The sequence below is a fragment of the Pelodiscus sinensis genome, chromosome 12 (genome assembly GCF_049634645.1).
Source record: "Pelodiscus sinensis isolate JC-2024 chromosome 12, ASM4963464v1, whole genome shotgun sequence".
Taxonomy (NCBI): domain Eukaryota; kingdom Metazoa; phylum Chordata; order Testudines; family Trionychidae; genus Pelodiscus; species Pelodiscus sinensis.
Window position 1 is genome coordinate 42,948,810 of NC_134722.1, and position 122,570 is coordinate 43,071,379.

Sequence of the window (122,570 nt, forward strand, 5' to 3'; positions counted from 1 at the left end):
TCTGTCCCATGGGCAGGTCCACTGACAAGGAGGGACACAGGGGAAAGTTGCCCCCAGCCTGGCAATTCAAAGGGGCCTAGGCCTCCAGGTCACTGCTGCTCCTGCAACCGCAGCCAGAGACTTGGGCCCTTTAAATAGCCAAGGGAGGGTTGCGCCATGTGCTCCATGCGTCGCTGAGGGCTGGGCAGGGAGCACGTGCTATTCTCCTGGTAGTGCGGAGGGCTGCTTGTCCCAGACACGCCCCTTCCACCTGAAGCCCCGCCCCTTCCTGGGCATGGAGCCAGCCCTCCCCACCTTGACCAAGGGCCTGCAGAGGCCGTCAGTCCCCTGCCCATGGGGAGCTCATGGCCAGCGGATTATCCCCCATGACCTCCCACCTTTTCCAGGGTTGTGGGGTCTCTGGCTAGGGCCCCTCCAGGTTCATAGAACTGATTTGTTTTCTCACCTTCTCCACAGATGCTTTTGGCTTTCTCCAAAATGTGCCACTAAAGGTGCGAGACTCCTGACCCCAAACCTCCCTTGGGTCTCAGAGACAGGAAGAGGGGTCCAGTTCCACGAGGAGACAGTTCCACGAGGAGTAACGGTAGTTTGGAATAGGATGCCTAGTCCGAACTACCTAGTCCGTGCCACATGTAGCCATGGGCACGGAGTCCGAACAAGCGGACATTTAAAAATGGCGGTGCCCGGCAACATGCAAATGAAGCCCAGGAAATTCAAATCCCGGGCTTCATTTGCAACTCCGGTTGCCTACATTAACCACCCTAGTTCGAACTATGGTGGTAGTGTAGACATACCCTCTAAGGCCCTGCCAAGGCTCAGGTGCCCGTTGCTCTGGGCCCCCACATGGGCCAGGCGCTTGTGTTAGTCTGTGCTGGGGTTAGAACGTCGGTGCCCAGCTGAGGTAGTAGGGACCCGCCGCGCATCTCGGGACCTCCCCTAGTGCCAGAGAGGCTGGTGGCTGCAGCCTTGAGACCAGCTCTGAAGGCGGCACAGAAGTGAGGACGGCAATGCTGTGACACCCCCCGTTTGGCTGGGACCCATGGATACCACACCATGGAATTGCACATTTAAATCTCTCAAATGGCGCCACCGACTGACTGCAAACCCCTCGGGGCGTCACTTGACCCAAGCGACCTGTGAATTTGGAAGGGCCTCCTTACTTTGGAGGCCGTAGAAGATTTGCTCTCCCACGGCACCAGAAAGACCAGTGAGAGTTTATGCTGCCTGAAGAATGTCCTAGAAGAAGCTACGGAGATTGAGAGGAGCTGTAGGAAATCGCTAGGCTGGAGAGCTTTGCTCCAAGCCGTGTTGGACCCTCCACCCCACCTGCCTGCCCACCCTGCCGTGGCGGGTACAGAGGGGCATCGATTTCCTTTGTGAATAGTCTAAGACTGTGGCTTTAGCGCCAGCCACACAGCCCAGACCGAGCCCTTGAAAAAACAGCAACGTTGTCTTCCCAGCATCCTTTCCCCCCCCCCCCCTCCAGGCCCCGCTCTGCATCCGCTGTGTGTTGGGCCCAGCAGAGGTTGGCAGAGTGGAGGGGACGGCAGAGGAGGGAGGGGGATGGGACAGGCTGTGCGAAAGGCCCGGCCCCATACTACACCCAGCAACGCAGGGCCCAGTGTCCAGGGCAGCAAAGTGAATGGCCACAATTTATAAAGGATGGGAAAATGGTGGGGGCAGGGAGGAGGAGTGGGAGAGTTGCAGTAACCAGCCTGGACGTCCAGCCTGGGGCCAGGAGCAGCCCCTTCCCCGGCTTGTCACTGACACCTTCTCCCGACTGTCCTGATACAATGGGGGGCCCACAGACCGGCGGTCAGCAGCCTCACGGGAACATCACTGGTCCCAGCTGCACCATCACCCTCCTTACCCTGCCTGCGAAGAGCCCGCCAGGGGCCCGCTCAGTGGCATGGCGCTGTGTCAGTAAAGAAGCTGTCTCAGTTGCTGGCTGTGTGCCTGAGAATAGGGAGGGGCGCTGGGACGAAGGGGAGATTGTGTCTAGTTGTCTGTCTGTGTGGGACGGCACTATGTCTGCTGGGGAGAATGATGCTGTGACTTGGGTAGATCCAGTCAGTGTCTTGCCAGGATCCCAGAGATCTGCCCGGGGCTTTTTATCAGAAAAACCCCATCTGCAAAAAGGATATGAAGATATGCAAATACGAGCACAATTTGTATAACCTCTTCTGCAAAAAAGCTGCAGTGTAGCCGTAGCCTCACTTGCAGAAGTTGGCCCAGATATGGCCTCACCCACCTTGTCTCTCTAGTATCCTGAGACCCACAGAGCTACAGCACTGCACACACCCCTAGACAGTGCCATCACCTTTACACAGCACTCCAGTAAGAGGGGAGTGCGTGGCCAAGCTTGCTGCTGCAGCTAGGTAGGAAGCACTTGGCTGCTGTTCCAGGAAGGCAGGCTCAAGTTCTTCTGTCCCACTGCACATTCAGAGCCCTGCATCAGGAGGGCATTAAGCACAGACTCTCAGAGGGTACGTCTACACTACAACGTTAATTCGAACTAACTTAGTTCGAATTAGTTAATTCGAACTAAGCTAATTCGAACTAACGGATCTAGACTAAAAAACTAGTTCGAATTAGCATTTTGCTAATTCGAACTAGCAAGTCCACATTAAGTGGACCCTGAACCAGGCTTAAGGATGGCCGGAAGCAGTGCCGGCAGGGCATGAGAGGAGGACTTAGAGCGTGGAGATGCTGTCTCAGGCTAGCTGAGGGCTGCGCTTAAAGGGTCCCGACCCCCACCCCGGACAGACAGTTCTAAGGGGTGCCCCGCTTGCAAAGCAGTCCTGGCTTGGAGTGCCCGGACTACCCACACTGGGCACATCACAGCACTCGGCCATCAGCCTGGCTGCACTTGCCACAGGCTGCCATCTGGGGAGAGGGGGCAATCAGCGGGCTGCAGTAGAGGTTCCACCCCAAAAGCCCGCAGAGCCAGCCCAGTCCTCCCCATCGGGGGCGCGTACCCCATTCCTCCCTCACCTCCTTCCACTTACCCTTCCCTAGCCCCTTTTCTTGATGTACAAAATAAAGGACAATTGTCTTCAAAAATAGAATCTGTCTTTATTGAACAAAACTGGGGGAGACTGGGAAAAGGAGGTGGGAGAGGGGAAGAGAGAGGCTGGGAGAGGGGAGGGCAACTACAATGATCAGGGGTTGGGAACAGGTCCCATATGAAGAGATGCTAAAGAGACTGGGACTTCTCAGCTTAGAAAAGAGGAGACGGAGGGGGGACATGATAGAGGTCTCTAAAAGCAGAAGTGGGGTGGAGAGGGTGCATACAGAAAAGTTCTTCATTAGTTCCCATAAAGAAGGACTAGAGGACACCAGAGGAAAGGAATGGGTAGCAGGCTTCAAACTAATAACAGAAAGTTGTTCTTCACAAAGCAAAGAGTCAACCTATGGAACTCCTTGCTGCAGGAGGCTGTGAAGGCTACAACTAGAATAGAGTTTAAAGGGAAGTGAGATCAAGTCATGGAGGTTGGGTCCATGGAGTGGTATTAGCCAGGGGGTAGGAGTGGTGTCCCTGCCCAAGGTTTGTGGAAGGCTGGAGAGGGATGGCACAAGACAAATGGCTTGGTCACTGTCTTCGGTCCATCCCCTCCAGGGTTCCTAGGGTTGGCCGCTGTCGGCAGACAGGCTACTGGGCTAGATGGACCTTTGGTCTGACCCAGGATGGCCACTGTAAGCTCAGGGTCGGGGGTCAAGGGTACCCCCTTGATTTTCATGCACACCTGCTCCTGGCTGGCCAGGCTGGCAGCTCTCCTGCCCTAGCAGGCCACCTTCCTGTGCCTAGTGCAGAGGTCGTGGATGAGGTCCACGATGTCCGCACTAGCCCAGGCGGGTGCCCGCCTGTTGCGGTCCCGGGCAAGCTCCCGGGAGCCGCCAGCCTGGTCCCGGGAAGAGGGGGAGGGCTGGGAGGCATCGGGTGGGTGGCTCGATCTGTGCCAGCTGCAGGGTCTGCTGGCTGGGTGCTGGCAGGCTTGCACCTTGCACGGGCACCGTAGCCAGCCCGTGCCCCTTTAAGGGGTTCGGGGCCGGGAGGGGGGCAGACGAGTTTCCCTGGTGTTGGCCAGAGTGGCCACCAGGGAAACCTGGGGAGGGCTAGCCTCCCGCTAGTTCGAATTAAGGGGCTACACAGCCCTTAATTCGAACTAGTAAGTTCGAACTAGGCTTAATTCTCGTGGAATGAGGATTACCTAGTTCGAACTAAGTGCTCCGTTAGTTCGAATTAAATTCGAACTAACAGAGCGCTAGTGTAGCGCATATGAAAGTTAGTTCGAACTAACGTCCGTTAGTTCAAACTAACTTTGTAGTGTAGACATACTCAGAGGGATTTTGGCACCTGCTGCCCAGAGAAATCCATGGGAGTTAGGCACCTATAACCTTTGGCTGTGTCTAGACTGGCCAGTTTTTCCACAGAATCAGCTGCTTTTGCAGAAAAACTTGCCAGCTGTCTACACTGGCGGCTTGAATTTCCACAAGAACACTGACAATCTCATGTAAGATTGTCAGTGTTCTTGCGGAAATACTGTGCTGCTCCCATTCGGGCAAAAGCCCTCTTGCGCAAATGATTTGCGCAAGAGGGCCAGTGTAGACAGCACAGTACTGTTTTGCACAAAAAAGCCCCGATGGCTAAAATGGCGATTGGGGCTTTTTTGCACAAAAGCACGTCTAGATTGGCACGGACGCTTTTCCACAAAAAGTGCTTTTACAGAAAAGCGTCCATGCCAATCTAGATGCTCTTTTCCACAAATGCTTTTAACGGAAATGTTTTCCGTTAAAAGCATTTCTGGGAAATCATGCCAGTCTAGATGTAGCCTTTGAGTATCTGGGTCTGAATGCTTGAGAGCAGGTTTTGCTCTTCTGGCACATTTTGCTTTGGGGTGAGGCTGTTCGGTGAAGTGACAGCTGTAATTAAGGGTGGTCTCATCTGTCAGTGACATAGCTTATGTGGCAACCGTGTAGCCGTTTTCTTCCTTAGCCAGCAATCTGATTAAACTTCATTGACATTATTTTGTAGCGGGTTGACGCACTTTCAGCATGGCTTCTTCCCTCAGGGTGGCTTTTGGGGAAGTAGCTGGCTGCTCCAACATGCCCCCTTTGGGTGTGGTGTTATCTTCAGGGCACTGCCCTCTGGCAGTGACCACTCTGCTCTTGGTCTGTGCACCCTTCCGGGGGGCGAGAGGGAGTCATTATTCTTCCTTCAGTCCAGGGTCCTCCCTGCTCCCTAGGACCCCCAGTTCTTCTTCCCAGGAACACCCAGCACCCTCCAGGCCTCAATGGGCCACTGTCAGTCCCTCTCTAGCCCTGTCTCAGGGCAGACTGCAGTCTCTCCCAGCCACTCCTCCCTGGCCAAAGGCCTCTGCCTGCCCGGTTGCCTCCTGCGACGCTGCCTTGTGGTCTTATGGCCTGGGGCTTCCCTGGCTCCAACTCCCCCAGCCTACCGCAGCTGCCTCCATATGAGCCCCGCCCTCCATGACTGCCTCCTTGCAGCCCTGGGCCTCGGGCCAGGTAGCCTGGGTTTGCTAGGCCAAAGCCACTCTCATTGCAGGCAAGGAGGCAGGTCCCAGGACCTGCTCTTAGAGTCTCCAGCTGAGCCCTCCTTAATTGCTTCAGCTGGGCTTCCCCCTGACTCCAAGTCTTAGCCCCTGAAAGAGCCAGTGCAGGGCAACGCCCTGCCACAATTTGTTCATGTGCACTTTTCTTGGTTAAAGAACAGAAGTCTCTCCTCTGAGAGCTTCATTGCTAATATTTCCTGTATGCAAATAAATAGAAAAACCCCTCCTGGGTTAATTTTCTGATGAGCAAATATAGTAGAAGAAGTAAATGGAAGAAACGTCTTCATTTCCCCTAAAGGCTTCCTTCAAGCAGTAATTTCTTGGGGCGGGAGGGAAGGAAGCAGACAGAAGCTTCATTGGGGACCCTGCGGGACCCAGCCTTCCAGGACTGGTTTGAAAATGCCAGAGCAAGTTGGTGCATTTGAAAGGCAAACACTTGGCTCTGCCTTCTACCCTAGTTCTAGGGCAGCATCCACAGAATGACAAGAATGGTGCCAGACGCGGGAGGGAATTCAGCCCTTCAATGTAGAGCAATTTCAGAGGCTTGCCTGGACAGGGGCCACTGGTGATGGCTGGACAAAACTGATGATGCTTGGAACGGGTAGCTGACCTCTCAGTCACAGACAGACCTTCCAGGACAGAAGAATCAAATCATCACCTCAAAAGAAGTGATTTTTGTTACAAAACAAGAGGTTAACGTGACAAAGCAGACTTGGTTGCTAGATGTTACAGAGCAACTGAGAAAACCGAATTAAAATAGAGAGAAAAAAATAACCTCTGGCAAAATGCTTAGATGGTAAAGGGGGAGGGGAGCAGTTCAAACCAAACCACAAAATACAGAAAAATTACCCTGAACATGACTGGATTCACTTTCCCTTTACTTGCTTCTAATTTTCTCTTTGTTCAGTCCGCTCCATGCCCTGAGTTCCGTGGGGGCATGGCAGTCCTGCCTGGGTTGAAATCAGTCTGCGTCTCTCAACTCCTGGGCTGCGTCTAGACTGGCATGATTTTCCGGAAATGCTTTTAACGGAAAAGTTTTCCATTAAAAGCATTTTCGGAATAGAGCGTCTAGATTGGCAGGACGCTTTTGCGCAAAAGCACTTTTTTGCGGAAAAGCGTCCGTGCCAATCTAGAGTCGCTTTTGCGCAAAAAAAGCCCCAATCGCCATTTTCGCCATCGGGGCTTTTTTTCAGAAAACAAATCTGAGCTGTCTACACTGGCCCTTTTGTGCAAAAGCTTTGCCTCTGGATCTGGCTCAGCCCTCTGCCTTTCCACGCTGTATCAGAGGCAGCAGTGCCGCATGCCAGGCTGGAGCTGGCTTGCAAGAGACCCTGTTTAAAAACCAGATCCCCTCGCAGACTGGCTGTCTGTCATCCTGCACGGTTGCCTCTGATGGGGTGGCAGCAGCCCTTGCCTAGGGGGCGGATCTGAGCTCCCAGGCCTGGCGTGAGTCAGACCTGAGCTGGGCTATCTGCCTGCCCAGCTCCTAATATACTTTAAAAGCAGAGCTGCAGCCGGGGTAAGTCCTGGACCTATCGCAAGCCAGGACTGAGTCAGGTTATCTGCCCAGCCTACCAAAAATGTCCTGGCCGGGGAGTGGAGAAATGCGTTCAGTCTATAGCATTGACCTATAAGCTTTTACTTCTCGGTTAATCAGGTAACTGGCGACACTATTACATCCCTATTTACAACAGGCACTGCACTGTTAAGTGAAACGCTCTGTTTAGAAACGGGTATTGCCAGGTGTGTCTAGCTCCTATGCAAAGGCAAATGCATCATTTTCTGCGAAGGCCCATCTACAGCTGTGCCCCGGGTCGGCTGTTTCCTGGCTGTGGCAGCGTGAGTCAGGCATTGGGGAATTTTATTCTCAATGATGATTTTAATACTGCAGCTACCAAGGCCTTCCCCTGAGGAGGCAACATGTCAGTAGGAGGCTTGATGGGCCAAAAGCAGGACTGCCCAGCTGAACCCTTCATGGTCTTTGGGCTCAGACAAAATAGAACAAGACGTGATCCAGGGCTGGGTTTTGGGTTTTGTTTTTCAGAAGGGAATATAACCTGCAGAGATTTTTAAAAGCAAAACTAACATGGCCTCTTCATTTTGCTTTTTCTTTGCAAGAGGGGACCCCAAGGCACCACTCTTTGGGTATTACAAATGGTTTGGTTTTTATTCTGGACCCTAATCCATGCCCCCTGTGAGAGTACACAATCACAATAGAAATTATTCAGACCCTGCAGAGGCAGATGGACATTACTAGCCTGACACTCTCAGACTTCGGGAAGGCTGGGTTACTAGCGAGCATTATAGAGCAGAGATGAAGTGTTGAAAATTAATTCAACAGCAATATTTTTAAATTCCCTGTGTGTTTTGAGAGTGTTCAGACTGAGAGACTGTGAGAAAAAACAAGGAAGTGGGCAGGGAGGATACTAGCTGGAAACTGAGATATGGAAGGAACGAGCAGATAAAAACAGCTGAGGGAAGAAGAGAGTGCGGAGAGGGGAAGTGAGGAGAGAACCGCACTGGCTCTTCTGTTATCTCAGACACCCCACAAGCGCAGCCATCCGCAGACACGTGGCCAAAGCAGAGCGCGCCTTTCCAGCTGGGCTCTCGGTCTCCTTACAGAACCTTTGATGAGACCCCAAGTGAGGGGATGTCAGATTTGCTTCTAAACCCACCATTGCTCTTACTTCTCACAGCTCACTGGGGGCACGTCTAGACTTACCAGAAGATCGACACTGGCCTAGGATAGACCCGTAAATCGAATGCTGAGGGCAACTCCCGCCGGCGCCCGATACTCCTCCTTTTGTGAAGAGTGAGGGAAGCTGATGAGGCCATGTGATCCCATTGGCGTCCCACAGAATGGATGCTCCCATGGCTCAGCTTAAGGCAAGCTGTCTCCAGCTACCCATTTTACTTTGTTGGAACTGTGTACCTTCTGTCCACCTTCCAGGCCCAGTGTAGTCTGGCCTGTGTGAGTGGTTTTGGTCTTAGCATCAACATTAGAAATCAACTGACAGCATTTTCTTCCTCAGGCTGACCCTAGACACCCTCGCCAGGAGGGCACTGTCAAAGAGAGGTGAGATTTTGTATCCGCAAAGGCCCTAGTACAGCTGCTATTCCGGCCAGAAAGTGCTTTGGCCAGTGTAGCTTGTTTTGTTGAAGGACCTGGCAGACGCTGCACTAGAAGAGCACTTCTCTTCCTGGGATGAGGTTTGTCTCCTCTAGGAGGGTTTGCCGGGACAGTTAGGCTATGTCTACACTGGCGGGTTCTTGCTCAAGAACCGGCAGAACGTCCACAGTGCCCGCCCACTCTTGCACAAGAAGATTTACAGTACGGCGTGGTAAGATAGGGTTTCATGCACAAGAGCTACTCTCTTTTCTAACAGGTGTAAGCCCTCTTGCACAAGAGGACAGCGTGGAGGCGCAGCAGGGGTTTCTTGTGCGAGAAAGCCCTATGGCTAAAATGACCATCAGAGCTTTCTTGTGCAAGAGAGTGTCCACGCTGCCATGGATGCTCTTGCGCAAAAGCACATGGTAGTGTGGACGTGTTCTTGCAGAAGAACCCTTGTGTAAGATGTTCTTGCGCAAGAACCCGCCAGTGTAGACAAAGCCTTAGAGCAGCAAAGCTTTTCTAGCACAGGCCTGGGTGTGGTGTAAAAAGAAAAATGCACTGAGCTGAATTCTCTGCTGGCAGATGTTAGCCACTGTGTCAACACAGCTGGTAAAGATGCTGTTGTATGATTGTCCCAGAGTCTGCCCCCAACCCATGCTCATGATGAGCAACCCCAAGCTCCACAAGCCAATTGTGAAGGGTTCTGCCTTGCCCAGCCCCTCTGTGCAGCTCACAGAATTGCCATCCCACTGTCCCGGTCAGGTCTCCCAGGCAACCCTTCTCAGAAGGTGTCTGGGGAGGTCGGCCTTATTCCCTCCTCCACGGTAGGGCCTCCTGCCTAGCCAGAGGCAGGGGCGGATATAGGGCAGGGCGACTGCCCCGGGCCCTGCGCTTCAAGAAGCCCCGCGCATGCGCCGTGGCAAAGGGGGGCCCCGCGAAATTGGGCTGCTCTGGGCCCCGCAAAATGGTCATCTGCCCCTGGCCAGAGGGATATGGCGACATTTCAGCACCAAGCATAAGATCCGGGTTTCTGGGCACATTCTTACAGCGTCTGCTCCCATTCATGTTCTCTGATTCAGAGAAGGCTGATCTTGCGCGTGGGAACCTGGCTGAACCAGGGGACGCTCTGTAATTCATAGCACTGAGACACTCCACCTCCATTTGCTTGTCCTCAGTGAATCCTAACCCCAGGTTTGTTGCTCTGTTTGCAAAGACCCCGCACCCCACCCTTTGCAGGTCACTGTGGGAAGGGGGAATTGCAGTCTGCAGGCATGCTAGGGGTGGCAAACACACAGTGACTGTGTGAGCCACCCAGATACCCCCTCCTTGTATGGCCCCTAGCAAACGAACCCACACCCCACTTGCAGACACAGACACTGAGGCTACGGCTACACGATTTATGAGGAATCAGGGGTCTTGCAAAAGAGGGGTTTCCTGACATTTGGCCTGGTCTACACAGAGCCTTTTATTGGCAAAACCTCTTCCGCAAAAAGAATCGTAAGAAGATATGCAAATACGAGCACAATTTGCATATCTTCTTCCGCAAAAAAAGGCAGTGCAGCTGTAGCCCTAGATAGCTCGAGGGCTGCGCTTCCCTCTGTCACACATGGTTCCAAAGTGGAAGAAAAAGAGAAAGCGCCCAACCTGTTGCTTACCAGGCCTGCCACCAAACTGAGTCCAGCTGCCCCATGGGGTGCTGTGTTCTGCCTTCCTGGTAGGCACTTAACATGACAATTTGGCCTTTTACATAACATAGGCTGGTTGTGAAGCACAGTGCTTTGTGCAGTGCAAAAGAGTTCACTTTCTGTGTTCTACAATGTTTCTTTCTCTGAAGTTTACCCTTGATATTTTCCCTTAATGCAGCTGGAACAATGACTCCCTTACCCACTCCCCCAGACCTCCAGCACCTCAGCTATCACTGAACAAAAGGTGGAAAAAACCCCACAAGGGATGAAATGTTTAATGAGCAAATGCAATCCAACCACCTGTACAGAGCACAACTGACCATCTTCACAGAACAGGAGGACGGGATAGGACAGGGCAGCATGCAGGGAAGATGAGTGCAAGACGCAGGATGAGATGTTGAGACTCGTGAGCGAGCAAACAGAGTTGATGAGGCACCTGGTGGAGGTTCAGGAAAAGTATCTGGAGCACTAAGTCCCCCCCCCCCCATGATAAACCACCTGCCCCCCTCAAGATTCCATAGCCCCCTCTCCCAGGAGAGTGGGGGGGTCCACAGGAAGCCTTTGACTGAACTCCCAGGGATGGCTCCTGGAACAGCTTTGATTGCTACACAGGGGGGTTGCAATAAGCCACTTGCCCTTGTGCTCTTCCTCCCCACTCCCTCCCCCTTGTCCACCCACCAAACCTCAAGTTCTGAACTCTGTGTTTATCTCAGTTCTCTGTGTTTCCTAAATAAAAATGCACAATTTCGGAATAAGAGGATCATTATTGAAACAAAAAACAGGACTATGTAGCACTTTAAAGACTAACAAGATGGTTTATTAGATGATGAGCTTTCGTGGGCCAGACCCACTTCCTCAGATCAAATAGTGGAAGAAAATTGTCACAACCATATATACCAAAGGATACAATTAAAAAAATGAACACATATGAAAAGGACAAATCAAATTTCAGAACAGAAGGGGAATGCGGGGGGGGGAAGGTAAATGTCTGTGAGCTAATGATATTAGAGGTGATAATTGGGGAAGCTATCTTTGTAAAGGGTAAGATAACTAGATCCTTTGTTGAGACTCAGGTGTAAAGTGTCGAATTTTAGCATGAATAACAGTTCAGAGGATTCTCTTTCAAGTGGGTCTGGCCCACGAAAGCTCATCGTTAGTCTTTAAAGTGCTACACAGTCCTGTTTTTTGTTTCAGCTACACCAGACTAACACGGCTACATCTCTATCACTATTCTACATCTTGAGGATCATTATTGTTTGTGTCAACTTCATGGGGGTGGGCAGTCTACAGGCCAGTACACATACAGAAGGAGGCATCTTGTTAAGAACAACACACATGACTAGCACATCGCTGTCTGCTCATTCATGAAACTGATTTGCAGTGCCCCTCGATGTGTTCTTCTTATTGTCCTGGTGCCTGGCTGCTCAAAATAAATGGCTGAGTGCTCTTCCTCAACCTCCCACCCCACCAGAAAGGTTTCCTCCTTACTTTTGCATGTATTATGGAGCACACAGCAAGCAGCAGCAACAACAGGACTTTCACTGAGATCTACCCTAGTCGATAAACTGTCCCTTTAAACAACCAAAGGTACAGTTGCTCTCCATGCTGCACTTGCTCAGCTGGTGGTTTGACTGCTCCTTGCTACTGTCCAGGCTGCCTTTGTGCATCATAAGCCATGGTAGCAAGGAGTAAGGCTGGCTCTCCAAGGATAACCGTTGGCACTTCAATGGCACCAATGGTCATTTTCCAATTGGGGAAGAAAGTTTCATCTTACAACTTTCTAGAGAGATTGGAATTCCTAAAGATGCGCGTCATGCAATTTTCTTGACCATCCTATGTTGACATCAGTGAAACAGCCCACCAGAACCTGCAATGCCATTAATAAGTCTGTGTACCCTTTTGCAAAGTGGTCAAGTGCCAAGATGGGGATGTGCATTCTGTCAATCGCCCCACCTCAGTTAGGGAACCCCACTGCAGCAAAGCCATCCACTTCACATTTCCAAGAGTCACTATCCTTCCCACCAGGAGGGTATCGATTGTTCTGGATACATGGATCAGAGCAACCCGTACTGTAGATTTCCCCTCTCCAAATTGATTCCCCACTGACCAGTAGCTATCTGGCATTACAAGCTTCCATGGGGCTATTGCCATTCTCTTCTCAATTAGCAGGTCTCATTCTCATATTGCTGCATTTCAGGGTGGGGGGAAGCAATTCACAAAGTTCCATCAAAGTTGCCTTAGACGTGAAAAAGTTTTGTAGTTACTGGTCATTGTCCCACAGGTGCATCACTATGCAGTGCCACCACGCTCTGCTTGTCTGACGGGACCAGAACTGGCATTCCACTCTGTCAACAGACCCGGCTGCCACCAGTGTATGTCAATTGGTCCACTCCTCGCTGCAGCGCCAGCTTTCAATAAGGGAGGACAAAAACAAGAGAAAAATCACTTGAAATTGCCCTGCACGATTCATTCTCTCGGAAACATCAGACACTGGTCAAAAGATAAGATACTGGGCTAGATGAACCATTGATCTGACCCAACATGGTTGTACTTATGTATATTGTCAGGCACATGTATGGTTTTGGTGTAAACGGATGAAAACCTTAATGGTTTCAGCCAGGCTTGAATTTGGTGCTCACGATGGGTCTCTCTGGGTGCCACCCAGAACTTCTGGGAGAGACATTCAGACTTGCCCCAAGTGGCTCTGTAGAGGCGATATACCCAATGAACAACACTTACTACCACATAATCCAATGAAACTGACATGGCTAGAGATCTGCTCATGGCAGTGACTAGCTGCCCCACATAAGGGAACCAAATCCAGGTTTGGGGCAATCACGATGCATTTAAATGACCAGCTATTGCTTTTTGGGTCTTAAAGCTGGGTGACATCATGTATTAGTTAATAATTAATTGATGGATGGATTTGTATTAGTCATAAGCAGAACATTTTGCATATCTTTAGACTGTTGCTGTGCTGTTTCTTCTGGGTGTAGCCTTTATGATTAGGGCCCTACCGAGTTCACAGTCCATTTTAGTCAATTTCAAGGTCATAGGTGTTTTTTAAATGGTGAATTTAATTATTTCAGATATTTAAATCTGAAGTTTTTCCATGTTGTTCCATGAAGATTTGCATTTAGTGGACACATGAAAGGCTGCTTACCCCTCCATTCATTCCCTTAGCGATGATGAGTGTTGATTTTTGCATAGGTGACATTGCCATCTGTCTGTTTTGGCCGAATCTTCACTTCCGTGTAAACAATCTCTTCCTCCACTTTTGCATCCCGTTTGCGAAAGTTCAAGTCAGCATATGTCACTTCATCAGCTGGCAGAGACTGCAAAGCAAGATGGAAATGAGTACAACCTTCCTTTCTGCTCTGCAGGGTCTAAAATTAATGGTTAGTGGTGCCCATATCAAACTCTTACTGTGCTAGACCATCTCCCACTAACCCAGACACTGTAAAAAAAAAGTGTGCTACCTTTTTCTGAAGTCATATTCAGATTATCAAGCACCTCTAAAGTTCATGGAACAAACGCTGCATTTTGCAGCATCTTAAGGTTTCTGGATCAGCACCAGATTCCCTCTTGCCTTGTACTTCCCAGTCCCATTGCCTACAACTAATCTGCATTCTCTATTCTGTATTAATTTCTGTATTGCCTTGTATTCCTGGAGTTGATGCTCAACACCAAGTCCCCCTATGCTGGAGAGAAACATTAAACGATAAGTTCCCCAACTCACCCTCTTCGTCTGATTCATTTCTGCCTCTGGCCTGCTCTGAGGTGGTTCTGGAAAAAATGAAGTTATGGCCAAGTTGGTTATTCTCTGGTGGCATTTGGGTAACTTACATGGAGGTGTTGGTTGTCAGTCAAGACAATTTCTAGTGGAGCAGTATCTACGTCCCCTTCATTCCCACCCTAGCACTTGCCAATAACTGGCAGCTTTCATAGAATCATAGAACACTAGACCTGGAAGAGATCTCAAGTGGTCATCGAATCCAGTCCCCTGCCCTCATGGCAGGATCAGGCACCATCTAGATCATCCCTGACAGATGTCTATCCAACCTGCTCTTCAATATCTCCAGAGATGGAGATCCCACAACCTCCCTAGGCAATTTATTCCAGTGTTTAACCACCCTGACAGGCAGGAAGTTTTTCCTAATGTCCAACCTAAACCTTTCTTGCTGAAATTTAAGCCCATTGCTTCTTGTTCTATCACCAGAGGCCAAGGAGAACAATTTTTCTCCCCCGCCTACTTATAACACCCTTTTAGATACTTGTAAACTGCTATCATGTCCCCTTTCAGTCCTCTCTTTTCCAAACTAAACAAGCCCAGTTCTTTCGGTCTTCCCTCATAGCTCATGTTTTCTAGAACTTTAATCACTTTTGCTGCTCTTCTCTGGACCTTCTCCCATTTCTCCACATCTTTCTTGAAATGTGGTGCCCAGAACTGGACACAATCCTCCAACTGAGGCCTAAACAGTGCAGAGAAGAGCGGAAGAATGACTTCTCGTGTCTTGTTCACAACACTCCTGTGAATGCATCCCAGAATCATGTTTGGGTTTTTTGGCAACAGTGTGACACTGTTGGCTCGTGTTTAACGTGTCATCCACTATGATCCCTAAGTCCCTTTCAGTAGGACTCCTTCCTAGACAGTCACTTCCGGTTCTGTGTGTGAAACGGATTGTTCCTTCCTAAGTGGGCACTTTGCATTTGTCCTTATCAAACTTCATCCTATTTACCTCAGACCAGTTCTCTAGTTTGTCCAGATCATTTTGAATGTTGACCTTTGTTGGCAACCCAGTCATAGGCAGAATAGACACGATGACTGACTCCACCTGTTACTCCATGAGGAGTCCCTCAGGTCAGGGAGGAGACAGAGAATAATGTAGTACCTGTGCTTAGGGATGAGATTGCATTAAGTAGGGCAGGCAGGTCACTGCCACTGGCTGGCAAAAATCCCCCAAATTACTCTTGATTGAGCTGACAGAAGGATACAAAGAAGACTCTATAGATGCCCCATTAGATCCTCTACTACAGAAATTGCTTACATTTACTGCCCAAGTAAACCTTACTTTTGGAGCGCTGTCTCCATCTCCACACACAGATACCAAGCACCAGCAAGAAGAGAGCTGCCCCAGCCACAGCCCCAGGAACAATGTAAGAGCCTGTTACCCCTGGATCACGTGCTGTTGAAAGAAACATTCATTAGTCACTGTCCTACCACATAGGAGCAGCAGAGGCAGGACAAGTTGGGGTATTGCACCCCCATCGCCACCGAAATCTCACTGGATAGCACTAGGAAAGACAGCGTGGGCTGGCTCATGCATCAGCTCCATTACAGGAGTGCTGCTGGCCAGGGGCAAGGGGAGACACTGTGAGGCTGGGTCACTAGATCATCATCTCAGGGAATCACGGGGCAGAACAGATGGAGGAGAAATGGCAACGTGGGTGGCTGCACCTCCAGTGCTGGAACAATGGAAACCGGCAGCAGCCCAGTGGATTTATGCACAATGGGCTAACCGGGGGGGGGAGAACTAACTTACACCCTCGCCCAGAGTCTAACTGGGATCTGTGCTGAGATTTAAAAAAAACCATTATTCCAGGGGAGCCCCCAGCCTGCAAGGGGGGCAGTTCCGTGCCTCGAGCAGCAGGGGCGGGAAGAAAGGCAAGCTCATCACCCAGAGCACACCATGCCGCCCCCCCCCCCCGCCCCCAACACCCAGAGCCACTCAGCACAGAGTGCACAGAGTGTGTGGAGTGTCGCTCCGGCGGTGACTGAAAAGGCCCAGAGCTCCATCCACTGCCACAGCAGCTGCGGCTGGGATCCCCAGGCCCTTTTCAATCGCCAGACCCCAGGGTAACTGCCCCATCTGTCTCCTCTTCCCCCCTCCTCACCCCGTCAGCAGGCCTGCAGTATTCTACAGCAATGAGCCAAAAGCACTGCCCCTTACGATAGCGGCACTGCCATGGGTGGGTTTGGGACTAGCCTCTAGGCACTTCTGGGTTTGTCCAGGCCTGAAAGCAGCATCAGCAATATACAGCGAGGCATTTCCGTCCCTCTCACAACTGGGCAATGCTGGGCATCCCGGGAGGGGCTGTCATGGGGAAGTTTATTGTCAGCAGGGTGAGAAGCGCTTCCCACCCCTGAAGGGCTCCTCTGAACCCTGATGATTCACCCAGTCGGAAGGAACTGAGGATCTGGGTGAGCAAAGCTGCGGTGTTGCACACGAGAGATCAGGAAAAGGGAAAGGTCGCAAACACTTGGATGGCAGAAAACACTTGGCGGTCGGATCTGGAAAGCCCCCAAGAATCACTGACTTCTCCCTGCCAATCCTCTCCTCGTGTTTGTCAGCAGCTCCTGTCCAGCCACTACTGGACAAAGCAACTATCAGCTCTTCCTTGCCTTGTCCTTGTTCTTCCCTAGGGAGCACGGCGAAGACCTGAGAGAACAATGGGGCTATTTACCGTCGATGGTCACTCTGGTTCCATTGCCGCCACCACTTTTACCAAAGTCACATCTGTAGAGCCCAGAGTCATTCCTACTGATCTTTACCAAGGTGAGAGAGGCCAGGCCCATGGAGGAATTTAGAGCTGTTGCGATGTTGCCTGTTCCATTCTTCAGCTCCGTTTCATGTCCATCCGACCCTCTCTTATACCATGTAACGCTGTACATGGACTCTTCCACCACCTTGAATCTACACTCGATCGTGAGCTTTTCTCCTTCCGCTCTAGTCAGCTCTGCAGGGGACTGACTCACCAGCAGGTCAACAGCTGCAGAGAGAGAAGCAGAAGTGACTCTACCTGGGTGCAGGAACATTGCAGCTGACTGCTTATACAGACTGAACATCAGGATAGAGATGACTAGGCAAGATCTCCCGGGGAGACAGCAAGATTGCTCCTCTGGGTGCAGAGCATTTCTGCAGGGCTCTGCCGCTAATTCATTCTTTTTTTTCTTCTTCTGGTTCCCCTTTAGTCAAGTAGCATGTTGGGATCCTTGGGTGCCTTTTGATTCTGTCTGGCTAGAATTACAGGTCTTTAATGGACAATAGGTTCTTTTTTCACACTGGGAGACTCAGGAAGAGTTCTTTCTACAAGCCTCGCACTTGAGGTGGGGGGGGAGTAATTTTAAAAAGTCTCCATGACAGCAGGGGGTGTCTGACTCAGTGTTCCTTCCTATCCCTGTGGTCAAGTTGCAGAACCAGAACCTCAGCTGGGGCCAATCAGCCTCTTTCCTGTGGTATCAGCTGAGGATTTGGCTCTCAGATCTGATCTGAAGGAGACTATTCGCAAGCAAGGCTTGACAGTGTAGGACATCATTGAAATGTTCTCAATTTCTCTGGTCCTATTTCAACCCAGCTTATTCACCACTATCCAGAATACACTCCTCTGCACTGGAGATTCTTCCAGTTTCTGGCTGTGGGCAGAGGGAAGGGCCTTAGAATACTTGGGCACTTGGGGCGGGGTACCGGCCCTGGGCGTGCGGCCCTTGGAAGGGGCCCTGCCCCCGGGGTGCAGTGCATAGGGGGGCCCTGCCCCCGGGCACACGGCTATGGGGAGAGGGGCCGCCCCGAGCGCGTAAGTGTCCCCGCCCTCTGGCGCCCGGCAGGCGAACGGCCACGCCCCTGGCGCCCGGCAACCTCAAATGGTTGGGGACCACTGGATTATAGTAATAAGCCATCAATCCAGAGTGCCTTTTTGAACCCAGGATTGTTAGTGTCCAGCAAAGCTATATCTATGCTCCGAAGCTTGTCTTTAGATAGTGTTTTGCAAGTCTCCTTTGAAGATGAGATCAGACACAGGGTGATTGCTTTGGCTAGGTCTAGACTACGCTGAAGTTTTGAAAGAGAAAATTTGCATATCTTCTTCTGATCTCACTTTTAAAAGTGGAGCTTTCGAAAGTGAAAGTAGTCGGGACACAGTTTTTTTCGGAACCCCCCTTTTTCAAAAAAATGAGGTTTATGGGGCTTTTCAAAAAAAGGGGGTGTTCAGAAAAAACTGCATCGAAAGCTCTGCTTTCAGAAGTGAGATCGGAAGAAGATATGCAAATTCCCGTGAAATTTGCATGTCCTCTTTCGAAACCTCAGCATAGTCTAAACGTACCCTTTGTGAAAAGGGTTCATCACAGATGATGGTGTTTTTGTCTTATCTTCCTGTGAGTAGTCCCTTGCAATGTGGTAACTATGGCTGCTGACTAATCTGCTCCACCTTGAGTTTAGGTGTCACTCCGAGCAAGTTTCCCAGACCTGTGTAAGTTCAAAAGCTTCTCTGTCACCACCAGAAGTAGGCCCAACAAAAGATATTGGCTCACTGTGATGAGAGAGATAGGGTCATCTCTGGTGAGTGCCTAGTGTTGGTGGGGTGTGAACCTGCACTCTGATCCTGGCACGCCCTCTTGGATGTTACCCTCATCAGATAGTTCTTAGTGACCCAGCCCTCCGGCCAGGTCACGCGCAGTCAATACGCACAAACATTGTCAGTCTCTGGACTCAGAGCTCAGCCTCGTCGCGGCTAGCGTTACGTTTGTGCCTGTCATGGTCGAGAGCGCAGCCTCCAAGGCTTTCTCCCTGGAGACTTTGCCTTATCGGGTCTCATTGCCCCAGCTCTCCAACCACGTCCCTTCTTCAAGATCAGTCCCCTGGCAGAGTAACCAAGTCCAGCAATGGCCCTCTGCAAGCAGGAGCCCACCCCCACCCCAAGCACATGGAGGAAACTTTGCTCACCTGCAAAGTCTCTGCCCCCTGCTCTGTCGGTGCCCACCCATGTCTAGCCAGAAGTGCGGGGATTTCCGGGGCTGGGTCGCTGCAGACTCCAGCCCTGCAAACTTGGAAGGCGGAAGGGAGGGATGCGGTAAAAATAGGCAGAAGGGATGGGAGAGGAAGGGGCTTGAGCTGAGGGGCGGGGGACAGGTCAGGAGAAGAAAGGGGAAGGCACCAAGGAACAGGGTGGAGGAGAGAGACAAATACGGGGGTGGGGAAGAGTTGAGACACTGAGGAAAAGGGCGGGGGGAGGGGGACAGGGTGATGCTGGGAGAGGAGAGGGGAAGGGCATTGGGGGCTGGAGGGGGAGGTGCTGGGAGAAGGCTTGAAAGACGGGGTGGGCATGAGAGAGGTGGGGATGGCGCAAGGCTTGTGTGAGGTCTTGGGGAAGGAATGTGATTGGTGGGTTTTTCTTTTTCTTTTGCTCGACAAACCTAGGCACAGGGGCACCAGCTTAATAATCCCATGTAGGGCACCATAACCCTACGGCCGGCCCTGCAAGGGACCCTGCAAATAGCAGCTCTGTGCTGCTCCCTTAAAGAGCTGCTGCTGCTGCTGTTCTCGGAGCGCTTTCCTGTGTAACCCCTTCCTCTTCACCCTCATCCTAGGGCCGAATTTCTTCCCTCTTCTCCGTTACCACAGGCCACCTGCTGCCTCTCCCTCGAGCTCCATCAAGGAGCTTCTTATTCACCTGGTCCTGGCCAGGAACTGACTCACTCAGGGCCAGCAGCTCCTTTTAACCGAGTCTGTTGTTCTCTGATTGGCTGCTTCCCCGCGGCCCTTCTAGGCAGGTCTGGAGGATCCACCTTCCCTGCTCCTTTTCTGGGAGCTGGTGCACCCATCACACTCACCCATCTTGTCCTTCTAATACCCTGGGATCGACACTGCTACAACAACAACAACATTCTACGGGTGACACACAGCTGAGATAACACCGTCTCCCCTGCACTGGCCTAGGAGGTGGCCATAGGGTTCCAGTTTCCATGTGAGCCAGTGGGGACCATTCTGACAGAGCTACTCTGCGCAGAGAACGCTGCTACTTACCGCGGATGGTCACTGTGATTTCAGCCCCACGGCCGTATTTACCAAAGTCACATCTGTAGCGCCCAGAATCATTCATCGTGGCTTTTGTCCAGACGAGGGACGCCTGGCCCGCTGAGACGTCAAGAGCTGTCGTGACTGAGCCGGTTTCATTCTTCATCTCTTTCTCACCGTCGTCAGTGCCATGTTTATACCACCTGAGATTCAGTGCGGAGCAGGGGCTCTCGGGAGCCCTGAATCTGCATGTTATGGTGAGCTGCTTCCCCTCCTCTGCATTAACTGTGGTAGGGGTTTGATTCACCAGCAGGGCAAGAGCTGCAGAGAGAGGAAGACACATGAGGGACTTCACCTTGGTGCAGAAACATGTTAATCAGCTGTAATATTTATTTAAAAAGTCAGCTTCTCATTCCAACATTTCATGTCCATTTGTAAAGCTTAGCCATAGAAATATCCCCTGTAGGTGTAAAGAAGTTGATGTTCTTCTTTTGTATCCATAACAAGGTTCTGTTTCTTGGAAACTACTCTGGCTATTGACAAAAAGCAAGAAAGTTACAGCTGCCTAAACATTTTCTTCAAACCTCTCTTCATATAAAGCCCTTCAGTACAAGTTTTAGGCAGGGCTCTGCTAAATTGGAGACAAAATGCTCAACACACCCTGCAAAAGTTTTCTGGCCATCAGCTGGGATGACACTTCCTCTTCTGAGTGACACAATGAGTAAGTCTGACCTCTTTGCTGTCTTGTGTTCTAGTTCCACTGGAGATTTCATTTGTCCCTGCGGAAAGTATATCTGAACTTTCAGGGTCATATGTGCTTTAAAGAGAACAATAGGGATTTAATGCGTGGCAGCCACCAAATTGGAACCACAGAGAAGCACACTGGGCATGGTTAGTATTAATGGAGTAGTATTAATGCGGCTGAAGCTCATTTTCACTTTTCAGAATCATAGAATAATAGGACTGGAAGGGACCTCGAGAAGTCATCGAGTCCAGCCCCCCGCCCTCAAGGCAGGACCAAGCTCCGTCTACACCATCCCTGACAGATGTCTATCTAACCTGTTCTTAAATATCTCCAGAGAGGGAGATTCCACCACCTCCCTTGGCAAATTATTCCAATATTTGACCACCCTGACAGTTAGGAATTTTTTCCTAATGTCCAATCTAAACCTCCCTTGCTGCACTTTAAGCCCATTACTCCTTGTCCTGTCCTCAGAAACCAAGAGGAACAAATTTTCTCCTTCCTCCTTGTGACACCCTTTTAGATATTTTAAAACCGCTATCATGTCCCCCTTAATCTTCTTTTTTCCAAACTAAACAAGCCCAGTTCATGAAGCCTGGCTTCATAGGTCATGTTCTCTAGACCTTTAATCATTCTTGTTGCTCTCCTCTATACCCTTTCCAATTTCTCCACATCTTTCTTGAAATGTGAGCCCAGAACTGGACACAGTACTCCAGCTGAGGCCTAACTAGTGCAGAGTAGAGCGGCAGAATGACTTCACGAGTTTTGCTTACAACACACCTGTTGATACAACCTAGAATCATATTTGCTTTTTTTGCAACAGTGTCACACTGTTGACTCATATTCAACTTGTGGTCCACTATGACCCCTAGATCCCTTTCCGCCATGCTCCTTCCTAGACAGTCGCTTCCCATCTTGTATGTATGGAACTGATTGTTCCTTCCTAAGTGGAGCATTTTGCATTTCTCTTTATTAAACTTCATCCTGTTTACCTCTGACCATTTCTCTAACTTGCTAAGGTCATTTTGAATTATGTCCCTATCCTCCAAAGAAGTTGCAACCCCACCCAGTTTGGTATCATCTGCAAACTTAATAAGTGTACTCTCTAGCCCAATATCTACATCATTGATGAAGATATTGAACAGTACGGGTCCCAAAACAGACCCTTGCGGAACTCCACTTGTTTTCCCTTTCCTGCAGGATTTAGCACCGTTAACAACAACTCTCTGACTATGGTTATCCAGCCAATTATGCACCCACTTTATCGTGGCCCTATCTAAATTATATTTGCCTAGTTTATCAATAAGAATATCATGCAAGACCATATCAAATGCCTTACTAAAGTCTAGGTATATGACATCCACCGCTTCTCCCTTATCCACAAGGCTCGTTATCCTATCAAAGAAAGCTATCAGATTAGTTTGGCATGACTTGTTCTTCAGAAACCCATGCTGGCTATTCCCTATCATTTTATTACCTTCCAAGTGTTTGCATATGATTTCCTTAATTACCTGCTCCATTATCTTCCCTGGGACAGACGTTAAACTGACCGGTCTGTAGTTTCCTGGGTTGTTCTTATTCCCCTTTTTATAGATGGGCACAATATTTGCCCTTTTCCAGTCTTCTGGAATCTCCCCTGTCTGCCATGATTTTTCAAAGATCATAGCTAAAGGCTCAGATACCTCCTCTATCAGCTCCTTGAGTATCCTGGGATGCATTTCATCAGGACCTGGTGACTTGCTGACATCTAACTTTCCTAAGTGATTTTTAACTTGGACCATTCCAGAGTATCAGAGACTAAGGTTGATGGTTTGGCTTCAAACTCCACAAGCAAAACTTCTGTTTAGGTGCATTAGAATCTTTGGGAAAGATGAATGTGGATGAAATGGAAACACATTTCTCTCTCCTCCCCACCTAACAAGAAAAAGACCTCAGCTGGGCAGAGTCTTTAGTCTGAAATGGAGTCTAATTGCAGAAAGAGTCCACACAATTAACGGAGAAGGGCAACATACAATTAACCTCTGGAACCTACCGAGTCAGGATATAATTCAAAGGATTCACAAAGGACTAGATCAGTGGAGCAACAGTAAACAAAATGTCCCATTTTGGCCCTTGTTTACTGTTGCTCATAATTCTGCTGGTTTCCATCTGCATCGTTTTTTTCTTACCGAAGTGACAAGCACCTAAAGCACGGCCATACGACATGAGGTGGGTGCCTATTGACTGCGAGAGCTGGGCGCTCCCTCTCCATTCAAAGCGCTGCTACGGTTCAATCGGTACATCCTGCAATTTCTAGGTACGCAAGCGCAATTAGCAAAACTTCCCTATCCCAAGAGACCATCTTGCCTAGGACAGTCTTGCAGCCCACTGAGATGAAGAGGCCACTCATGCAGCCCACTCACTAGCCCAGGTTGCCCATGGCTGGACTATACACGTGCACTACAATTTCAGCTAGCATGGCAGTTATACCGCTAGGGGGATATTATTAGAGCCACCCGTTCTAAATCTTCAGGCTGAAATCTGCTCTCTAGCAGGAGCCAGGAAAACATTTCTCTCCATGATGTAGTATTCCAGATAGAGCAGGTGTGTGGGGGGAGGGTTATGCCTGCTCTGAAGAGTCTGGCATTGCACACGGACCTCTGATCACTCTTAGTACAGCATTTCCTGTGTCAGAGAGCTTCCATAGGGAATGTTGAGGTTCCACTGTCTGAAACTTGAGAAACGTATATGAGTGACCATTACCCAGCCTACAGCAGTCCAGGGCCCCTCCTGCAGTGGATACTAAACTAATACGATGATGCTCTCGGTTGCAAATTTGGAAACTAAGGGGGATCCCTTAACCCCACTAATATCACTGGGAGTGTTGCTATTGACCATCACAGGCCAGCATTCCAATCCGGATCTTCATCACTGCTCCTCAGAGAAACGCTCTCCAGCATAACGCTGAGCAGACCTGCCCTGTCCTTGTCACTGATCCTGAGTCTTTGGAAGGGTTGGATCAGTTCAGGCCAGAAATCCTTGCACTTGATCTGAGCCGGTTCTTCCATAGACGCCCTTCCCACCTTTCCTGCCGTCCAGCAAAATCCACTGTGAGTTCTTTTCAATCTGACTGGCTCTGCTGGGGACTTGGGATCAGCTGCTGACACGGGCTCTCTCTGGAGCAGAGGCGTACGACGTGTTCTGAAAGTATCTGCAGACCGGGGTCTTGCAGAGACCATCAGAGTAGCTCATTCCCCGGGGTTGGATGGGGTTCAGGAGAAGGAAAAAGGCTTGGGAAGGGCACAACCATCCTTAAAGGAACGTGGGGAACTGGGGAAAGGAGAGATGAGGAGGAAAAAGCGACAGAAGACAGGTGTGGGTGAATGGGGTGTGTGCGGATCCACATGGGAGGAGGGGCTTAGAAGGGGGCGTGTAACCGAACCCATCCCAAGAGATTAGCAAAGAGCTGCGTGTTGGAGAGAGGGAAGAAGGAAGAGGAGTAAACCTGTGATATTTCAACACAGAAAAGGAAAACCTCCAGCTGGCCCACGCCAGCTGACTTGGACTCTTGGCTCAGGGTGACGGGCTGGTTCATTGCTGTGTCTGTCCGGGCTCAGGCTGGAGCCCAGGCCCTAGGTCCCAAGAAATGGGAGGGCACCGAGGAGAAACAATAAGCCACACAGACTGAAGGCAACCTCCTAAGGGTTCAGATCGGTTTGGAGGATAATCAGCTAAACATCCAGAATGTGAAAGAACAGGCCAAATCTTTCAAGCGTTGTCCATCCCATCTCATGCCCTCTCTAAAGGAGACGCAAGCTACCAGAGCATTGCCTAGGGTTATGGAGACGCTCTTAGAGAAATGTGTGGATTCCTATGGAATCCATTTGGATGTGGGTGAGAGGGAAACTTGAGCTCAACATTGTTACTGAGGCGCACTAGTGTATGAGCGGGTGAATGGCAGGGGACAAACTAAAATTGGCCGACATTGAAACATGCTCAAGGAGCGTTACTGAGTCTTCCGGGAGCATGGGATGGGGTCTCTGGGGCATTGCCCACTAACAGGGGCTGCAGTAGAAGGGAAGTGACAAAGGAACCAAGATTCGAACCAAGATCCCTCTGTTTTTAGAGTGACAGACACTTTGTCCTCAGACCAGCGTGTCAGGAAACACACTTGAATTCACATCTGCAAACAAGTCTTCTCACTTCTGTTCATGCATTAAAACGGCCACCCGCCGGCATTTCCAGCTGTGACTCTGAACTGCCACTGCTGCCCACGTGTGGGGTTTTTTCAGCTGTCAATCTACGCTGCAGGGTGAGGCCTGACCCTTCTGACACATGGCTATCGGCTGGGGTCTGATTCGCCGTCAGCCTAGTACCGTCTGCAGGAGAGTCGCAGTGGCCAAGGCTGACGCGGCTGGGGACGTGTTACGATGAATGTCTCCCCCTCCAGTGTTCCGGCCTGGCCACGCCCCGGCCCCTGGTTCCCACAGTTCCCAGTGCGGCGTCCCTTAGCTCCACTCACAGCTGTGAGCTGCCCGGCAGGGTTCTCTGTGTCTGGCCAGGGACCAGCAAACCCCCATGTGCACTCTGAGTGCCCCTGCAATGTGCATCCTTCGCTCAACAGCTCCACACATGGGTGGCCCATGAGCCCCCTTTGGGGAGGCTCCCCCACAGCCCCGCCCCTTATGCCAAAGGCTCCTCCCCCGGCCATTGCAGCCCTGAGTGTTCCCCCTTCTCTCCCCATGGCCAGAGGGGCCCCAGAGCCGCCCTGGCTGCCCAGCCAGACTCAGCACTCGGCAGCCCCATTGGCAGCCTGCTGGTCGCCCCCCACACCAGTCTGCTGGCCTCTGGCTGGCGCAGACCTGAGCTCCCACCAGCTTCGGCACCAGCCCGGGGCAGGCCAGGGAGTGGCTTAGCCCCCCCCCCCCATCGATTTAGACCCGCTGCCCAGGAAGCAGCTCCAGGCTTCCCCCTCCCCCCAAACGGGACATGAACTGGCTGAATTCCAGAGCCCAGGGGGACACGCAGGCTTTGACTGTGCCAGTGGGTGTGCGTGCAGCATGGACAAGCACACGGCTAGAGAGCAGCCTGCGGCCAAGTGAAACATTTGGTTGGAAAAGACCTAAATGGGCCCAGTGACCCCATGTGCCAGTGCTAAGGGGGGACGATCTTGCCAGGAGCTTAGTGCTTCTGGGAGGCATTGAGCATCCTCAGCTCCCTCTGACGGTGGAACTGGAGGCTCAGTGCACCCCTCGGGGACCGGGAGCCCCTGTGCTCTCTCGCCCGCATTGCCCCACCCTCGCAGGTCAGGGGGGAGGTTCTAGCTCTTACTCTGGATGGTCACGTGGGTCCCTGCTCCAGTCCCAGAGAGATTCCTCGCTGTGCTCCCCACCTCGCACACGTAGCGCCCTGTGTCAGACGATTTCACGTTCTTCAGAGTGAGCGAGGCAAGGCCACTTTCCAAACGCAGAGCTGTGAGCACATCGCTCCCATTCACCAGCTCCTTCTGCGGCCCCTCGGCCTGGTACCATCGCACATACATGGTGCTGAGACTAGTGATGTTCTGGAACGTACAGTGCATGGTGAGCTCTGAGCCTTCTACAGCACAGACACTGCCCGGGGTTTGAGTCACCGTCAGGTCGGTCATTTCTGCAGAAAGAGAATCACAGAGGAAGGCGCCTTCATTGGGAAATCCGTCAACGGGGGCAGATGTATCCAATGGATCTCTCCAATCCTGCCACTAGCACCCTTTGCAAACCTGCCTGGTGTAATCTCCTCGGCTTGCTCAGGGTATAAACTGATCTTCTGTCATGTGCTCCCATACAGAGCAGTATCACGCATGTCGACACTGTTCTGCTGCGTGTAGTGCAGGGGTGGGGAACCGTAGGCCCAGGGGCCAGATGCCGTCCCCGACTTGCCTGCATCCAGCCCTCAGGGCTCCCTCCAACCCCTGCTGCCTCCCACCCCACTGATTTTTCTGCGGGTCAGCGGCCCCAGACCAATCAAAGGTTCCCCCAGCTATACCCCTCCGGTAACTCCAGATGCTTCGGTCTACAGAAATCCCCTCTGGCAAGGACTTTGTACCTCAACCTTGGGTACCAGGAGTTAAAGTTCCCCCACATCCTTCCCTGTTGGGCCTACTCTAGCCTCTGGAGGGCACTAGAAAATGGCCTGATCCCTCAAACTGCTGACAGGCCACTGGGGCATCAGCCATGGGCTTTAGGCTTTGCCAGTCAAGGGCGGAGAGTCGGGAGAGCAGGGTGGCGGATGCCGTGGGCACTGGGACACAGCTTGATTTTCTTCCCGGTCCCCTGAAGATAAGGGAGTGAGGGGAAAGTCCTTGGATTCCGTGATTCACACCTCTTCCCCCTCCCTTCACCGGCCAGGAGTGAGAGGCAGGCCCAGAATCCAAGTACTTTCCACTCGCTCCCTTACTGTCAGGGGAACGGCAAGGAAAAGCAAACCGAGTTATATCAACTTGCCCCTTCTCCACATCCTCATCTGTCCCTGACCTGGGAGTCCACTTCCTCACAGCGAACCCGCACACCACGTCCTAACAACACCTAGGAGCCTAAACCAGCCAATGGGAGCTGCAGGGGCGGTGCTTGTGGGCACAGGCGGCGTGTGGAGACACCCTCTCCCCCTCCCCCAAAGGGCACACAGATGCCAGCAGCCTGCCCCTTCCTGAGCACCCGCTGGGCCACCAGCCGGGAGATGCCTGTGTGAGCCCCTCCCAGACACAGACAGCCCTTTGCACCCCCTTCTGCACCCAACCCCCATGCCACGGGTCAGAACTCCCTCCTGCACCCAACCCCCATACAAGGGTCAGAAGCCCCTCCTGCACCCAACCCCCATGTAGCCAACCCCCATGCCAGGGGTCAGAACCCCCTATTGCACCCAACCCCCATGTACCCAACCCCCATGCCAGGGGTCAGAACCCCCTACTGCACCCAACCCCCATGCCAGGGGTCAGAACCCCCTCCTGCAACCAACCCCCATGCCATGGATCAGAACCCCCTACTGCACCCAACCCCCATGCCAGGGGTCAGAACCCCCTACTGCACCCAACCCCCATGCCATGGATCAGAACCCCCTACTGCACCCAACCCCCATGCCAGGGGTCAGAACCCCCTACTGCACCCAACCCCCATGCCAGGGGTCAGAACCCCCTCCTGCACCCTTCCTCCTGCTCCCAGCTTCATCCCAGACCCTGCACTTCTTCCATTAATACAGCAGAAATGTCTGGCCCGGGATGATTTACCAAAGTTCGTGGTGCCCCTGCTGTAAGGCCTTAGCCAGTTGGAAACCTGCCCTCACATCCCAACTTAAAGCAGTTTCTTGACTAGATAGAGCTTGACCCTGGATTCCTTGGGCAGCCAAAACTCCCACAGAAATCCCTGGGATGCAGAACTGGGACCATTTTGCAAACCACAGAATTTACCTCCATTCTCTGGAACCAGGCCTGTGTCCTGAGCTCCCCTGAAAGGGTTTGTAGACCAGGCAGAGAAATGCGGGTACTTACCATGAATGGTCACTTGGGTTCCATTCCCAGGAAATAGCTCATTTAGGGTACTGGTTCCAATCACACATACGTAGGTTCCAGAATCAGAGACATCGGCTTTCTTCACAGTGAGGGAAACAGTCATATTTACTGTATCTGCCAGTGTGATTCGATTTGTTCCATTGGAATTGGGCAGCTTTTCAGTTACATTGTTTCTGGTTTTATGCCATTCACCAAACCACTTCTTTTGATTGCTTATGTTGAGTGCACACCTGATGGTGAACTCTGACCCTCCCACTGCATGGATATACGGGGGTGTCTGATTCACCACAGGGACAGCCATGGAGTTTTGATTGGCTCCTGCAACACAAAGTTCAGAGTCACTGTTGGAAATTATTGCAAGAGGAAGAAGGATGAAATCAGGCAGAATGGTTTGCCAATGAGCCACTGCCAAAGGTTTCCGTGTCAGACTCCTAGACCCCGAGGGCTGACAGAGACCTCAGCAGGTCATCGAGTCCAGCCCCCGGGGCGGGGCGCTCAGGAAGGGGCAGGCTGCTGGTGGCTGTGCGCCCTGTGGGGGAGGGGGCGAGCGCGTCTCCATGTGCTGCCTGCACCCACAAGCAAGCGTCTCTGAAAGGAAACCAAGTGCACGCGCACGAACTCTGCTGAATGTCCTGACATGAGCAGTTAGTGGGGAGGGCTCAGACTGGCCAACTGGAACAGGCCTGCCCTAGGGACACCATCAGCCAGCCTGCCACCCTGGCTCCAGCCAGCCACACCAGCTGCACTCGGGCCACGTCTACACTACGAGATCAGGTGGAATTTATTACGGTCTACGTTTTAGCAGCCGATGCTGTGAAGTCGAAGGTGCACGTCCCCGCTGTCTGCAGGAACCGGACATAGTTCGAAGCAGCACATCCCCAGGAGGGTATCTACCGTTGATAGTGCCTGCGCCCCTTTGCATTCTGGGTTATGCTCCCAGTGCACTCTGGGACCAACACTGCAGCGGCTGGTTCTGGGCCCATAATGTGCTCATCTACCCCTTCCCCCCCCCCCCCCCCGTTGTTTCACAGCAAGGCCAAACAGTCTTTTTCCACCCTTTTTTCCCTTGGTTATCCATGCAGACAGCACAGCCGCGTGAGCATGGAACCATCCAACATCAGAGTGTTCTGGTAATGATACTAACCAGGCCTGACGTCCTGTCAGCCAAAACGCACCCACACAAGTACCATGGGGCAGGAAGGGGGCAGGTGTCCCAAGGCTGGGCATGGGAGGTGGGGGACACACACATGACCTACCCTTTAGATCATCCCTCCCCCCAAACACACACACACAAGGAATCCATTTTGAGGCACTTGGAAGAGAGGAAAGTGATTAGGAATAGTCAGCATGGATTCACAAAGGGCAAGTCGTGCCTGACCAATCTGATGAGCTTCTATGATGAGGTAACTGGCTCTGTGGATGTAGGAAAGTCAGCCAGTTAAGGGAATGTGGATTGGATAAATGGACGGTAAAATGGATAGAAAGCTGGCTAGAAGGCCAGGCCTGTTGCAAGAGGTTGTGGATTGCAACTGCTTGAAACACTAAGGAGAGGGGATCACCACACAGCAGTGTAAAGGGTTTGTTTATTCAGTTAAAAGTGGGGAGGGAGGGGAATCTCACTCACACACTCAACCTCACTGGCAGTCCCAGGCAGGATGATAAGGCGAAGCAGAAGGCAGTTCATGTTGTTTGATCTTCCCAAGTTGGCTCCCAAGCAGGTCCACTGGCCAGGCGATCCGAGCGCAGGGCGTTCTGGGAGGCTCCACTTGGTGGTCAACCCACTGTGTGTCTGTCCCTCTCTCCTTTTAGGATCAGACACATGCAGCTTCTGTGTCTCTGGGCCTCTCGGGCCGTGTGCACTGTTGTTTACTCCTGCTGTTTACCTCAGACATTCTTCTGCACTCACTCAGGGAAGGGATGGGGAGTTAACAGATAACACTCCAACCGTTTAGGGAACCAAATAACATTAATAGGTGAGAAAGAACAACCTCCATTTTAACTCTCCCCTTGCTCCACCTTTGCCTCCAACAAGGCCTAGCGCGTAGTGGTCAACGGCTCGATGTCAGGATGGCGGTACGTTTCTAGCGGAGTACCCCAAGGTTCGGTTCTAGGGCCGGTTTTGTTCAATATCTTTATTAATGACCTGGATGAGGGGATGGATTGCACCCTCAGTAAGTTTGCAGATGACACTAAGCTGGGGGGAGAGGTAGATACGCTTGAGGGCAGAGATTGGGTCCAGAGTGACTTAGACAAATTGGAGGATTGGGCCACAAGAAATGTGATGAGGTTCAACAAGGACAAGTGTAGAGTCCTGCACTTGGGACGGAAGAATCCCAAGCATTGTTACAGGCTGGGGACCAACTGGCTAAGTAGTAGTTCTGGGGGTTACAGTGGACAAGAAGCTGGATATGAGTCAACAGTGCGCCCTTGTAGCCAAGAAGGCTAATGGCATATTAGGTTGATTAAGAGGAGGATTGCCAGCAGATCCAGAGATGTCATTATTCCCATTTATTCGGCTCTTGTGAGGCCACATCTGGAGTATTGCGTCCAGTTCTGGGCCCCCCACTACAAAAAGGATGTGGACGCATTGGAGAGGGTCCAGCGGAGGGCAACCAAAATGATTAGGGGGCTGGAGCATATGACCTATGAGGAGCGGCTGAGGGAGTTGGGTCTCTTTAGCCTGCAGGATTTGATAGCAGCCTTCAACTTCCTGAAGGGAGGTTCCAAAGAGGAGGGAGAGAGGCTGTTCTCAGTAGTGACAGATGGCAGAACAAGGAGCAAAGGTCTCAAGTTGTGGTAGGAGAGGTCCAGGTTGGATATTAGGAAAAACTATTTCACTAGGGGTATGTCTACACTACCCCGCTAGTTCGAACTAGCGGAGCTAATGTAGTCATCCGTACTTGCAAATGAAGCCCGGGATTTGAATTTCCCGGGCTTCATTTACATGAAGCCGGCCGGCGCCATTTTTAAATACCGGCTAGTTCGTACCCCGTGCCGCGCAGCTAGACGCGGCATGGATTAGCTAGTTTCCTAATCCGAACTAGCTGTACAGCTCATTCCACGAAGGCAGTAGGGCTGGACTTGATGACCTTCTGAGGTCTCTTCTAGCTCTATGGTTCTATCATTCTATGCAGTTATAGTAATGAATTCATTGTAGGTGCGTTAAAGTTGGTTTTCCCTAAGCCACAATACTAATAATTTTTCACATGTTCATTGAGAAAATTGTCGAATTCACTAAGATATTAAAAAAAACCAAATAGTCTGGTAGCACTTTAAAGACTAACAAAACATGTCGATGGGATCATGAACTTTTGTGGGCACAGCCCACTTCTTCAGATGACGTGTGCCCACAAAAGCTCATGATCCCATCGACATGTTTTGTTAGTCTTTAAAGTGCTACCAGAGCATTTGTGGTTTGTTGAGTAAGGACCCAATTTGCTGATGAAGTGAAGGATGCCAAGTACTATTCCATAATAGTCGATTCAACACCAGATGTGAGTCATGTAGACCAATTAACATTAATTTTAAGATATGTGACCGGCAATGGTAAAGTTGTAGAGAGATTTCTTTGCTTTGTCCCACTAAAATCCCACACGTCTGAATGTCTAGAGACAATGGTTTTGGAAATCATTGAAAATGTAGGTTTGGACATCAAAAACTGTTGTGCACAGAGCTTTGATAATTCTGCAAATATGTCAGGAAAATATTCAGGTCTACAGGCAAGACTGAACCATTCAAATCCCTCTGCTTTATTTATACTGTGAATAAATTTAAGCCATTCCTTAAATTTAATCTGCAATGCTGCAGCCACATCTTGCGAGGGAGCTACACATTTTTTTTACTTTGTTCAAAACACGCAAGCCTTTTTTTCGGTTTCCACACTTTGGTGGAGTATGCCACAGTCACTCTTGGAGCAGGCAAATGGAAAAGATTTGACAGACAAAAGAATTTGTGACACCAGGTGATCTGCTTGTGCAGATGAAGTTTTAACTTTGAAAATGAACTATGATATTATAAAGAGAACTTTATTAAGCATAGCCACATCAAATTCTAAAAAAACACATGCAAAAACTGATGCAAAATCCTTACCAGAAAAGTTTGAAAAGTATGATATTGCTATTTTTACTATTTTGTGGAACCGTTTACTTTAAAGCATTGATGCTATCTGCAAATCAATGTAAAAAGTTGCTACCAATTTATTGAATGTTACACAATTGTTAGCCTCAGTTACAAGTTTTGTCATGAAATTTTAGAATGACTATAGGTCAGTGGAAGTAGAGGCACGAACATTAACAGAAAATATAGGTTCCTCTGCTATACCTGATGAGAAGCATAAAAAATACAGAAAGCTATTTTTTGATGAAACTGGAAACAATGAAGTCAGTTAAAAAGGGAAAGAGATCATTGTTGTGACCGTCAATGTTATTTGTGACACAGTAATAGTGCAACCGCAGAGTAGAGGTGAATCTCTAAAGAAAACTGATGATTTATTTTGCATGTATGGTGTGAAGATGCTAAAAACCACTACAGTGAGAAAATATGCAAATTCTACCAAGAGGAGGACATAGACACAAAACTTTTTGAAGATGTAGTGAAACATTTCATTCATTTTATAGCAAACTGTGAGGTCTGTGCTTCAAGATCACCAGGTCATTTCTATAGACTTGTACGTGGCAGTTTGCAGGCAACCCTTCCAAATGTAGAAACCATTCTGAAAATATTTTTAACAATACTTGTCACAAATGCTTGTAGTGAACGTTCTTTTTCTGTACTGCAACTAGTTAAAAATTATTTGTGAAATACGAGTCAGAAACATTTGACAAGTTCAGCAATATTGACAGGTGAAAGTGCCTTTAGAGAATATTACTCACAATGACCTAATAGATGATTTTGTAAAGAAAAAGTGTAGAAAGACAGCTATCTGGATAAATATATTTTTTAAATTGAATACGTTTTATAAGAGGAAGTTAACATTTATGTTTCCATTCATGCGTCTCTATACATTTTATTTTCATACATTTTTTTCACATTAGCTTAATGCAAATACAAACTTTCATCTAGATCAGAATTTCTCAAGCTGTGCTCTGACAACTGCATTCAGGTGGATTGAGGAAAATTTATTATAATTTTTTTTGTAAAGCACTCTTATCCAAAGCACTTTACAATAAAACTTTAAAAATGAGTGGTCCTGTAGCACTTCAGTAGGTTGTACCCACGAAAGCTCATGATAGTAATATCCAGGGCTCGACAAATTATGGAAAACCCTACTCGCCAGACAAAAAGGGACTTGCCACCCTCCCCTCGGCAAAAGTGTTTTTTTAATGGCATAAATTTCTATTAAGAATAAGAACAGTAATTACTAACAAATTATTAATAAATATCACCCAAGTTATTAATAAATATGGGTATGTCTACACTACAGCACTAATTCGAACTAACTTAGTTCGAATTAGTTAATTCGAACTAAGCTAATTCGAACTAACGCATCCAGACTAAAAAACTAGTTCGAATTAGCGTTTTCCTAATTCGAACTAGCATGTCCACACACAGTGGGCCCTGAACCGGGATTAAGGATGGCCGGAAGCAGTGCCGGCAGGGCATCAGATGAGAGCGTGGAGCTGCTGGCTCAGGCTAGCCAAGGGCTGTGCTTAAAGGGACCCGACCCCGAACCCGGACAGATAGTTCTCAGGGGTGCCCCTCTTGCAAAGCAGTCCTTGCTTGGATTGCCCAGACTACCCACACTGGGCACATCACAGCACTCGGCCATCAGCCTGGCTGCACTTGCCGCAAGCTGCCATCTGGGGAGAGGGGGCAATTGGGGGGCTGCAGGAGAGGTTCCACCCCCAGAAGCCCACAGAGCCAGCCCAGTCCTCCCCATCGGGGGCTCGTACCCCATTCCTCCCTCACCTCCTTTCACTTACCCCTCCCTAGCCCCCCTTCCTGATGTACAAAATAAAGGACAATTGTGTTCAAAAATAGAATCTCTCTTTATTGAACAAAACTGAGGGAGACTGGGAAAAGGAGGTGGGAGAGGGGAAGAGAGAGGGTGGGAGAGGGGAGGGCAACTACAATGATGAGGGGTTTGGAACAGGTCTCATATGAAGAGAGGCTAAAGAGACTGGGACTTTTCAGCTTAGAAAAGAGGAGACTGAGGGGGGATAGGATAGAGGCCTATAAAAGCATGAGTGGGGTGGAGAGGGTGCATACAGAAAAGTTCTTCATTAGATCCCATAATAGAAGGACTAGGGGACACCAAATGAAATGAATGGGTAGCAGGCTTCAAACTAGTAACAGAAAATTGTTCTTCATAAAGCAAATAGTCAACCTGTGGAACTCCTTGCTGCAGGAGGCTGTGAAGGCTAGAACTAGAACAGAGTTTAAAGAGAAGTTAGATCAAGTCATGGAGGTTGGGTCCATGGAGTGGTATTAGCCAGGGGGTAGGAGTGGTGTCCCTGCCCAAGGTTTGTGGAAGGCTGGAGATGGATGGCACAAGACAAATGGCCTCCAGGGTCCCTAGGGTTGGCCGCTGTCGGCAGACAGGCTACTGGGCTAGACGGACCTTTGGTCTGACCCAGTACGGCCATTGTAAGCTCAGGGCTCAGGGTCGGGGGTCTCAGTGGACCACCTTGATTTTCATGCAAACCTTCTCCTGGGTGGCCAGGCTGGCAGCTCTCCTGCCCTAGACGGCCACTTTCCTGTGCCTAGTGCAGAGATCGTGGACGAGATCCACGATTTCTGCACTGGACCAGGCGGGTGCCCGCCTCTTGCGGTCCTGGGCAAGCTCCCGGGAGCTGCCAGCCTGGTCCCGGGAAGAGGCGGAGGGCTGGGGGGCATCGGGTGGCTGGCTTGAGCCGTGCCACATGCAGGGTCTGCTGGCTGGGTGCTGGCAGGCTTGCACTTGGCACAGGCACTGTAGCCAGCCCGTGCCCCTTTAAAGGGTCCAGGGCCAGGAGGGGGGCATAGAGTTTCCCTGGTGTTGGCCAGAGTGGCCACCAGGGAAAGCTGGGGAGGGCTAGCCTCCCACTAGTTCGAATTAAGGGGCTACACAGCCCTTAATTCGAACTAGTAAGTTCGAACTAGGCTTAGTCCTCGTACAATGAGGTTTACCTAGTTCAACCTAAGCACTCCACTAGTTCGAATTAAGTTCGAACTAGCGGAGCGCTAGTGTAGCGCCTATCAAAGTTAATTCGAACTAACGTCCGTTAGTTCGAATTAACTTTGTAGTGTAGACATACCCTATCTTATAAACCTCGACCTTTTCCCTCTGCTGCCATGTCTCCTCCCCTTGCTCCATCAGCTCCCCTGGGGCCTGCTGCCCCCCAACCCCTCACTCTCCTCTGCTGTCCTGACTCCTGCCCTTCTCACTGGCCACAGCCTTCCTGAGACCTGCCCCCCTCCATCAGCCCTTCTCTCCCCCCTGTGCCCACTCCTTCAGTAGCCCCACTCTGATCATGTGAGCTGCCCCTCCTCATCCCCTCTCCTAACACCTCCCTCTACAAACCTGCCCTGCCTCTCTCCTCTGGTGCTGGTCCTTCCCCTGCAGGTGTCTGCCCTTCTGCTTCACCCCCAGAATCCTCTGGCACCTGCACCCTCCTGGTGCCTCCCCCTTCCCTCACTGCCCCTCTCCCTTTGCCCTCTTTTTCCCTGATGCCCACCCCCTCACCACCCTCTGCCACCATTCCCCTCATGCCCCTGTGCCCTCACACATGCCTTGCTGCATCCCCACCATCCTCATGCCCACCCCTTCTTTCAAGCCTTCTCCCAGCACCTCCCCCCTCTAGCTCCCAGTGCCCTTCCCCTCTCCTCTCCCAGCATCACCCTGTCCCCCCTCCCACTGACACCTCCCCCCTGCCCTTTTCCTCATTGTCTGCACTTGGCCTCCGGGGATTTGTCTCTTCTGCACCCCTGTCCCTTGGTGCCTCCCCCTCTCTTCTTCTTCTTCTCTTCCTGACCTCCTCCCCTCCCCTCCCCTCCCCTCCTCTCAGCACAAGCCCCTTCCCCATATTTTTTCCTCCCCTCCCCTCAGCCCAGCAAAGCCCTTTCCCCTCTCCAGGGCCGGCTCTAGGTTTTTTACTGCCCCAAGCAAAACATTTTTTGGCCGGCCCCTTTTTTTGTCTTTTACACGTTTGCATTTTGCAATGGGGTTTTTTGTTTGTTTTCATTTTTGTCCCGGCATTTTAGCCCTATAAACAGCAAATAGCATTTTCATTTGTTTTTTCCAGAAAGGCAAAGGCACTTCAAGTGAACTCCCCCTTTCACGCGCTGCTGGGTCACAGCAGCCTTTTCCCTGCCCTGTCCAGCCCCTCCCTATGGACAAGCACCCCTCACTCCCGACCCACAGGGGGAGCAGGGTGCAGGGTCAGCACAGAGCCAGGGGGGTGGAGGGAACAGTGGGGGGGCGTAAAGGGGTGGCATGGGGAACAGGAGGCACAGAGCCAGAGGGACGCAGGGATCGGGGGAGCAGGGTGCGGTGGAGATGCAGGGAACAGGACGTGGGGAACGGGAGGGGCAGAGGGATCAGGGTCTAGGGGCAGTGCAGGGAACGGGCAGCACAGAGCTGGGGGGCAGGGATAGGAGCAGGGTGCAGAGGTGCAAGGGCGGCGCAGAGCCAGAGAGTCGCAGGGAAGAGGGAGAGCAGAGGGTCCGGGGTGCAGAGGGTCCGGGGTGCAGGGGAGCAGGGGAATGGGTGGTGCGGAGACAAAGGGGCACGGAGTGGGCGCAGGGAGCCAGGTGGTTGACAGGGAGTGGTCTTTCGCCGGCGAGGGGGCTGTGGCAGGACTGGAGCCGGTGGGGTGGGGTATGGCCCGGCTGCGCCACAGCCAGCTCCCGGGGACACGCGGCCACAGCTGAGCTGCCGTGGCCCTTTAAAATGAGCGGGGCCATGTCACGCCAGCGTCCCGCCTTCTCCTGGCGCTGAGAATCACCACACTCTCCCCTCCCCGGCGGCGCTCTGCTCCTCCGCCGGCTGGCGGATCGGATGATGCCGCGCCGCCTGTAGTACGGGCTTTGGCCAGCCCGCCCCTGCACTTGCCAGCTGGTAAAATCTACTCGCCATGGGTGAGCAGGCAAATGTATTTGCTGAGCCCTGCTAGTATCTATCTATATATATTCGTCTCTGAGTGCATCTACACTGCAGGGCAAAAGTCAAATTAAGCTATGTCAATTGCACAGCTGAAGTCAAAATAGCTTAATTCAGCTTTTGGCGCTGTCTACTCAGCAGGAAGTTGAAGGAAGAACACTGCTCCTTCAATTTCCCTTACTCCTCGTGAAATGAGGGCTACAGGAGTCAGAGTAAGAAGTCTTCCAGCTCGACATTGTTTTGAATTAATGACCTGCTGTCTAGACGTGCACTATGTTATTTTGAAATGTCAGTTATTCTGAAATAATGCTGCTCTATAGACATACCCTAAGGTGCTACAGGACCACTCATTTTTAAAGCTTTTTTTAAGTTACAGGCTAACATGGCTACTGCTCTGGCACTTTACAATAGTTAGCTAGTGGTTCAAACAATATTTGGAAAGTTCATTAAGTGGCCCACCGAGACCCTCAGCAATTTTAAGTGGCCTGTGAAAAATAAGTTAGACTACACAAACCACCTTCTTTACTTTCATTTACTTCTTATTTCTTATATATGCGAGGAGGATGAAGAAAAAAGACTGAAAAATGGCAGGGGTAGGAAGAAAGAATGTTCTTTTCCTTGGCCGGGTCTCCAGCGGGGCCCAAAGATGAAGCTGAGCATAGAACCCTCTAACTCTAAATCCACCACTGCCCCCATCACAGGGAGCTTGGGAATGGGAGGAAATCCTATTGAATGGGGACTGCACAAAAAGACTTATTCAGAACCCAGATAGTTTCCCTCAGAAGAGGAACATTCAGACATCACCTGTCCCAGGGTACCCAATACTGCACAAGGCAGAAATACGCAGATAAGCGAAGGCCCCATTTTGCAGAATAAACCTCATTCCACAATAATTAACCTTTGACTTGTTTTGTCTCTTAAAACAGATTTGTCAGCTGAAAATGCATTATGTACTCTGCAATTTTAGATGGCATTCAGATGTTTCTAGAATATTTCTTGTATCAGATTGTATCATATGTCCTGCCCAACAAAGCAATAGCAAAAACCCAGTTCCCAGCATTCCAGCTGCTTGGATTTAAAGAGACATGGTCACCTTCAAATCTGGTCAATGGGCAACTGATACAATTAAAATATTTTTGGAAATTGCCATCTAAGTCCCATTCCCCTCCGCCACCATCCCACCCTCCACCACCATCCCACTTCCGATCAATTCTGGGGGTTATAGTCACATTAGCTTACTTTTAAAAAATGGTCTCTTGCTTATTCTGAGTGAAAGAGCCATGCAAATCACAAGGCCGTGATCCTGAAATCACGTCATACACACAGACCCTTGAGCCTATGCAAATTTGAAACTGATCTACCCAAGCAAGGGAAACCGCGATACTGACTGTGCACAACTTGTTTCAATGCATCGACGCCACCAACTTTAAAAACAAAGACAGCTAAACATTTTTTCTCTCTTTGTTCTTCTTTCTCTTTTGTTCTCTTCAGCATCTGAGGAAGTGAGTTCTAGCTTCCAAAGCATATACTGTAATAACCCCAGTATATAGTTAGACTTTAAAGTGCCACCGGACTCCTTGTTGGTTTTGCTGAAACAGACTCTGAGAACTATACGTGTTTATCTCTAATCTCGCTCATTTACATCACTGGTGACGCACTACAGACAATCCAACAGCTCTCATACAAAGACATGCACTTTTTTTCTTCATGGTGGAGTCCTAAATGGACCAAGAAATTGGGGACCTTGGGGCGGCTCAAGAGTCTAATTCTGCACTCTGTGTAAACAAAGGCAAAAGCCCCGAAGCCAAACAAACCAGGAGCCTCATTGGCTCCGACCGTTCACTCTGCCGGTCCCCCTGTGCTATTGGGGTCACCCACTTACAGAGCTGCTGTGTGTCTCCTGGGAGAAAGGGTTTTCTTGTTGGGTTTCTTCCAGAAGCTTTTCCAGTGCCAGCCAGGGAGACTCCTCACCCTCACCCAGCCATGAAAACACATCGCGCAAAGGGGAAACTCACCCATACACGGACAAAGGAGACAGAGCAGAGGCAGCAAGACGTTTGCCAGCTGGAAGCTCATGTTGGCTTGTCTGATGCAGTCTTTCCTTGAGGCTTAATTCTGCAGCAGCCACACAGTACACAGGGTCTTCTATGTGCCACGGGCTGACTCTCAGGTTTCCTCTCTCTCTCTCTCTCTCTCTCTCTGTCTCTCTCTCTCTCTCTCGCTCCAAAAACGTTCACTTATTGAGCCTGGGTCATCAGTGAAAACTTAAGAGCCCTTTGCTGCTGCTACTGTTGAGATCACAGATTGCGCTGTCTCTCTGCTCCCCCCTTTTCTCAAAGTTACTTCCTTTTTCCTCTCACACATTTCCTCTTCTGCTGGTTTCTTGCTGCCTCCTGGGATTTTCATAGATGGCTTTCTATTTACCATCAGGTTTTGTCTGCAGTTTCATGCTTGGTCATGTACTGTCAGAGAGAGAGTCAAAACCAATCTGAGGAGAAGGCGGGAGCACAGGGGAAGGGAAGAGATGAGTGATGCTTGGCAGAGGGGATGAGCAGTAAGAGGAAAGGAAGGGCTGTGAGGATTTTGTTGGAAGATGGGATTTGGTGTCAGGCTGGATTGGAGTGAGAAAGTTGGATCAGAGTTGAAAGTAAATCCTACAACTGGAACTGGAGAGACAGGAAATGGGTGGAGGCGTGTTGACCCTAACTGGAGTAGACAACCAGAGGGGAGGATTTCAGGCCACTGTGAGTTTGAGGTGTGGTAGGACATCCAGAGAGAGGACGAGAGGTTGAGGCGTGAGAACGTGAGGGAGGAGAGGTTGAATTGCAGCGCACAAGTAGCAGTGGAGGCTCGGGAACAGAGAGGGTCACACAAGGACTGAGGATTGTGAGAAAAGAGAAGGGGACTGTGGCCAGAGGTGGCAGAGAAAGGAGCAAGAGCAGATACTGAAGGTGGTGCTGAGGGAAGGGGAGAGGGAGAAACTGGAAAGCACAGAAGAGCTGAAGACGGAGGAATGGCCAGTACCAAAGGGCACAGCTAGAGCGAAGGCAGTGAGAGAGAGAGGCCTCTGGATTTGACCAAGAGACGTTCACTGAACTCCCAGGAGCAGTTCCAGTGAGCGGGAAGGGCTGGAGCAGACTGTGGCCAGTCCAATAGCGCGGTGCAGAAGAGGCCAAGGCAGTGGGTGTGAGCGGCATGGTGAGGGAGCTGGGTAAAAGGAGAGGGAAGCGACGAGGCAATCCTTGGAGAGGGGACAGGGTCAAGTGAGGCTTTTCTGAGGGAACCGGTGGCTGTTGTAAGGGGGTGGAAAGGTTTGGTAGAAGGCACATCATCGAGAGGGTGAGGGAGAGGGAAGCCGTGAGAGAAGAAGCTCGTGAAGTCAGCGGGGAAGGGAAAAGGGCAATGGGCCAAGAGGAGGACTCAGGAAAAGATGGACAATCTCCTGGTTAAAGAAGCAAATGGAGGAATGGGAGGAACCGGAGGCAAGCTCAGGAGGATTGTAGAGAGACAAGGAAAGGTCCCACCAGAGACCCTCCATGTTCTCCTTGGGAAGCTGGTGACACCATGGTGGGAGAGAGCAGGGTGCAAGTGGCATGAAGGAAGAATCCCAAACTGAGCTAGAGCCTCCGGATTTAAAAGCAAGGAGGCTACTGGCAGGGTGTTTTCCATGACAGGACCAGGACCCACTCCCTTGGCACAAAATAACCCAGATGTGTGGCCCTTCCGGGCATGGGCCAAAGCCCCTCACGTTCCCCAGGCATGGGGGGGGGAAGGAAAAGAGGGGCATGCGTGTGCTGTGTAACTTCTATCCCGTCCCGGGCAGGGGCTGGTCATTTCAGCTGGACTGTTTAGTGCCTGTCAAAGGTGACGAAGGATCAGCCGAGAGGCGCTGTCCGAGGATACTGAGAGAGTTGGCAAATCTCATTGCAGAGCCTTCGGCCATTTTCTTTGAAAACTCATGGAGATCGGGGAGGTCCCGTATAACCAGAAAAAAGCAAATTCAATGCCCGTGTTTAAAAAGGGGAAGAAGGTGAATCCAGGGAACTACAGACCAGTCAGCCTTACCTCAGTCCCTGGCAAAATCATAATAGAGATGTAGCTGTGTCCGTCTGGTCTGGCTGAAACAAAAAATAGGACTATGCAGCACTTTGAAGACTAACAAGATGGTTTATTAGGTGATGAGCTTTCATGGGCCAGACCCACTTCCTCAGATCAAATTGTGCAAGAAAATTGGCACGACCATATATACCAAAGGATACAATCAGAATTCTGACCCACAAAAGCTCATCACCTAATAAACCATCTTGTTAGTCTTTAAAGTGCTGTATAGTCCTGTTTTTTGTTTCTGGAAAAATCATGGAGGGGATCCTCAAGGAATCCATTTTGAAACACTTGGAAGAGGGGAAAGTGATCAGGAACAATGAACATGGATTCACCAAGGGCAAGAAATGACTGACCAACCTGATTAGCTTCTATGACAAAGTAACTGGCTCTGTGGACATGGGGAAGTCAGTGGATGTGATGTACCTTGACTTTAGCAAAGCTTTTGATATGGTCTCCCACAATATTCTTGCCAGCCGGTGAAGGAAGTATGGATTCTAGTGGAGTGCCCCAAGGATCAGTTCTAGGGCCGGTTTTGTTCAACATCTTTATTAATGACCTGGATAAGGGGATGGTTTGCACCCTCAGCAAGTTTGCAGATGACACTAAGGTAGGGGAAGAGATCAATACGTTGGAGGGTAGAGATAGAGTCCAGACTGACCTAAACAAATTGGAGGTTTGGGCCAAAAGAAATCTGATGAGGTTCACAAAGGACAAGGGCAGAGTCCTGCACTTGGGACAGAAGAATCCCAAACACTGTTGCAGGCTGGAGACCGACTGGCTAAGTAGCAGTTTGGCAGAAAAGGACCCAGAGAGTCCAGTGGATGAGAAGCTGGATATGAGCCAACTGTGTGCCCTTGTAGCCAAGAAGACTAATGGCATATTAGGGCACATTAGTAGGAGCATGGCCAGTGGAATTAGAGAAGTGATTATTCCCTTCATTCGGCATTGGTGAGGCCACACCTGGAGCACTGCGTCCAGTTTTGGGTCCCCCACTATAGAAAGGATGTGGATGCAAACAAAGAGATTAGGGGGCTGGAGCACATGACCTATGAGGAGAGGCTGAGGGATTTGGGTTTGTTTAATCTGCAGAAGAGAAGGGGGAGGGGGATTTGATAGCAGCCTGCAACTTCCTGAAGGGAGGTTCCAAAGAGGATGGAGAGAGACTGTTATCAGTAGTGGCAGACAGCAGAACAAGGAACAATGGTCTCATATTACAGCGGGGAAGGTCTAAGTTGGATATTAGGAAAAACTATTTCACCAGGAGGTTGGGTAAGCGCTGGGATGGGTTACTTAGGGAGGTGGAATCTCCATCCCTAGAGGTGTTTAAGTCCCGTCTGGACAAAGCCCTGGCTGGGATGATTTAATTGGGCAGTGGCAGGAGCTGAGGCCGCATAGTGGTGGCAGGAGCTGGGGCCAGAGCTGGCTTACACATCTAGCTGCCCCCCCCACACACACACCCAAATGTGAAATGGTGCCTCTGGTGTGTGGGGCAAGTGTCCTCACAAGATGAAGTTCAGGGTGGCTGAAGATTTGCAAGACCCAGAGAATGCTCCAGCAGGGTAGGTGGATGCTGAGGTGGGGCAAGGGGAGCAGGCGGCTCACGTGTGCAGGGAGGAGAGCCAGGAAAGGAAAGTGATGCAAGGGGCAGGTGAGGAGGGGCTGGGGGAGGAGATGAAAAGCCACCTTCTCCCTTGCAGCAGCTGGCAGTGGGCTGAGTCGGGAGTGACACTGAGAACCAAGCGGCATTGGACTGTCTCTTCCAGGCTGCCATGGCAACGCCCAAGGTGACAGGACGATGGCACAACAGGACCGTCCCTGTGCTAGGCCAGCAAGTCGCCTTGTGATGTGTCTTGGTCTCTCCTCGATGGCAGCATGGCTCTCTCCAGCCCATCACGTCAGGGCCTGACTAAGCTGGGCCTTCGGGCCCCAGTCACCAAGAAAGACAGGCCGAGCTGCGGGGGCCTGCGTCCGTGAGCTTCCCTAGGAGGAGACTTGTGCTGAGTGCATGGCTGCTTCTCAGACAGCCCTCCTGGCGCGCCACCAGCTGGGCTTGTTCTTGCCTCCCCAGCCTGGGCATGCTCGCCTGCTCTCTCTGTCCCTCACACACCCTCACCCAGGCCTATTTTTACATTTCCTGCCGTCTGCCACCTGAGGGAGATGCAAATCCATCTTCCCTCCAGCTGGCCAATCAAGAAATCCAGTCAGCTCCTCCTTCCTGAGGAAGGAAATGTGAAAGCAAATGAGTGTCTCCTTTTCCTCCCTCCCCCCTCCCTGGCTGAACTGCCCTTGGTTTTAATGCCTGACTATCGAATTTGGAGGCTCCGAGGCATGAAAATGTTGGCCAGTCTCCTTCCTTGCTTTTTAAGAGCGTGGGGTTACAACCAGCGTTTCCTGTAAGGTGTGTGCTTGTGCAACTGCTCAGGAGAGTTTCCAATGCTTCCCAGCTGATTAGCAGAGGGCCCACTGTTTCTACTGGTGGTGCACATCCGCGCATGCACATAAAATGTATCCCCTGCATGCATTGAAAAGATTAGAGGGAACATTGGTTACAACAGAGCATGTGGGGGCCTCATTCTAATTACTCCCCATACATATTCCCCCTGCAATTTGTTCTCTATTTCCAACTTGCAGAAGAGACCATGAGAAGCAAAACATAAGTTAGAGCAACCATGAGGCTGCTCTAATTGGCAGGTCACACGAGAGCCACAGGATACAGGGACTGCCAAGGTTGCTTAAATGTTGCCTAACTTGAGCCTCTGCCCCAGCACAGGCCCTAAGAATCGGTGGGAGCCTTGTAGTCCACGGCAACTCCCAAGGGATGTTACTCCTGCTTCAGCCTGGACAGCGACCGGGGAAACCTTCCGCCCTGGTGTAACCTGGTGCAACTCTACTGAAGACGCATTGTGTGCTCACTTACAGCAGGGCCAATTGTGGACAAGGAGCACACCATACCTTGGAGGCTACTTTTTGCAACAGCAGCCAAATGAATGCAACAGCATCATCCCCTTTTTTTATCTACCCTGCTCTAAACTGAGAACTGGCTTTGATCAGAAAACCCAGCACGTGCCTTTTGGCTACAAGCTCCTCTGAAATGTTACCTCCCCTTTCACGTTGAGCCCTAAACATCTTAGCGCTTGAAATAACCTGAGCGCGGGAGAGACAGGCATGAAAAGGCAGCCAGGAGTAGAAGGCACAAAGCAAGCAGCCAGTGAGACTTCCCTATGCCTGCTAACCCCCATTACCAGCATTGTTTACTAAGCTCCAGTCAATGACCCTTGTGCGTGTGCACAGAAGACAACAGGACTGCGGCACAAGTGGCATGGGGACTGTCATGAATAGGATCTGCTGAGGAGAGTCTGACTTACCCGGAGAGTGAGGAAATGGTTAAGCAACTCTGGAGATGCACTTGAGGGAGGGGGCTTCGGGCATTCAGCCAATGAAATGCCAGGTAGGGACTTCGAAAGGCCAGAGGGTGTGGGTTTTTTTGTGTGTCTCTTCCTTTGTTTTTAGATCAGAGCAGTTATTCCCCAGGTAGCAGGAGAGAAGGGCTCTCCCAGGAATGGACTCCTTGAACTGTGTAAGTAGGGAAAAGTTTAGATCGTCCCTCGGGTTTTACTGTTTTCCTTGTTTGGGGGGTTGGAAATCATGTCTGAGCTGGTCAATTGTTTTTCTCATCTGTAACTAAGGTTTGCAGCCCAGGGATTCTCCCTTGGTTTATTTCACTCCATCACTTTTAACACCCCGCCATTTAGTCATTTACTATGCTTGCAACAATAGTCTTGTTTTGATAATAAAAGTGTTTTCTTGTTGTTTTGAGTAACTGGTGTTGGTTGATTTCTGTGTCCTTACACCGAGGTGACTCAGGGTATGTCTACACTACCCCGCTAGTTCGAACTAGCGGGGTAATGTAGGCATACCGCAATTGCAAATGAAGCCCGGGATTTGAATTTCCCGGGCTTCATTTGCATAAGCGGGGCACCGCCATTTTTAAATCCCCGCTCGTTCGAACCCCGTGCCACGCGGCTACACGCGGCACGAACTAGGTAGTTTGAACTAGACTTCCTAGTTCGAACTACCGTTACTCCTCATTCCACGAGGAGTAACGGTAGTTCAGACTAGGAAGCCTAGTTCGAACTACCTAGTTCGTGCCGCGTGGCTACACGCGGTACAGGGTTCGAACGAGCGGGGATTTAAAAATGGCGGCGCCCCGCTTATGCAAATGAAGCCCGGGAAATTCAAATCCCGGGCTTCATTTGCAATTGCGGTATGCCTACATTACCCCGCTAGTTCGAACCCTAAGTTACCTGGGAGGAGCAGAGTCCCATTCCTCTCTGCAGATTACCTCTGTTTCTCTTCCCAACTCCAAGCAAAATGGAGGTTGCGGGTAGGGGGAGAGTTTTGCCTCAGGGAGGGGATTCCAAGAGATCTCTTCCCTGGGAAAGGGCTTTTTTTATTATTTACACTTGGAGGGGGCAGCGACCAATTGTCTTTCTTTTGGGTTCCAGGGAAACTGGGACCAGATAAGTTTGTCTCTGAGAGTTACAGAGACAGGCTCTTACGGAGTTTATTCTGCTAGCCGGCCCCCATAGCCACACTCAAAGTGCCAGGTTTGGGAATTAGCCATGACTGGGACCATATGTGAACCTGCTGGCCCTTTAGTGCTGCCAATGAGGTGGAAGGAGCAAAAAGCCCAGCTTGATCCTCAGAGTCCAGACACAGTTTACAAGACTTTCTGCAGCTGGAGGCCAATGGAGCGACGGGCCCCGCAGGGCGGGAGAGCGGCTGGTGTCAGTCGACCTGCGGGGCCGTGGAATGGGAATGGGCTGCTGTGCTGGAGACAGGCCAGACGTGGGCAGCAGAGGCTCAGCAATGGCAAACGAACTGCTACTGGGCAAAGTTAGGAAAAGCCGCCTCTGCCCATGTTGGGAATGAACCATCAGCACAGGGAAGAGCCCGACCCCTCAGAGTGTGCCCACTGGTTTTTTCCAGCCCCTGGCAGCTGCCTTCATTTGCTGAGGTGTCCTGTGTTTGGAGCAGCTCAGGGAATCCGCAGCTCCTCAGCAGGGTACACCGGCCGACATGTACCCCGCATCCGGCCCCTCTCCTGAGGGGATAAGTGCAGCCCGGCCCTGGTGCAATCGTGCGGCTCCGTCGTTTGCTAGGCCCCATGAGGAGAGCTCCCCCGCAGAATCGCTTGCTATCAGGGCCCTGCAGCCAGCCAGCACGCCTATCTAGGTTGGCCACTTGCCTCTCCATCCAAACTGTGCTGTCCACAGGGGGATAAACTCAGGGCTACTCTAGGGATGGGGAGGGGTGTGCAAAACGGGAGAGGCATGCAAATATAGCCCCGCCCATCGTGACGTACACAAGGCCTCCCCGACAACCACACGCCCCGGAATGTTTCCGGAGCCTCCTTGGATGCTGGGATCACTCCAAGCACTTTTCCCTTTCTGAGAGCAGCAAACAGCCCAGGCCCTCTGCATGGCTCCATGAACAACCAGAGCAGCGGCGCTGGAACAATACTGGGACTGCGCTTGCTGAGCTGCACCCCCGCCCTAAGCCCCGTCTGTGCCCCTCACAGCTGGGACCCTGGGCCAGTGGCCGAGCCCCTGGGTGAAGGGCATTGGGTAAGCAGGAACGCCCCCCCACAATCCCAATGCAGGTCCGGCTGCAGAGCAGAATGCCAGGCAGGCAGCTGGGAGCTCCGCATGTGGGGCTGGCAAGCAGGATTCTGGGTCTGGCAGTCAAACAGGATGCAGGGCCCGCAGTGAAATCTCCGGACAGCAGCCAGGACGTCGGGCACAAAACCGGGGATGCTGCAGCAGCTCCAGCACCCCGTTTCCCGCACCTGTGACCCAAAGCACTTCAGCACTAGCACCCGAGAATCAGGCTCAGAGCCCCAGCCTGGTGCTGAGATGTTAGCACATGTATCTGTTAGCTGGACTCAGCCTGGCTTCCTGGGCACGTGTGGGCCGCAATCCCATCCATTACCAACCCTCGCTCATCCTGTCGGCCTCCCGCCATAGAGATCAACAGGGTCCGCTTGGTCTGTGCTGCGCACCCTAGCCAGCTCACGCTGCCCTGGCATATCGCCCTGCTTATGGGGCATGTGTGGTGGGGGTCTTTTCTCTAGGGTTACTAGATGGGTTTCTAAAAAATACCGGACACACGTGATTACAGAACAGGATGGGGGGACTGGCCGGGAGGGGTCAGAAGGAGTGGGGCTGACTGGGAGAGATTGGGGGGGACCAGCTGGCGGGAAGCAGGGCTGGCCAGGAGGGGGTTAGGGGGAGTGGGACTGGCCAGGGGATATCGGGGGGGGGGACCGGTCAGGGGAAAGGAGGACTAGTTGGGAGAGGGTTGGGATGAGTGGGGCTGGCCAGGGGAGAACCAGCTGGCGGGGAGCAGGGCTGACCCGGGCACATGCAAATCCTGGGGTGCTGCCTGTCCTGTGCACAGTCCCAGCAGGGGACACGGGTAAGTTTCCATCCCGCCCCGGCCCTGCCCCTCTCCTCTCTACTGCGTAGCTGTGTACTGCCTGGCTGGTAGACGTGCTCACACCGCGTGAATGTGTCTACCGGCCAGGCAGTACGCAACTAGGTACTGATACTCCTGATAATAAAATGTACTTACTAAGAAAATACCAGACATTGCTATGTCCGGTATTTTCTCAATTTGTTTCCTGGACAGAAAGCTCAAATACTGGACTGTCCAGTTCAAAATCGGACACCTGGCCACCCTAAATGGGGCCAGGGTGGCTGGGTTTAGCCGAGACGCTGAGGAGGGAGAGGAGTTTCTACAATCCCTGCTGACAGGCAGGGCCTCTTTCCGGGGAGCTGGGGGGAAGAGGGTGGGCTGCCGGGCTGTGTCCTCCTGCGTAAGCACTGCCTGGAGAAGCTCAGCTGTCCCCCGGCCCACGGGACGACAGTCTGGCCTAAAGTACAGGGCGCTGGCCTGGGAGTCAGGAGACGCCGTGTCTTGTCCCAGCTTTGCCTGTGGCCTGGGCAGCCTGTAACCCCCCAAAGCAGCTATTCAGATGGCAAACATCTCACCACTGCCCAATGAATTCTGGGGCTGTCAAACATCTCCTTCCCCCCAAGTGTGTGTGTGGGGGGGGGGAGGTTGGTTCCATCAGTTGTGTTTGAATTGAATTCTGCCAGCAGCAGGCAGGGGTTCTATGGACACAGAAATACACTCAGAGGATTTTATGGCTCCCCTCAGGCCCATGGAATATTCAGGGATCCTGGAGCCTGCTACCCTACAGCTGTGGTTGTACACCTGGGGGTACCCCCTGCTCCGCTGAACTCCTGACCCTCCAAACCTCTACGCAGCCTCCTGGAGAGAAATGGCAGCCCCTCCGTTGTGCGGAGACATATGGGGTGCCAAGGGGTGCAGTAGAGGGGCAGGGAGGGAAATCTGCGGGACAGACCTATCAGGAAAATGGCCCGGCCGTGGCAGTGCAGTCACATGTGGGGAGGACACATCCCTGGCCCTGTCTAAAGATTGCGCTAAACTCTGAGGCACCATGTTTGCAGGCAGGTGCCAGAGCTGAGAAGCTGGAGGCCAGGCAGCCTCCCACTGCTCTGGAGCTTCCCCTCGTCAAACACCTCTCGGGCAGGGAACCAGTTGCCATGGGCCATGAGGAATTGCCTTTGGTTGGGTGGTGCCTTATAAAAGAAATTCCTACCCTGGGCCAGCCCTCTACCGGCCTAGAAGGTCACCAGAAAGGAGTCCCCCGCCTCTGCCCCCCTATGTCCCCACTTCCTGATTGTGGGTCTTTCAGTGAATCAGCAAACTGTAGCCCTAGGAGCCGTTAATACCAACCCGTGAGGATCATGAACAGTCACCAACACTGAGAGGGTAGCAATGAAGCTTTAATATCTGTGCGCCTGTAACAGCTTGTGGCTGTTCTTGCAAAGACAAAAAGATTCTAAAACACAACCTCTGCGGCTGTCCTGCCCAGAGTGTCTTCCTCTACATGCACACGGCTAGCTCGCGCTCTCACAGCTGAGCTGTTTGTCCATCTGTCAGTGTTGCAACAAGAACAGTCCAGTGAGGTAGGTGGAATGAAGAAATGAGCAGAGATTGCAGAAAGTAGCGGGCTCTGCCGGGGCTTTGGGCGGAGCATTTATCTGCGATGCGCTGACTGTGATTTTTGTTTCTTCTTTGCCTCCAACCGGCTCATTGCTCTCTTCACCCAAAGCTTTGAGGGGTCAGCACAGAGTGTGAGGTTAGCACGGGTCTCCAACCTGCAAACGGAAAAGCAAGGGAGTCAGTAAGGAGGGGCACCTTTGTATTGGTATTTGGAAACGTCTTGCCCTTTCGTTTTCTTGCACCAGTTTCCCGCACCCTTGTCTGCCTTGTGCATTTAGACTGAAAACTCTTTGGGCCTGGACTGTATTTTATATACATCCCTACCGCACCCAGCAATTTGGGCCCTGATCTACACTGGGGCCTTTTACTCAGTTGTAATACAAAATATTATCCATAAGTGTGACACCGCTCATGCAGATAGCTCATCCTCTCCAATCCTGCTAGGCTATTTGTGCCTATAACACCCTGCCCCAAGCCTAATGACCCTTCTCACTACTGGAGATTGCCCGCTCCTGCTCTGTGTATAAAGAAAACCTCCCATACATAGGGGCAGAGCCTGACTTCATGGCCATCAGTCATCTCTGTGACTTGATGTGACAGCTGGAATCTCAGGCTGACACCTTCTCTGACTTGCTGGTGAGGGGCACCATAACGGGGTAGCGGGAGAATCAGCCCTGGAAGGAATGGATGCTACTTACACGACAGCTTGTAAGTGGCAGTCGCTGGAGGTCCTGTAGAAATCCACCAGTTTAGTGAACTGAATTGGGCCAGTCACATAATCAAAGCAGCATTCCTTGGGAGTGTCAGGTCTCGCTGTGGAAGAGAAAGCTGGTGAATACCAAACTCTGTGTTCCTGGACTTTCTCAAGGTCTCTGCTCTCCCTTTCAGTCGCCTCTGAAAACTGCATTAAGACTGAGAACTGTGGCTGATATTCAACCCCGCACCCCCACCCCCACCCCCACGCCCACCCCCCACTGCCTTCCAGAGATGGGGATTAACAGGTTAACATGCAGGTACCGTGCACAATTAAGTTTCAGAGTGTCTGACTGCACAAAGCTGTAGCTGGGAACACACCTGCCATGGGGTCCTTCCCTGGTGTCACTCTGGGGTGCACTGTGGCTACAATGAATTTCATAGCTACCCTAAGTTAGAGCTCAGCTCTGGCCAGGCTTTTCCAAAGTGCCTTATGATTTCAGGTGTCTCCGGTTGTGGGTGCACAACCTGACATGCCCTCAAGAGACCTGATTTTCAGAAATTGCTGAGCACCAGTCATCTGAAAATTAGGCCTCTTTAAAATGACTCCTTTGGTTTTTCTCAGAATTTTAGGTATCCAAACTAACTTCTCGCTTTGGAAAATGTGGGACAGAAACTTCTGCTCCAAAAAAAAGCCCAGCTTTGTATTGCTTAAACTAAGGGAGACTCCCCATTAACTGTCAGCAGTACGGGACACCTAGCACATGGTTGAATAACTCTAATTCCATCCTGTAGGGGGCAGTGGTACAACTAATCTGTCGCCATTACATGATAAGGCCAGAAATAAATCTGCTGGTGTGTGTTAGTCTGGCTTTCTCTCCCTGTATTCTCCAGTACTTAAGGACCCTTCTATGAAAGTCAGAATCCTGAGTCTGTCCTGTCACAGTTACCTGACCTGGGAATGATCAGAAGGTGACAGCAGGATTATGGCAATCACATGGGGGACTAGTGGCAAGAGGAGATGAACCCTTAAACACAGATCCTATTTACTGACAAACCTCATTAGAAAAGAAAAGGAATAAAAACTTAACCCTATCCAGCCCTGCCAGAAGTGGGCGCAGTTTCTATTGACTCTGTGGGGAGCGGGACCGGCTCAGTTCAGCACTGAATTGTGCCTTTTCCAGTTGTCTCCAGGGTGGTTTCCATAACCCTCCCAACAGCCCCTGCTGCAATTCCAGACACTCGGGGCTAGAACCTTGGCCGATGTAAAGGGACATCGCGCCGTAGATTTCAGTGGAACTTCTCCTCTTACACCAGCTCAGGAGCTGAGCGCGGCTCCCGTCCCAAGGGTCCTACTTACCTGTTGCATATCGATACGAAACGGCCAGGAGGAAGGTGGCCAGCAGAGCTGTCCTCAGGCTGATCATGGTGTGGAGTGGAGTGGGCTTTCTGCTCTGCTCCTCTTCTCCTGCTGGCTGGGAAGTTAGATCTGAGCGGCCACCCCAGGCAATTTATTCTGTCCGTGCAGCCCACACAAGCCATGGTTCAGAGAATTTCCCCAGAGTTCACGAGAAAAACCAACCCAGGAAGCAGGGCGAGATTCCACAAAATGTGTCTGATTTTAACTCAAGAGGAAGGACCCCCGGGAACAGCACTGGAAAAGAGAACACATCACTTCTGCATTCGCAGGAAACTAGCTAGTGAGCTCAGCCAGCCTGGCTTCCGACCGCTACGGCTACCTCTCGCGGGGTGGCCACCACAGAGACTCCCAGTCCCAGAATGTGTTCTGCACCGCTCAGCACTTTCCTGCACAGGTCAGCGACTTTAGATCCTGTAAGGGGACAGTATCCACAGTGTGTTACCCGCACAAATTTCTCCATCCCTTCCACACTGTGGGGACACACACCTTTACCCAGTTCCTAGGGCTCAAGGTGCAACCCTGTTAATTTATACACCCACCCTTACCCAATTCCTACGGCTCAGGGCGCATCCTCCTGCAGGTTTTGCAATGCAGAGAGCTCACTACCCAGACTTTCCACTCTGAGCTTAGCTGTTCACAGTCTCCCATTTTTGCTTGCAGAGTGGTTGCATTCTGTAATACTGAGGCTACACTGGCACACTCAGATGCCTTATACCGAGCCAGCATGTCCTTGACTATAGCCAAATCAAATCTGTAAACCTCTAGTTGTCTTTCCTGGAGTGCTACCGGGCTGGAGAGATTGGTGACGGTTTTCCACAATGCCCAAGGCTGTTGCTGCTTTCACAGGCCTTTCCTTTTGTTTCGGTTTCATGCACTTGCAGAACGCTTCAAACCCCTCACATGCAGAATCCAGGGCATCCCTCCCCTGGAACGAATCTTGTCCCCATGGGCATGGACCCTGTTCTGCTACCCATTTAGCAAGGAGAGGGGGCCCCTCAGCTAATACCCACCCTCCCGGTCCCTTCGCTTAGTTTCCATTCCCTCCTGTTGCTTCATTCTGCCAAGCAGGCGGTGACTCCTTGACACAAAGCCACAAGTACTCTTCTGTTACTGTGTTTGGCTGGATGAATTCGGTCTAAACGACCTTAGGCTGCCCGCATTCTCCACCAAATCTGTTACCCGCACAAATTTCGCTATCCCTTCCACACTGTAGGGTATGTCTACTCTACCCTCCTATTTTGAAGTAGGAGGGTAATGTAGGCATACCGCACTTGCAAATGAAGCCCGGGATTTGAATTTCCCGGGCTTCATTTCCATAAGCCGGGCGTCGCCATTTTTAAATCCCGGCTAGTTCGAACCCCGTGCCGCGTGGCTACACGTGGCATGGAGTAGCTAGTTCGGATTAGGCTTCCTAATCTGAACTAGCTGTACTCCTCATTCCACGAGGAGGGATTCACACCTTTACCCAGTTCCTAGGGTTCAAGGTACAACCCTGTTAATTTATACACCCCCCCTTACCCAATTCCTAGGGCTCAAGGTGCAACCCTGTTAATTTATACACCCCCCTTACCCAATTCCTACGGCTCAGGGCGCATCTTCCGGCGGGTTTTTCAGGATCTTTAGCCACTGAAAGAGCCTCATACAGTAATATCCTTATCCTTTATATACTGACAATTCCCAGACAAGCAGAATACACATGCTAAGCACACGGTGTCATGCTCACCAATCCGGGTGCAAGTAGACTTCCCCTGTTGGCCAGGAAATATCAGTCTCTCTGGCCTTAGGCTGTGTCCCAGAGGTGAGTTCTTCTTTCCAGGTCTTCCCCCTTCTCCTAGTCTTCTTCCAGCCTTTTCTTCCTTCTGTTACTTCTGATCTTCCTCTTCTTAGACCCCAGTTTATATAATGAAACCTGACTCTTGCTTAGCTAGACCTTAACCAATTATTTTAGTATAATTTTATTAACCAATCATAACAAAATTACCTAACAAATTAAAATTACCCCTTAATTAATTTACACCTAACAAAATTAATTATACAACTGACAGAAACAGTTATAAACCAGACAGAGATCACACAGACAATTAATAATTGTAATGACAATGAGCATAGAATGAGGATTCCACAGCAATCTCTAGTGATAAGCAGTTTCTTGCAAGACAGAATGGTGTTACTTAAGTTTTCTTTACCTATCTTGAGATCTGTTTCTTTATCTGGTGACAGTGGGCAAGCTAACAGCGGAAAGTCCCCTCCTCACAGCCTGGTGTGACACTTTTTAACACAAAGTAGATGGAACGTGAGTATGTGCCTAGCACAGGCCTTGCAACATGGCTACAGAAAAGCCATATTGTTACAGGTGTGCTACTTGAAAGAGAGTTACTGCCCAGCCCAGTTTCAGCAATAGGGCTGATCACAGTTCAGGTCAGGATCTCTCCCAGCGTCACATGGACACTTCCTTTGTCATCTTAGGTGGAAAAGAAAGAAATATTGATGGGCCATTTCCTCTGAGGGGGGGTTGGGTCCTCTTCTTTGCCGCACAATGGCCACTTGCCCAGTGACTGGCCATCAGCTTCGACACCTGGCTAGAGCGTGTCCAGTGTCTTTGAGAAACAGGTTTGTTCATTCCCCATTTGCCCACATGTCAGCAATGGCTCCAGCCTCGCTCCCTGTCCTTACCCGTAAGGGTGCTACATGCATTGCACCGTATTATTGGGCAGGGAATTCAAATGACACCTCCCAAGGCAGATTTTGTACAATGACGTGCAGGGTGTGGATACAGGGGTGCATCCAGTCCAGCCTGGGAGGCAGTGCCCTAGGGAGCAGGCTGTGACCAGGAGAGGGCTGCTCAGGGTGGTGAATTTATTGCATAGAATATGACTATAGGAGGCTAATTTGCTTGAGTTTGGCAATTGAATCCTCCATTTTTATTGTATTTGATCTGATCAATAGGGGTCGCAGTTTCATTCCTCCTGGGAGCAATGGTTGCACTTAGCCTGAACGAAATGAATATCTGTACATTTGAGCTTTGTATTTGACCAGCTGGAGTTACCCGGCGTTGCTTGGGAAACTGGAGGAACAAAATGTAGAAAAACAGTCGTCCATTCTCTTTGTTTGAATGGTAGAAAAGTTGCACTGAATTCTATAGGGATTCAAATATAGGCCCATGTCATCCTTGGAGGGGAGGGTGCGATCCTGAATGGAGGGGAGGTTACACATGGGAGTGTCGCCCCATCTCTTGCCCGGGGCTTCAGGTGCCGCAGGGGATGGCAGGCCGCAGGTGGGTGTCGCATTGTCAGAGGGCAGGGGCGAGTCAGGCACATAGCTCTGAACAGGTGGACTTCCGCATGCAGAAGTTTTGGAGCCACTGCTGGTCGTCCCACCGCTCCATGACCAGCCGGTCCCACCACTCGGAACAGGTGTTCAGCCTCCACAAAAGCCTCTCCACAGGGAGGTGCGGTTGCCAGAGTGGAGCACCCACACACAGAGAGAGGGTCCCCAGAATGAACTCAGGGTGGAGCTCGGTCAGGACCAGGAAGGCAGCTGGCACAAAGTGCTGCAGAAACTGCAGCATGGCCGTGTGAGGCCATCGCATGCCCAGGGGCAGCTCCGGCTCCATGGCACCAAGAGAAAAGCTGTGGCGTCCAAAAAAGCAGGGCAACCACAGCAGGCACTGCAAGAGCTTTGCCGTCCCGCCCAGAGGTAGCAAGCGCACGGCAGGAGCAGAGAAACGGCTGCCCGGCGGGGTCCCTTTCAGCGCGTGTCTCTGCAAGGCTCCGGCGCCAGCACTCGGAAGCAGCTGGTGACCTAAAGCCCTGGCTGAAGTGGTTCTGGGTGGCCTGTTATGCAAGAGAGCGTCCAATCAGTCTGGACGCTGTCTCTCAAAAAAACAGATTGATTTCTCGATGCGCTTTGGCAGTGTGGATGATCTTAGGAAGAAGTTTTTTCAGTAGACATACCCTGAGCCTGCACAGCGGGGAGAGGGGAAAGTTTGACTGGGAGTATCCATGGGAGCCACGCTCCTGTTCATTGCTGTGGGATGACTCCTGTGTTTTCAGCAGTGCCCGGGCGAGCAAGGCGCTTTCCAGAACACAAGGGGAAGTGGCTCCTGTCCCAAGAAGCAAGGAGGCTAAGTCCCATAAGAACATAAGAACATAAGAACGGCCATACTGGGTCAGACCAAAGGTCCTTCTAGCCAAGTATTCTGTCTGCCGACAGTGGCCAGCGGCTGGTGCCCCAGAGAGGGTTGACCGAAGACACGATCAAGTGATTTGTCTCCTGCCATCCCTCTCCAGCCTCTGACAAACAGAGGCCAAGGACACCATTTTATCCCCTGGCTAATAGCCTTTTATGGACCTAACCTCCATGAAATTATCTAGCTTCTCTTTAAACTCTGTTATAGTCCTAGCCTTCACAGCCTCCTCTGGCAAGGAGTTCCACAGGTTGACTACACGCTGTGTAAAGAAGAACTTTCTTTTATTAGTTTTAAACCTGCTACCCATTAATTTCATTTGGTGTCCTCTAGTTCTTCTATTTAGGGAACTAATAAATAACTTTTCTTTATAGGCCCTTAGCTTTCTTTGATAAGATAACGAGCCTTGTGGATAAGGGAAAAGCGGTGGATGTCATATACCTAGACTTTAGTAAGGCATTTGATACGGTCTCGCATGATATTCTTATTGATAAACTAGGCAAATATAACTTAGATAGGGCCACGATAAGGTGGGTGCATAATTGGCTGGATAACCGTAGTCAGAGAGTTGTTGTTAACGGTTCTAAATCCTGCTGGAAAGGGATAACAAGTGGAGTTCCTCAAGAGTCTGTTTTGGGACCCGTACTGTTCAATATCTTCATCTATGATGTAGATATTGGGATAGAGAGTACGCTTATTAAGTTTGCAGATGATACCAAACTGGATGGGGTTGCGACTTCTTTGGAGGATAGGGACATAATTCAAAATGACCTTAGCAAGTTAGAGAAATGGTCAGAGGTAAACAGGATGAGGTTTAATAAAGAGAAATGCAAAGTGCTCCACTTAGGAAGGAACAATCAGTTCCATACATACAAGATGGGAAGCGACTGTCTAGGAAGGAGCATGGCGGAAAGGTATCTAGGGGTCATAGTGGACCACAAGTTGAATATGAGTCAACAGTGTGATGCTGTTGCAAAAAAAGCAAATATGATTCTAGGTTGTATCAACAGGTGTGTTGTAAGCAAAACTTGTGAAGTCATTCTGCCGCTCTACTCTGCACTAGTTAGGCCTCAGCTGGAGTACTGTGTCCAGTTCTGGGCGCCACATTTCAAGAAAGATGTGGAGAAATTGGAAAGGGTACAGAGAAGAGCAACAAGAATGATTAAAGGTTTAGAGAACATGACCTATGAAGCCAGGCTTCATGAACTGGGCTTGTTTAGTTTGGAAAAAAGAAAATTAAGGGGGGACATGATAGCGGTTTTCAAATATCTAAAAGGGTGTCACAAGGAGGAAGGAGAAAATTTGTTCCTCTTGGTTTCTGAGGACAGGACAAGGAGTAATGGGCTTAAAGTGCAGCAGGGGAGGTTTAGATTGGACATTAGGAAAAAATTCCTAACTGTCAGGGTGGTCAAATATTGGAATAAATTGCCAAGGGAGGTGGTGGAATCTCCCTCTCTGGAGATATTTAAGAACAGGTTAGATAGACATCTGTCAGGGATGGTGTAGACGGAGCTTGGTCCTGCCTTGAGGGCGGGGGGCTGGACTCGATGACCTCTCGAGGTCCCTTCCAGTCCTATGATTCTATGATTCTATGATAACTCCAAGATCTCTCTCCTGATTTGTCGTAGCCAAATTTGCCCCCATCATACTGTACGTATAGTTGGGGTTATTTTTCCCGATGTGCATTACTTTACACTTATCCACATTAAATTTAATTTGCCATTTTGTTGCCCAATCACTCAGTTTGGTGAGATCTTCTTGGAGTCCCTCACAGTCTGCTTCTGTCTTGACTATCCTAAACAGTTTGGTATCATCTGCAAACTTTACCACCTCACTGCTTACCCCTTTCTCCAGATCATTTATGAATAAGTTGAAAAGGATTGGTCCCAGGATTGACCCTTGGGGGACACCACTAGTTACCCCTCTCCACTCTGAAAATTTACCATTTATTCCTACCCTTTGTTTCCTGTCTTTTAACCAGTTCTCAATCCAAGAAAGGACCTTCCCTCTTATCCCATGGCCTTGTAATTTATACAAGAGCCTTTGGTGAGGGACCTTGTCAAAGGCTTTCTGAAAATCCAAGTATACTATATCTACTGGATCCCCCTTGTCTGCATGTTTGTTAACCCCTTCAAAGAACTCTAACAGATTAGTAAGACAGGATTTCCCTTTACAGAAACCATGTTGACTTGTCCAACAAATTATGTTCTTCTACATGCTTCACAATTTTATTCTTTACTATTGTTTCGACTAATTTGCCCGGTACTGAAGTTAGACTTACCAGTCTGTAATTGCCAGGATCGCCTCTAGAGCCCTTTTTAAATATTGGTGTCACGTTGGCTACCTTCCACTCATTAGATATGGAAGCCGATTTAAAGGATAGGTTACAAACCACAGATAATAGCTCAGCAATTTCCCATTTGAGTTCTTTTAGAACCCTTGGATGAGAAGAAAAGTCAGGAAGGGGAACAACTGAAGAGATTTTACATAGAAATTAAGCAGATTTCACTTCAGTGAAAGCAGAAATGATGAAATAACATCTGTTTTGAAGCAGTGTTTGGTCCAGGCAGCCGGTTCCCCTTTCCTGGGTGAGGGGGAGAGCGAACCTGGGACCAGGATCCTTTAAACAGTAATAAATCCAGAGCGACCCTATGGAGTCCATGGAAAGGAGATCAGAATCCCTCAGCACTTCCTGATATTGCGCACGTTGTTCTGAGTTCTGGGCTCACGTCTACCTGTGCAGCCAGAGAAGCTAACGCGGAGCAGCCTGGGCAACCAAGCGCTGAGTTTGCCTCGGTATTTCCCTGCAGAACCCTACGACAAGCTCTCCTGCCTCCTGCCGTGACTGCCAAGCAGAGAAATGGTGTTGGAAAGCCAAGTGGGTTCACGCGTTCGCTCTTCGCGCCATCTCTGTGTTCCCCCTGGGCTGCCTCCACTCCCCAGAGCCACGCACCTCCCTGCTGCAGATTACCCCAAGGGGCCGGGCAGGGAGTCGACACACACACCCAGCTCAAGGACTCTCCCTCTGAACAAAGAGTTTAGTCGCTCACCTGATACCTCCCCAACCTCCCCAGGGTGGCCGCCTTCTTCCGCCCTCCGGCAGGTCAGCCGCCCCCGGGGGATTGCCTCCCTTCCCTGCTCCCTGCATCAGCTTTCCTTTCCCAACCCGCCCTCCCCCCCGAGACCCAGCTCCTCTCAGTTCTCTGACGGGGAGTCTCATGTCTGCAACTCCCTGGGCCCTATTCTCAGGCCCACCACTGCCCTGTGGTACCCTCCAACTCCGCCACACTTCCCCCGGAGCAGGGCAAATACTGGAGCAATACGGAGCGGACGTAGGAACTTTATGCCACTTCTCTCCTGGGTGGGGGCTGAAGAAACGTGAACAAGCGTCGTTCTAGCTGCTGCAATAGCGGCCGGGCTGCCGGGCACAGGTTAGAGCAGCCCTGAGACCTGCAGCCGATGGCAGGGGTCACGGTGCCTCCCGGGTGGCCTTGGAATGATGGACCCACAACTGCTGTAAAGCCCTTGTTCCAGCCCCCCCCCCCCATCCGCCCTTCATGCCCTGCACCGACGGCCACACGCCAGCAGTGGGAGCGCTCTCTGGCCTGCTGAACGGGGATAGCCACAGAGCAGCCGGCCCCAGGGACCTGCAGAACCCATTCCCCACGGTGCAGCCGCACTCCTAGGCTCACTCCGGCTGTTGCGGCTCCGCCTCAGACCTCACCCCCCAGGCCTCGCGGGTCAGCAGGAGGGGCTGTGGGCAGGTGCAGTTCTCCAGGTGGTCACCGGGAGGCGCCATGTCCTGGGGGAAGGCCAGCACGGCTCCCAGCTCATCCCAAGAGCAGCTCCTGGGACTAAAGCAATTACCACGACAGAGCAACCTCTGCCTGCATTGCAGCGGATTGACCCTCCCCTGGTGACCAGTGGGCATTGGGTGTCCTGTGCCTTCGCGGGGCTAGCACGGCCCCGGCATCGCGGCTGCCACCCCCCAGCAACGGAGACCCCCTGCAGGGTGTGAATGGCTCCCCAGGGGACAGGGATGAACCAAGCAAGGGTGCAGGCTGAGCAGCAGGCAGGCCCTGCTGGAGGCTGGAGCATGCGGCCTGCACCGCAGGAGCGCTGGCTGCCCCGAAGCAGCAATATGGCGACCGGCAGGTCACAGAACATTTGCCGTGGGGGGCTCGGCAGGAGGTTCATGCAGGGTCAGCAGCAGTGAAATCATCAGCAGATTTCACTTCAGTGAAAGCAGAAGTGTTGTAATGACAACACGGCCAGTTGCCGCTTTCAGCCTCCTGTCGGGCCAGCCCTTTCTGGGGGACGCTGCAGCAAGACCCTGGCAGGTTCCTCGAGAGAGGGTGACGCGGGGCAGGGACGCCGTGCCCAGCAGAGTGTCGCAGGTAGAGGAGCCCACGATGGCGCTGCCCGGTTTCACCAGCTGACTGGACGCAGGGGAGCTGACCACGACTGACCTTCGGTATCTCCTGCTGAGCACGGGAAGAGACGAGCCCCCTACGCTCCCCCTGCTGGTGCAATGGGGTCACAGGATCCGCCCTGCAGCTCACACCAGGGTCCAGCTACCCAGTCACCCGCCTTCAGCCATGACCAATGCTCGCTGCCTGAGACCAAGTTGTATCGCCCACAATGCACCTGACCTGGCCTGGCCCCTGGGTCAATGCTGTGGGATTCTTACCCAGACCCACACCAGAGAAGTATTGGGGGCCTGCACTTCATTCACCAGCAAGAGTCCAGGGTGCTCAGCCATAGCACAACCCCCAACCAGGCCTCTGCCCAGCCTGTGGGAGAAGCTGAGGCCAGGCAGCATGTAGAGCCCCTGTTGCCATCTCTCCTGACTCGCTCTCTGCCTCTCCCCAGCCCATGTAGAATCCCCCTCTCCTAGGGCCCCAGTCTCCTGGGCCACGCTCAGCCAGAGCCCTGCTACAGCCCCTTGCTCCAGTACCACTCCAGCTGCTCCTTCCTTCACATAGGGTATGTCTACACTAGAAAGTTAGTTCGAACTAACGGACGTTAGTTCGAACTAACTTTCCTATGCGCTACACTAGCGCTCCGCTAGTTCGAATTTGAATCGAACTAGCGGAGCGCTTAGTTCGAACTAGGTAAACCTCATTTTACGAGGACTAACGCCTAGTTCGAACTAGCTAGTTCGAACTAAGGGCTGTGTAGCCCTTTAGTTCGAACTAGTGGGAGGCTAGCCCTCCCCAGGTTTCCCTGGTGGCCACTCTGGCCAACACCAGGGAAACTCTATGCCCCCCTCCCGGCCCCGGACCCCTTAAAGGGGCACGGGCTGGCTACGGTGCCCGTGCCAGGTGCAAGCCTGCCAGCACCCAGCTAGCAGACCCTGCACCTGGCACAGCACAGAGCCACCCACCCGATGCCCCCCAGCCCACCCCCTCTTGCCGGGACCAGGCTGGCGGCTCCCGGGAGCTTGCCCTGGACCGCAAGAGGCGGGCACCTTCCTGGGCTAGTGCGGACATCGTGGACCTCGTCCACGATCTCCGCACTAGGCACAGGAAAGTGGCCGTCTAGGGCAGGAGAGCTGCCAGCCTGGCCACCCAGGACCAGGTGTGCATGAAAATCAAGGGGGTCCACTGAGACCCCCGACACTGAGCCCTGAGCTTACAATGGCCGTACTGGGTCAGACCAAAGGTCCATCTAGCCCAGTAGCCTGTCTGCCAACAGCGGCCAACCCTAGGGACCCTGGAGGGGATGGACCGAAGACAATGACCAAGCCATTTGTCTCGTGCCATCCCTCTCCAGCCTTCCACAAACTTTGGGCAGGGACACCACTCCTACCCTCTGGCTAATAGGACTCCATGGACCCAACCTCCATGACTTGATCTCACTTCCCTTTAAACTCTGTTCTAGTTGTAACCTTCACAGCCTCCTGCAGCAAGGAGTTCCACAGGTTAACTATTTGCTTTGTCAACAAGAACAACTTTCTATTACTAGTTTCAAGCCTGCTACCCATTCCTTTCCTTTGGTGTCCTCTAGTCCTTCTTTATGGGAACTCAGGAAGAACTTTTCTGAATGCACCCTCTCCACCCAACCCCTGCTTTTAGAGACCTCTATCCTGTCCCCCCTCCGTCTCCTCTTTTCTAAGCTGAACAGTCCCAGTCTCTGTAGCCTTTCTTCATCTGGGACCTGTTCCCAACCCCTGATCATGTTAGTTGCCCTCCCCTCTCCCAGCCTTTCTCTTCCCCTCTCCCACCTCCTTTTCCCAGTCTCCCCCAGTTTTTTTCAATAAAGACAGAGTCAATGTTGGAAGAAACGTTATCTTTATTTTGTACATCAATAAGAAGGGGGGCTAGGGAAGGGAAGTGGAAGGAGGTGAGGGAGGTATGGGGTACGAGCCCCCGATGGGGAGGACTGGGCTGGCTCTGCGGGCTTCTGGGGGTGGAAGCTCTCCTGCTGCCCCCCAATTACCCCCTCTCCCCAGATGGCAGCCTGCGGCAAGTGCAGCCGGGGTGATGGCCGAGTGGTGTGATGTGCTCAGTGTGGGCACTCAGGGCACTCCAAGCCAGAACTTCTTTGCAAGCGGGGCACCCCTGAGAACTGTGTGTCCGGGGTGGGGGTCGGGACCCTTTAAGCGCAGCCCTCGGCTAGCCTGAGACAGCATCTCCATGCTCTAAGTCCTCCTTTTATGCCCTGCCGGCACTGCTTCCGGCCAGCCTTAAGCCCTGTTCAGAGTCCACTCAATGTGGACTTACTAGTTCGAACTAGCAAAACGCTAGTTCGAACTAGTTTTTAGTTCTAGATGCGTTAGTTCGAACTAGCTTAGTTCGAATTAACTAATTCGAACTAAGTTAGTTCGAACTAGCGCTGTAGTGTAGACGTACCCATGGAGAGAGCTCTGGGAATTCCTGGGGCCTGAGGGTCCCCACTGAACTTCCCCCCATCACACCCCTTTTAACAGCTGTAAGCCCTCTTGCGCAAGAGGGCGGTGTGGATGCTCAGCAGGGATTTCTTGAGCAAGAAAGCCCTATGGGTAAAATGGCTGTTGAAGCTTTCTTGCGCAGGAGAGCATCCACACTGCCATGGGCGCTCTTGCGCAAAAGCACAGCGTGCACATGGCAGTGTGGACGTTTTCTTGCGCAAGAAGCCTAGTTGTGGTGTGTGTGTTACACAAAGACCTGTGAACTGACCCTTTTAGGGCTCCACACAAGGCTGCTTCCCTCTTGCTCCAATCCTCGCCAGTCACAAAGCAGAGAAAGAAAGTCTCCCGCCCTTCCCCAAACAACAACCAAATCCTGAGTCCCAAACAAGGCATCTGCTCCTCCTAGGCAGAATCTGGACTCCCCTCTCCGGAGTGGTGATTCCTTTCTTCTGGCCTTTCCCACTGAACCTGGTGGAGTTGAAAGTCCCACTTGCATCTCTTCCCCCTCCCTGCAAACCGTGAGCAGCTCAAGCATTGAGCATGAGGGATGCCCCAGTCCCACCTGCCCACGGGGCATTTATTCTGAGTGCCTGGAGAATGCTGGGGCCTGGGAAAGGCCGCCCAGGTAGCGCTGTCCTGCACCGGGGAAGTGGGCAGAGCCTGGCTAGCCAAGTGGGACAGAGGGGATAGCGGGTGTCCAGCTTGGAACATGGGTCTCGCTTGCAGAGGAAGGCAGGCAACTGTTTCTGCAGGACCATGCTACATCTGCTGACGGGCTTGGTCACATGCCGGCGTTAGCTGCTGGGCCGGAGTCTTGCACTGAGCCTTGGGGCAACCCTGCTAGCCCCAAAGGCAAGGAGAGCTTGGCCAGGGGTTGCAAAGTGCTTCACGCCACAAGGCCGCTTCAGGCAAGCTGGTCTTGGTTTTAGCTGAAAGAGCCATTGGTCAGGAACCAAACTATTCAAGGCAGTGAAGGTCAAAGCAGACTGTGAAGAGCTTCAAAAAGATCTCACCAAACTGCGTGATTGGGCAACAAAATGGCAACTGAAATTTAATGTTGATAGATGTAAAGTAATGCAGATTGGAAAAAATAACCCCAACTATACGTACAATATGATGGGGGCTCATCTGGCTATAACTACTCAAGAGAGAGATCTTGGAGTCATTGTGGGTAGTTCTCTGAAAACATCCACTCAGTGAGCAGCAGCCGTCAAAAAAGCAGATAGAATGTTAGGAATCATTAAAAAAAGGGATAGAGCATAAAACAGAGACTATCTTATTGCCTCAATATAAAACCATGGTAAGTCCACATCTTGAATACTGCCTACAGACGTGGTCGCCTCATCTCAAAACAGATATATTGACCTTGGAAAAGGTTCCAAAAAAGGGCAACAGAAATGATGAGAGGTTTGGAACGGGTCCCATATGAAGAGAGATTTAAAAGACTTGGACTTTTCAGCTTGGAAAGGGGAGACTAAGAGGAGATACGATAGAGGTCTATAAAATCATGACTAGTGTGGAAAAAGTGAATAAAGGAAAGTTACTTACTTATTCCCACAATATAAGAACTAGGGTCACCAAATGAAAGTAATAGGCAGCAAGTTTAAAACAAACAAAAGGAAGTTTTTCTTCACTCAGCATACAGTCAACCTGTGGAACTCCTTGCCAAAGGATGTGGTGAAGACTAGGACTTTAAGTGGGTTTAAAAAAGAGCTACATAGATTCATGGAGGTTAGATCCATCAATGGCTATTAGCCAGGATGGGTAGGCATGGTGTCCCTAGCCTCTGTTGGTCTGGAAATGGGTGACAGGAAAGGATCATGTGAGGATTACTTGTTGTACTCCCTCCCTCTGGGGCATCTGGTATTGGCCACTGGGCTAGATGGACCATTGATCTGACGCCATCTGCCTTTTCCTATGTTTTTATGTAACAGGTGTGAAGTCTGCAGGAGCACATGTAGCAGGTGGATGTCCCCTAGCCATGTGCACTGAGCCCCATGCAGAAAAGAGCTGCCCCGCTCTGGAAACAGCAGCATGCTTCAAGATTTAAAGGGGCACCACAAAGCAATCAAAGCCATTGCAGTCACCAAGAGCGGGTACATCTAGACTACACCTCTGTCGACAGAGAGATGTACATTAGGCACATCAAAATGGTTAATGAAACAGGGATTTAAAGATCCCGTGTTTCATTAGCATAAACATGGCCACTGCTTTTTTCCAAAATGGAGTTTTTTCGAAAAAAAAAAGGCAGTCTAGACGTGGATCTTTTGAAAATAAAGCCTTTTTCGAAAGCTCCTGTAAACCTCATTCTTTGCTTCATTAGCAAATTCTATAAGCCTAACCTACATCTCTCTGTCGACAGAGGGGTATAGTCTAGACACAGCCGGCATGTCTACACAGCAGGGCTGAAGTGGAAATAAGCGATGCATTTGAATTGCATCCATTGCATCGCTTCATTCGGCTTTTGGTGCTGTCTACACAGCAGGGAGTCTGAGTTAGAGCAATTTTCCTTCCACTTCCCTTATGCCTCATAAAATGAGGGTTACAGGAGGCAGAGTAAGAAGTTTTCCAGGTCGACGTTATTCCAACATTATGTTAAAATATTGCTTGTTATTTCAGAATAATCATAGAATCATAGAATAGTAGGACTGGAAGGGACCTCGAGAGGTCATCGAGTCAAGGCCCCTGACCTCATGGCAGGACCAAATACGGTCTAGACCATCCCTGATAGACATTTATCAAACCTACTCTTAAATATCTCCAGAGATGGAGATTCCACAACCTCCCTGGGCAATTTATTCCAGTGTTTAACCACCCTGACAGTTAGGAACTTTTTCCTAATGTCCAACCTAAACCTCCCTTGCTGCAGTTTAAGCCCATTGCTTCTTGTTCTATCCTCAGAGGCCAAGATGAACAAGTTTTCTCCCTCCTCCTTATGACACAGCGAGGTAGGGCTGTGCAAGGCAGGGCTGTGCGAGGTAGGGTGGTGCGAGGCAGGGCTGTGCAAGGTAGGGCTGTGCGAGGCAGGACTGTGCAAGGCAGGGCTGTGTGAGGTAGGGCTGTGCGAGGCAGTGCTATACAAGGCAGGGCTGTGCAAGCCAGTCAGATAGAAAGAAGGCCAAACCAGAAGGGAGTAGCAAAGGTCAATTTGGAACCTTCCTCTTTCTGATCCATCTCTCTCAGTCGGGTGCTACCCAGAAGCAGCAGGGAAGTGACACTGAGCCACACCCGGCCTTGGCCAGGCTCCGCTCCGTGTTGTCTTCTTTGGAGAATGGTGAAGTACGTGGTCAGCAGCTCTCGCTTCCTCGGACGCTCACCGGGCAAGGCAGGAAGCCGCACAGCACTTCCTGAGATCAGGGACCACTGGCGGCCATGTCTGTGGTGCCCGTCTGCCTGGAAACAACAGTCACTGGTGGGCCCCCAGCACACTTGTCTGTGTGGCCCTAGCACCGTATTCTACTGCAGGAGAACTGACCTCCAGGAGCTCCAAGGGGCTCCCCCCTTCTGCAAACGGAAGCTTAGTGGCATGAGCCAAGCTGCAGGAGAGCACAAACTCCTGCTACGGGAGCCCTTGGTGAAATAACGTGACTTGTAAGCAGAGGTCCAGGGCCTGACTGGCTGGGTAGAATGGGGATTGGGCAACTGGTGTGGGTCAATGAAAACTTCCTTGGACTGTGACCCATTTCTGGAACCGAATGGGGCCAGGACCTTTTGCTGAGGGAAGAAATGGTCCCTCGGCCTTCAGTCCTGCCTTGCCAGAAGCAGGAATGCGGGTCTTGCAAGAGAGCACGTTCTGTGCAAAGCCCTTGGGCAGTATGGGTATGTCTACACTACAGTGTTAATTCGAAATAAGTTATTTCGAAATAACGCATCTACACACAAAATGCATTTTGAAATAGCATTTTGCTATTTTGAAATAGTGCGTCCACACTGAGTGGACTCTGAATCACACATAAAGCTGGCCAGAACCAGTTCCAGCAGGGCACCAGGTCAGGACTTATTGTGTGGGGCTGCTGCCTGAGGCTATCTGAGGTCTATGCTTAAAGGGACCTCTTCCCCTCCATCCTGGACGCCAGTTCTCAGATTTCCCTACTTGCTTGCCTACCTTGATGAGGGACAGCAAAGCATTTTGTCTCTACATGCTCTGGTTGCCCTCACTTGGGACACCACAGCACTCTGCAACACGGAGCCAGAGCTGCCCCTGGGCACTCTGGTGCTTCTCTTGGACTTGTTGCTGAGAGCCTGGTTGCACTTTCTGCAGGCTGCCATCTGGGAGGTCCATCGGGAGGAGGGGGGTGTCAGTATCCAGGAGGCCCTGCGGGAGAGCTTCCACACTGAGGAGCACTAAGAGCCTCCCTGGTCTGCCCCAGTGGGGGCTTGTGCCTCATTCCTCCCTCGCGTCCTTCCACTCCCCCCTTCCTGATGTCAAATAAAATACACGAATCTGCATGAACACAAACTCTCTTTATTTAATAAAACTGGGCGGGGGAATGAAACTCTGCTGAGACTGGGGAAAGGAGGCAGGAGAGGAGAAGAGAGGGTGGGAGATGGGAGGGGGAAACCTGGGAGGAGGGAGCTGGAAGGGGAAACAAGGGGAAGAAAGGGGAGGGGAAGCTCAGGGTTGGGGGTCTCACCAGATCAACTTGATTGTTATGCAAACCTGCTCCTGGGTTCGCATGTGGCCTTTGGTGGCCAGGCTGGCAGCTATCCTGCCCTAGACGGCCACGTTCCTCCGTCTAGAGCGGAGATCATGGATGTTGGGGGCATCCCCCCCAAACCTGAATAAGGTCCATAATCTCCCTGGACTAGGAAAGCGCCCGCCTTCTTCCGGGCCCTGGCAGGCTCCTAGGAGCTGGGGAGGGCTGGAGGTTGCTCCTGGGGAGTGATGGAGGGCTGGCTGCCAGTGGTTTGCTGCCTCATGTTTTGGGGCCACTGGATCAGGGGCAGTGATTGCTGGCTCTGGGCTGGCAGGCTTGGAGCTGGCACAGGCACTGTGGCCATAGTCTATCCCTTTAAGGGCTCTGAGGAGGGGGGAGGGAGAGGAGTGTTCTTGGTTAAGGTTGGAGTGGCCACCAGGGCTCTCTGGGAAGGCTGGAGGCCCCCTATTTCGAAATAAGTGTCTACACAGCACTTAATTTGAAATAGCTATTTTGAATTTGGCATTACTCCTCGTGGAATGAGATTTACCAAATTCAAAATAAGGGCTCCGCTATTTCGAAATAAATTCAACATAGCGGTTGGCTGTGTAGACGCTAGGAAAGTTATTTTGAAATAAGGGCTGTTATTCTGAAATAACTTTGCTGTGCAGACAGACCCTGCGTGGTCATACAAACCAGCATCCGACACGTTCACAGGGCAGGCGCTGCTCCCTGTCGCCTGGCGCTTTTCTTGCAAATGCAGCCCCGCCGCCCCAGTGCGACAGTCCTCCTGCCCCTGCCAGGGGACCGCTGTGCATAGAAAGCAGCAGGCTGAAAGCTGCAACAGCTCCAGGCCTGCCCCAGAAATCCCCCTCCGATATCGGCGGTGGCTGAATTACTCTCCTGTCGGTGGGTGGCAGTAATCCCACCGCTCCACCGGCCGGGGGGCTGCCCCAAGGACCCCCTGGCTGCCTTATGCTGCGCCGGACGGCTGCGTGCAGCCCTGAGTGCGAAAGCGGCGCAAGCAGTGCCCCCGCACGGGTGAGTGTGGGCCGGAGGGGGGCGTGGCTCGTGTACTGGGCTGCCGCTGCTCTCCCGCTGGGGCCATGCTGCTCGCCCCTGCCCTGTGCGGATCTCCTCTGGGGCAGGCGTGGCCCCCGCTGAAATGGAGGGATCCGGCTGTTTCACCACTCAAGTACCAACCAGATCCCATCACACCCTGAAGCTCTTGTTCCAAGTTACTTCCAGCCCCTTCTACAAAACCAACAGCCAAGGGGAAGGGATCTGGATTACAAGCAAAAATATCGTTGGGCTGAATCCCATCGGCCCAGCTTCTGGGTGCAACCTGATGGCTGCTCGGAGGTCCCCCGCAATATGTCTGCTGGTTCTTAATTGGGGAACCCTCGTCACCTCTGCCGTGTCTGTACCAGGAGTACAGAATCCGCTGTGGTTGGCTTGTTCAGCTGTGTGCATAAGAGGGTGTGAAAGACCGGGCCGGGTCTGGGCACAGCTGAGAGCGTCTGCTCAAATTCGGAGCTCCTTACAGCTCCTAACTGGAGGCCCTTCCCAAAGAGGTCACAAACCAGTCATAGAACAGCACTTCAGCTGCCGATCTGGCCAGCCAGAAGCCTCCCAAGAAAAACCCTCCGACATCCCAGCTCTCCCTGTACCCCAATCAGCCCTGGGCCTAACACACAGGTGAGGTTTTTTTTAACCCAATCTCACCTTCCCCGAACGGGTTCTCCCAGTCCCAAGAAACCAGCCCCAGATCCCAATTGAGTTACACTCTGGATCTTACCCACAAGATCACGCTGAGCCAATCCTTTAGCATCTAAAATCTAAAGGTTTATTACTAAAAGAAAGAAAAGCAAGAGCGTGAGCTTATTAAAGATGCATCGAATCGCCCAGTTCTCAATACAGGCTCTTAGCAGAGATGTTACAAATCGCTATCTTAAAAGTCTCTGGTGTACATCCTATGTCAGGATGGGTCCGTGGTTCTTCCCGGCTCATTGTTCCCTGCAAGGCTGCATCTGGGATCAGGAGCTGAACTCAAGACAAGATGGAGCGTGCCACATGGCACTTCTATACCTCTCCTGGAATTTTCCTGGCCAGAGAAGGTCACATGGTCCAACAACCTATTGCTGTGTCCCATGCTGGTAGCCCTTAGGCCCTGGCTGGTTTGCAGGTATCAGTCCCATTCCTGAGGTGTGTCTTGGCACCTAGTGCTTCATTGTCTCCTTGCTAATTAGCATCTCCATTGGCTGAGCATTCCTTGCCCATTGCTTAGCCACAGACGGAGAATTTTCCAGCATCCATACAGAGTCCATGTTTCTAACTCCACACACAGATATCATACAAATACATGAGCAGCACACACAGAATCAGTAGAACAGAAGCTTTCATGTGACACCTCACCTGGCCCCCTTTGTATAGACTTTTAGGGCAAACCTCCCCCCTACCCTTATGGGTACAACAGTGATCTTTAGAATCTGATAATGTGACACCCCCAATGCAAAACTGATGCAGGAAGTGATGGCAGTAACATCACTGAGGGCATCATAGGCCTCTGTGTCATCACCTGTCCTAATCCAATGTTAGAAACAATAGTACAGAACTGGACAAGTGTATGAAAACCCAATTTGCTGAAAATAGGCTTCATGATTGCAAAGTTTGTCATAACGACCTTGCCTGGTTTTATAAACCCAAGGGAAAATCTGGTAAGAATCATAGCCAACTGGATCTACTTTTGCAGTATGATTCCCACATGTGTCATGCGATCTTGCCCGGAGATGAAGAAAATAGTAAATTTATACAGGCCAGCTCGGGCAACTCTCTGAACTCCAATTAACATTGTATTAATGAAGGTATTCTCACCCCTCATAGTATAGGTATCTTGGTCCTTACCCATGAAAACAAAATGGTGGTGTGCCTCAGTTTCCCCTTTCACATAGCACATTATGGCTGGAATCTCCTTTGTCCTGTAAGAAGTTCCAAGATCAGTTACAGGCATTAACCATGAAATAGCAACTTCCCAAGCTCCTTTAACATACAGTCTGTCATCTGGTACATTTCTTGACAGATTCAATAGTTTTTTCAAAACAGTATGCACATTGTTCATTTTTACAGTTGTGTGTTACAGCAGCACTTTGTTTACAAGAGTTAACATCAGTAATAGGAACAAATCGATATCCAGTGTACGTTGACAGTACTTTCTCTCCTACCACATCTTTGCCTCCACCCTTCAGGTTTGAACTGTAAGTCTCTTTTGCCAAAGCAAGATCTGCCCTTCCCCCTTGGGTGGATTCAAAACCCGAAGCCTCTGGCCTCACAAAGACAAAGGGCTGTCTGGGCGTGTCTCCCTTGCTCACAATGGCCATGGAATCCTCTCTCTCTGCCCCAGTCTAAGGGTGTGGGTCCGGGATGCAGACAAAAAGCTGGGTGTAGACTCCACGAGAACATCTGGGGATGCTGAAGCCCCTTGTGCTCTGTTCTGATGTAGGAATCCTGTGAAGGAAAAGACCGGAGTTCCTGGGGGTGAAATGGATTCAGGAGAAGAATGAGGAGGACCTTCCCTGCCTACAGTAGATAAGTAGTTAGCTGGGCTGGCTCCAGCCATAGACTCATGAACAGTGTCTCTTTCATCACCACTCCTGTGACTGACAGAACCCGTGTCCCCTCCAGGAGGTGTGGGGTGGGCAGTGGAACCTCTGGTGGCATCAGCAGTACCTTTCAGAACAGTTGTGGGTTTCCTAGTAGAGTTCTCACTGGCCTGTCCCAGAGATGCAAGGCCTATAGCAGGCTTGCTGGGAATCGATTCTAGTGGAGCCGTTGTTGTCAGGAATGCAGGGGATAACTCCGCAATCTCCGTGCCATTTACAATGGCTGTAGCATCTACAGTAAACGCACTAGGAGCACTGGGAAGTACATCAGCTGTTTAATTTCTACTAGAGCTTACAGATTTGTATGTCGGTCCTGTGGGACTCTCAGGTAGTTTGACGGCAGTGGTGGGATCTGCAATGAATCTACTGGGGACGGTGGCAGATACCTCAGTAGCTGGACTCATGGCAGAATCTGTGGACTTGTTTGCAGAGTCTACAGATCTCATGGAACCCTTGCTGCCATTGGCAGTAGGCTCAGTATAGATAGTAGATGGAGGACCCGTCCCGTTTAATGCTGAGCAGGGTGTGGCAGAGGATCTCATGGCCTCTTGCACAGTCAATGTGGAGGTGTTGGGCTCCTCTGTCCTCACACCAGAACCATGTACTGCTTGTGAGACTGTTGTGCCAGCCCCAGGAATGGGACTGGTTAAAACACCGGCCTGTCTTGGGGCAGAGACAGTGCCACCAATGAGTCTGTGAAAAATGTATTTTTGCACAGTTGAAGAAGAGACCGTGCTTGAGGGGGGTGGATTCTGAGGGGCACTTGTCTGGTCTAGCCGTCGGACTGCTTCCTGCACCCAGCTCTCCTCTGGATCTGCACAGACCTCCTTAGACTTCTGCGTCACAAATCTGAAGGGAGAACAGAAATGGCAACAATCACCAGAAACAGAAAGGAAAAGCTGATAAATACCCAAAGCCTGGATGATCGCAGCCCTGGGAAGCTCATGCCACCCTGGCAGAAACTAGTGAAATTAAATTTCCCATTGCCGCCTGAAAGTTAAACAGAGCCATCTTTTGTGGGTAGAAATGCAGGCAATAGGGATCTAATCAGTTGGGCGTTTGAATCATCCTTTGATCTGACGAACCGTTTCCTGAGAATAGACTTTCCTTTTCCCATTCACTGGCAAAGTAATTATTTTTAAATGGAGCAGCTGACGCAATTATATCCTGAGGACGTTGAAATGAAGTTTAAGGGTCTGACCGTGTAATCACCTATCGGGTCGGATCCTGATCCTATTGAAACTGGAGGGAATTTTGCCTCCAAGCAGAATGTGAGCATGGCCAGACTGTAACGCCTAAAGCACAGTCAGGCTTGTAAAATGGCTGCTAATGTCATGGGGCTCCATTCTTGGGCCTCACTGCCGCCAGGTTGTTATTTATTACTTAGCAGCTACAGGCCCCTCCTGAGCTCCTGGCTCCCCTGTGCTTGGTGTTGTACGTGTGCAGGCCATGGTCCAAGCAAGAGGCCTATGATCTGAATACACAAAGCGGATCGAGAATGGGAGGGACAGAGGCAGGCCACACCCCTAGCTCCTGGGGTATGTCTACACTATACATGTTTCACGAGGCATAAGGGATCAGTTGGCAAAGGCTTTCCCAGCCGACCAATCCGCACCTAGACAGCTGTGCTGTGCCGGATTAGCTGGTCGTCGGCACAGAGCGGCGGCCATGTTTATTTTAATTTAATTAAAAAAATCCCTGCTTCTTTGTCTATGCTGGTAAACTAGTTTACATGGCTCCATCAACGGAGCCATGTAGTCTAGACACACCCCTGGTGTAGACAGCGCTGTGCCCAAGGGTGGCCTTCGCCCACAGACGAAAGCTACCGCCTCTCGAGGAGGTAGGTTCCCTCCGCTGCAGCATCTTCCCTAAGCACAACGGCAACGCTGCTGCAGCGCTGTAGGTGTGGACAAGCCTTGGTCCACTACCTGTAAAACAGGGCTCATAATCTTGCCTTTGTTCTGCCCTTTGCCCATCTGGTCTGTTTATCTGGCAAACTGTTCAAGGCAGGGACAGCCTCACTAAGTCTGCATGTGTACCCCCCACACTTAGCCTATGTCTAGATTACAACGATTTATTGGAAAAAGGTACACAAATTTCAGAAAAGCCTCCTCTTTCAGAAGAGCCCTTCTTCCTCATGGAAGAGAAAGACAGAACTACTGAAAGAGCACTCAAAAAAAAAAGGAGAAGGGCAGACACGTTCCCAGGATGCGGCGGAGTTTTTCCAGGATACCATCCCGTACCCCCCTCCCCAGTGTAGACATAGCCTTTGTGTCGTTCACTGTTCACTGTTCACTGTCCCATGTAGAGGCACTTAGACCATTTACAGTGAGAGATAAGAATAAGTGAGCACTATAGCCTAAGCTGAGAGCCAGCTGGCTTTATAACTCAGGCTGTAGAGACTCCCACACAGAGATCTCAGGTTCAAATCCCCCAGGGACAGCTACATTTATAGGACCTAACACAACAGGGACATAATCTCAACTGAGGCCTGTAGGCAGTTTCCAGAATGTGATTTGCACCAGAACAAGGGTCTTTGTGGGATATGGGCCTGTTTATTCTCAGAGTTGTAAATTAAATTAATCCTTTCTGAATTCAGTATTTAAAGAGCACCACATGGTGGGAAAGTACTTACATGACAGCAGCTTTAGGACATGATGGTTCTGTCTTCTCGTAGGACTTCAGCAGTGCCTGGGGTATTCTTTTTGAAAATTTGGTACATTTATATTTGCACGGCACATTTGCTCTGGGTTGTGCTACGGCAAAAAAATAAAGAAACCCAGAAGTAACAGCTCATGCTCTGGATATAATGAAAGCTGCAAGCATTCGTCTTTCGCCTCCAAAGACTGCTACCAAATTGGACAATCTTGAGCTGATCCATGGAACAAACCCTAGCAAGGAACAGTCTCAGCAGGGCTAAGGAAGTGCTGTAAGAAGGGAGGGAAAGTCCCTAGCAAAAGCATGTGAAATCAAAAGATTCTTGAGAACACTTATTAAATCAAGAGCCCCAGTGGGCTCCGGGTGGATGGGGACTCCACCGAGACTCTTGCTTGTCAGTTCCGATCTGAAGGGCATCGCTAAATGCTGCAATCGCTGCGCTGTGGGTAAAACCAGGCAACCGCCATGCTCACCAAATAAAGGACAAAACCATCCCAAGCATGTGAACGAACACTTTGCACAACGAAGTCAGACATAGTGTGATGGACCAGCCCTCTGCCTCAAAGGAGACCTGCACAGCGCTTTCCAAAGACTAGCCTGGGAGCTTAAATTTACAAACGCCCACCCCTCCTGCCCCGCTAGGCTTTGACATGCTAGGTGTTACAGAGCAACTGAGTAAAACAAATGGAAACACAGAGGAAATCTCTGGGTATGCTCTTAGATAGTGGATGAGGGAGGGAAGGCAGAGACTCACAGAGACACATTTAACCAAACAACCAAAATAAAGAAAAATACCCTGATTGCGATTAAACATACATTCCTCTCTGTACTCACAATCTGTGCTGATCTGTACTTCAAGGCCCAGTTCACTCCCGTCCCCAATATTCCTTGTACGCACGGTAATTCTGATTGCTGCATCTCCTCCCTCCAGCCCTTACCTGAGAACTCACACAAAGAGAAAAGCAGCAGAATTTTACATTTCAGCGATATGTCCCCATTGGTTCTTCTGGCTCCCTTGCTAGCTAACTGAGTTTAACCCTTTAGTCACTGGTGCTGGCCAGTACTCCTCCTATTCATCATACCAGGTAAAACAAAATCCCTTGTTTGGATTGTCATGTTATCCATGGTCCTTGTAGATCAATAACAATCATTGCTTCCTCCCAGTAACTTCCGTATGGTATTTTTTTCTGGAGTTCTCTGTTCATGCTTGTGAATTAGGCCTTGTCTACGCTAAGTCTCCCCTCTTCCCCCCGTCGATCTAATTTAAATGGCTTCAGCATGTAAATAGTGTCAATGAAGCTGCTGCATTTACTGCAGCATCTTGGGTGCAGCAAGGTCAGTGGGGGATGCTCTCCTGTCAATTCTGGCTACTCTTCTCGTCCTGGTGGAGTACCCAGAGTTGACAGGAGTTATTGAATCTAAGCAGACACAATAAATCGACTGCCTGTGGATCCATCGCTGCAGCATCGATCCGCTGCGTAGTGGAGACAAGCCGTAAGTTAATGAATTACACACTGCTCCAAACAGCCAAAGGGCGAGGGGGCTGGTTTCTTCCATTTCAGGGAAGTTACACAAATATTTGCTGTGGTAAGTAAAAGTACAAAGGAGGCATCAAACAGTCGACAGCCAGGGCCACGTGCTGTGGCCTCAGAGAGCAGTGCTCAGAGTAACCCTTTGGCAATGGAGACACTCACAGAGTGAAGTGTTTTTCCACAGGAGCTAGGTGGGGGGAGGGCAGAATATGGCCAATGAGTATCCTGGAAAATCCAGGACAGTCCCTAATTTCAATCCCCTGTCCCGGTGTCCCCGCAAACACTGAAAATGTCCCAGAAACAGGAGCCCTGCTAGTAGCAGCTGTGCACTCAGGTGTGCAGGGACCTCCCTAAAGGGTTTTCCCGCTGCTCTGGAACCCAGCCAACAGGAGCGGTGGGAGCGGTGCCTGACCTCTGGCCCTCTGCTCTGCGGGCAGGTAGTCTGGGAGCCGCACGGGTAAAGCAGCAGCATGTAAGCGGCCACCTTCCCCTCGCAGCCCCTCCATGAGAGCCCGCTGCCCCTCTGCCCGTTACACTTAGTAAGAGCCACGCGAGGTCTCTCAGCTTTAAAAGGAAGAGACGGCGCCAGCTGAGCTGGAAATCAGCTGATTCCCGGCTCTGCGCTGAGCGCTGGCTCTGCCCTGCGGCTCTAACAGTGCGGTCCAGGGTCCACGGCTTGAGCTCAGCTCCCCCCTCCCCCGCTGGGATAGTGGTGGCTGGAGCGGGCCTATTTCGGCTCTTGGCACTGGGCCGGGATCAGGCGCCTGATGCAGCGGGAGGTTGGGCAGAGCTGCGGCTCTGAGCAGTACTGCAGGCAGCAAGAGGCAGCGCTCACCCCTCCAAGGGGGGCATTGCAGGCTGGGCACCCCACACCTGCCCACGCAGGGAGCTAGTGGGCGCCGGGTCCCCGCTGGGGCGGGAGCTGAGGGGGCTGTGTGGGCTGCCCGCGTGCGGGGCTTGGCTCCCAGGGGGCTCCCGCGGCACCTTCTCTGGAGACTTGTGCCAGCAGTGGGCAAGTAAAGCCTGAGCCCGGCCGGCCTGCAGTGGCTGCAGTGCAGGGCCCTCGCAGCCGGGCTGCCGCAGACTTGACATGGGAGGAGCAGCTGCCGTGTGCATGGGCTCCACACAGGCATATGGGGGAGCCTGGCCTGGGTTCCAGCACAGGGCGTTTCCTGCTGGGTGATGCGCTGGCTGCAGGCTTTCCCTAATGGTAGCATCAGGGGCGCAAAGCCAAGTAAGCATCCCCCTCATGCCCAGACCTCCACACCCCAACGCCCGTCACTCGCCTTCCCTCCCACGCCTCCAGCTTGCTCCTTCGTCCTCCCTTCTGGACAGACACCCTCCCTCAAAGCCCCTCCTGCATCTTGCCTTCCTCCTGCACCTCCCCCGGCCAGACACCTAACCCCACCCTGCTCCTGCACCCTCCCCCCGGCCAAACACTCTACTCCCACACCCTACCTCCCACCCAGACCTCCCACCCTCACTCCTCCTGCATCCCCCCCACGTCCTGTACTCACACCCCATCCCATTTGATGGCAGCCCTGCCCCACAAACAGCACCCCCCATTTTTGTCCTCACCCCAGAGCTTAAGGGGGTCCACAAAATCCACTAACTCCTAAACCTCAGAAAAGTAAATCTGGCCTATGGGAAGGCCTGAACCTCATTTGCCCAGTTCGTCCCTTTCCCCTCCCCTCCCTGGGGCTGGAATGCCAGAGGAGTGAGGTATTGCAGTTGGGGGGCCACAATGTACAGACAGGGAGGGGCGAGGTGATTGGAACGGGGAAATGACTCCAAGGGGTTGGGCTGTTTGCTCTCAACAGGTATCTGAGGGTTGGCTGAGCCTTGCTCTGTAGCCGCTCTGCAGCCTTGAGGGCCCAGTGGCTAGCTCCAGGTGTGATGCTGTGAGTAAAGCTGGCCAGCTGTCTCATTATTGCTACGGGTCTTGCCTAGAGGTGCTAATGGAACAGTGATTTGCTCAGTATGATCCTCTTGAGGGCGAATGTTATGGCTCCTGGGATGTATTTGTATTTGTATCTCAAGTGCCTTTGTCCCTGGGTGACACCTCGCAAACAGACAGGCTCGGAGGCTGGGCAGCTCGGGCCGGCTGGCCATGGGCCCCAGGCACGCACAAGCTCTGTGGGGGTAAATGCCTTTCAGAAAGTCCCCACCCGGCTAGAGCAGAAGGAAAAGTGGCGTTCAGCTAAGCTGCCTGGGTAGAACCTGCTCCAGAGTTAGGAACCAGCGAGCTGCTTCTCCACCAGCACCCCACAATTCCAAGTGCTCAAGCCACCCCCTCCTGACTCCTAGGCCTGCTCCTCACCTGCCCCCCGCTGGGGCCGGCAATGGGGCAGGTCGGGCGGTATGCCGGCCCGGAGCAGTGGGGCCATTTCAGCATGTTATGGCCCAAAGCCGTGGGAATCATACTTTCAGTTCTTCTTCTTCCCTTAAATAGAAACAGGAAGGACTCAGATATTTTGTCTGAACCTTCTCCTGCCCAGCACTTTGTGAGAAATGTGGATCTCGCTCTGCGCCGGCCCCCATCTTTGCCATGGGCCAAGCAAAACCCTGGCTCTGAAACCCCGCTGCGTTTTAGCCTGGCCCACATCCCAGCTTGTCAGCTTAGGCCTCTCTCTGGCGCAGAGAGTCAGACACACGGGGCGCTCTTACTGCTGGTGAATACCAAAGTCTGTGTTCTTGGCAAAGCTGTAGCTGTAGCTGGGAACACACCTGCAGAGGGGTCCTTCGCTGGGGTGCACTGTGGCTACAATGAATTTCATAGCTACGTTGAGTTAGAGCTCAGCTCTGGCCAGGCTTTTCCAAAGTGCCTTATGATTTCAGGTGTCTCCGGTTGTGGGTGCACAACCTGACATGCCCTCAAGAGACCTGATTTTCAGAAATTGCTGAGCACCAGTCATCTGAAAATTAGGCCTCTTTAAAATGTCTCCTTTTGTGTTCCCAGAACTCCTGGTACCCAAACTAACTTGTCACTTTGGAAAATGTGGGACAGATGCTTTTGCTTCAAAAAAAAAAAAAAAAAGCCCAGCTTTATATTGCTTAAACTAAAGGAGACTCCCCATTAACTGTCAGCAGTATGGGACACATGGCACATGGTTGAATAATTCTAATTCCATCCTGTACGGGGCAGTGGTACAAATACACAGTCACCAAGGCCAGAAATAAATCTGCTGGTGTTTATTAGTTAGGTTTTCTCTCCCTGTATTCTCCAGAACTTAAGGACACTTTCATGAAAACTGATTTTTGTTTCCTATAAGCTTGTTCTCTGCTGCTATGTAGCCACACTGAAAAGTCAGAATCCTGAGTCTGTCCTGTCACAGTTACCTGACCTGGGAATGATCAGAAGGTGACAGCAGGATTATGGCAATCAAATGGGGGACTAGTGGCAAGAGGAGATGAACCCTTAAACACAGATCCTATTTACTGACAAACCTCATTAGAAAAGAGAAGGAATAAAAACTTAACCCTCTCCAGCCCTGCCAGAAGTGGGCGCAGTTTCTATTGACTCTGTGGAGAGCGGGACCGGCTCAGTTCAGCACTGAATTGTGCCTTTTCCAGTTGTCTCCAGGGTGGTTTCCATAACCCTCCCAACAGCCCCTGCTGCAATTCCAGACACTCGGGGCTAGAACCTTGGCCGATGTAAAGGGACATCGCGCCGTAGATTTCAGTGGAACTTCTCCTCTTACACCAGCTCAGGAGCTGAGCGCGGCTCCCGTCCCAAGGGTCCTACTTACCTGTTGCATATCGATACGAAACGGCCAGGAGGAAGGTGGCCAGCAGAGCTGTCCTCAGGCTGATCATGGTGTGGAGTGGAGTGGGCTTTCTGCTCTGCTCCTCTTCTCCTGCTGGCTGGGAATTTAGATCTGAGCGGCCACACCAGGCAATTTATTCTGTCCGTGCAGCCCACACAAGCCATGGTTCAGAGAATTTCCACAGGGCTCAGGAGAAAAACCAACCCAGGAAGCAGGGCGAGATTCCACAAAATGTGTCTGATTTTAACTCACGAGGAAGGACCCCCGGGAACAGCACTGGAAAAGAGAACACATCACTTCTGCATTCGCAGGATATTCACTAGTGAGCTCAGCCAGCCTGGCTTCTGACAGCTTTGGGTACCACTTGCGGGGTGGCCGTCATAGAGACTCCCAGTCCCAAAATGTGTTCTGCAGTGCCCGGCCCTTTCCTGCACAGGTCAGTGACCTTAGATCCTGTAAGGGGACAGTATCCAGGGTGTGCTCCTTGAAAGAGAGTTACCGCCCAGCCCAGTTTACACATTTCTCTGGTCTGGAGTCATAAAACACAGTTTTCTTTAACTACAAAGTAAGAGAGCAGGCTGTGACCAGGAGAGGGCTGCTCAGGATGGTGAATATATGGCTGTGACTATTTTCTTCCACTATTTGATCTGAGGAAGTGGGTCTGGCCCACAAAAGCTCATCATCTAATAAACCATCTTGTTAGTCTTTAAAGTGCTGCATAGTCCTGTATTTTGTTTTAGCTACACCAGACTAACACGGCTACATTTCTATCTCCATTTTTATTGTATTTGATCTTGTGACGGGGCGGCCCCACCCCGCACTCGAGCCCAGGGAAACCACCTGGTGCTGGGGGCAGAGAGAGCCCCACCCACACAGCCCTACTGGGCATGCTCCGAGGGGAGCCGGGGTATAAAAGCCTGCGGGCCTGCTCAGAAGGGGCAGACCGCGGCCCGAGCTGGAGCTAGCGCCCCACTGCCAGAGGGGGAGTTGCCAGGACTGCGGAACATACTGCTGCCAGGCTCAATCCTGGCTCGCCACCAATGCCGGAGCTGCCAGCTGACCCCCTGTGACCCAGGCACTGGACCGGACACGGCCGACCCTGACGCAGACTGGGGACGTGCCGCTGCAGCCACCCACCCAACGCCGACAGGGGGGGCCGCGATGGGCTGGGGAAAGGGGGTAGGAAGCGACCCAGGGCACGGAGCTGGAAAAGCCCCGGAGGGCTCGGCGCCTTGCAGGGAGGAGCCCCCACCGAGCCAGTGGTGGGAGCCACCCACCGCTCATAGGGCCCTGAGTCGGGTCCCGGTGGAGAGGGAGGGCCATGGCCCCCCCACCCCTCCTGCCCAGAACCCTGGCGAGTGGGGAGCTCGGCAAGAGGACTAGGCTGCAGAGGCGGCATACAGAGGATGAGGGCAAGAGGCCATATTTCCCCTAGCACAGGGGCAGGATACTTTTGAAACTAAGCTTGGAGGCCATATTTCCCATAGTAAAGGGGCATCCTATTTTTGGACGAAGCTTCTGGGTCTGCGTACTGCGGACTAGGCCCAGAGGCCGTATTCCCCCTGCTACAGGGGCAGGACAGTTGGAGACTAGGCCAGTGGGCTGTATTTCCCCTAAAAGAGGGACGTTGCACTTTGGGGACTGAGCCCAAGTGGGCTGAACTATGCCCTGGACAAGGGCGGCAACCCCAGTCGAGGGGGGAGCCCCGCGACAGATCTGATCAATAGGGGTCGCAGTTTCATTCCTCCTGGGAGCAATGGTTGCGCTTAGCCTAAACGAAATGAGTATATGTGTATTGGTGCTTTGTATTAGATATGGACACTCATTACAGTCTTATCATTCACGTCAGCTGTGAGTGTCTGCAGTCCACAGCAGAACCTAGGCCTAAGCTGGCTTCCTTCTTCTCTGGGAAGGCCTCCTGCATTTGGGAAGGGTTCCCAAGACACAAGGATCTTGGTTCCTCTAGAGAGGCCAATGACCCGGTCACCATCTCCCTCAATGTCATCCGCAGGATGCTGTAGGGGCGTGTCACTGCCTGCTACTCAGCCCTATCTGGGTTCCTTTTGAGAGAGGAATGCAAATGCAGACAAACGAAATTGGAAATGAAGTGCGGATTTGAATTTCCCACGCTTCATTTACATAATCGCGGTCGGCTGCTTTTTCAAAATACCCAATTACAAGATAAAAACGCTGTTTAGACGCGGTTATTTGGAGAAAAAACCCTTCCTTCGAAATATCCCTTAAACCTTAGGCCAGCCGCAAGGGCACAGACACAGCCCCAGGCACCCCGAGGAGTGACGCACACAGCATGTGGCAGGCCTGCACGTGCAAGACACTGCCTGCTCCTGCGCACAGTGCTGCGAGCCGCAGGTGTGTGCGGACCCCAGGGAGGGCCAGGCTGCTCCTGGCTCCTCTGCCGCCCATGGGATCCCACTGTGGCCAGACACATCCCTTGCCTGCTTCTCCTTGGCCCAGGGGACGGGGTGGCCAGTGGGCAGCACTGTCACCAGGCTTCTATGAGGCAGGGCCTGCTGTGCAGCCCACATATGGCCTTGGTCCCAGGACATCCCCTCCTCTGCCCCTGGGACTGGTGAGGCCACATCTGGAGTATTGTGTGCAGTTCTGGACCCCCAGATGTGACCCATTGGAGAGGGTCCAGTGGAGGCGACCAGAATGATTCGGGGGCTTGAGCACATGACCTATGAGGAGAGGCTGAGGGAGTTGGGTTTGTTTAGTCTGCAGAAGAGAAGCATGGGGGGGGATTTGATAGAAGCCTGCAACTTCCTCCTGCGCACCCCTCTGTGTTCCCTGGACCCACCCCAAGTCCAGTGAGGCCCCCGGACCTGAGGTGGCACATCCAGCCACCCCCAACACCACTCTGAGCCCCCTCCCCTGCCGGTCATGAATCCTCCTCCCTCTCCCCAGTTGTTGTTACTGAAAGATCAATAGAGATTTTGTTTTGTTCATAATCAAACAGCTGTCTGTACTGGGAGGTCAGGGAAGAGGTGAAGGGAGGGGTTGTGATGGGGAAGGGATGAGGCAGCAATCCAGAGGCCCTTAGGGGAGGCTCTGGGGAGAGTTACTGGGGTCCTTCAGAGAACCTCTCCATCAGGGCCTCCGGATGCGCATCCCGGCCTGGTGAGCCTGTTGGATGGCAGCTGTCTGCAGCCCCTCGGAGGGTCGTGCCTAATTTGCATAAAAATGGCCGACTCAAGCGTTTTGCCGACCCCCTTGCAGGAGGCATAAGGGATCTGTCGAAAAAGGCTTTCTTTCCCCACAGATCCCCCCCTAGAATGCAAAGCGCTGAATCAGCAAAACGTGGCGGCCATTTTTATGGAAAATAGGCGTGGGATATTTAAATCCCTGCCTCATTTGCAGTGCCTACAGAGGGATGCAGTCTAGACAGACCCCAAGAGAAAAGCTGTGGCGTCCAAAAAAGCAGGGCAACCACAGCAGGCACTGCGAGGGCTTTGCAGTCCCGCCCAGAGGTAGCAAGCGCACGGCAGGAGCAGAGAAACGGCTGCCCGGCGGGGTCCCTTTCAGCGCGTGTCTCTGCAAGGCTCCGGCGCCAGCACTCGGAAGCAGCTGGTGACCTAAAGCCCTGGCTGAAGTGGTTCTGGGTGGCCTGTTATGCAAGACTCCTGTGTTTTCAGCAGTGCCCGGGCGAGCAAGGCGCTTTCCAGAACACAAGGGGAAGTGGCTCCTGTCCCAAGGAGCAAGGAGGCTAAGTCCCAAGAAGAGAAGTCAGGAAGGGAACAACTGAAGAGATTTTACATAGAAATTAAGCAGATTTCACTTCAGTGAAAGCAGAAGTGCTGAAATCACAACATCTGTTTTGAAGCAGTGTTTGGTCCAGGCAGCCGGTTCCCCTTTCTTGGGTGTGGGGGAGAGCAAACCTTGGACCAGGATCCTTTAAACAGTGATAAATCCAGAGCGACCCTATGGAGTCTATGGAAAGGAGATCAGAATCCCTCAGCACTTCCTGATATTGCGCACGTTGTTCTGAGTTCTGGGCTCACGTCTACCTGTGCAGCCAGAGAAGCTAACGCGGAGCAGCCTGGGCAACCAAGCGCTGAGTTTGCCTCGGTATTTCCCTGCAGAACCCTACGACAAGCTCTCCTGCCTCCTGCCGTGACGGCCAAGCAGAGAAATGGTGTTGGAAAGCCAAGTGGGTTCACGCGTTCGCTCTTCGCGCCATCTCTGTGTTCCCCCTGGGCTGCCTCCACTCCCCAGAGCCACGCACCTCCCTGCTGCAGATTACCCCAAGGGGCCGGGCAGGGAGTCGACACACACACCCAGCTCAAGGACTCTCCCTCTGAACAAAGAGTTTAGTCGCTCACCTGATACCTCCCCAACCTCCCCAGGGTGGCCGCCTTCTTCCTCCCTCCGGCAGGTCAGCCGCCCCCGGGGGATTGCCTCCCTTCCCTGCTCCCTGCATCAGCTTTCCTTTCCCAACCCGCCCTCCCCCCCGAGACCCAGCTCCTCTCAGTTCTCTGACAGAGGGGCCTGTCACGTTACCGAATTGGAGGGAAGCAGCCAGATCGCTGCTGCACCCCTAGGTGGGGGTGTTGGCCCCAGAAATTGGTATAAAAGGGAGCCATGTGGGGTATTGAATGGGAGCTTGTTGTTTTCTGATCCTGTGTACACTGTTTATGTGAGTGTATAATGTCTGTGTGAGTAGATAGGAATCTGTAATCTGTGTGGAAGCTGAATATTTCTCTGAATGTGGTTAAGCATTGCTATGGACAGGCTGAGTAGCGAAGCTCTGTGGAACAATGGCACTTGATGGCCCAAGGACACACCTAAAGCAGGAGGGCGGAGACCCAAGAGCTGCCAGCAGAGAGAGGCTGAGGACCAGGTGACCGGCTGAGACCAGAAAAGGCCAGGAAGGGGGTATAAAGAGGCCATGTGGTCGATGCCATTTTGTTCTCAGCTCAGCACTTCATCCCAGAGGCAGCACTGCAGGGATCGAAGAGCCTGGAAGACCTGTGAACCCATCCTGATGATAGGATGTGCAATAAGAACTTTTAAACCAGCAGCTGCAACATCTCTGCTAGAGCCTGCATCGAGAACTGGGAGATTCGGTGCATGTAACGTACTGTACTTTAATTACCTTACTCTCAGGCTTTTCTTTCTTGTAATAATAAACTTTTAGATATAGATTCTAAAGGATTGGCCCAGCGTGATTTGTGGGTAAGGTCCAGAGGGTAGATTGACCAGGGATCTGTGGCTGGTTTCTTGGAACCGGATAGAGCTTGTTCGGGGTAGGTGGGATTGGGTGCTAGGACCCCCCACCTGTGTATAGGCCCGGGGCCATCTGGGTCACGGATATTGCTGGGGTGTCGGAGGGGTTTTGCTCGGGAGGCTTCAGGCAGGTTGCTGAAGAGCTCTGTGCGACTGGTTTGCGGCCTGTTTGGAGAGGTCGCCAGTCGGGGGCTGTAAGGAACCCCGGATTTGAGCAATTCGCCCTGAGCGGATGCCCTCAGCTGTGCCCAGACACGGCCTGGTCCGTCACAGGGCCCTTGTCTGCAACTCCCTGGGCCCTATTCTCAGGCCCACCACTGCCCCGTGGTACCCGCCGGCTCCGCCACACTTCCCCCGGAGCAGGGCAAATACTGGAGCAATACGGAGCGGACGTAGGAACTTTATGCCACTTCTCTCCTGGGTGGGGGCTGAAGAAACGTGAACAAGCGTCGTTCTAGCTGCTGCAATAGCGGCCGGGCTGCCGGGCACAGGTTAGAGCAGCCCTGAGACCTGCAGCCGATGGCAGGGGTCACGGTGCCTCCCGGGTGGCCTTGGAATGATGGACCCACAACTGCTGTAAAGCCCTTGTTCCAGCCCCCCCCATCCGCCCTTCATGCCCTGCACCGACGGCCACACGCCAGCAGTGGGAGCGCTCTCTGGCCTGCTGAACGGGGGTAGCTACAGAGCGGCTGGCCCCGGGGACCTGCAGAACCCGTGTTCCCACAGTGGGGACTGTCACCGAGCCCTGGCGCAGCCGCACTCCTAGGCTCACTCCAGCTGTTGCGGCTCCGCCTCAGACCTCACCCCCCAGGCCTCGCGGGTCAGCAGGAGGGGCTGTGGGCAGGTGCAGTTCTCCAGGTGGTCACCGGGAGATGCCATGTCCTGGGGGAAGGCCAGCACGGCTCCCAGCTCATCCCAAGGGCAGCTCCTGGGACTAAAGCAATTACCACGACAGAGCAACCTCTGCCTGCATTGCAGCGGATTGACCCTCCCCTGGTTACCAGTGGGCATTGGGTGTCCTGTGCCTTCGTGGGGCTAGCACGGCCCCGGCATCACGGCTGCCACGCCCCAGCAACAGAGACCCCCTGCAGGGTGTGAATGGCTCCCCAGGGGACAGGGATGAACCAAGCAAGGGTGCAGGCTGAGCAGCAGGCAGGCCCTGCTGGAGGCTGGAGCATGCGGCCTGCACCGCAGGAGCGCTGGCTGCCCCGAAGCAGCAATATGGCGACCGGCAGGTCACAGAACATTTGCCGTGGGGGGCTCGGCGGGAGGTTCATGCAGGGTCAGCAGCAGTGAAATCATCAGCAGATTTCACTTCAGTGAAAGCAGAAGTGTTGTAATGACAACACGGCCAGTTGCCGCTTTCAGCCTCCTGTCGGCCCAGCCCTTTCTGGGGGACGCTGCAGCAAGACCCTGGCAGGTTCCTCGAGAGAGGGTGACGCGGGGCAGGGACGCCGTGCCCAGCAGAGTGTCGCAGGTAGAGGAGCCCACGATGGCGCTGCCCGGTTTCACCAGCTGACTGGACGCAGGGGAGCTGACCACGACTGACCTTCGGTATCTCCTGCTGAGCACGGGAAGAGACGAGCCCCCTACGCTCCCCCTGCTGGTGCAATGGGGTCACAGGATCCACCCTGCAGCTCACACCAGGGTCCAGCTACCCAGTCACCCGCCTTCAGCCATGACCAATGCTCGCTGCCTGAGACCAAGTTGTATCATCCACAATCAGTGTGCCCCGGGCAGCGGTGCGCGGTGCATGCGCGACCCTGCCCCCAGGCGCACGGCGCCCCTTACCACTTCAATCATAGGTTGGCACCCTGGGCAGCTGCCCGGCTAGCCCCTCGCTTAATCCAGCTCTACCCATAATGCACCTGGCCTATGGGGCAATGCTGTGGGATTCTTACCCAGACCCAGGGCTGGACTAAGGGGTGGGCATGCCGGGCAGCTGCCCGGGGCGCCAACCTGTGGGGGGTGCCTGATGGTAGTTGTAAAGGGCACAATGCGCCGGGGGGAGAGGGCAGGCGAGGCCACGCTTGCGTCGCAAGCCCGCTGCCCGGGGCGCCACCATTGCTCGAGCTGGCACTGCCCAGACCCACAGGGAGCACAGAGGCCCAAACCCCAGAAGTGCTCGGAGCCTGCACTTCTATTCACCAGCAAGAGTCCAGGGGGCTCAGCCATGCTCAGGCTTAGCACAACCCCCTGCTAGCCTGGCCGTCGCCTCTGCCCAGCCTGTGGGAGAAGCTGAGGCCAGGCAGCACGTAGAGCCCCTGTTGCCATCTCTCCTGACTCGCTCTCTGCCTCTCCCTAGCCCACGTAGAATCCCCCTCTCCTAGGGCCCCAGTCCCCTGGGCCACACCCAGCCAGAGCCCTGCTACAGCCCCTTGCTCCAGTTCCACTCCAGCTGCTCCTTCTGTCACATGGAGAGAGCTCTGGGAATTCCTGGGGCCTGAGGGACCCCACTGAGCTTCCCCCCATCATTCTCCTTATGCTGGGCTGGTGGCAGAGTGTCTCTGCTGTGATATCATCTCCCCTCAGAGCTTCACTCCCCTGCTCAGACCCACCCTGCTGCACTAAAGGGGTCTCCTGCTTGCTGCACTGCAGGCTCCTCTCAGACAGTACACCCCGTGGGGCAGAGAGCACACCAGCCTGCTCTGTTCAGGGACACCGGCAGAACGGAGGGTGCAAATATAACTGCCCCTTGGGGGCTTTGAACCTGGGACCTCGTTTTTTGAGGAGTTCAGGTTCTGCTGAAAAATCTCCCAGGTGTCACCAGAACCGGGTCTAAACCGCGGTTTTAGTTTCGAAATGTCACTTGATCGAAAGAGTGCCATAATGGGATTATGCAAATGCAGTATGGGATATTTAAATCCCCGCTTCATTTGCCCTTTCGATGTGCTATATTGACTTCCCTCTGCCAACAGAGGAGTGTAGTGTAGACCTAGCCTAGGTGTGGTGTGAGTGTTACACAAAGACCTGTGAACTCACCCTTATAGGGCTCCACACAACGCTGCTTCCCCCCTGGCTCCGATCCTCGCCATTCACAAAGCAGAGAAAGAAGGTCTCCCACCCTTCCCCAAACAACAACCAAATCCTGGGTTCCAAACAGGCATCTGCTCCTCCTGGGCAGAATCCGGACTTGTCCCCCCGCGTGGCGATTCCTTTCTTCTGGCCTTCCATGCTGAACCCCTAGAGTTGAAAGTCCCACTTGCGTCTCTTCCCCCTCCCTGTCTGACTGCAAACCGTGAGCAGCTCAAGCATTGAGCCTGAGGGATGCCCCAGTCCCACCTGCCCACGGGACTTGTAAGACACTGGTGGGGAGTGGAGCCTGCCGGGGGCTGTCTCAGGAGGCCTGAGCGCGACAGGACTAGGCTCTGTCTGGCTCCCAGAGCTGGTGGGGGCAGGACATGCGGTGGCCCCTCAGAGAGGCAGCATTTCTCATGGCTCCAGTGCAGCTCTGCAGGCTGAGCTGTGTCCTCCCCATTCCCCAAGGCCAGTCAGTCAGCACAGGGGGCAGTGGGAGCATAGGGGGGACATTCCTCTCAGGGGGACGCAGGAGGCATGAAAAAGGCTGGGTCTGGCATGGAGGCTGTGTAGGAAGCAAAGCCTGGAGGCGCCAGGGATGGCCCATAGAAAGGGGAAGCATCCTGATGGCCTCCGCTGCCGGCAGAAGAGGAGACACAAACCCAGCCGAGCTCTCTGGGCTGGGAGTGTCACAGCAGAGGCCAAGGGCAGGGCAGCCAGCTGGTAAGCATCTGGGAGGCCACACTTGGGGAAGTCTGACTCTGCACTCTGTGGGCAGATCCCAAACGTGCTCCACACCAGGGACAGTGGAGAAACCCAACTGCCGCGCAGGAGCCCAGGGTGCCCACAAGGCAGCCAGCCCAAGGGGAAGGGGTCAGTAAAAAGGCTGGTTCCTTAATGCCACAGCCTGGTGGCTTAACCCAGTCACGTGGGGAACTCGCCTCTGCTCCGTAACCGCATTGCTGCCAGCGCCTGGTGAGCTGCACACGCTGGTGACACTGAAACACCCCCCAAAACCCAATCTGTGGGGCATTTATTCTGAGTGCCCGGAGAATGCTGGGGCCTGGGAAAGGCCACCCAGGTAGCGCTGTCCTGTGCCGGGGAAGTGGGCAGAGCCTGGCTAGCCAAGTGGGAAAGAGGGGATAGCGGGTGTCCAGCTTGGAACATGGGTCTCGCTTGCAGAGGAAGGCAGGCAACTGTTTCTGCAGGACCATGCTACATCTGCTGACGGGCTTGGTCACATGCTGGGCCCGAGTCTTGCACTGAGCCTTGGGGCAACCCTGCTAGCCCCAAAGGCAAGGAGATCTTGGCCAGGGGTTGCAAAGTGCTTCACGCCACAAGGCCGCTTCAGGCAAGCTGGTCTTGGTTTTAGCTGAAAGAGCCATTGGTCAGGAACCAAACTGTTCAAGGCAGTGAAGAGCAAAGCAGACTGTGAAGAGCTTCAAAAAGATCTCACCAAACTAAGGGTATGTCTACACTACAAAGTTAATTAGAACTAACAGCCGTTAGTTCGAATTAACTTAAATAGGGACTACACAGGCAAACCGCTATTTCGAATTTAATTCGAACTAGTGGAGCACTTAATTCAAACGAAGTAAACCTCATTCTATGAGGAGTAACGCCTAGTTCGAATTAACTAGTTCAAATTAAGGGCTGTGTAGCCACTTAATTCGAACTAGCTGGAGGCTAGCCCTTCCCAGTTCCCCCTGGTGGCCACATTGGGCCAAACCAGGAAAACTCCTCTCCTCTCCCCCGGCCCCGGGGCCCTTTAAGGGGTAGACGCTGGCCAGTCGGCACTTGCCAGAGCCAGGCCTGCCAGCAGTCTCTGCCCCTGACCCAGTGGCCCCAGGATGAGCCAGGCAGCCAGTTCCAGCCAGCTCTCCTCCGCCCACTCCCCCAGCACCCGGGGCCAGCCAGGGGCTGTAAATGGTGTGCGCCCTCCTGGACTAGAGCACACGGACCTCATTGAGGTTTGGGGCAGGCCCCCAACGTCCATGATCTCTGCACTGGGAGGAGGAACGCTGCCATCTATGGCTGCATAGTGGCCACCCTGGCCCGAAAGGGACACAGGTGCACCCAGGAGCAGGTGCACCTGAAAGTGAAGGAGCTGTGGCAGGAGGCCAGGACTGGAGGGCCCTGACCCGGGCACACCGCAGGGGCCACCACCAGCTGTTCTGGCACCGCAGTCGGCAGGGTCGTCCAGGGAGGCCATACCACGTAAGTGCTAGCACTGTCCCCTGCCCGGGGGGGGACGGCAGGCGGGGGGAAGACCAGTGACCGCGCATGTGGGCCATGCCTCCCACGGATCACACAGCCACCTGTGCACGTGCAAGCACGCGCCATGCCACCCTTGGGCAGGTGGCTCCAGCTGCATGACACCCAGGGGCCATGGCCCAATAGGCACATGCGTGTGTGAAGAGACCTGACACGCTCCCAACCCCGGGGTGGGACCCAGCAGGACGCTCTCCCTTCACACGCCCCCTCTACACAGAAGCAGGGGACATCTCCCCCCCACCCCGGCCACACTATACATGGCACAGGGGCCTGGGTGCCATCTTGGGGCAGCTCCCAGTCCCGGGGAGAGCCAGACATCCTGACCATGGCCTCTGTGCAAGCACAGCGGCTCTGACGGTGCAGGGCACAGTTGCCCTCACATCGCGGGGGGGGGGGAGCTAAGCGTCATCCACAGAGTACCCAGGGAGAACTGACCACTTCTCTTCTTTCTCTACAGCTGCACCAGCTGCTCGTGAAGGGCGCACCACTCTGCCCGGGACATGCTCCCACACCCGCGGCCTGCTCCGGACCACCATCATGCGGCAGGAGTACTGGGACCAGCACCTGGGGCCCTGCGAGCCCTGCACCGCACCGTCCAGGCCTGGATGCTGAAGGACCTAAAGCGCTGCCAGGAGCAGCTTGCAGAGGACCGAGCGAGGAACTGTCACCTGCAGGTCCTGCTGCAGAGCATGGTGCCCCGTGCCGGTTCTGTGCCTGCTGCCCCCCCAACTACTGTCCCTCCTCCCACTCCTGCCCCCCCCTGCTTCCTCCTCAACCCCCACACTCTCCTCCTCAATGTCCACACCCCCACCTCAACCTCCGCATCCTCCACCCCATCACCCCGGGGATACCGAGGCCCCCTCCCTCGCCATGCTGGCTTGGCCCAGTGAGACCCCCACCCCTGAGCTTCCCCTCCCCCTTCTTCCCCTTGCTTCCCCTTTCCAGTTCCCTCCTCCCAGTTTTCTCCCTCCCCTCTCCTACCCTCTCTCCTGTCCTCTCCCGCCTCCTTTCCCCCGTCTCCCCACAGTTTCATTCCCCCTCCCCTGTTGTGTTTAATAAAGAGATTTGTTATTTTTGAAAATACGTGTCTTTTATTTGACATCAGGAAGGGGGGGCTAGGGAAGGGTAAGTGGAAGGACGAGACGGGGAATGGGGCACAAGCCCACGGTGGGGCACACCGGGGAGACTGTCAGCGCTCCTCAGGGTGGAAGCTCTCCCGCAGGGTCCCCTGGATCCTGACAGCCCCTCGATGGTCTTCCCGGATGGCAGCCTGCAGACAGTGCAGCCAGGCTGCTGTCAACGTGTCCACGAGACGCAGCAGAGTCCCCGGGGGCAGGTCTGGTTCCATGTTGCAGAGTGCCGTGGTGTCCCGAGTGAGGGCAGGCAGAGCACTCGGAGACACAAATGCTTTGCTGTCCCTCAGCGAGGTAGACCAGAAAGCAGAGAAACCTGAGAACTGTCTGTCCAGGATGGGGGGGTCGGGTCCCTTTAAGCACAGCCCTCGGCTAACCTGAGGCAGCAGCCCCACACACTAAGTCTGACCCTGATGCCCTGCTGGCACTGGTTCCAGCCAGCCTTACCTTCGATTCAGGGTCTACTCAATGTGGACGTGCTATTTTGAATTAGCAAAATGCTAATTCGAGTTAGTTTTAGGTCTAGATGCACTAATTTGAATTAGCTTATTTCAAATTAACTAATTCGAATTAAGTTAGTTCGAATTAGCACTATAGTGTAGACATACCCTAAGTGATTGGGCAACAAAATGGCAACTGAAATTTAATGCTGATAGCTGTAAAGTAACGCACATTGGAAAAAATAACCCCAAATATACAACCAATATGATAGGGGCTAATTTAGGTACAACTACTCAAGAGAGAGATCTTGGAGACATTGTGGATAGTTCTCTAAAAGCAGCCACTCCGTGAGCAGTGACAGTCAAAAAAGCAAATAGAATGCTAGGAATCATTCCAAAAAAGGGCAATAAAAATGATGAGAGGTTTCGAACGGGTCCGATATGAAGAGAGATTAAAAAGGCTTGGACTTTTCAGTTAAGAAAAGAGGAGACTAAGGGGAGTATATGATAGAGGTCTATAAAATCATGACTGGTGTGGAAAAAGTGAATAAGGAAAAGTTGTTTACTTATTCCCACAATGTAAGAACTAGGGGTCACCAAATGAAAAGAATAGGCAGCAGGTTTAAAACAGGAAGTTTTTCTTTATTCAGCGCACGGTCAACCTCACGTGAGGATTACCTGTTGTGTTCCCTCCCTCTGGGGCATCTGGCATTGGCCACTGTCGGCAGACAAGGCACTGAGCTAGATGGACTGTTGGTCTGACCCCGTCTGGCCGTTCTTATGTAACAGGTGTGAAGTCTGCAGGAGCACACGTAGCAGGTGGATGTCCCCTAGCCATGTGCACTGAGCCCCATGCAGAAAAGAGCTGCCCCGCTCTGGAAACAGCAGCATGCTTCAAGATTTAAAGGAGCAGCACAAAGCAATCAAAGCCATTGCAGTCACCAAGGGCATGTCTACGCAGCAGGGCTGAAGTGGAAATAAGCGATGCACTTGAATTGCATCCATTGTGTCGCTTCATTCAGCTTTTGGTGCTGTCTACACAGCAGGGAGTCTGAGTTAGAGCAATTTTCATGGAATCTCCTCTCCGTCTTATGGCCCTTCCCTAATAGCACCTGCAGCTACAAGATGCAATTGCCGGCTAAGTCACATGCTTCTCCACAGAATAATCTTGCTTGTCAGCTGAGGGATGCTGGAAGAGCCAGCTTAAGCTCCAATTCTTTCTGCCTTACCAGTGAAATCTCCAAGAGGGATCCCAAGGACCAGCACTGTGAGAGGCAGTGCTGTGTGAGGCAGGGCTGTGCAAGGCATGGCTGTGCGAGGCAGTGCTATACAAAGTAGGACAGTGCGAGGCAGTGCTATACGAGGCATGGCTGTGCGAGGCAGTGCTATACAAAGTAGGACAGTGCGAGGCAGTGCTATACGAGGCAGGGCTGTGCGAGGCAGGGCTGTGCGAGGCAGTCAGATGGAAAGAAGGCCAAAACAGAACGGAGTTGCACAGATCAATTTGGAAGCTTCCTCTTTTGCACAATTGCAGAAGAAACGGTGCTTGAGGGGAAGGATCCTGAGGGGCCTGTGTCAACCAACAATGCCCGAGGACAAACAAGATTATGGGATTCACTTCAATACAGAGCCGATAGGGATAATGTAGCTTATTAAGGTTCATACTCCACTGCTACTACACTTCACCGTGTACACTCTAGCAAGCGACAGCATTGCAATGCGTAAAGAAGTAAAAGGCTCTTTGGAATGGTTACGCCTCTTCTGCCACGGGGAATCCCGATCCTGAGATGCCTCACATCAGGGCAGACGTGGCTCCAGCTGGGGGATTTTGGGGCACCTCTGAGGCGGGAGGTCTGCAGTGAGACTCAGCTTGAGGTGGGACTCCCAGTGATCTTCTGCTAGCTGTTTACTGAGTGTGAGTGAGCTTGCCCAATGTCACTTTCAATGTGCCCACGGGGCTGAGAGCTGAGGTGCTTATTTGTGCCATAGTGAGATCTCAGCTAGCAAGCATAGGGAGTTGTGGCCGATGAAGGCCGTCTGATATAGAACACCTGGGGTTTACACTGGCAGCGTGTCAGGCTATGCTATGTACAGCTAAGATGGAAACATCAATTCTTGCTCTTTAAGGCCTGTAGGCAAGCCGGCCGGTGTCTAGCCGTCGGACTGCTTCCCGCACCCAGCTCTCCTCTGGATCTGCACAGAACTCCTTAGACTTCTGTGTCACAAATCTGAAGGGAGAACAGAAATGGCAACAATCATCAGAAACAGAAAGGAAAAGCTGATAAATATCCAAAGCCTGGATGATCGCAGACCTGGGAAGCTCATGCCACCCTGGCAGAAACTAGTGAAATTAAATTTCCCATTGCCGCCTGAAAGTTAAACAGAGCCATCTTTTGTGGGTAGAAATGCAGGCAATAGGGATCTAATCAGTTGGGCGTTTGAATCATCCTTTGATCTGACGAACCGTTTCCTGAGGATAGACTTTCCTTTTCCCGTTCACTGGCAAAGTAATTATTTTTAAATGGAGCAGTTGACGCAATTATATCCTGAGGACATTGAAATGAAGTTTAAGGGGCTGACAGTGTAATGACCTATCGGGTCGGATCCTGATCCCATTGAAACTGGAGGGAATTTTGCCTCCAAGTAGAATGTGAGCATGGCCAGACTGTAACTCCTAAAGCACAGTCAGGCTTATAAAATGGCTGCTAATGTCACGGGGCTTCATTCTTGGGCCTCACTGCCGCCAGGTCGTTATTTATTACTTAGCAGCTACAGGCCTGGTCTGTTTAGCTTGCAAACTGTTCAAGGCAGGGACAGCCTCACTAAGTCTGCATGTGTACCCCCCACACTTAGCCTAAGTCTAGATACAACGATTTCTCGGGAAAAGGTACGCAAATTGCACTCCGCAATTCGCAAACCTTTTTCCAGTAATTTTTTCAGAAGAAGCTTTTCCAAAATTTGGCTCATCTACACTGGGCCTAATTTTGGAAAAGACTTCTCTTTCGGAACAGCCCTTCTTCCTTGTGGACTGAGGAAGACAGGCATTCCAAAAAAGCGCATCTGCTATTCCGCAAAAAAAAGAGGAAGAGCAGATGTGTTCCCAAGATGCAGCAGAGTTTTTCTGGGATACCTCCCGGAAACCCCTCGTAGTGTAGACATAGCCTTAGAGTGGTTCACTGTCCCATGTAGTGTTGCTTTGACCATTTACAGTGAGTGATAAGAGCAAGTGAGCACGACAGCCTAAGCTGAAAGCCCGCTGGCTTTATAGCTCAGGCTGTCGAGGCTCCTACACAGAGATCTCAGGTTCAAATCCCCCAGGGACAGTTACATATACAGTACTTAACACAATGAGACCCTAATCTTTTTTGAGTCCAGTAGGCAGTTTCCAGAATGTGCTTTGCACCAAAACAAGGGTCTTTGTAGGATTGTGACCTATTTATTCTCAGAGTTGTAAATTCAATTAATCCTTTCTGAATTCAATATTTAAAAAACACCACATGGTGGGAAAATACTTACATGACAGCAGCTTTAGGACATGATGGTTCTGTCCTCATATAGGACTTCAGCAGTGCCTGGGGTATTTTTTTTGAAAATTTCGTACATATCTTTTTGCACTTCACATGTGCCTTGGGTTGTGCTACAGCAAAAAAGAAAAAAAAACCACCATAAGTATCAGCTCATGCTCTGGATGTAATGAAGCTGCAAACAATCGCCTTTCTCCTCCAAAGCCTGCCTCCAAATTGGGCAATCTTCAGCTGAAGAGTGCCGATCCATGGAACAAACCAGAACAAGGAACAATCTCAGCAGGGCTAAGGAAGTGCTGTAAGAAGGGAGGGAAAGTCCCTAGCAAAAGCATGTGAAATCAAAAGATTCTTGAGAACACTTATTAAATCAAGAGCCCCAGGGGGCTCCGGGTGGATGGGGACTCCACCGAGACTCTTGCTTGTGGGACGTCAGTTCCGATCTGAAGGGCATCGCTAAATGCTGCAACCGCTGCGCTGTGGGTAAAACCAGGCAACCGCCATGCTCACCAAATAAAGGACAAAACCATCCCCAGCGTGTGCAGACTTTGCACAGTGAAGTCAGACATAGTGTGATGGACCAGCCCTCCGCCTTAAAGGAGATCTGCACAGCGCTTTCCAAGGATTAGCCTGGGAGCTTAAATTTACAGCTACACTAGACACAAAAAATCTCGGACTGAATAGAGGTTCATGGCTCATGACAACAATTGATAACTCACTAACAACCCTCTCCCCGGGTCCCAGCCTCTGGCTGGAGTGCAGTTAAAGGGCCCCTTCGCCTCGAAGGGTCCCTGGAGACATGAGATAACGCCTTACGCTAAGCAAGCTGCTCCGTCTGTGACTCTTCCATTTCCCAGACGGGAACAAGAGCTCTGTGTGAGCGCCAAAGCTGGTTTTGCTCACCCACAAAAGCTGGTCCAATAAAAACTCCCCCACCTCCTCCATCTAATGCCTGTGGTGGCATTTGTGAAACTAATTGGTCTCGGTCCAGCTCCTGGCGGCCCGTCTTTGTCACCAAAGCGATTGCTGCGGCAGCTGTTGATTGGCACTCTCAGGACACAGGACACGGAGGAGGGTGGCTCTCCTGGTCAGGGCTGAGATGCCATCACTGATGGGGCAGCATGAGGTGAGCTTGGGCTGCGGGTGCCAATGCTAAGCTGTTCATATCCTTGTCCCCAGCAATGGCTCCCATGCAAACAAACGCCCACCCCTCCTGCCCCGCTAGGCTTTAACATAGGTGCCCCTGGTCATGGAGGCCAGGCCTTCAAAGCAGATGGGAGGGTGCTCCCCGGAGAAATAGATGTAGAGGTGCTAGCTCCACTCCAGTGCGTATGCTAAACATAGCCATGTGGCTGTGGCGTCCAAGTACGTCCCATGGGGTTGGGCAGATGTGGACTCGGGCAGCTAGCCTGAGAAGACCTTTGTGCCACACGGTTTTTGACGCTCTATCTCGAGCAGAGCTCACATGCGCACATATACTACCCAAGTTAGGCAGCACCGTCCCAGCTGCTCTGCAGATGTACTCGGAGGTCTCGCTGAAATCTGGGGAACGGTGCAAAGACAACACGTCTGGAGAACATCTATGAGTTTTCTCCTAACTATTGCCCGTGCCTAGCTATTCGCATGAGAGCTGTAGACACATCACAGGTAAGATTTATGACATGGGGTGTATCTAACCTACATGGCTCCATCGATGGAGTCATGTAGATTAGGCTGATCAGCAAAGGGAAATGAAGCCGCGATTTAAATAATCGTGGCTTCATTTAAATTTAAATGGCTGCCGCGCTGAGATGACAAACAGCTGATCAGCTGTTTGTCGGCTCAGCGCGCTAGTCTGGATGCTCCCGTGCCGACCTGAAAGCCATTTATTGACCTCCCCATTATGCCTCGTAGGATGAGGTTTACCAGGGAGGTCGATAAAGGGCTTTCATGTCGACAGGGGAGTGTCCAGACTGCCCCGATCTGCCGACAAAGAGCTGATTGGCAGAGTGGGGCAGCCATTTAAATTTAAATGAAGCCGTGATTATTCAAATCACAGCTTCATTTCCCTTTGCCAAACAAATAAATCTACATGGCTCCGTAGACAGAGCCATGTAGTCTAGACGCGCCCATGGTTACGGGAAACGTGATGCTGCAAAACAACTGTAAAAATAGCACCCCACTCACTATGGGCCAATTGGTGCCGTCCTTCCTTGCACTGGGAAGAGTTTATTCATGCAAACAACCCCATTGACCTCAATGAGCTACTTACCGGCTGTCCAATATAAACAGGGTTTCACAATCAAGCATTGTTTTTCACTGTGTGCTCTGGAGTTAGAGCCCTTATTGGCAAGTTCCTGTTTTATCTTAGGCTCTGCAGAGTCATGACAGAATGGAGGTGTTGGAATCTATTCTGGATCACATAGCATTGAAAGATTTCCCATGGGTCTGACTCAGCATGGCCCCTGGCAGTCAAGAGCAGGAGTGATTTCTACCATCTGGGGTCCAGGCCATCAGCGTTTGATGTGTAACTGAACAAATCTGCTCTCAGGAGACAAGGTGGGTGAGGTGATACCTTGGGTTGGATCACCTGTTGATGAACAAGACGAGCTTACGCAGCGATCTTCTGCTGCTCTCAGATTGGAGGGTATAAAGTCCAAGCCCCTCAATATTACTCTTACAGAGTCACTCTTTAATCAAGCACTGCTCTTTGCCAGGTGTCAGGGCGGTTCCCCACTCTGGCACTCTGAGTGCAGAAGGTGGGGGCCCGCAAGAGACCACAGATACCTTGCCTCTATAGGCTCTGCTTCCACAAACTCCCCAGAGTCACAAATTCACTGACTTTTGGAGGGGTAGCTCCTACCACCAAGTGAAACAAAAGAAAACCCCTTTCTCCTTGAACCCAGGCAGAAAACACTTGGACTTGTTCCCGGGGGTACCTCAAACTCCTTTACTACAAGAGAGAGTGAAAAACCAAGAGAAATCAAACCACAGTCTCTAGTAGCTGACCTCTTAGTCTGAGGCAGGCAGACACACATGCGCAGACAGACCTCCTGTTTCTTTCCAGGACACAAGACTCAAGTCATTGCCTTAAAAAAGGTGATTTTATTAACAAAACAAAAAGCTATATTTGAGAAAGCATCCTTGGATTCTAGGTCTTACAGAGAAACTGAGTAAAACAAGTGGAAACACAGAGGAAATCTCTGGGTATGCTCTTAGATAGTGGATGGGGGAGGGAAGGCAGAGACTCGCACAGAGACGTTTAACCAAACAACCAAAATAAAGAAAAACACCCTGATCACGACTAAACATACATTCCTCTCTGTACTCACAATCTGTGCTGATCCGTACTTCAAGGCCCAGTTCACTCCCATCCCCAATATTCCTTGTAGGCATGGTAATTCTGATTGCTGCATCTCCTCCCTCCAGCCCTTACCTGAGAACTCACACAAAGAGAAAAGCAGCAGGATTTTACATTTCAGCACTATGTCCCCATTGGTTCTTCTGGCCCCCTGCCTACACCCTTGCTAGCTACCTTAACCCTTTAGTCACTGGTGCTGCCCAATACTCCTCCTATTCATCATGCCAGGTAAAACAAAATCCCTTGTTTAGATTGACAAGTTTTCCATGGCCCTTGCAGATCAATAACAATCATTGCTTCCTCCCAGTAACTTCCTTATGCTATTTTTTTCTGGAGTTCTCTGTCCATGACTGTGAATTAGGCCTTGTCTATGCTAAGTGTCCCCTCCTCCTCAAGGAACAAGCACTAGAGAGCAGCCTGCGACCAAGTGAAACATTTGGTTGGAAAAGACCTAAATGGGCCCAGTGACCCCATGTGCCCGTGCTAAGGGGGGACAATCTTGCCAGGAGCTTAGTGCTTCTGGGAGGCATTGAGCATCCTCAGCTCCCTCTGACGGTGGAACTGGAGGCTCAGTGCACCCCTCGGGGACCGGGAGCCCCTGCACTCACTCACCCACATTGCCCCGCCCTCGCAGGTCAGGGGGGAGGTTCTAGCTCTTACTCTGGATGGTCACGTGGGTCCCTGCTCCAGTCCCAGAGAGATTCCTCGCTGTGCTCCCCACCTCGCACACGTAGCGCCCTGTGTCAGACGACTTCACGTTCTTCAGAGTGAGCGAGGCAAGGCCACTTTCCAAACGCAGAGCTGTGAGCACATCGCTCCCATTCACCAGCTCCTTCTGCGGCCCCTCGGCCTGGTACCATCGCACATACATGGTGCTGAGACTAGTGACGATCTGGAATGTACAGTCCATGGTGAGCTCTGAGCCTTCTACAGCATAGACACTGCCCGGGGTTTGAGTCACCGTCAGGCCGGTCATTTCTGCAGAAAGAGAATCACAGAGGAAGGTGCCTTCATTGGGAAATCCGTCAACGGGGGCAGATGTATCCAATGGATCTCTCCAATCCTGCCACTAGCGCCCTTTGCAAACCTGCCTGATGTAATCTCCCCGGCTTACTCAGGGTATAAACTGATCTTCTGTCACGTGCTCCCATACAGAGCAGTATCAGGCATGTCGACACTGTTCTGCTGCGTGTAGTGCAGGGGTGGGGAACCGTAGGCCCAGGGGCCAGATGCCGTCCCCGACTTGCCTGGATCCAGCCCTCAGGGCTCCTCCCCCCAGCATTGGGGAGCCTGCACTGGCACTCCAGCCCCTGCTGCCTCCCACCCCACTGATTTTTCTGCGGGTCAGCGGCCCCAGACCAATCAAAGGTTCCCCCAGCTATACCCCTCCGGTAACTCCAGATGCTTTGGTCTACAGAAATCCCCTCTGACAAGGACTTTGTACCTCAACCTTGGGTACCAGGAGTTAAAGTTCCCCACATCCTTCCCCGTTGGGCCTGCTCTAGCCTCTGGAGGGCACTAGAAAATGGCCTGATCCCTCAAACTGCTGACAGGCCACTGGGGCATCAGCCATGAGCTTTAGGTTTTGCCAGTCAAGGGCGGAGAGTCGGGAGAGCAGGGTGGCGGATGCCGTGGGCACTGGGACGCAGCTTGCTTTTCTTCCCGGTCCCCTGAAGATAAGGGAGTGAGGGGAAAGTCCTTGGATTCCGTGATTCACACCTCTTCCCCCTCCCTTCACCGGCCAGGAGTGAGAGGCAGGCACAGAATCCAAGTACTTTCCAATCGCTCCCTTACTGTCAGGGGAACGGCAAGGAAAAGCAAACCGAGTTATATCAACTGCCCCCTTCTCCACATCCTCATCTGTCCCTGACACCACGTCCTAACGACACCTAGGAGCCTAAACCAGCCAATGGGAGCTGCAGGGGCGGTGCTTGTGGGTGCAGGCGGTTCTCCCCCTCCCCCAAAGGGCACACAGACACCAGCAGCCTGCCCCTTCCTGAGCACCTGATGGGCTACCAGCCGGGAGCTGCCTGTATGAGCACCTCCCAGAGCACCCCCTTCTGCACCCAACCCCCATGCCACGGGTCAGAACCCCCTCCTACACCCAAACACCTTCTCAAAGCCCCAATCCCTCACCCTCCCTGCACCCCTACACTCTGCCCCAGCCCAGAGCTCCCTCCTGCTCCCAGTTTCATCCCAGACCCTGCACTTCTTCCATTAATACAGCAGAAATGTCTGGCCCGCGATGATTTACCAAAGTTCATGGAGTGGTGCCCCTGCTATGAGGCCTTGCAGCCAGTTAGAAACCTGCCCTCACATCCCAACTTAAAGCAGTTTTTTTACTAGATAGAGCTTGACCCTGGATTCCTTGTGCAGCCAAAACTCCCACAGAAATCCCTGGGATGCAGAACTGGGACCATTTTGCATTCCACAGAATTTCCCCTGTTTTGCGCACAGCTCTGTCTTTACACCTTGTGCTGCTCCAGTTTACCCAGCACCATCCGCCCCATCTCTGGAACCAGGCCCATGTCCTGAGCTCCCCTGAAAGGGTTTGTAGACCAGGCAGGGAAATGCGGGTACTTACCATCAATGGTCACTTGGGTTCCATTCCCAGGAAATAGCCCCTTTCTGGTTCCAACCCAGCATACGTAGGTTCCAGAATCAGTGACATTGGCTTTCTTCACAGTGAGGGAAAAAATCATCTTTTCTTTATCTGCCAGTATGATTTGATTGGTTCCATTGGACACCTGTTCAGATGCATTATTTCTGGTTTTATTCCATGCACCAAACCATGCGATTGGAGGGTTGATGTTGAGTGCACACCTGATGGTGAACTCTGACCCTCCCACTGCATGGATATACGGGGGTGTCTGATTCACCACAAGGACAGACGTGGAGCTTCGACTGGCTCCTGTAACACAAAGTTCAGAGTCACTGTTGGAAATTATTGCAAGAGGAAGAAGGATGAAATCAGGCAGAATGGTTTGCCAATGAGCCGCTGCCAAAGGTTTCCGTGTCAGACTCCTAGACCCCGAGGGCTGACAGAGACCTCAGCAGGTCATCGAGTCCAGCCCCCGGGGCGGGGCGCTCAGGAAGGGGCAGGCTGCTGGTGGCTGTGTGCCCTTTGGGGGAGGGGGCGAGCGCGTCTCCATGTGCTGCCTGCACCCGCAAGCAAGCGTCTCTGAAAGGAAACCAAGTGCACGCGCACGAACTCTGCTGAATGTCCTGACATGAGCAGTGAGTGGGGAGGGCTCAGACTGGCCAACTGGAACAGGCCTGCCCTAGGGACACCATCAGCCAGCCTGCCACCCTGGCTCCAGCCAGCCACACCAGCTGCACTCGGGCCACGTCTACACTACGAGATCAGGTGGAATTTATTACGGTCCACGTTTTAGCAGCCGATGCTGTGAAGTCGAAGGTGCACGTCCCCGCTGTCTGCAGGAACCGGACATAGTTCGAAGCAGCACATCCCCAGGAGGGTATCTACCGTTGATAGTGCCTGCGCCCCTTTGCATTCTGGGTTATGCTCCCAGTGCACTCTGGGACCAACACTGCAGCAGCTGGTTCTGGGCCCATAATGTGCTCATCTACCCCTTCCCCCCCGTTGTTTCACAGCAAGGGCAAGCAGTCTTTTCACGCCCTTTTCCCCTTGGTTATCCATGCAGACAGCACAGCCGCGTGAGCATGGAACCATCCAACATCAGAGTGTTCTGGTAATGATACTACCCAGGCCTGATGTCCTGTCGGCCAAAACGCACCCACACAAGTACCATGGGGCAGGGAGAGGGCAGGTGTCCCAAGGCTGGGCATGGGAGGCGGGGGGGACACTCATGACCTGCCCTTTAAATGATCCCTCCGCCCCCTCCCCGCCCAACACAGACACACATGCTATAGGGAGGCACCAGTTGAATATGAGGCACTCTCACAGGAGGGACATTGGGAAGTCCTAGGCTGGAGCGGGCGGAGTGGGGGGAGGGCACTCAGGCACTCCCAGTGTCTACGTGCCCAGTGCTATATAGAACAGCCCTTCCTAGAGATGCAGGGTTAACGGTCACATCAGGCAGGCGGAGAAGGGACTGCACTCAGTAGCGGGTATGGGCTCGGCCCATGACAGGAGCAAGCAAGGAATGAAGAGACAGAAGCTAAGGAAGTCAAGGGGTGGCCCATTTTACCTGTGCTGTAGTGACAACCAGCGGGTTAGGGCCACATAGTGCTAGGCCCTATGCAAGCAAGTAGAAGAGCCAGGCTGCCAAGTCTGGACATTTGCCCCCTCAGTTTTCCTAGGCTCAGTTAGCCCAAACATTCAAGGCCATACAATCGACGGTGCAGTGTTAAGCTCCTCAGGGCAGCGTGGGGCAGGAAGTCGCTCAGTGAACGAGCGCAGACACTCACTGACGTGCCAAGGGCCACACTCTGACAGGAGAAATCAAATATCCCCCCCTGTGGTGGTGTAACTGGCTGGGGGCGGGGCGGGGGGGAGTCATGCACCTGACAAGAATGGGGAGGCTCTAGTGGACCACAAAGTAAATAGGCCTGGGGCAGAATGATTCATAGATTCATAGACTTTAAGGTCAGAAGGGACCATTATGATCATCTGGTCTGACCCCCCTGCACAGTGCAGGCCACAGAATCTCACCCACCCCTCCTAGAATAATCCTCTCACCTGTATCTCAGATATTGAAGCCTTCAAATACTTTGAAGACCCCAAGATGCAGAGAATCCTCCAGCTGTGATCTGTGCCTCATGCTACAGAGGAAGGCGAAAAACCTTCAGGGCCTCTGCCAATCTACCCTGGAGGAAAATTCCTTCCTGACCCCAAATATAGCGATCAGCTAAACCCTGAGCATGTGGGAAAGACTCACCAGCCAGACCCCCAGAAAGTTCTCTATAGTAACTCCTATCATCCCTCCATTGACCTATTTCCCACTGATAATGAATGGTCAATTAGTTACCAAGATCATGTTATCTCATCAAACCAGCCCCTTCATAAACCCATCTAGTTTAGTCTTGAAACCAGATAGATCTTTTGCCCCCACTACTTCCCTTGGAAGGCCGTTCCAGAACCTCACTCCTCTAATAGTTAGAAACCTTTGTCTAATCTCAAGTCTAAACTTCCTACTAGCCAGCTTATATCCATTTGTTCTTGTGTCCACATTGGTATTAAACTTAAATAATTCCTCTCCCTCCCTGGTATTTATCCCTCTAATATATTTAAAGAGTGCAATCATGTCCCCCTCAGCCTTCTTTTGGTTAAGGTAAACAAGCCAAGCTCCTTGAGTCTCCTTTCATAAGACAGGTTTTCCATTCCTCGGATCATCCTAGTGGCCCGTCTTTGTACCTGTTCCAGTTTGAATTCATCCTTCTTAAACATGGGAGACCAGAACTGCACACAGTATTCCAAATGGGGTCTCACCAACGCCTTGTATAATGGCACTAACACCCCCTTATCCCTACTGGAAATACCTCGCCTAATACATCCAAGATCGTATTTGCCTTTTTCACGGCCATGTCACAATGGCAGCTCATAGTCATTCTATAATCAACCAGGACTCCGAGGTCCTTCTCCTCCTCCGTTACTTTCAACTTATGTGTCCCCAGCTTATAACTAAAATTCTTGTTATTAATCCCTAAATGCATAACCTTACACTTCTCGCTATTAAATTTCATCCTATTGCTATCACTCCAATTTACAAGATCATCCAGATTTTCCTGTATGATATCCCGATCCTTTTCTGAATTGGCAATAGCTCCCAACTTTGTGTCATCCGCAAATTTTATTAGGACACTTCCACTTTTGGTGCCAAGATCAGCAATAAAAAGATTAAATAAAATTGGCCCCAAAACTGATCCCTGAGGAACTCCGCTAGTAACCTTCCTCCAACCTGACAGTTCACCTTTCAATATGACCCGCTCTAGTCTCCCCTTTAACCAGTTGCTTATCCACCTCTCAACTTTCATATTAATCCCTATCATTTCCAATTTAACCAATAATTCCCCATGTGGTACTGTATCAAATGCCTTACTAAAGTCGAGGTAGATTAGATCCACTGCATTTCCTTTATCTAAAAAATCTGTTACTTTCTCAAAAAAGGAGATCAGGTTGGTTTGGCACGATCTATCTTTTGTAAAACCATGTTGTAATTTGTCCCAATTGCCATTAGCCTCAACGTCTCTAACTACTTTCTCCTTCAAAATTTTTTCCAGGATCTTACATACTACAGATGTCAAACTAACAGGCCTATAGTTACCCGGGTCGCTTTTTTTCCCTTTCTTAAAAATCGGAACTATATTAGCAATTCTCCTGAGTTTAGAGATTTATTAAAGAGTTGTGCTAATGGACTTGCAAGTTCATGTGCCAGTTCCTTTAATATTCTTGGATGAAGATTATCTGGGCCCCCCGATTTACTCCCATTAAGCTGTTCAAGTTTGGCTTTTACCTCGGATATGGTAATATCTACCTCCACATCCTTAGTCCCATTTGTTAAGTTACCATTATCCCTAAGCTCTTCATTAGCCTCATTAAAGACTGAAGCAAAATATTTGTTCAAATATTGGGCCATTCCTAGATTATCCTTAACCTCCACTCCATCCTTAGTAATTAGCGGTCCTTTTTTTTATTTTTTTCCTATTTATAAGGCTATAAAACCTTTTACTATTGGTTTTAATTCCCTTTGCAAGGTCCAACTCTACCTGACTTTTAGCCTTTCTCACTTTGTCCCTACATGCTTTAACCTCAATAAGGTAGCTTTCTTTACTGATTCCTCCCATTTTCCACTCCTTATATGCTTTCTGCTTTTTCTTAATCACCTCTATGAGATGCTTGCTCATCCAGCTTGGTCTAACACACCTGCCTATTAATTTCCTCCCTTTTCTAGGGATACAGGCTTCTGACAGCTTTTGCAACTTTAACTTAAAATAATTCCAGGCCTCCTCCACTTTAAGGTCCATAATTTCTTTAGTCCAATCAACTTCCCTAACTAATTTCCTTAATTTATTAAAATTAGCCCTTTTGAAATCAAAAACCCAGTCTCAGATTTATTTTTGTTTATCCTTCCATTTAATTTGAACTGAATTAGCTCATGATCACTCGAGCCAAGGTTGTCTCCTACAACCATTTCATCTATGAGGTCCTCGCTACTCACCAAAACCAAATCTAAAATAGCATCCCCCTTGTTGGTTCAGAAACTACTTGATGAAGGAATTCCTCAGCTATGACATCTAGGAAAATCTGAGCTCTATTATTATTACTAGCACTTGTTCTCCAGTCTATATCTGGAAAATTGAAATCTCCCATGATGACGCGGTTTCCATGAGTATTTACTTAATTAAAAACATTAAAGAGGTCTCTATCCATATCCTAATTGGATCCTGGTGGTCTATAACACACCCCAAGCACTATCCCAGGGGAGGATCTGATAGTTTTCTTCCCCAATGTGATTTTTGCCCAAACAGACTCTGTCTTCTCCATTCCATCACTTTTTATTTCTTTACAATCAACCTCATCTTTGATATACAATGCGACTCCACCCCCTTTACCCTTATTTCTGTCTTTCCTAAACAGCACATACCCTTCAATACCTGTACTCCAGTCATGCCTAGTATTCCACCATGTTTCTGTTATTCCTATAATATCTGGTTTCACTTCCTGGACCAATAGCTCTAATTCCTCCTTTTTGTTACTTAAGCTCCTCGCATTGGTGTACAAACATCTTAATTTTTGCTGTTTCACCTCTTTCACATTCTTTACCCAATTTGGCGCGGACGTTATACCTCCAATATGACCTATTAGACTAGTATCCACCCCACCCTTCCTCATGTTCATTCTCCTACCCCCAGCTATATCCTTTCTTACTTCGTTTTCCTCCCTCTCAGTGTTAAAATCTGGCGTAGAGATTACCTGGACATCTCCCAACCGTCTCCCCCAAATTCCTAGTTTAAAGCTCTCTTAATCAATTGAGCCAGCCTCCATCCTAGAAGTCTATTTCCCTCCCTACTTAGGTGAAGTCCATCCCTAGAGAACAGTCCTCTGTCCATAAATGCCTCCCAGTGACCATACATCCCAAACCCTCCTTATAGCACCACTGCCTAAGCCATCTATTGATCATCATAATCCTGACACATCTTAGTTGCCCTTCTCTAGGAACAGGCAGAATCCCACTAAAAATCACCTGAGCCTCAATTTCCTTGAGCATCCTCCCCAGCCTAGCATAGGCTTGTGGGGGGGGTGGTGGGTCCCCCTCTTTTCTTGGCAGGGGCGAGGACATCACCCCTTTGCCCTGCTCTTGGGACACCGAGGGGTCCAGGAAGGTGGCAGGGAAGGAGTCTAAGCCCCAGCCCCTCTCACGCTCTGCAGCGTTACCCTCGGCCCTTGATGCTAGGGGAGGGAGTCTCTCAAATCTCACCAATATGCCTCCAAACTCCAGGCCTTTCTCACTCCACCCTGTCTGCCTAAGGGGGAGGGAGGTTTAACTTCCTCATGGGGCCTTAATTACTTTCAACTGGCCTCCAGGAGCCATGGCTTAATTAGCCTGCTGCATCACATCAGGTTCCTGACAGAGCCTTAACTGGCTACAGGGGCATCTATTAGCCTCTGGTGGGTTTCCCTAGTCTATAGGGAACCAGGGCTGCATTATCTTAGGGCTTATACATCCCCCTTTAGCATCCCCATTGCTCTCTGGCCCTGCTGTGTCCCAGAGCCAACAGCATGGCAGAGCTGCAAGGGAAGCTAACACCAGCTCGACTAAGCTCCAGTGTAGGCCCTGCTGGCGTTCTGTGTTCAGGCCTGGCACCGCGCTTCAGGAAGGGTGAGACAAATTGGAGAGAGTCTGGGGGAGAGCAGCAACAATGATCAAAGGTTTGGAAACCCCGCCGGGTGAGGAAAGGTGGAAAGAACTGGGCATGTTCATCTGAGAAAAGGAGGCTGAGCCGGGACCTGAAAACAGGCTTCAGATCTGTTCAGGGCGGTTGTCACGGTGACGGTGGCCAATTGCTCTGCAGGGGCCCTGCAGGTAGAACAAGACCTTAGTGGGCTAATTGTCAGCGAGGGTGATTGGGGTAGATATTAGGGAAGCTTCCTAAGGAGAAGGGGGTTGAGCTGGGGAACAGGTTTCCTAGGGAGGCTGTGCAATGCCTGTAACTAGGGGTCTTTGGGAACCGGGGAGACAAGCACCTGTCGGACTGGTCTCGCTTTGGATGGTCCTGACTCAGCGTAGGAGGCTGAGCTTGCTGAACACCACAGCCCTGCACTTCCAGCCCTGCACGTCTATCCTTTTGCACGAGAGCCCTGTGAGGCCTCCTCCCCCCCACCAGGGCAAGCTCTGCGGGTGGAAGGAGCAATTGAGCCAGGCCACCCCATCCAGGGGCAGCTTTACAAAGAAGCCTACCGTGCCCTGGCACAGGGTCCCTCTAGTGACACGGGACACCCAGTGTCGGGCAGCCCAGCACACACCCCATCCCCCGCACAGGGGGAAGCTGCTTGGGGGGTGGGCAGGGGACAGTCCCTCTGCAGAGAGGGCTGGGGGGAGGGGCAGGACATCGGGGGGGGGGGCTCACGTGCAGGCTGCAGCCTCAGGAGGGCCAGCAGGAGGCAGTGAGCAGCACGGCCAGGGGCTGGAAGGCTTCCGAGGAGCAAGGGGCAGCTGGAGAAAAGTGGCACTTTGAAGCTGGAAAGCCCCACTTCTCTCCAGCCACCGCCTGTGCAGCTACCCCCTGCTCCTCTGAAGCCTTCCAGCCTGAGTTCCTGCTGCTGGCCCCCACCCAGTGAGTGGCGGGTGCCTGGGGGAGGAGGCTGGCACAGCTGCCCACGGTAGGAGGGGCGGCTGGGGGCTGGAGAGCCCGCAAGCTGCACAGCCGGCAGGAAAAAGCCGCACTTTGAAGTGGGAAAGCGCCGCTTCTCGCCGGCAGCTGGCTGCGTGGCTGCGCTGCCCCCTCCCCTGAGTCCTCCTGCCCTGTCCTGCTGCGCTGCTGTTGGCTGCCGCTGGCGAGTGGCTGCTGCCTGCGGGCGAGGAGGAAGAGCAGCCCAGGGGCAAAGAGCCCAGGGCAGGTGAGGGGGGCGCTCAGGTGGACGATGGAACCTTACCCTCTAAAAGGACATAATGAGACATCAGTGTCAAATTGAAACAGTAACTTTTTTATCCTGCCTTGAATATCGTAAGCTTCAGGGGATAGCGGAGTTCGTCTGTACAGGATAAACTTAGAAAACAACAAATGGTCTGGGAGCCCTTTAAAGACTAACAAACCATATCGATGGGATCATGAGCTTTCGTGGGCACACGTCATCTGAAGAAGCAGCTGTGCCCACAAAAGTTCATGATCCCATCGACATGTTTTGTTAGTCTTTAAAGTGCTACCAGACCATTTGTTGTTTTTGAATATCTTAGTGAATTCGACAATTTTTCCAGAAAGGCAAAGGCGCTTCAAGTGAACTCCCCCTTTCACGCTGCTGCGTCACAGCAGCCTTTTCCCTGCCCTGTCCAGCCCCTCCCTATGGACAAGCACCCCTCACTCCCGACCCACAGGGGAGCAGGGTGCAGGGACAGCACAGAGCCAGAGGGGTGCAGGGAGCAGTGGGAGGGGGGGTATGGAGGTGGCGTGGGGAACTGGAGGCACAGAGCCAGAGGGGCGCAGGGATCGGGGGGGAGCAGGATGCAGTGGAGACGCGGGGAACGGGATGCAGGGAACGGGAGGGGGCAGAGGGATCGGGGTTGGGGGCAGTGCAGGGAACGGGCAGCACAGAGCTGGGGGGCAGGGATAGGAGCAGAGTGCGGGGTGCAAGGGCGGCGCAGGGAAGAGGGAGAGCGGAGGGTCCGGGGAGCAGGGCGGTGTGGAGACAAAGGGGCGCGGGGCGGCCGCAGGGAGCCGGGCAGTCGAGGGGGCTGGAGCCGGCGGGGCGGGGCAGAGCGGGGCGGGGCCTGGTTGCGCCACGCCCCGCAGCGTTCCCCCAGCGCCCCGCCCTCTGGCTCGCGCCCCGCCTCCTCACCCCGCAGGCAGCCCAGCGCTGAGACTCGCCCCCCCCCCCCGGCGGCCTGTGCTCCACCGCCGCCTGGCGGATCGATGGGGCCGCGCCCCGTAGTGCAGGCTCCAGCCGCCCCTGCGCTCACCAGCTGGTAAAATCTACTCGCCAGGGGCGAGCGGGCAAGTGCATTTGCCGAGCCCTGCTCGTGTCTCTGTTATTGTGGCAGCCCGAGGGCAGGGGGCTGCAGAAGCCTGGGAGGAGGCAGATACGCAGGTAGTTGGGTAGGTAGGTTTATGTTCCCTGAGTTGGCTTCCAGAGACTGCGGCCCAGCCACTGGGACTCCTGTATCTCATCTGAAGTCAGCCTGGAGGGAAGGCTGATTAGAACTAAAGATACTACGGACTAGTCGATTCCCCCCTCCCTTGCTGTCATACAGAGCTGACCTGAGTTCCATGCAGCGCTGCCCCTTTGAAATGCCGCCCGCAGCATTTCAATATGGCAGTGCTGCGTGGAGCCAAGGGTCAGTTGGGGACTCCAACTAACTCCCTGCAGCATTTTTGTGGAACCTGGAGTGAGCTGGGGCCTCCCCAGCTGCTCCCGCACTCCAGTGCGGCATTTCAAAGCACATAGAGCCAGGGGTCAGCTGGGGAGTCCCCAGCTGATCCTGGGTTCCAGCGCAGCATTTCAAAGCAGCAGTGCAGCATGGAGCCCAGACTCAGAGGTGGGACTCTGAGTCCCCCACTGACCCCAGGCTCCATAAGGGCACTTCTGCTTAGAAATGCACAAAACCCCCATCTGGGGACTCTTGTACATTTCAAAGCAGGCACATCCGCATGCAGCCCGGAGTCAGGGGGACTTGGTTCCCCAAACCCTCCTTCTGGCTGGTGGGCTGCCAGCAAGGAAAAGACAGACCCTTGGACTATCGGAGGGACTGACCTCCAGACCCCTGACTGGCCGATGATGAAAAGTGCACCTGAAGCGGGGGTAGCCTGGCCTTCTGGGCAGTGGTAGGGACACTGCGAGCCTCCTAGGCACACCCAGGACCCAGGAGGCTTATCCCAGACTTGCCACCATATATATTAGTCTCTGGGTGCATCTACACCATAGGGCAAAAGTCGAATTAAGCGACGCAACTTCAGCTACATCCATTGCACAGCTGAAGGAGGATGAAGAAAAAAGACTGAAAAATGGCAGGGGTAGGAAGAAAGAATGTTCTTTTCCTTGGCTGGGTCCCCAGCGGGGCCCAAAAATGAAGCTGAGCACAGAACCCTCTAACTCTAAATCCACCACTGCCCCCATCACAGGGAGCTTGGGAATGGGAGGAAATCCTATTGAATGGGGACTGCACAAAAAGACTTATTCAGAACCCAGATAGTTTCCCTCAGAAGAGGAACATTCAGACACCACCTGTCCCAGGGTACCCAATACTTCACAAGGCAGAAATACGCAGATAAGCGAAGGCCCCATTTTGCAGAATAAACCTCATTCCATAGTAATTAACCTTTGACTTGCTTTGTCTCTTAAAACAGATTTGTCAGCTGAAAATGCATTATGTACTCTGCAATTTTAGATGGCATTCAGATGTTTCTAGAATATTTCTTGTATCAGATTGTATCTCATGTCCTGCCCAACAAAGCAATAGCAAAAACCCAGTTCCCATCGTTCCAGCTGCTTGGATTTAAAGAGACATGGTCACCTTCAAATCTGGTCAATGGGCAACTGATACAATTAACATATTTTTGGAAATTACCATCTAAGTCCCATTCCCCTCCACCACCATCCCACCCTCCACCACCTTCCCACCTCCCCCCCCCAGTACCATCCCACTTCCGATCAGTTCTGGGGGTTATAGTCACATTAGCTTACTTTTAAAAATGGTCCCTTGCTTGTTGCTGAGTGAAAGAGCCATGCAAATCACAAGGCCGTGATCCTGAAATCACGTCATACACACAGACCCTTGAGCCTATGCAAATTTGAAACTGATCTACCCAAGCAAGGGAAACCGCGATACTGACTGTGCACAACTTGTTTCAATGCATCGACGCCACCAACTTTAAAAACAAAGACAGCTAAACATTTTTTCTCTCTTTGTTCTTCTTTCTCTTTTGTTCTCTTCAGCATCTGAGGAAGTGAGTTCTAGCTTCCAAAGCATATACTGTAATAACCCCAGTATATAGTTAGACTTTAAAGTGCCACCGGACTCCTTGTTGGTTTTGCTGAAACAGACTCTGAGAACTATACGTGTTTATCTCTAATCTCGCTCATTTACATCACTGGTGACGCACTACAGACAATCCAACAGCTCTCATACAAAGACATGCGCTTTTTTTCATCTTGGTGGAGTCCTAAATGGACCAAGAAATTGGGGACCTTGGGGCGGCTCAAGAGTCTAATTCTGCACTCTGTGTAAACAAAGGCAAAAGCCCCGAAGCCAAACAAACCAGGAGCCTTATTGGCTCCGACCGTTCACTCTGCCGGTCCCCCTGTGCTATTGGGGTCACCCACTTACAGAGCTGCTGTGTGTCTCCTGGGAGAAAGGGTTTTCTTGTTGGGTTTCTTCCAGAAGCATTTCCAGTGCCAGCCAGGGAGACTCCTCACCCTCACCCAGCCATGAAAACACATCGCTCAAAGGGGAAACTCACCCATACACGGACAAAGGAGACAGAGCAGAGGCAGCAAGACGTTTGCCAGCTGGAGGCTCATGTTGGCTTGTCTGATGCAGTCTTTCCTTGAGGCTAATTCTGCAGCAGCCACACAGTACACAGGGTCTTCTATGTGCCACGGGCTGACTCTCAGGTTTCCTATCTCTCTCTCTCTCTCTCTCTCCAAAAATGTTCACTTATTGAGCCTGGGTCATCAGTGAAAACTTAAGAGCCCTCTGCTGCTGCTACTGTTGAGATCGCAGATCGCACTGTCTCTCTGCTCCCCCCCCCTTTCTCAAAGTTACTTCCCCTTTCCTCTCACATATTTCCTCTTGTGCTGGTTTCTTGCTGCCTCCTAGGATTTTCATGGATGGCTTTTTATTTACCATCAGGTTTTGTCTGCAGTTTCATGCTTGGTCATGTACTGTCAGAGAGAGAGTCAAAACCAATTTGAGGAGAAGGCGGGAGCACAGGGGAAGGAAGAGATGAGTGATGCTTGGCAAAGGGGATGAGCAGTAAGAGGAAAGGAAGGGTTGTGAGGATTTTGTTGGAAGATGGGATTTGGTGTCAGGTTGGATTGGAGCGAGAAAGTTGGATCAGAGGTGATATATAGTCATGCCAATTTTCTTCCACTATTTGATCTGAGGAAGTGGGTCTGACCCACGAAAGCTCATCATCTAATAAACCATCTTGTTAGTCTTTAAAGTGCTGCATAGTCCTCTCTTGTGTTTCAGCCAGATCAGGCTGACACGGCTACATCTCTATTGCTAAAAAAAAGGATGATGCTTTTTCCAACCAGTCATTTGGCTGCTGTTGCAAAAAGCAGCCTCCAAGGCACGGTGTGCTCCTTGGCCACAATTGGCCCTGCTGTAAGTGAGCACACGAAGTGTCTCCAGCAGAGTTGCACCAGGTTACACCAGGGCGGAAGGTTTCCACGGTCGCTGTCCAGGCTGAAGCAGGCATAACATCCCTTGGAAGTTGCTGTGGGCTACAGGGCTCCCACCGATTCTTAGGGCCTGGTTCTCAGTGCCTCTGTGCTGGGGCAGAGGCTCAAGTTGGACAGGGCCATGCATGCGCCCTCCTCCAACCTGGGGCACAATTAAACTGTCTGTCCGGGGCACCAAAATGGCTTGTTCCGGCCCTGCTGTACCCAGGGATCCTGGAGCCTGCTACCCTACAGCTGTGATTATACACCTGGGGTTTCCCCCTGCTCCGCTGAACTCCCAACCCTCGAAACCTCAACGCAGCCTCCTGGAAAGAAATGGCAGCCCCTCCATTGTGCGGAGGCATATGGGGTGCCAAGGGGTTCAGTGGAGTAACTCCCGCAGGGCAGGGAGGGAAACCTGCGGGACAGACCTATCAGGAAAATGGCCCGGCCGTGGCAGTGCAGTCACATGTGGGGAGGACACATCCCCGGCCCTGTCTAAAGATTGCGCTAAACTCTGAGGCACCATGTTTGCAGGCAGGTGCCAGAGCTGAGGAGCTGGAAGCCAGGCAGCCTCCCACTGCTCTGGAGCTTCCCGTCGTCAAACACCTCTCGGGCAGGGAACCAGTTGCCATGTGCCATGAGGAATTGCCTTTGATTGGGTGGTGCCTTATAAAAGAAATTCCTACCCTGGGCCAGCCCTCTACCGCCCTCCTTCGCTGTGCACGAGTGTCCCCTCCCGCCCCACCACAGAAGCTAGAAGGTCACCAGAAAGGAGTCCCCCGCCTCTGCCCCCCTATGTCCCCACTTCCTGATTGCTGATTCACTGAAAGACCCACAAACTGTAGCCCTAGGAGCCGTTAATACCAACCCGTGAGGATCATGAACAGTCACCAACACTGAGAGGGTAGCAATGAAGCTTTAATATCTGTGCGCCTGTAACAGCTTGTGGCTGTTCTTGCAAGGACAAGAAGATTCTGAAACAACCTCTGCGGCTGTCCTGCCCAGAGTGTCCTCTACATGCACACGGCTAGCTCGCGCTCTCACAGCTGAGCTGTTTGTCCATCTGTCAGTGTTGCCACAAGAACAGTCCAGTGAGGTAGGTGGAATGAAGAAATGAGCAGAGATTGCAGAAAGTAGCAGGCTCTGCCGGGGCTTTGGGCGGAGCATTTATCTGCGATGCGCTGACTGTGATTTTTGTTCCTTCTTTGCCTCCAAGCGGCTGATTGCTCTCTTCACCCAAAGCTTTGAGGGATCAGCACAGACCTTGCGGTCAGCATGGGTCTCTAACCTGCAAACGGAAAAGCAAGGGAGTCAGTAAGGAGGGGCACCTTTGTATTGGTATTTGGAAACGTCTTGCCCTTTCGTTTTCTTGCACCAGTTTCCCGCACCCTTGTCTGCCATTTAGACTGAAAACTCTTTGGTGCCTGGACTGTAATTTATATACATCCCTACCGCACCCAGCAATTTGGGCCCTGATCTACACTGGGGCCTTTTGCTCAGTTGTAATACAAAATATTATCCATAAGTGTGACACCGCTCATGCAGATAGCTCATCCTCTCCAATCCTGCTAGGCTATTTGCGCCTATAACACCCTGCCCCAAGCCTAATGGCCCTTCTCACTCCTGGAGATTGCCCGCTCCTGCACTGTGTATAAAGAAAACCTCCCATACATAGGGGCAGAGCCTGACTTCATGGCCGTCAATCATCTCTGTGACCTGATGTGACAGCTGGAATCTCAGGCTGACACCTTCTCTGACTTGCTGGTGAGGGGCACCATAATGGGGTAGCGGGAGAATCAGCCCTGGAGGGAATGGATGCTACTTACACGACAGCTTGTAAGTGGCAGTCGCTGGAGGTCCTGTAGAAATCCACCAGTTTAGTGAACTGAATTGGGCCAGTCACATAATCAAAGCAGCATTCCTTGGGCGTGTCAGGTCTCGCTGTGGAAGAGAAAGCTGGTGAATACCAAACTCTGTGTTCCTGGACTTTCTCAAGGTCTCTGCTCTCCCTTTCAGTCGCCTCTGAAAACTGCATTAAGACTGAGAACTGTGGCTGATATTCAACCCCATCCCCCCACTCCCACCCCCACCCCCCACTGCCTTCCAGAGATGGGGATTAACAGGTTAACATGCAGGTTCCACGCACAATTAAGTTTCAGAGTGTCTGACCGCACAAAGCTGTAGCTGGGAACACACCTGCCATGGGGTCCTTCCCTGGTGTCGCTCTGGGGTGCACTGTGGCTACAATTAATTTCATAGCTACCCTAAGTTAGAGCTCAGCTCTGGCCAGGCTTTTCCAAAGTGCCTTATGATTTCAGGTGTCTCCGGTTATGGGTGCACAACCTGACATGCCCTCAAGAGACCTGATTTTCAGAAATTGCTGAGCACCAGTCATCTGAAAATTAGGCCTATTTAAAATGTCTCCTTTTGTGTTCCCAGAACTGCTGGTACCCAAACTAACTTGTCACTTTGGAAAATGTGGGACAGATGCTTCTACTTCAAAAAAAAAAAAAAAAAAGCCCAGATTTGTATTGCTTAAACGAAAAAAGACTCCCCATTAACTGTCAGCAGTATGGAACACCTAGCACATGGTTGAATAACTCTAATTCCATCCTGTAGGGGGCAGTGGTACAAATAATCTGTCGCCATTACATGATAAGGCCAGAAATGTGTCTGCTGGTGTGTGTTAGTCTGGCTTTCTCTCCCTGTACTCTCTAGTACTTAAGGACCCTTCTATGAAAGTCAGAATTCTGAGTCTGTCCTGTCACAGTTACCTGACCTGGGAATGATCAGAAGGTGACAGCAGGATTATGGCAATCAAATGGGGGACTAGTGGCAAGAGGAGATGAACCCTTAAACACAGATCCTATTTACCGACAAACCTCATTAGAAAAGAGAAGGAATAAAAACTTAACCCTCTCCAGCCCTGCCAGAAGTGGGCGCAGTTTCTATTGACTCTGTGGGGAGCGGGACCGGCTCAGTTCAGCACTGAATTGTGCCTTTTCCAGTTGTCTCCAGGGTGGTTTCCATAACCCTCCCAACAGCCCCTGCTGCAATTCCAGACACTCGGGGCTAGAACCTTGGCCGATGTAAAGGGACATCGCGCCGTAGATTTCAGTGGAACTTCTCCTGTTACACCAGCTCAGGAGCTGAGCGCGGCTCCCGTCCCAAGGGTCCTACTTACCTGTTGCATATCGATACGAAACGGCCAGGAGGAAGGTGGCCAGCAGAGCTGTCCTCAGGCTGATCATGGTGTGGAGTGGAGTGGGCTTTCTGTTCTGCTCCGCTCTTCTCCTGATGGCTGGGAAGTTAGATCTGAGCGGCCACCCCAGGCAATTTATTCTGTCCGTGCAGCCCACACAAGCCATGGTTCAGAGAATTTCCCCAGAGTTCACGAGAAAAACCAACCCAGGAAGCAGGGCGAGATTCCACAAAATGTGTCTGATTTTAACTCAAGAGGAAGGACCCCCGGGAACAGCACTGGAAAAGAGAACACATCACTTCTGCATTCGCAGGAAACTAGCTAGTGAGCTCAGCCAGCCTGGCTTCCGACCGCTTCAGCTACCTCTCGCGGGGTGGCCCCCACAGAGACTCCCAGTCCCAGAATGTGTTCTGCAGCGCCCGGCCCTTCCCTGCACAGGTCAGCGACTTTAGATCCTGTAAGGGGACAGTATCCAGGGTGTGCTCCTTGAAAGAGAGTTACCGCCCAGCCCAGTTTACACATTCCTATGGAGTCAGAAAACTCAGATTATTTAACTACAAAGTAAGAGGTTTGAACTCAGCACAAGGTGTTAAAACCTTGGCCACATGCTTCCAGCAATAGGGCTGGTCACAGTTCAGGTCAGGATCTCTCCCAGCGTCACATGGACACTTCCTTTGTCATCTTAGGTGGAAAAGAAGGAAATATTGATGGGCCATTTCCTCTGAGGGGGGGTTGGGTCCTCTTCTTTGCCGCACAATGGCCACTTGCCCAGTGACTGGCCATCAGCTTCGACACCTGGCTAGAGCGTGTCCAGTGTCTTTGAGAAACAGGCTTGTTCATTCCCCACTTGCCCACATGTCAGCAATGGCTCCAGCCTCGCTCCCTGTCTTTACCCGTAAGGGTGCTACATGCATTGCACCGTATTATTGGGCAGGGAATTCAAATCACACCTCCCAAGGCAGATTTTGTACAATGACGTGCAGGGTGTGGACAAGGGGTGCATCCAGTCCAGCCTGGGAGGCAGTGCCCTAGGGAGCAGGCTGCGACCAGGAGAGGGCTGCTCAGGATGGTGTATTTATTGCATAGAGGAAAGGTAGGGCTACGGTGCACCTGTCTGTGACCACAGGGCATGGGTTTGTATGGCCTGCTAGGGCAGAGCCAAGCACCCTGGCTTTATTCCATGCACTAAGGGCTTGTCTTTGCACTCAGCAATTCTCCCATCAGCATAGTTAATCCAGCCTCCCCGAGAGGTGTCCACACCGGGGGCTGGGTCAGTGTAACGATGTTGCTCAGAGGTGTGGATTTTTCACACCCCAAGGGATGCTGTCGTAGCGATATAGGTCTGTCGTGCAGGCCAGGACTCACTTTTAAACCAGGGCTGGGGAACATTTTTGGGTCAGGGGCTGCTGACCCAGACAAATCAATTGGGAACCGCGCTGAGGCGGCCCCTGACCGAGAAGGAGAAAGATATTCCCCACATTCCCGTCACACGCCAGAGCCTTGGGGGGCCCAGGCTAGTAGATTTTGTGTGCTCCAGCCCTGCGGAGGGATGGTGGGAGAGCTGGAGCCCCAGCACACGCTACCCACTCGGAGGTGGAACCCCAAGCCTAGGGGACCGGCTTCAGGCAAGCTGGGGGCCACATCCAGCCCTGGGGCCTTGGGTTCCCCAGCCCCACTTTAAACTCTTGTCCCAACAGCCACTGGGCTCCTTGTAAACTCTGGGATGGATTCTCCGGACTGCTCTTGGATTGTTCCTAATCCTGATCTGGTATCTGGAGGGGATAATCCGCAGGCATTGCAAGGGTCCTTCCAGACAAGAGATCTCGCATCCTGCACCCCACTCCCAGCCTCTTGCTTCCCGCACTTTACGTCTGTTCTAGTGACCTGACGACCTACCGCCAAGTGCCTTTTGCTGGTCGAGGTTGAAAAGCTCTCTGCTAGCAAGAGACACGAAGTCTCAGACTGAGCTGAGCGTGGGTGGTTGTACAAGAGAGGACCCACATTACACTTGCTACCAGTCCTCATCCTCCAGGATATTAACTGATCATCATCTGAGGTCAGGAAGACCCTTTAACCTCTCCTGTCAGTTTGTACAATCAATGCGGGGGGAGGGAGCCAGAGTGTGTTGACTCTTTTCGCTGAAGCCGCCGGTGCTAGAGACGGAATACCAGCGCAGGGAGATCAAAACTCTTCTGCTGTGGACATGCCTAGCTTGCCGTGTGCCCGACAGGTGCAGAGAGTGGGACATGCTGACCAGGGGTCACTGTGATGAGTTTTGAAAGGGGCGATGTTTAAAAGCTTTCACTGCTTTCCTCTGCAGCAAAGGACACACTCAGAGACAAGGATCCTCAAGGGCCTCTGAATAAGAGGGACTAAAGTTACCACAAGGTTCAGCATTCTCGCTTTGATTGACTGATTTAATCAGGTGTCTCCTAATGTCCAGTGGGGATATTTCCTCCCCCAGATCCTTTGCACAGCCCCATCCTTCCTGAGCGATAGTGCCATTTAACTGCCTGATTCAAGTCAGTGACTATTATATCACTAGCCAATTAGCCCGTCATAAGACGGGATTTTGAGGTCTCTCCTCCACGTCGGTCTTCTCTCCTGAGCCTCCGGTCTATCGCTCCGTCTCTCTCTCTCTCCTCCTCCTACTGCCTCCCCCTCTCTCTCACTCAGCTCTCCTCCGCCTCCTGCCTCTCTCTCTGTCTCTCTCTTTCTCTTCTCCTCCCCGTCCTGCCTCTCACTCGAGGGATCACAGAGCCCAAATGGCTGTTTGGGCTCCGCACTCCCCATGCTGCATGCGGGGCGCAGAGCCCAAACGGTCGCTTGCACCGCTTGCTCCCATGCGGCAGCCTAGCTGAGCGGTGCAGAAGTCAGCCGAGCAGCACAGGAGGGCGGGGCAGTGACATTCACGGTCAGGGGGCGGAGCTTGGAGCCACTGTCACGCTGCACGTCACCACCCCGCCCCTCTCGCCTCCCGCCGATTTCTGCACCATTCAGCTGGGCTGCCACGGGGAGCAAGTGTCCATTTGGGCTCCCCCATGGCAGCCCGGCTAAGTGGCACAGACATCAGCCGAGCGCCATCGCAGGAGGTGAAGGGGTGGCAGGGCGGTGACGTGCATGACTGACTTCTGCACCACTCAGCCAGGCCGCCGCAGGGGAACAGGCAGCGCAAGCGGCTGTTTGGGCCCCACGTTCCCCTTGCAGCACAGGCCGCCCAGAGGGAACAGCCAGCATTTTAGGCAACAGCGCCCCCGGAGGGAACAGCCAGCATTTCGGCGATACAGACTCTCAAACACTGGGCTACTATATATATGATCCTGAAGCTGCCTTGGTCATTAAGAATGTAAGAACAGCCACACTGGGTCAGATCAAAGGTCTTCCTAGCCCAGTGTCCTGTCTTCCATCAGTGGCCAATGCCAGCTGCCTGGAGGGAATGAACAGAACAGGTTCACGGGATCTCTCCTCTGTCACCCATTTCAAGCTTCTGACAAACAGAGGCTACGGGCACCACCCCTGCCCATCCTGTCTACTAGCCATTGATGGATCAATGGAGTTATCTGACTCTTTTTTGAACCCTGTTAAAGACCCGGCCTTCACAACATCCTCTGGCAAGGAGTTCCACAGGTTGACCGCATGTTATGTGAGGGAAATACTTGCTTTTGTTTGTTTCAAACCGGCTGCCTACTAACTGCATTTGGTGACCCCTAGTGCTTGTGTAATGACACTGAGTATAAACCACTCCTTTATTTACATGCAGGTTTTGACACAGCACCCTTCACCATGGTATCTGAACAAACACACACAGTGACTAATGTGTTTCCCAGGGGTATTCCAAGAGGGGAGGGGTCCACAGCCGGGGACTGGCCCTGAGAGAGCTCTGCCCCCTTCGTACCCGACCACCACTCTTACTGGGGCAGCGCCACTGACCCTCAGGAGAGGAGCGGGGGGTGTTCAGGGTCTCCGCATGCAGCGTTCCTGCAGGAGTCTTGGGCCCAAGACAAACCGAGCTTCAGAAATGAGGAAGCAGTGCCGGCAGGGCATCAGATTAGGACTTAGAGTGTGGAGATGCTGCCTCAGGCTAGCCGAGGGCTGTGCTTAAAGGGACCCGACCCCCATCCCGGACAGACAGTTCTCAGGGATTCCCCGCTTGCAAAGCAATCCTGGCTTGGAGTGCCCTGAGTGCCCACACTGGGCACATCACAGCACTTGGCCATCAGCCCGGCTGCACTTGCCGCAGGCTGCCATCCGGGGGGGGGGGGGGTCAATCAAGGGGCTTCAGGAGAGCTTCCACCCCGAGAAGCCCGCAGAGCCAGCCCAGTCCTCCCCATCGGGGGCGCGTACCCCATTCCTCCCTCACTTCCTTCCACTTACCCTTCCCTAGCCCCCCTTCCTGATGTACAAAATAAAGGACACGTGTGTTCAAAAATAGAAACTCTCTTTATTGAACAAAACTGGGGGAGACTGGGAAAAGGAGGTGGGAGAAGGGAAGAGAGAGGGTGGGAGAGGGGAGGGCAACTAAAATGATCAGGGGTTTGGAACAGGTCCCATATGAAGAGAGGCTAAAGAGACTGGGACTTTTCAGTTAGAAAAGAGGAGATGGAGGGGGGATATGACAGAGGTCTATAAAACCATGAGTGGTGTGGAGAGAGTGCATGAAGAAAAGTTATTCATTAGTTCCCATAATAGAAGGACTAGAGGACACCAAAGGAAAGGAATGGGTAGCAGGCATCAAACTAATAACAGAAAGTTCTTCTTCACAAAGCAAATAGTCAACCTGTGGAACTCCTTGCTGCAGGAGGCTGTGAAGGCTAGAACTAGAACAGAGTTTAAAGAGACGTTAGATAAAGTCATGGAGGTTTGGTCCATGGAGCGCTATTAGCCAGGGGGTAGAAATGGTGTCTCTGGCCTCTGTTTGTGGAAGGCTGGAGATGGATGGCACGAGACAAATGGCTTGGTCATTGTCTTCGGTCCATCCCCTCCAGGGTCCCTAGTGTTGGCCGCTGTCGGCAGACAGGCTACTGGGCTAGATGGACCTTTGGTCTGACCCAGTACGGCCATTCTAAGCTCAGGGCTCAGGGTCGGGGGTCTCAGTGGACCCCCTTGATTTTCATGCACACCTGCTCCTGGGTGGCCAGGCTGGCAGCTCTCCTGCCCATGACGGCCACTTTCCTGTGCCTAGTGCGGAGGTCGTGGATGAGGTCCACGATGTCCGCACTAGACCAGGCGGGCTCCCACCTCTTGCGGCCCCAGGCAAGCTCCCAGGAGCCGCCAGCCTGGTCCCGGGAAGAGGCGGAGGGCTGGGTGGCAGCAGATGGCTGGTTCGTGCCGTGCCAGGTGCAGGGTCTGCTAGCTGGGTGCTGGCAGGCTTGCACCTGGCATGGGCACCGTAGCCAGCCCGTGCCCCTTTAAGGGCTCCGGGGCCAGGAGGGGGGCAGATGAGTTTCCCTGGTGGTGCCCAGTGTGGCTACCAGGGCACGCTGGGAAGGGCTAGCTTCCCACTAGTTCGAATTAAGTGGCTACACAGCCCTTAATTCGAACTAGCTAATTCGAACTAGGCATTAGTCCTCGTACAATGAGGTTTACCTAGTTCGAATTAAGCACTCTGCTATTTTGAATTAAGTTCGAACTAGCGGAGCGCTAGTGTAGCGCCTATCAAAGTTAATTCGAACTAATGTCTGTTACTTCGAATTAACTTTGTAGTGTAGACATACCCTGAGAGGTTTCTGTTCACACCAGAAGTGTTAGAAGTACATTTTACAGTACAAAGGCACACGATAACCTGAGTGAGGGGTCTACAAGGCAAACTGTGACAAAGATAAGAGTTTACATGACGAACTGTGACAGACTAGGAGTCTCCAGGAAGTTGAGATCAGAGGCATTGTAAGGGTCTTGATCAGAGTTAAGATGATGTCTCTGTTACACGAAGACAGGCCTGGAAAACTTTTAACCCTTCCAGCAGTTTTCTTTTAGATGTAAGCGGGGGAATGGTCCCGCTCTTGTGGGGAACTTTCCTGGCTTCTATACACCCCGGTGAAATGAACCAGCGAAAGGATCTGAGTCCCCGCTCCCACTTCCTTTACCCCACGGCTCCCTGATCCTGAGGGCTCCCCCTCCACTCTCCTGAGTAGCAGAGCCCTTGAAACCCCAACAAGGCTGGGCCCAGGTTTCCTGGGGCTTAATCCCTGACCTTGTAGTCACTAGGGGCAGGAGTTAGGGTGCCCCCACTCCGAGGTGCTCTCTTTACACTGCAGGCCTTCTTGGCCCAGTGATCACTTCATAAGGTTCAAAGCAAATACAATTTATTAAACATCAACTGATTAAAGAGAATAGAATAAGAAACAATGAGAATGGTTAAATGAGAACACACAGCCCTGCTCTGTAGCACAGGGACATCAAAACAGCAGTCTGCAGAGTGTAAGGACAGTTCACAGTCTCTTCCTTAGAAGCCCTGGATGTGCTGCAAGGGACTGCAGGCTGGACACACTTGCACTGGCAGTGACCACACAGCCTCAGTCTCTAAGTGGCCAGACCCCTCTCCCAGTCCAGAGCCTTTCCCCACACTTTGCAGGTCCCAGTAGCTCACCACATCCAGGTGCAGGCTGTGCTGCTTGGCCAGTTCCAGCTCCTTGTGTTGCCTCTCTGTTCCTTTTGGCTTTCTGAGCACTGCCAGTCTGCTGCTCAACACAGGGTCTGCACTGCTTGGCCTGTCTGTGTCTGGTTCTGTC

At 52.1% G+C, this 122,570-nt stretch overlaps 3 protein-coding genes and 1 non-coding gene across 8 annotated transcripts; all 4 read right to left on the minus strand.

Moving 5' to 3' along the window:
- Window positions 1–6,809: 6,809 nt before the first annotated feature.
- LOC102451923 (polymeric immunoglobulin receptor-like) lies at window positions 6,810–112,058 on the minus strand. 3 transcript variants are annotated; one of them, XM_075940365.1, is made up of 10 exons: window positions 111,713–112,058; window positions 100,701–101,027; window positions 28,405–28,743; window positions 26,214–26,531; window positions 20,171–20,482; window positions 16,836–17,141; window positions 15,443–15,556; window positions 14,110–14,156; window positions 13,534–13,705; window positions 7,657–12,778 (listed from the first exon to the last, which is right to left on the minus strand). In XM_075940365.1, exons 1-9 carry the CDS (start codon window positions 111,771–111,773, stop codon window positions 13,550–13,552), a joined length of 1,980 nt encoding a protein of 659 aa, XP_075796480.1. In that variant the 5' UTR covers window positions 111,774–112,058; the 3' UTR covers window positions 7,657–12,778; window positions 13,534–13,549. The 3 variants fall into 3 exon arrangements, with proteins under 3 accessions (XP_075796481.1, XP_075796480.1, XP_075796482.1); XM_075940366.1 differs by lacking the exons at window positions 100,701–101,027; window positions 111,713–112,058 and adding an exon at window positions 39,520–39,801 and having other exon boundaries at window positions 6,810–12,778; XM_075940367.1 differs by lacking the exon at window positions 28,405–28,743 and having other exon boundaries at window positions 7,658–12,778; window positions 111,713–112,051.
- LOC142831093 (C-C motif chemokine 17-like) lies at window positions 49,468–52,125 on the minus strand. Its single transcript, XM_075940370.1, has 3 exons — window positions 51,756–52,125; window positions 50,401–50,515; window positions 49,468–49,857 (listed from the first exon to the last, which is right to left on the minus strand). The coding sequence occupies exons 1-3, from the start codon at window positions 51,820–51,822 to the stop codon at window positions 49,737–49,739; spliced, it is 303 nt and encodes a 100-aa protein (XP_075796485.1). The 5' UTR covers window positions 51,823–52,125; the 3' UTR covers window positions 49,468–49,736.
- Window positions 69,361–75,810, minus strand: LOC102455154 (uncharacterized). 3 transcript variants are annotated; one of them, XR_012906758.1, is made up of 4 exons: window positions 75,792–75,810; window positions 74,682–74,785; window positions 73,825–73,945; window positions 69,361–72,038 (listed from the first exon to the last, which is right to left on the minus strand). It is a non-coding gene; the product is annotated as an uncharacterized LOC102455154 (transcript). The 3 variants fall into 3 exon arrangements; XR_012906759.1 differs by lacking the exon at window positions 75,792–75,810 and adding an exon at window positions 74,930–75,224 and having other exon boundaries at window positions 74,682–74,792; XR_012906760.1 differs by lacking the exon at window positions 75,792–75,810 and adding an exon at window positions 74,930–75,223.
- A 1,488-nt stretch (window positions 112,059–113,546) lies between the features above and the next one.
- Window positions 113,547–116,113, minus strand: LOC102444580 (C-C motif chemokine 17-like). The gene is made up of 3 exons (XM_075940712.1): window positions 115,825–116,113; window positions 114,467–114,581; window positions 113,547–113,928 (listed from the first exon to the last, which is right to left on the minus strand). Exons 1-3 carry the CDS (start codon window positions 116,006–116,008, stop codon window positions 113,808–113,810), a joined length of 420 nt encoding a protein of 139 aa, XP_075796827.1. The 5' UTR covers window positions 116,009–116,113; the 3' UTR covers window positions 113,547–113,807.
- Between the last annotated feature and the right edge of the window lie 6,457 nt (window positions 116,114–122,570).

Bases quoted from the DNA above. Each gene is read 5' to 3' on its own strand.
- LOC142831093 (XM_075940370.1), bottom strand. From the start codon at position 51,822: ATGATCAGCCTGAGGACAGCTCTGCTGGCCACCTTCCTCCTGGCCGTT. The intron at 50,516-51,755 runs GTAAGTAGGACC...TCTCTTCCACAG, and splicing joins TTCGTATCGATATGCAACAG to CGAGACCTGACACTCCCAAG. The intron at 49,858-50,400 runs GTAAGTAGCATC...TTCCGTTTGCAG, and splicing joins TGCCACTTACAAGCTGTCGT to GTTGGAGACCCGTGCTAACC.
- LOC102444580 (XM_075940712.1), bottom strand. From the start codon at position 116,008: ATGGCTTGTGTGGGCTGCACGGACAGAATAAATTGCCTGGGGTGGCCG. The intron at 114,582-115,824 runs GTAAGTAGGACC...TCTCTTCCACAG, and splicing joins TTCGTATCGATATGCAACAG to CGAGACCTGACACGCCCAAG. The intron at 113,929-114,466 runs GTAAGTAGCATC...TTCCGTTTGCAG, and splicing joins TGCCACTTACAAGCTGTCGT to GTTAGAGACCCATGCTGACC.
- LOC102451923 (XM_075940365.1), bottom strand. From the start codon at position 111,773: ATGAGCCTCCAGCTGGCAAACGTCTTGCTGCCTCTGCTCTGTCTCCTT. The intron at 26,532-28,404 runs GTAAGTACCCGC...CTCTTTCTGCAG, and splicing joins AACCCAAGTGACCATTCATG to AAATGACCGACCTGACGGTG. The intron at 20,483-26,213 runs GTAAGAGCTAGA...CTCTCTCTGCAG, and splicing joins GACCCACGTGACCATCCAGA to CTCTTGCCCTGCTGGTGAAT.